Source organism: Mizuhopecten yessoensis, unplaced genomic scaffold (genome assembly GCF_002113885.1).
Source record: "Mizuhopecten yessoensis strain PY_sf001 unplaced genomic scaffold, ASM211388v2 scaffold6045, whole genome shotgun sequence".
Taxonomy (NCBI): Eukaryota; Metazoa; Mollusca; class Bivalvia; order Pectinida; family Pectinidae; genus Mizuhopecten; species Mizuhopecten yessoensis.
Window position 1 is genome coordinate 294,567 of NW_018406352.1, and position 140,295 is coordinate 434,861.

General features: G+C 35.1%; 2 protein-coding genes across 2 annotated transcripts; both read left to right on the plus strand.

The window, feature by feature from the left end:
- The first annotated feature begins 28,233 nt into the window (after window positions 1–28,233).
- LOC110451464 (CD82 antigen-like) lies at window positions 28,234–86,692 on the plus strand. The gene is made up of 8 exons (XM_021499499.1): window positions 28,234–28,436; window positions 40,034–40,350; window positions 58,356–58,592; window positions 66,407–66,481; window positions 76,878–76,985; window positions 80,112–80,324; window positions 80,958–81,041; window positions 82,425–86,692. Exons 2-8 carry the CDS (start codon window positions 40,285–40,287, stop codon window positions 82,515–82,517), a joined length of 876 nt encoding a protein of 291 aa, XP_021355174.1. The 5' UTR covers window positions 28,234–28,436; window positions 40,034–40,284; the 3' UTR covers window positions 82,518–86,692.
- Window positions 86,693–92,693: 6,001 nt separating this feature from the next.
- LOC110451468 lies at window positions 92,694–120,391 on the plus strand. Its single transcript, XM_021499504.1, has 20 exons — window positions 92,694–92,775; window positions 101,217–101,603; window positions 102,028–102,506; window positions 103,753–103,878; window positions 104,624–104,760; window positions 106,097–106,238; window positions 106,789–106,917; window positions 107,946–108,060; window positions 108,790–108,990; window positions 109,731–109,970; window positions 111,393–111,616; window positions 112,646–112,742; window positions 113,477–113,614; window positions 114,112–114,219; window positions 115,731–115,847; window positions 116,301–116,389; window positions 116,836–116,961; window positions 118,067–118,162; window positions 118,889–118,977; window positions 119,755–120,391. Exons 2-20 carry the CDS (start codon window positions 101,231–101,233, stop codon window positions 119,897–119,899), a joined length of 3,171 nt encoding a protein of 1,056 aa, XP_021355179.1. The 5' UTR covers window positions 92,694–92,775; window positions 101,217–101,230; the 3' UTR covers window positions 119,900–120,391.
- The last annotated feature ends 19,904 nt before the right edge of the window (window positions 120,392–140,295 follow it).

A 140,295-nucleotide genomic window follows, 5' to 3' on the forward strand; every position in this document is an offset into this window, starting at 1 on the left:
TTTAACATATCGGGGTGATTGTTTTGGCAGAGCCTCGGGTTAGACAACCAAAAAACATCCCCCTCGGATTGGAGATTTCTCTGTCACACCCTCAGGGCAGGGAAATATTACATTATTCCTTGTATTGCAGTAATGTCGGAGTAACATCTGTAAAAAGTGTGACTTTTCAGGGTGAACATTTAAAATACCGACTCTATAGTTAAAAGAATACATTGCACAGCTGCCAGTATATGCGTCTCTGCATGCTGTAACAATACCATAGTGTAATGTTTACATTTCCGGTGCTTTTCCCTTACCACTACAAACAGAAATCATGTTCATAGAGCGAGGAAAAGTCAACGTCACTTTGACTCTTATCTCCCGCCTTACGTTACATCATCGTAAGACGCAAACACTAAGATGACGCTAAACTGTTTCCTATGCATTATTGATACAGACACTTTAATGCCTCAAATTTTAGGAAACACTTACCTTAAGACTGATTATAATTGTAAATATATGCATTGAACGCCACTTTTTAGTTTTAACGCCGATATGAATGCGCTAGCTAGATGGGATGTAAATATAAACTTTATCAATTTTACAACAATTATGAAACAAGTTATATAGCTTATATTAATCACTGCTGTTGGCCCGGATGTTAGCGCACAGGGGATCCAAATGTGGAAGGAAACCAGAGTACCCGGATAAAACCCACGTGGTCGGGTAGGTGACCTCATACCTTTTCCTATCCGATCGGGCAATCGAACCCCGGCAGCCTTAGTGCGTTATCCACTGCGCCGCCCGACCACCACCAATGCAATATAACTGACATGCGTTCATACCAACACGGATATTGCAAATGGCGTTTAATCCCTTTGAGAAACAAATTGCAGCATTCGTTATTATTCTAATAATACATTAAGATTAAATTTTAATCATTTATCTTTTCACACACGAATGTTGCGAGACCTGCGACCATGGCACGCTAATGAGCATGTTTCATCATGTTTACCCCTAGGGGCTATCTGGACAATATGGTGGGCGATTAATATCCTGTTTACAAATTGTAAGTCACTGGACCATCCCTTAAAGACTATGTCAAATAGTATATTAGACGACCAATTTCCTGTTGACGGTAAAAGTGTATTCTAATTCATTTAAGATGTAACAGATTTGGATCATATGAATTAAAATGGGAATAAGCCTATTGTATTTTGATATTTGCGTCGATACTGTTGCAAATATCATTTTACGGGCCCCGCCCCGCGTCGCCAGTAAAACTCAATTTGCGACAGTATACTCATGATATACCACCGTAAATCTATAGACAACCAGTAGGGTCATCCCCCTATTTGGTTTGTCTGTTTTGTCTGTTGGGGTGTGGTTTAGCAGCCTCGTGATAGCTAAAGTCATATCTAGACTGGTTTCTATGAAGACACCACAGAAAATGTGTTTGCTATGTCCCCCTAAGCTGAGGACACGAAAGAAAACATCCGAATCTGCAGCGGCACCACATTGGTCGCCTCTTACTACTAGGGACCCTTTCTTTCCCTTAACCTACGTATACAGGAAAGGCTAAGGTGTGTGTAGGAAATCGATCATCCATTTTGTGAAACTCGCCGATGGATCCTAACAGTTTAAGTCGGCCTTTAACTCAAAACAGTGCAAGATAAATCAACGGCTGTGTTGCCTGTGATTATAATCGAATTGACTTTCCTAACTGTCTGCTCCGCTAACAAATATAATGGTTATGTCATAAAACCGACTAAATCGACCTGTGTCAAATTGAATTTTCATCTCTACGGGACTTTCTTATTTATAGAATAATTTGAATTTTCGTCACATTCCAAAACGTGTATTTGGATTTACGTACAACCTTCAAACCGATATACCTCACAAGTCTGTTGGAATCGATCAGTCTATCCAGCGTCTTTACAAAAGGTTGATTGGAATTATTAGAGAGAGAGTTAGGGCGATATAAGCTCTATTGATTTACATTGATATTTCACAATACAAGATTTTAAATACGTATGGAACTTTTGCTATTATTCAAAGAAAGAAAAAACCGCTCTAAAAAGCGTGTTTTTGACGAGATAATATAGCCGGTATAGACGATAGTAGCTCCGTCTACTTGCCGAAAGGCCATAACTGAAACATGCTTACAGACGATAGCTTATGTTGTTATGTCTTTGACAAAGCAATTTATCCTGATTGTTCCAGTCTAGCCAGATGCACAATTACGTACCAGCATGTAGGGGCGCAATTTTGTAAAAGAGTAAACGGGTAAACTCTCATTACAAGGGCCACTTGACTCATAATGTACATTATTGCACCTTGGACAAGAAAGCCATTCACTCTTTGGCCAAAAATGGTCACGTGGTGACATCAGATGATCAGTAAAAAATATCGATATCTCATTGTGACGTCATAGTTATAAGACGCATTTAGAGCAAATAGTGTCATCCAGTTTGGCACCAAATTCGATACCGAGTTGATTGATTTGTCTTGATAAGAAAAACATAATAATTGATGTTTTCCAATCGCCTTCGAAACATTGATTTTGTTATGTGGTTTGAACTGTAGGGTTAGAGGCAGAATCGGATGAGTTGTACAGTGGGTTTGAGGAAAAATGGTTTTAATTTCGCCTCCATTATCACCAAATACCGAACAAAGGTATCTTCAGCAATAAAAAATACCCACCTACATGTAACATGCATTGCTGTTTTTTAGCAATATATTAAATACGTCTTATAGTTTTAATGCAATATTTATATATACAGTAGTTATATGTACTTTCATAAACACATCGAAATGTTACTTAATATCGTAATTTATCTGTTGATAAGCGATTAAGTTAATCTCCTGGGAATCTTCAGGACGTAAAAATCTTCCTGGCCTGTCTTACCCCAATAACCATAAACAATAACTATAAACCATCGACTCTTTATGTTACGTATGACCTCCATCAACAGTTTTAACCTCAATTATCACAAGCTACAGATTGCCCACGTAATGCCAACAATTCATCATATATATATGTGTATCTACACTGTAATGTCATTTTTACCAGCATTCTTAGTAGCGGTTTTAGGCTGCTACTTTGATGAAATTCAGCGAACGTTGATTAATATTAATACCTAGTTTTAAATTGAGATTTTAAAAAAATAAGAAATGTTCTGTGTTTGCTATATTTCAAAACTGAGTTTAATTTCTTGGTGTTGGTGGAGGCGATTTCAAATACCTCTGCTACATGTAGGAGTCGAATCTGAGACCTCTGGTTTATTTCTGAAGTTCTATCGAATGAACTAAAGAGAGATTCTCCCTAGCCGAGTCGGCAGGTAACAGCTTGTGTTTTGTAGCAGGATGACATACACAACACGTGTTACCCAATGTTGTAGCTACATGTACCATTTATCATTACCAATATAAAAAGTCTATCAATAACGAAAGATAATTGCAAACTCATTCTACAAGATGGCATTAATAGAATTCAAGAATGGAGCAATACCTGACTCCTCAAACATCCAAATGAATGTAAGCATATGCATATAGGAAAACATGTTTCCTGGATTACAAAACATAACCTATCAAGAAAGACTAAAAAATCTGAAATTACCTACACTAGTGTATGGACGACACCGCGCAGATATAATCGAAACATTCAAGATGATACAGGGAATTATCGAAATGTGGAACAATGTAACGGAAAGAACCAGCACCAGAAATCACTCATTTAAGATATACACACATCAAGCTCTAACATCTAAAAGAAAGGACTATTTCACAGTCAGAGTGGTGAACATTTGGAATAATTTACATCGGGGATGGTAAATGCGCGATATTTAAATTCAGACTAGATAAATGCTTAAAAAAAATCAGGAAATCCTATAGAGGTTCTGTACTGGAAACTCACTCTAAGTATAGGGGCGGGTATGGGGTTGGTCCGTGATATGGACCACACAGTACGCGCTTGCAAAACAATAATCAGTATTGTGGAAAAGTATATGATCAATACGTATAACAAAAAAACATATGTATCGATATATTTGGCCTGAACATCGGTTGTTCAGCTAGACACGAGCTGGGACTAACCTGTTCAAGAGACGCGCACTCACGCGCATCGAAAAAATAAGTAAAAAGAAACCCGTCTTATACGGGTAGTCTAAAGGCTCCAGGTTTCAAGGGAAAATAGTTGCCTTACAATATCGTGAAATACAGCGATCACATATATCAAATTAACTGCTAACCGTCAGTATCAATGATGGCTTGTAGCCTCTATGTCAATAACATTGTCCAGATGCAGTTTGTCTTCCCCGCCCCACATCAACCACAGGTCGGGAGGGGGCACTGTGTCAGGCCACCAGTAGGACGCGTCCCCCCGGGAACTATCATGTATCATCCTACACAAACCAACCTAGACAATGATAGAGTTTGTACTCTGTAAATTAACAATGTCATATAAACAATAGGGGCAAACACTGGCATTATATGTACATGTATCGCTCCATTATAGTTCATCGGAGATCGCTGTGAGCATAGGGGTTTTCAAATATTTGATTTGCGTCTGCTCCATGATGAAAAGGTGAGATACGGCTAAACAAACACCAACGTTAGTGTAACACGACCTTGTTATATAAGGACGGCCTCGTTAATTGATCAAACTTTAAATTCTCATTAATTTTTTTCTCATTTTTTTTCCATATTTTTTTGTTTCGTAACGACTCTTTTTATCATCATGACGTCGATGTAATGTGTTATTAAAAAACTTTCTTTCAAATTGTGATTTTTATCAATATATATGGCCTTCGGGACAATTTTGTTGTACCGAAATTTCCCATTAAGTTACATGTTCTGATACTCCTTAAAAGATGTATTTGTATATAGTATTTCAACGTCATTTTTTATGGAGGCAGAAATATCAAACAAATGCTTATCTCTTTACTTTTGTTTTAGTTAAGGTCGATTCTTCATTTGAGATGAGTGGTTAACACTTCGGCCTTCCACACAGGTGGCCGCGGTTCGATTCCCGAAGTCGTCGCACGCAATGAATATCAGAGAAAGTGTTTTTCTCCTGCCCACACAACACCAACAACCCAGGTGGAGTATACAATGGTCTGGGGTGGATGTTGCGGTATCTGTGATGTAGCATTCAAGTGAGGTGGCACTATAAAAGATGCCGTTGGAAACACGGTCCCACTACAAACAGAACACAATATATCTCCAGCAAACACACAGGCATACACACATAGGGAGATATTAGCCAGGTGGCATAGGACTAGAAGTTAGCGCCTGATAAGGTAGCTCCTGCGAATTCCTCAAAAATTGTATATTCTAATTGTATTAATTGTATATCTAAGTACTGTAAAGCGCTTAAGAGTGGCTTATGTTAGCTAGATAGGGCGCTATATCAAATGTTGTATATTATTATAATAATTATTTGTTCTTATCTAATTTGTAGTTTAAATACATTATTTATCAATTCTTGACATGATTCAAAACTTGACATGACATATAATATTGAAACAGATGAGTTTTTCTTGAAATTGGTATCTGGTCAAATATAAATCTAGTACTATGCATTAAACGATCATTTATCAATCAAACTTAATTATCTCGAAATGCCTGCATGGTCTTAATTTCGACAAAACGAGTTTTAATCGTAATTTTCTCTGAAAACTTCTAAAGACGAGAAAAGTCGGTGCTAGTACTCAGAACACTGTCAGTATCATATCCTGTGCATTCTTAATCAGATAAACCAAAGCATACATTTCCTTACATATCATCCGCTGCTATAACAATATAAAGGAAACAAACGAGATTCTTCATTAAGATGTATAGGGAAGATTATGAGCTCTGTATAGCCAATCTCTTTCTTCCCTCCCTATATTATGCAAGTCTTGCTTTTTCGATGTGTTTACACTACGAGGCCTTGGAACGGAAAAATATACTTCGGGATTTTTCAATTCCTGCAAAACCTTTAGTGCGAGACATACATTTAAATTGGCCTTGAATACGAGACGAGTTCCGTGTGATTACAAATCCGGCACGAACATCTATTCAGATAAAAAAAAACCAACAAGACAATTGACAAATGCTCCTTTCGTGAATTTCAACTATCGCGTACAAGTTATTTAAAGGACTGACGCGGAAATATATACCCGAAAAGGTATCTTATATTTACATAATCGCCATCCCGTGAAAATGAATAAATATTCAACGAGATATAGGCCTTTTTAGAACGTTAGCATTGTGACCTCCGTGAATTTCAATCTGCTTTTGGGTTTTTTTCACTTTGAAATTTACAAATATGTAGCAATTAATTTGATTTTGACAATTCATAGTGTAATCACGATCTGCTCTAAAATAAACAAAAAACTTCGCAGTCATTTTAAGATCACGTCCAGGGGCTCATCAGCAGCCAAGCATGACCTAAACGTTTCAGTACTTACGACCGACCGCAGCTGTCAAAAGCTCTTGGACTCCTGACCGACCAGGACAACCCGTGCATGTTCGGGGAAGTGATCGTAAGAGGCGACTAATGCGGGACCCCTTGTAGAATCGTGGTTGGTTTCTGCCTTGTCCTCTCAAGAACAGACCTGCTGTGTCCCACTGTATGTGTATCGTAAAAGGCGATTAATGAGAGACCTTCTTCAGAATTTGAGGTTTTCTCCCGTGTCTTCCGCGAAGAGGACATGGAAGGTACCAAACCAAAACTGATCTGTTGCCCCATTGCAACACTTGAGATCTTTTCCGTTTCCTGTCTTTCCTGTCTTCTTTCTCGTCTATCTACTTTCTGTTTCAGGCGATGACCCTGGCTGTTGTGTCTTCCAAGGCTCCCGTCCTCTTATGACCCTGGCTGTTGCGAGGACCTTTAACCCCAAACAAACACACAAACAGACTAACAACAAACAAACAAACAAACAAGCAACCAGACCGGGATATATACAGAATGACGAAGGCCTTGTATAGCTCGTACACAACATGTAAAGCCATCTTGGCAACTTTCCGTTTTGATGGTTAGTCATCAGCAAACACCGTTGGCATTTGATCTTAGTTGTGTTGTACAGTCCCGAACAATCTGGCAGATATTCCCGCTGTTGACGCTCTTGACAGGGCCAAAAAACATGGATGATAGGGGAAAACTTTCGATAGGGAACCTTGGTTTGCAATGAAATCTTTCCAATGTTTTAATATACAAAACATACCTTCAGAAGTATAATGACACGTATTTTGAGAATACAAAGAAACGCGAAATTAAGAAAAATGATATTAATAATAAATACATACATTTGTATAACGCTCTATGTAACTTGCAAAATTACTCTAAAACGCTTTACAACACATGAAAAATAGTATTCCTGCAGTGACCGTAATATATTTTACATTAGGTTAACAGAAGTAAGATAAAATAATTATTCTCGAAAATTAAATTATCTGCAGTACTCAATGTTTATACGCCCACACGCACTCGGCAGACAAGCCCCCATACTACTCCAACTATCTTAGACATGCAGCTATTTCCGAGCTTGAATCTTTTATTCTGTTAATGTTCAGTTAATTCCGCCGGGAGGAAATTACTAGAATCATCTAGTGTGCAACCCGACTTTTCCTGTAACGCTGACGATATTCCTTTGTGCGAATGCGCCAGTTCATACGAGACACTGTATAAATATTATTTTTATCATCTATACTGAAAATGATTTGAACATGTGGACAGTGCTTGCTACAGAATACAATTCCTTGCCATGTGGCTTATTCATGTTGACCATAATTTATGTTGACCTATGAATTCATGTTTTATGTTATTGAGTAAATGAACGATTTATGATAAAAAATTCTATGTTGACACCAAACATATTTTAAGCCTCTTAGTATAAATGATAAAATTCAAAATCACGTGATCTACAAAGGCATTAACAGATTTTTGATTTCCATTCAAACACTCGCGCCGAATGTTTATCTAGGCAGCTGTGAACAGATTTGCAATATTTGTATTTCAATTCATCAAATATGAATGCCAATTGACACATCTCCTTTACAAATCGTTCGCACCAAGAATCAGTTATCGAGGCAGTAAGTGTCACTAATGAAATGCTCAAAGCAAGGTTGTATTACTCACATCAACCGCCATCCTGTCAACTTATAAATCTATTTTAGAAAACGATAACAACAAAAAAACGCGAACTAGCTAATTATTATATTCTTATTTTTTACACAAATTAACGTATTTCCTCCATTGTTTTGGACAATTTAAATACAACCACATCTACCAGTGGTTTATGAAACAACTTTTAAAATTTGTGGTTATTTCTTTGTTAACTAAACATGTATTTATAGACCATTTGCATTAGGAGATTATTTATTAAGAAGCCAGTTGTATAAGGAGATTAGGTATAAAGATACCCCTTACGTTAGGAGATGACGAATTAAGATACCCCTTACGTTAGGAGATGATGAATTAAGATACCCCTTACGTTAGGAGATGATGAATTAAGATACCCCTTACATTAGGAGATGATGAGTTAAGATACCCTTACGTTAAAAGATGATGAATAAAGATACCCCTTACGTTAGGTGATGATGAAGTAAGATACCCCTTACGTTAGGAGATGATGAATTAAGATACCCCTTACGTTAGGAGATGATGAATTAAGATCCCCCTTACGTTAGGAGATGATGAGTTAAGATACCCTTACGTTAGGAGATGATGAACTAAGATACCCTTACGTTAGGAGATGATGAATTAAGATACCCTTACGTTAGGAGATGATGAATTAAGATACCCCTTACATTAGGAGATGATGAATTAAGATACCCTTACGTTTGGAGATGATGAATTAAGATACCCCTTACGTTGGGTGATGATGAAGTAAGATGCCCTTACGTTAGGAGATGATGAATTAAGATACCCCTTACGTTAGGGGATGATGAAGTAAGATACCCTTACGTTAGGAGATGACGAATTAAGATCCCCTTACGTTAGGAGATGATGAACTAAGATCCCCTTACGTTAGGAGATGATGAATTAAGATCCCCCTTACGTTAGGATATGATGAATTAAGATACCCTTACGTTTGGAGATGATGAATTAAGATACCCCTTACGTTGGGTGATGATGAAGTAAGATGCCCTGACGTTAGGAGATGATGAATTAAGATACCCCTTATGTTAGGAGATGATAAAGTAAGATACCCCTTACGTTAGGAGATAATGAATTAAGATACCCCTTACATTAGGAGATGATGAATTAAGATACCCCTTACGTTAGGTGATGATGAAGTAAGATACCCTTACGTTAGGAGATGACGAATTAAGATACCCTTACGTTAGGAGATGATGAATTAAGATACCCCTTACGTTAGGATATGATGAATTAAGATACCCTTACGTTAGGAGATGATAAAGTAAGATACCCCTTACGTTAGGAGATAATGAATTAAGATACCCCTTACATTAGGAGATGATGAATTAAGATACCCCTTACGTTAGGAGATGAAGAATTAAGATACCCCTTACGTTAGGAGATGATGAATTAAGATACCCCTTACGTTAGGTGATGATCAAGTAAGATACCCCTTACGTTAGGAGATGATGAGTTAAGATACCCCTTACGTTAGGAGATGATAAATTAAGATACCCCTTACGTTAGGTGATGACGAATTAAGATACCCTTACGTTAGGAGATGATGAATTAAGATACCCCTTACGTTAGGTGATGATGATGTAAGATACCCCTTACGTTAGGAGATGATAAATTAAGATACCCCTTACGTTAGAAGATGATGAATTAAGATACCCTTACGTTAGGAGATGATGAATTAAGATACCCCTTACGTTAGGTGATGATGAATTAAGATACCCTTACGTTAGGAGATGATAAAGTAAGATACCTCTTACGTTAGGAGATGATAAAGTAAGATACCCCTTACGTTAGGAGATAATGAATTAAGATACCCTTACGTTAGGAGATGATGAATTAAGATACCCTTTACGTTAGGAGATGATAAATTAAGATACCCCTTACGTTAGGAGATGATGAATTAAGATACCCCTTACGTTAGTAGATGACGAATTAAGATACCCCTTACGTTAGAAGATGATGAATTAATATACCTTGTACGTTAGGAGATGACGAATTAAGATACCCCTTACGTTAGGAGATGCATTAGGAGACTATGTATTTAGAGTCTATTACATTAGGAGACTATGTATTTAGAGTCTATTACATTAGGAGACTATGTATTTAGAGTCTATTACATTAGGGGACTATGTATTTAGAGTCTATTACCTGAGGAGACTATGTATTTATAGTCTATTACATGAGGAGACTATGTATTTATAGTCTATTACATGAGGAGATTATGCATTTATAGTCTATTACATGAGGAGACTATGCATTTAGAGTCTTTTACATTAGGAGACTATGTATTTATAGCCTATTACATGAGGAGACTATGTATTTATAGTCTATTGCATTAGGAGACTATGTATTTATAGTCTATTACATAAGGAGACTATGTATTTAGAGTCTATAACATTAGGAGACTATGTATTTAGAGTCTATTACATTAGGGGACTATGTATTTAGAGTCTATTATATTAGGAGACTATGTATTTAGAGTCTATTACATTAGGAGACTATGTATTTATAGTCTATTACATGAGGAGACTATGTATTTAGAGTCTATTGCATTAGGAGACTATGTATTTAGAGTCTATTACATGATGAGACTATGTATTTAGATTCTATTGCATTAGGAGACTATGTATTTAGAGTCTATTACATGAGGAGACTATGTATTTAGAGTCTATTACATGATGAGACTATGTATGTATAGTCTATTACATTAGGAGACTATGTATTTAGGGGACTATGTATTTAGAGTCTATTACATTAGGAGATTATGTATTTAGAGTCTATTACATTAGGGGACTATGTATTTAGAGTCTATTACATTAGGAGATTATGTATTTAGAGTCTATTACATTAGGGGACTATGTATTTAGAGTCTATTACATTAGGAGACTATGTATTTAGAGACTATGTATTTATAGTCTATTACATGAGGAGACTATTTATTTATAGTCTATTACATGAGGAGACTATGTATTAATAGTCTATTACATGAGGAGACTATGTATTTAGAGTCTATTACATTAGGAGATTATGTATTTAGAGTCTATTACATTAGGGGACTATGTATTTAGAGTCTATTACATTAGGAGACTATGTATTTAGGGGACTATGTATTTAGAGTCTATTACATTAGGGGACTATGTATTTAGAGTCTATTACATTAGGGGACTATGTATTTAGAGTCTATTACATTAGGAGATTATGTATTTAGAGTCTATTACATTAGGTGACTATGTATTTAGAGTCTATTACATTAGGAGATTATGTATTTAGAGTCTATTACATTAGGGGACTATGTATTTATAGTCTATTGCATTAGGAGGCTATGTATGTATAGTCTATTACATAAGGAGACTATGTATTTAGAGTCTATAACATTAGGAGACTATGTATTTAGAGTCTATTACATGAGGAGACTATGTATTTAGAGTCTATTACATTAGGAGATTATGTATTTAGAGTCTATTACATTAGGGGACTATGTATTTAGAGTCTATTATATTAGGAGACTATGTATTTAGAGTCTATTACATTAGGAGATTATGTATTTAGAGTCTATTACATTAGGGGACTATGTATTTAGAGTCTATTACATTAGGAGACTATGTATTTAGAGTCTATTGCTAGAGTCTTTTACATTAGGAGACTATGTATTTATAGTCTATTGCATTAGGAGACTTTGTATTTATAGTCTATTACATGATGAGACTATGTATGTATAGTCTATTACATTAGGAGACTAAGTATTAGAGTCTATTACATGAGGAGACTATGGATTTATAGTCTATTACATGAGGAGACTATGTATGTATAGTCTATAAAATGAGGAGACTATGTATTTATAGTCTATTACATGAGGAGGCTATGTATTTATAGTCTATTACATGAGGAGACTATGTATGTATAGTCTATAAAATGAGGAGACTATGTATTTATAGTCTATTTTATAGCCTATTACATGAGGAGACTATGTATTTATAGTCTTTTACATGAGGAGACTATGTATGTATAGTCTATAAAATGAGGAGACTATGTATTTATAGTCTATTACATGAGGAGACTATGTATGTATAGTCTATAACATGAGGAGACTATGTATTTATAGTCTATTACATGAGGAGGCTATGTATTTATAGTCTATTACATGAGGAGACTATGCATTTAGAGTCTTTTACATTAGGAGACTATGTATTTATAGCCTATTACATGAGGAGACTATGTATTTATAGTCTATTGCATTAGGAGGCTATGTATGTATAGTCTATTACATAAGGAGACTATGTATTTAGAGTCTATTACATTAGGGGACTATGTATTTAGAGTCTATTATATTAGGAGACTATGTATTTATAGTCTATTACATGAGGAGACTATGCATTTAGAGTCTTTTACATTAGGAGACTATCTATTTATAGTCTATTACATGAGGAGACTATGCATTTAGAGTCTTTTACATTAGGAGACTATCTATTTATAGTCTATTACATGAGGAGACTATGTATTTAGAGGCTATTGCATTAGGAGACTATGTATTTAGAGTCTATTACATTAGGAGACTATGTATTTATAGTCTATTGCATTAGGAGGCTATGTATTTATAGTCTATTACATGAGGAGACTATGTATTTAGAGGCTATTGCATTAGGAGACTATGTATTTAGAGTCTATTGCATTAGGTGACTATATATTTAGAGTCTATTACATGAGGAGACTATGTATTTAGAGTCTATTACATTAGGTGACTATGTATTTAGAGTCTATTACATTAGGAGACTATGTATTTATAGTCTATTGCATTAGGTGACTATGTATTTATAGTCTATTACATTAGGTGACTATGTATTTAGAGTCTATTACATTAGGAGACTATGTATTTATAGTCTATTGCATTAGGAGACTATGTATTTATAGTCTATTACATTAGGAGACTATGTATTTAGAGTCTATTGCATTAGAAGACTATGTATTTAAAGTCTATTACATTAGGAGACTATGTATTTAGAGTCTATTGCATTAGGAGACTATGTATTTAGAGTCTATTGCATTAGAAGACTATGTATTTAGAGTCTATTGCATTAGGAGACTAAGTATTTAGAGTCTATTGCAGTAGGAGACTATGTATTTATAGTCTATTACATTAGGAGACTATGTATGTATAGTCTATTACATTAGGAGACTATGTATGCATAGTCTATTACATTAGGAGACTATGTATTTAGAGTCTATTACATTAGGAGACTATGTATTTAGAGTCTATTGCATTAGGAGACTAAGTATTTAGAGTCTATTGCAGTAGGAGACTATGTATTTATAGTCTATTACATTAGGAGACTATTTATGTATAGTCTATTACATTAGGAGACTATGTATTTAGAGTCTATTGCAGTAGGAGACTAAGTATTTAGAGTCTATTATATTAGGAGACTATGTATTTATAGTCTATTGCATTAGGAGACTATGTATATATAGTCTATTACATTAGGAGACTATGTATTTATAGACTATTTCATTAGGAGACTATGTATTTAGAGTCTATTGCATTAGGAGACTATGTATTTAGAGTCTATTGCATTAGACTATAAATACATAGTCTCCTAATATAATAGACTCTAAATACTTAGTCTCCTACTGAAATAGACTCTAAATACATAGTCTCCTAATGTGATAGACTATATATACATAGTCTCCTAATACAATAGACTCTAAATACTTAGTCTCCTAATGCAATAGACTATACATACATAGTCTCCTAATGTAATAGACTCTAGTCTATTACATTAGGAGACTATGTATGTATAGTCTATTACATTAGGAGACTATGTATTTATAGACTATTACATTAGGAGACTATGTATTTAGAGTCTATTGCATTAGGAGACTATGTATTTAGAGTCTATTGCATTAGGACACTTTGTATTTAGAGTCTATTGCATTAGGAAACTATGTATTTAGAGTCTATTTCATTAGGAGACTATGTATTTAGGGTCTATTGCATTAGGAGACTATGTATTTAGAGTCTATTGCATTAGGACACTTTGTATTTAGAGTCTATTTCATTAGGAGACTATGTATCTATGTATTTAGAGTCTATTACATTAGGAGACTATGTATTCAGAGTCTATTACATTAGGAGACTATGTATGTATAGTCTATTACATTAGGAGACTATGTATTTAAAGTCTATTACATTAGGAGACTATGTATTTAGAGCCTATTACATTAGGAGACTATGTATTTAGAGTCTATTGCATTAGGGCACTTTGTATTTAGAGTCTATTACATTAGGAGACTATTTATTTAGAGTCTATTGCATTAGGAGACTATGTATGTATGGTCTATTGCATTAGGAGACTATGTATTTAGAGTCTATTGTATTAGGACACTTTGTATTTAGAGTCTATTTCATTAGGAGACTATGTATTTAGAGTCTATTGCATTTGGAGACTATTTAGTTAGAGTCTATTGCATTAGGAGACTATGTAATTATAGTCTATTGCATTAGGAGACTATGTATGTATGGTCTATTGCATTAGGAGACTATGTATTTAGAGTCTCTTGCATTAGGAGACTAAGTATTTAGAGTCTATTATATTAGGAGACTATGTATTTATAGTCTATTACATTAGGTGACTATGTATTTAAAGTCTATTACATTAGGTGACTATGTATTTAAAGTCTATTACATTAGAGAGTCTATTGCATTAGGAGACTATGTATGTATAGTCTATTGCATTAGGAGACTATGTATTTATAGCCTATTACATGAGGAGACTATGTATTTATAGTCTATTACATGAGGAGACTATGCATTTAGAGTCTTTTACATTAGGAGACTATGTATTTATAGCCTATTACATGAGGAGACTATGTATTTATAGTCTATTACATGAGGAGACTATGCATTTAGAGTCTTTTACATTAGGAGACTATGTATTTATAGCCTATTACATGAGGAGACTATGTATTTATAGTCTATTGCATTAGGAGGCTATGTATTTAGAGTCTATTGCATTAGGACACTTTGTATTTAGAGTTTATTGCATTAGGAGACTATGTATTTAGAGTCTCTTGCATTAGGAGACTAAGTATTTAGAGTCTATTACATTAGGAGACTAGGAGACTATGTATGTATAGTCTATTACATTAGGAGACTATGTATTTAAAGTCTATTACATTAGAGAGTCTATTGCATTAGGAGACTATGTATTTATAGCCTATTACATGAGGAGACTATGTATTTATAGTCTATTGCATTAGGTGACTATGTATTTATAGTCTATTACATTAGGTGACTATGTATTTAAAGTCTATTACATTAGAGAGTCTATTGCATTAGGAGACTATGTATGTATGGTCTATTGCATTAGGAGACTATGTATTTATAGACTATTACATTAGGAGACCATGTATTTAGAGTCTATTACATGAGGAGACTATGTATGTAGAGTCTATTGCATTAGGAGACTATGTATGTAGAGTCTATTGCATTAGGAGACTATGTATTTATAGACTATTACATTAGGAGACTATGTATTTAGAGTCTATTGCATTAGGAGACTATTTAGTTAGAGTCTATTGCATTAGGAGACTATGTATGTATAGTCTATTACATTAGGAGACTATGTATTTAGAGTCTATTATATTAGGGGACTATGTATTTAGAGTCTATTACATTAGGAGACTATGTATTTAAAGTCTATTACATTAGGTGACTATGTATTTAGGGTCTATTGCATTAGGAGACGATGTATTTAGGGGACCATTTGATTCGTACAGCTGTAAACGATGATAATATTAATTTGTTGAAATAAATATATCTCCTTATTCATTTATAATTCAAGCTGTTCAGCAGAATCTTTCAAAGCTAAGTAATAAAACATATCCCATGACCAAACATAGAAATTTCCGACATGTGTCTACATGAAAGGTGACCTTTAAAGCATATTTAATTGGCAAAATTCAATCCCAAATCAAATAAATGTTATGTATAACTCCCTTATAAGTGCTTTTCCGATTTGTAAATGTACACTATAGTAATATATATGCATTAATTTGTTACCTAGGAGCTTTTACAAATTGTAGCAGCTGTCACCACAAACTATATGCCATATCGATTGTGTTAGATGTTTACTATGCAATAGTGTGTTTTATTGAATATAAATTTATTTTGGATACGTGCAACCCCTTACGTGATAAATATATGATGTGAAAGGATTTTGCATTCTTGCCTCAGTTAACACGCCGTTATCTCAGTTGGAAATACTTTACTCCAGGTTAATATTTCCCTCTAAGATATGAAGCTCGATGTTTTTGATAATGCTCGTAGGTGTATGTTCTGTCGTCACTACTTCGCTTCTCAGGTTGAGAACGCGACTTCTCCTGGACTTTCATAATTGGTGTCGTCGATGGAGCAGAGGACGCTTGCCCTTCCGGAACATCTGGGCGTATATTTGTTGTCCTTTTTCAATGTTTTCTGTGTAAATCTTTCCTTTGCTCATCTTTTGACCTACTTTATCAATTTTGAGTTTGAATTATGGTTTCGTTGACACTTCGGTATTCTCTTGGATTTTTTAATGTGACGTCTTGGCAATTCCAATTTAATGGTGTTATATACATTGTAGCTTAGCTTAAAAACAGATTTCTGATGAGTTTGAAATGTAAAATTAATTTAGTACTGAAAGGGATTATATTTCACTGGGTACTTTAATATCTCTAAAATCAGCACGTGTGTATTAGATTTGTAATTTTAAAATAAATTTAATCTCCTACATCCTTGCATTTGAAAAAAAAAATATTCAAAAGGGACTTTGATGTCTGCAATCATCTCATTGTTCATCGACGTTTCAGCATTAAAATAGACTTAATTCTGCAACATCGAGTTTTCAGTCAACATCGCTCCATCATACATTGGTTGTGTAATTTCTGTAGAAAATCCAATAAGTTCTACTGTTAGGCATGCGGACAAAGGTTTTGTTTATGGAACATATGTCCATATATGGAGACACACGACGCCATTCATTACTCTGTGTATGCACACAATAACTCGCTGTAAAAGCACAGTCATGCATTATTGTATAAGGTCGATTATTTGACCAATGCCATTAATTTGCTTTCCGTAAGTATTGCTATTTCCATATTAAATCCCTCCATGTAAGCCGGGTGTAGCCTACCTGGCTGTTGATACTAGTGTCCTCCGATCCTGCATGACATAAAAGGTAAAAACGCCTCTAAGGCCGAACGTTGAAAAACCTGTCAGCTTTGTAGTTTAAAACAAACTGCCTCATGATCCCTTTTTATCAATGAACATTGAAGCCAAGTAATAAAGCTGAACGTGCTTTTAGTGCAAATGCCGATCATATGACCCGACATACACAAATACAAAAATGTACTAAAAAAATTGAAACACTTAAAGCAATTTATTTTGTCATTAATATTTCACTAAGCTGACAATACTTCGGAAAATCCACAACGCATCATCACATGAGTGGTATATTACATTCGAGTTTTAATCTACAAATTTTTGTGAAATGTTCAAAATTTAATAATTTATATCCGTTTTAGACCGGAAGTGCTGCCAGGGCAACACAGACCGACACAAAACTTATCATTATCCGCACAGCTTACAAGAAAAATCAATTTCAAATTGGATATAATGTTATGCTAAGCACGCGCAGCATTTTTTATCCGGGTTCACCCTTATCTGGGGACACTTATAGAAGTCGGAACGTCAGTGATAATCAGTCTGGATGTCAAGATATCTGCTAGCTTTAAAATAAATAAAACATAAATGTCAGATAAAAACTTTTTATCAGTACATGAATTGAGTTCATATATTAAAAGAAAACATGTTAAAATAATAAATCCCGAAAATAAAACAATAATTTTCTCGTTTTAGATCATGGAACCAAAAATATGAAGGCTATCTTTTGATTTTGTTTTATTACATCGAAAAGTTGGTTTTAACCTAATGTTATCAGTCATGTGACAAATGGGTTGTGGAAACCGATCAATATTGGAGAAAGCGTAATTCGTCATTTCTCTATATCTTATGGTAAGTATTCAGTGAGATATTCATAGCGAAGGTAGAAATCGTTATAACTCGGTCAACCTAATACAGCGGGCACAATATCGTCACAGAACCACGGCAATAGTATAAGGGAAAATTTAGAGGATCCTCCGAACGGATGTAAAATCATTATGACAACCTTAATTAAAACAGTATTTTTCTGGTATGGTATTGACAACATATTTAAATTTGGTGTTAGAAAAAAAGTTCTCTGAACAGTAAACAGGTATAAACTTGTGAAGCGTATAGGTAGAAATATGGCGCTTTCAGCAATACCAGAGAATGGTCTTAAATGAGTGCTGCACATGATATGCATGTATTGTATGGAGTACATATTTCAAATATTAAAAACAATTAATCTTCCGAACAGACATCAGTGTTAAACGTTGTAAAGAACATAGATATAAATGTAGTTGTATCGGCAAAACCAGAGAATTGTCCGAATGTACATTATATTAGTGTTGCACATATTTTCCATATATGGTATGGACTACAAGTTTAAATATTTGAATATGAAATCATCTTCCGGAACAGAAATCATTGTTAAACATTTGAAGAATACAGATAGAAATGTAGTTGTATCAGTAAAACCACAGATTATCCGAATGATATAGCATCAGTTATAAATGTACTTGTATCAGTAAAACCAGAGGATTGTCTTAACGAATATGAAACCAGTTATAAATGTAGTTGTATCATTAAAACCAGAGGATTGTCCGAACGATATGACATCAGTTATAAATGTAGTTGTATCATTAAAACCAGAGACTGTCAGAACGAATATGACATCAGTTATAAATGCAGCTGTGTCAGTAAAACCAGAGGATTGTCTTAACGAATATGAAACCAGTTATAAATGTAGTTGTATCATTAAAACCAGAGGTTTGTCCGAACGATATGACATCAGTTATAAATGCAGTTGTATCAATAAAACCAGAGGATTGTCCGCACGATATGACATCAGTTATAAATGCAGTTGTATCAGTAAAACCAGAGGATTGTCCGAACGAATATGAACATCAGTTATAAATGTAATTGTATCAGTAAAACCAGAGGATTGTCCGAACGATATGACATCAGACATAAATGCAGTTGTATCATTAAAACCAGAGGATTGTCCGAACGATATGACATCAGTTATAAATGCAGTTGTATCAGTAAAACCAGAGGATTGTTCTAACGAATATGACACCAGTTATAAATCTAGTTGTATCATTAAAACCAGAGGATTGTCCGAACGATATGACATCAGTTATAAATGCAGTTGTATCAGTAAAACCAGAGGATTGTCTTAGCGAATATGAAACCAGTTATAAATGTAGTTGTATCATTAAAACCAGAGACTGTCCGAACGAATATGACATCAGTTATAAATGTAGTTGTATCATTAAAACCAGAGACTGTCCGAACGAATATGACATCAGTTATAAATGTAGTTGTATCATTAAAACCAGAGACTCTCCGAAAGAATATGACATCAGTACACACTATATACAGTGAATAGTAAGAGTTGTGTTAAAGCACGGATTTCTGTCGTACGCATGACTAGTGACAAGGTAAATGGTATTCATAGCAGTCATTGGTCTGCAATGTATCGGAAAACATGATAATCCCTCGAAAGGATCGTAAGCTCAGTTACAAGTTAATGACATTCACAGTATAATTAACAGCCTGTTCATTGATTTTAAACCAGATAATGGTCCCTTCGAATGATAACGCTAGCGCTGTTGTTGTAGTTGTTTCTGCTGATGTTGCTTCTGTTGTTGTTGCTGTTGTAGTAATTCTTAACTTGTTTGTTATTAGCAATAATGGTTTGCTTCCGCTTCCGTCTTCCACTGCTACTTATTTTACTAGCCGTTCTTTTTTTCTTTTCTTTTCTTCAACGTGCAGTCAGATTCCCATGACAATTCACATGAGTATTTGTAGGTATGTGTAACTGTAGATATGCAAATGACTTTTGAAGTTTGTGTTTCATGACACAGGGATTTAGGAAAGTATGTGAGTGGACGAAATTTCAGACAGTATCAAATCTTTGCATGAATCTTCATTGGAATAAAAACATGTTGTTCGATTTCATTCCATTATTGTATGTAGGTGTATCACGGCACACCATACGCTACTACGACTTCCGTTTCTTCAAATACAAGACGACAGCTAAGGCTTTGGTATCGTTTGTTTGGCCACTAGCATCACGGACGAGTTCAAGAAGTACGAAACAACTGTATGATGCGGTGTAAGTTATATCTGGCTTACTGTATACATATCTGACTTACTGTATACATATCTGGCTTACTGTATACATATCTGGCTTACTGTATACATATTCGGTTTACTGTATACATATCTGGCTTACTGTATACATATCTGGCTTACTGTATACATATTATCAGATTTTGAACATGCAATCACCTGTATGTGTGTTAAATGCACATTGCAGGGGTTTGCGTCCACTTCACTACCCAGTAGTTCGGCTATCCAACAGACGAAAGCATTGACTATTGATTGGTTTATACACTGTTCGATTTCAATCACATATTGTATATAGGTGTATTGTGATACTGCAAACGATATTGTGACTTCCGTTTGAACTATTAACTAGAACGAAGAACCATTAACTAGAGCTGATAACCATTAACTAGAGCTGAGAACCATAAACTAGAGCCAAGAACCATTAACTAGAGCTGAGAACCATTAACTAGAGCTGAGAACAATTAACAAGAGATGATAATCTTTAACTAGAGCTGAGAACCACTTTAACTAGAGCTGAGAACCCTTTACTAGAGCTGAGAACCATTAACTAGAGTTGGGAACCATTAACTAAAGCTGAGAACCATTAACTAGAGCTGAGAACCATTAACTAGAGCTGAGAACTATTTACTAGAGCTGAGAACCATAAACTAGAGCTGAGAACCATTAATTAGAGCTGAGAACCATTAACTAGAGCTGAGAACCATTGACTAGAGCTGAGAACTATTAACTAGAGCTGAGAACCATTGACTAGAGCTGAGAACCATAAACTAGAGCTGAGAACCATTAACTAGAGCTGATAGCCATAAACTAGAGCTGAGAACCATTGACTAGAGCTGAGAACTATTAACTAGAGCTGAGAACCATTAACTAGAGATGAGTTCTATTAACTAGAGCGGAGAACCATTAACTAGAGCTGAGAACCATTAACTAGAGCTGAGAACTATTTACTAGAGCTGAGAACCATAAACTAGAGCTGAGAACAATAAACTAGAACTGAGAACCATTGACTAGATCTGAGAACCATAAACTAGAGCTGAGAACCATAAACTAGAGCTGAGAACCATTGACTAGAGCTGAGAACCATAAACTAGAGCTGAGAACAATAAACTAGAGCTGAGAACAATAAACTAGATCTGAGAACCATTGACTAGATCTGAGAACCATAAACTAGAGCAGAGAACCATTAATTAGAGCTGAGAACCATTAACTAGAGCTGATAGCCATAAACTAGAGCTGAGAACCATTACCTAGAGATGAGTTCTAATAACTAAAGCTTAGAACCATTAACTAGAGCGGAGAACCACTAACTAGAGCTGAGAACCATTAACTAGATCGGAGAACTATTTACTAGAACAGAGATTTATTCACTAGAGTGGAGAACCATTAACTAGAGCGGAGAACCATTAACTAGAACAGAGAACTATTAACTAGAGTGGAGAACCATTAACTAGAGCTGAGAACCATAAACTAGAGCGGAGAACTATTTACTAGAACAGAGAACTATTAACTAGAGCGGAGAACCATTAACTAGAGCTGAGAACCTTTAACTAGAGCTGAGAACTATTTACTAGAGCGGAGCATCATTAACTAGAGCTGATTATCTTTAACTAGAGCTGAGAACCATTAACTAGAGCTGAGAACTATTTACTAGAACCGATAACCATTAATTAGAGCGGAGAACTACTTACTAGAGCTGAGAACCATTAACTAGAGCGGAGAACCATTAACTAGAGCTGAGTTCTATTAAATAGAGCTGAGAACCATCAACTAGAGCTGAGAACCATTAACTAGAGCGGATAACCATTGACTAGAGCTGATAACTATTTACGAAAGCTGATAACCATTTATTTGAATGTAGAATCATTAACTAGAGGGGACTATAACAATAATAACTTATTTCACTTACAACACATTTCTAATGCATGACCATGCTTAATGCAAATATAGGTTGTATTTTTAGATATATGAAAATAGTTAGGTAATCGTTACGTCACTTTCAGCGTAATGCCTAGGCTGTAAGTATGTAAGCTATTGGCTGCCAGATCTGATTGGTTTGGTTTAGTTTAGTATTGTTTAACGTCTTATCAACAGCTATGGTCATTTAAGGACCGCCTCCCCTGTGTGCAAGATGCATGCGTGTAGTGTATGCGTGTGTGTGTTTGGGAGGCTGCGATATATTCGTGTTTTGTCTCCTTGTGATAGCGCGGAACTGATGCCGACTTTGTAGTGCTACCTCCCTGAAACATACTGCCGAAGACAACCAGCAGGACACCCCACTCGGTCACATTATACTGACAACGGGCGAACAAGTCGTCCCACTCCTTAATTGCTGAGCGTTAACAGACGCCAGACTGATCGGTAGTTGTTTCTTTTTGCATAAAGTTTATGCACAATCTGACATTTTCAATAATTAGGTAAGACAAATAAAGATATACCGACAGTATCAAATGTCGAGAAAGCTGACGCACAGACGTCCCTGGCATGCACAAGTACAGTTCATGTATATATAAATTAAGCAAGAAGTGCTGGCGCGCTGCAAGATTTTGACTGTCACAACCACTTGTTCACGGGGTATACCAATTTTGGTCATACCACAATATCTTTATATACAGTGTGGCGATTGGATTATATATTCTTCAATGCAGTCAACATGTCTACAAAAAATGCTCAAGGGAAGAAAAAGAAATAGGGCTTCATAGGTAGGTCATAAATTTATAAAATAATATATAATGGAATACATAAAAGAATATGTTTTTTTCGATTCATTACTTAATGTGGACGATGTACTATTAAGCCAATTGCTTAAATTAATTTTTCAAATAAATGCAGAATTTTATGAATATTTTTCGTATTACATGTAGTTTCCTGTAGGTGAATGATATGAATAATTTTGTTTTCAAAATGAATAAGTATGAAAATATTAGAGATTAAGTGAATACTTTAAAATGACTTTTTTAAATTCTACCACAATGGTCCAACTGATATCAAGAATGATCATGTAAAACGAAATACGAAAAAAATGAATATGACTCAACAACACTTATACTTTACCGATTTTACACATTATTAAAATTGTTTGTGGTAATACATTTTATCATGTTGTCTTACGTTTTATTTTGGCGTTGTTTGAATCATGCTGTGAAAGATGCGAATCCGGGTTTGGATTTACATTTTTATATTTAAAGTGCATGTAAGAACATGTTATGGGGTTGTACCAGCGTTTTAATCGTTTAAACATACATGTCGCACGAGGATGTTATCACGAGAGACATCGTGGTGGGCATAGCAGTGCCGAAGAGACAATACACTAACAGGACCCAATGCACCCGTTCTAATGCATCAATTCTAATGTCGGCAACATACCCTCAGCAATTGACGGAAAAGTACGGTTGTGCAGGTACTCTTTATTAACTGTCCCTTGTGGTCATAGAATCGGTAGGGCAAGTCGATTACTTCCTCCGCCAAACAACCGTAGATATGGGGGCATATTGGACTTATCCAGTAACCCCGCCGAACACGCAGGCGAGTGCAGCGTTTGGACAGGTTACGGGGAATGACGTCTGTTCAGTAGTGAAACATACTGTCCTTTGATAAAAAAAAAATCGTTGGAACGTCGTGATCAGGAGCCATTGTTAACTCATTCATCACTGAAGACACACTTGAACTCTTCCAATTCAAGGGTTGGAAAAGTTCATTATGAAAATTCAGGGGTGAATGCGTTAATTGACGTAGTAACGTTAACGAAAGGTTAAATTGGGGATTCCCGTATCCACTGCCAAAACCTGTATTAGATTTCTTTTTGAATGGTCATGACAATAGCTTAAATGTATCAATTCTGAAACAGAACCTTGCAGAACTTTTATGGTTAATGAAATATAAAAGGAAATAAATCAAAAACAAAACATTAACAGAGCTTTACTAAGGGTCGAAAAGCAACATAGCCATGCCGGAATTCGGAACTTAATCTTCCATTCACAATACGGTCGGTCTCACTATAATTGAGCTAACTGATCAGCGATAATTCCCTGTTTTAGCCAAACTACAGCTATATGTTAAACGAAATCATGGGGAGATAAATATAGGTATGAAAAAGTATAGTGGAATTAAATGTCGTTTTGCCTGTAGTGGCACAAGGATGGTTAAGCTACTTGCTGTAATACTTTAGTGTCTAGGGAAATAAAAACTACTTTTGCTGATGTTATCTGTAGGTGATAAAGATGAATCAGGAATCAACAAGAGAATACAAAAATGTCAAAATCGATAAAAATAGGGCAGAATATTAACAAAGGAAATAATTTCATGGATACCCTTGATAAATGTATTAAGATAATAAGACCAAGAGTTCCGGAAGGGTAAGTCTCTTTTCGTATTGCAGAGTTATCTTCTCTTGTCAGCAGGTATTGATTGTTACGTCATTAGTTTGTGTGAGAAAATTACGTCGTTTTCGCAAAATATTATGACGTTACTCTCACAAACACATAACTAACATTCAATACCTGCTCACAAGGGCAGATAACTCTGCAATACGAAAAGACGGAATGCGTCTACGTCAAATCCAAATGACGTCATGTCCTCACATCGAGACCATGGGTAATTAAAACAAAACCACAAGGCAAACTAATGATATTATCATAAACATCGTCCTTCAAATCACACATAAAAATAGCATAATTCCCGACCAGATCATGACAACGACCATACAACTTCATCAATCTGATTTTTGGAAAGTTTAAAGTGTGTCCATCAGCAGTCGACATTTATAAGGAGGTCATAATATTCGGAGCATGCACTTGAGTACCGAACCAAGTTCAGAATATTTAAACGCCGTAGTAGGGAAAACTGAGTTGTTACTATCAAGAAAGGGAAACTTTATTATAGGGAAATCGAAATCGTGCAACAAATATATGCATACTTTGTTTTAGAATTCAATAATTATGAAAATATCGGCATTTTATTTAGATTTCTTTTGTGATTAATAAAATAAAACTTCATACATGTACAATCGCAATCTAGAAAAGAGTAAGTGTCTGTACAGTAATGTTAACTGTTCAGCAGTGTGTATGGTAAATATATATTGTGTATAGGCTGATGTGTTTTAATAAACCTGACGCCTGTTTTGTTTTCATATTGAATGATTGTCAAAATACCATCGAATGGACTATAACCTTGATGTGTAATTAAACTCGTGAAACTGAATACAGTCGATTTCCGGATGCCGTGTTTTTGTTTGTATAAAAGATTTGTGTCTACCTTACCCGCTGTAGCGTGTCAACAAAATGTATGCACATCTGCATTCTGATCGATTAACGATGCATTCGTTTTAAATCCGACTGTGTATACAATGAGTTATGTTCTGAAAGCCTAGTCGAATTATGTGTCAGAATAAAACACAACGATAACACAAACAGCATCTGACAAAAAATCTACATTGTCTGCATGTTCATTTTAGATATAAGCTCTTTCGAATTTAAGTAAGAAAAAAAATAAAGAAAAAAAAAACACAAATTCAAAATTATTGTATACACGTTGTATTGGTTACATGTCCTTTGTGCTAAAATGGTAATCGACTTCCCTTTAAATATATGATAGAAACGTGATCAAAACTTATTTAATATATATATATATATATATAACCAACCGGCGGTGTTTCCCTGGGTACTTGTTGATACATCTTCACGCTTTCACAAATTAAGCAAGCCGTGAATCAAAACGAAATTTTGTTGATAGATGAACAAGTAAAATATCATTCTTTCCACATTCACTTTTGATTTACGAACTACTTTTTGTGGCCCCCCTTTATTTAAGCATAAATTTGGCACGGTATTCACACATTTTCATTTTTTCCTGTGTTTGACGTATCATTAACCGACTGAAATAAAGCTATGTGTTGCGCGCATATCTCTATCTAGACTAATAAATAACTTGTAAAATGTTTCAAAAACAAACAATTGACTTATAATGTATATTGCAACCCATAGGCATTTTGGAGTATTGGCACTCATGTGAAAAAATACCCGCCTTATGGCCCATCTCCAAACTCTGTTTCTATGGTGAGTGTACCAGTTAAACCACCGTTATTAACCCTACTCGCGATTTCATGCATGTCACAAATTGCAGGGTTGATACCAGGGGCGGGTCCAGGTGAGGGCGTTATGGTTTATTAAAAAAAAACAACAAAAAACAAAAAAAAACAAAAACTATCGTAATCTGCTAATATTGTATTGAATATGGCAAGTTATACATATTCATTAATTAAACACATACTCTGATTTCTTTTTATACTGATTCCCCGATCCGATGGGTGATCCGTAGTTTTTTAGCAAAAAAAAAGGTCAAAATTTTTGTTCGCCTCGCTCCGATCGGCGAAAGATTTGATTTTAAATACCATCTTTCAAATATCCTAGAAACGCCCCTGGATACTATGTATACACTACAAAGTAATACGTCTACCTGGCGCGTGTCCCATTGAACACCGTAGCAGAGAGTGGTGTGTCCTTTTACAGGACAACATAGCCACGGCTGCAAGCGTATTCTTGGTTCCAAGGTTAAAGTTTGTGTAAATGCAGTTGGTTTTATCGAACTCTTATCAATATCAACAAAAGCAACACTACCTGCCTCGGAGACCGAATGTCGATAGAGCCTCGTTTGAACTGTCGTTACATAGAAAGATCTCTGTATATGCATGTACACTTCACCTTTCTTCTTCTTTGGGGTACTATAGCAACATCTTAATCCTTCGTCTCAGTGACTTTTTTTCGCGTTTATGTGTCTTGCTTTTATCGAACTCAATATGTATATCAACAAAGACAGCATTATCTGCCATTAAGACCAAATTTGGACTAAGACTCCCTTAGCTTGTCGTTACAGGCAAATTGGTATGTATATACATCTACCCTTTCTTCTTACTACGTGAACTAACAGCAACAACCTCATGTTAATCCAAAGTTTCATTGTAATATCGCGTATAAATGCGTTATGTGTCTTTAGAGAAAATACGATATCAATATTAACAAAGACGGTGTTACATGCGCGTACAGATTCGTTTGGAGATTTATTACCAACATTTTGTTGCCTTTAGTTATATCCTCCTTTCAACCGTTATATTCACCATAATATTATCTAAGTATGTAGCATCTCCTACCCCCTTTTCCTCCTCCTCCCCCTTCCTCTCCCCCTCCCTCCTCTGCCCCTCCCTCCAACCGTGCCGTCTCCTCCTCCTCCCGCCCTCTTCCTCCTCCTCCCCTCCCTCCCACCGTGCCGCCTCCTCCTCCTCCCGCCCTCTTCCTCCTCCTCCCCTCCCTCCCTCCGTGCCGTCGCCTCCTCCTCCCCTCCCTCCTTCCGTGCCGCTACTTCCTCCGTCGCCTCCTCCTCCTCCTCCTCCCTCCCTCTTCCTCCACCTCCACTTATTGTACCATTTGACATGGTTACAACGTCAACAAAGGCAGCATGTCCTGCCTAAGAGACTTATTTTGATAAAAAATTGTTATTAAAATATTTCATCTGTATACAATACCGTCCTTAAGTGACCTTAGCTGTTGATAGGACATTTAACCATATACAACAACACCAACTAAATATGTACATTTCACGTTTTACCATTATTTTCAATGTAATAGCCTCTGCCTTTCTATCCTCTCGGTACGTAGCTCGTCCTTCTATTGGACAGTGTAACAACGTCAACAAAGGGATTTCAGATCAATTGATAACAGCTCATTTGCATACACGCGTTGTAGTATCGTAACCGGTGTCTCTCTCTCTATATATATACACACGCAGAGACTCCATACCAGTACCGCTAGTGATAGTCTCAATCACACGGCGGGCCCTTCAGTGGATATCAACACATTCATCCCGGTAGCTGCTTTCTTACCAGGGGATCCGTTATACAGCACACATCACGTGGTCCGAGCCTCTATAGAGACCGTACCATGCTACAGTGACTTTACAACGGGTTATAAACATGTGCGTGTGAGTTTTCCTGGAATTATTCAACTCGACACAGTAAGTGATTTTCTCGTGGATCAATCTCGGTTGAAGTGATTCGGGGAGATGGATTACATTCGCTAATGGTTTTCTCGTTTCGCGACAGTATTTTGCTGAAAAGTAAGGCAATTCTCTGTAGGGGTTATTTATGTAGATTTTTTTATCGTGTTTTCCATCCAGTCGCGAGAGGTGGATACTGTAGAACACGACACATACACCTGTACTTTATTTCGTTATATTATCTGTAAGTAGAGGCACAATTCAAAATATACACTTTCCTTTTCGATTTGAAATTAACCAATACTCCTCCAGTTTTTGTAATTCATGCAATTCAGGATTTTAACATACATCCACCTCTGTTCCAATGTTGTTTAGACTTTGTAGATCCAAACCATTTGACCTCCGTTATATATCTCTGCGTAGAGGCACAATTCATAATACACACATTCCTTTCCAATTTGGAATTTTTAAAAAGTACTCCGGTGTTTGAAATGATCATAACTAGGGTGTAACACACTTTCAACTCTGTTCAAAAATTAGTTTAGACTATTAAGATTACAACAAGTTTAACCTCTAGTGTCACCGATCTTACGTTTACTTTTCAAAGTTTTATTCAAATTCGGTAGTTTCTAATTCGGTGGTCATACAGCTCGATGTAATGCCCTTTAGTCAGATAAGATTGTCCTTACCTAATGAATCAGTACTTATCCAGTGTTTAAAATTAGTTCAACTATTGGGTTCGACGGACCTCCCCTTCTGTTTCGACAACTTGGATCACAACACCAGTTTGCTCCTAGCATCACCAATGAGTTGTAACAGTTCAAAAAACTGTATTGTAATTTATTTCTGGCAAATTGTTTTTATCACATTCATCAGTACAATATTCCACGGTCATTTAGTTTGAGTGAATGTCCTTTAGTCAGATTAGCATGTCCTCACTAAATTAACCAGAACTTCTTCAGATTTTGAAATCATATAATACAGTTATGGGGTTAAACGCGCCTCCACCTTCGGTTTCAAAAGTAGTTTTGTCTATAAGGATGCTAACACCATTTTAGCCAAAAGCAACCCCATTGAGTAATAAGAAAGTCAAAACAGCCGTATGATGCAGTGAGATTTATGTTTTGGCATATTGCCGCTATTACAAACGTTTATAGAGCAATCATTTATGTTAAACTTCTCTCACTTTTCAAGTTTTCCTTCCAATTCGTTAGTGCAATGTTCCGTGATCAGTCGATTCGAGTGAATGTCCTTTATTTCGTTTAGCATTTCATCTCTAAACTCAAACTCGGCGTTTTGTGTCAAATATTAGCACATTGCCAAACAACTCTATACATTATTCAGGAAAGAATATTATTTTCGCGGTTTTTTTGTTTTTTGAAAAGAGAGGTAATGCTAGCTGCAAACACCGCAAATATTAGCACACCGACAAAACCCTCCTGTTATACGGTGTTAAATATCATTTTCTTTGTTTGTGGTAGTGTGCTATTCAAAGTTTTAGGCGATTTGTGCGATGGTGTTGATTGAAAGTATCCCCTTTGTGGTAATATTGAAAAGTAGATGTGTGTGTAAAGGTTTTAGTACGGACTATTTGTTTTCTGTCTGGTCGTCACTGAAACAAGCGTTCAGTATAGGATATCCTTAACTTCCTAGTGTTAATTGAAACTAACAGTAAACAACATATAGTAACCTTTATGTAGAATTTCCATGGTCGTGTTATATTTTTTTTATTTCGTGACATTGTAGGGTTTAGACGTAAGGTTACTTAGTGTATGACATTTCGCGAGTAATTGACACCGTTTTAGCTTTCTTTCGCGTGACAACGTATACCTTAGACGTAAAGTTGTTTTGTATTTCACCTCCAATGTATAATTTCTACAGTTTGTTCTTTCGTTTCATGACATTCCATGGTTTAGACTTCTAGATACATAGCGTATGACATTTCATGAAGAATTGTCATGGTTTGTTCTTTCGTTTCAAGACATCTCATGGTTTAGACTTTTAGATACGAAGTGTATAACCTTTAATGTAAATGTACAATCTCTAACGTTTATTCTTTAGTTTTATGACATTTCACGTTTAAGTCTTCTAGAAAAATAGCGTATGCTCTTTCTTTCGTCTCTTAGCAATTCACGATTAAGACTTCCAGACACATAGCGTATGATCTTTCATGTGTAATTGTCATTGTTTGTTCTTCCGTTTCTTGGCATTTGATGGTTTAGACCTCCAGATACATAGCGTATGACATTTCATGGAGAATTGTCATGGGTTTTTTTTGTTGCGTTTATTGAAATTGTATGGTTTAAACTTAAAGTAGCATACCATTTACTCTTTTTGTTAAAATTGTCATAGCGTTATCAATTCTAATATTCACTTCGAAATAGATATTTCTCTGAAGCAAATATGCTTTCGAAAGCAAATATTTCCACTGAAACAAATATTCTCTCTGAAACAAAGTAAACTCTTTCTGAAAGAAATATTCTCTCTGAAACAAAATAAACTCTTTCTGAAAGAAATATTCTTTTTGAAACAGATATGCTCTAACAGGCGGATATTATCTCTGAAAGAAATGATTACACTGAAATAAATATTCTCTTTAAAGCAGAAACCCTTTCTGAAATAGGTACTCTGAAACGAACATTCCCTCTGAGGAACATATTTTCTCTTAAACAGAATATTTTTACTGAAAGTTAGACACGTGATATGATGAAATTTAGATACGATATCTGTATTTCAAAGCTTGTAATCACAAAGGCTGGTTTTTTTCCGCTGTCAGTAGGATATGACCGGTAGATGGGTTTACAGGACATTAAAAGTAGACAGCCGCGTCCTGTTTGATGATGACAAAATAGATCTGTAAGAGATAGCTACAAATATGAATTAATTTAGTAGTATACAAGTATGAACGGTTTAAGATGTATATCAGTATGGACTTAGCGTATGTATGATAAGGGCAAAATAAAAACCGCACATGTGCTGTAGCTATATTTGATATAATTCGATATGAATATTCCATAAAACGTATTATCGATAATAATAAGTTTACGCGTGAAGGTCGACTTCCATAATTCTGACACTTTATGAATCACAGCAGCTTTTTCAAATGGACTGTCAATATTTCAAGGAAATCTGATTTACACGTCGTAATAGGTATGCTAGTTTACAACGTCTATATAGCACTACTGAATAGTTCATGTAATTATTCCAACGTATGTTTAAGCATACATAGAACACAAATAGTGGTTACTAAACAGCCATACAGCTCCAACGTGCTAATATATTATTCAACATACATATACGTCACAACTTTGTCACCACTTTCTGTGCACATGAATATCTATCACTCGCATACATTTATTCCATGACCAGTATCACACATTTGAGATTGCCAACCTGTTGGTTCCTAGCCTCACCAATGAGTCCTAAAGGGACGAAACAGCTGTATTGTACAGTGTAATTCATTTGTGGTTTACCGTATTTATTACGACAATTTACAGGTGATTCACCTTTGTGTGTTGCGTTCATAAATCAGATATTGCCCCTGTGGAGTTTTACGTAGCCTAACAGATATGCAGTTTGGTTTTCTATTCCTGACCTGCAAGGATGGTAACATAGGGGCTCAAGGACATGTTCCCTACCTTATTACTACATGACAGCAACATGGTACTTAATGCTGTATGTTACCCCACTGTGTTATAGACACTTAACAATTTATAGTACCTTACTGCGATGTGGAAGCTTAGGAATATATGTAACTTTACTGCGACATGGAGGTTTAAGGATATATGATACGTTACTGTTAGAAGGACACTTAAGTATTTGTGTTAGCTAACTGTGACATGGGGACCTATGGCTATATGATTCCTTAGTGTAAAACATAAATTAAGGATGCACGCTTCCTTGTTGTAGCATAGAAAATAACGATGTATGCTTCCTTAATGTGACATGGGGATTTAAGGATGTATGCTACGTGACTGTTAGAGGGACACTTAAGTATTTGTGTTAGCTACCTGTGACATGGGGACCTATGGATATATGACTCGTTAGTGTAACATAGAAATTAACGATGTATGCTGCCTTAATGTGACATGGGGGTTTAAGGATGTATGCTACGTGACTTTTAGAGGGACACTTAATTATTTGTGTTAGCTACCTGTGACATGGGGACCTATGGATATATGATTCCTTAGTGCAAAACATAAATTAAGGATGCACGCTTCCTTGTTGTAACATAGAAATTAACGATGTATGATTCCTTAATGTGACATTGGGATTTAAGAATGTATGCTACGTGACTATTAGAGAGACACTTAAGTATTTGTGTTAGCTAACTGTGACATGGGGACCTATGGATATATGACTCCTTAGTGTAACATAGAAATTAAGGATGCACGCTTCCTTGTTGTAACATAGAAATTAACGATGTATGCTTCCTTAATGTGACATGGGGATTTAAGGATGTATGCTACGTGACTATTAGAGGGACACTTAAGTATGTGTGTTAGCTAACTGTGACATGGGGACCTATGGCTATATGATTCCTTAGTGTAACATATAAATTAAGCATGTATGCTTCCTTAATGTGACATGGGGACTTAAGGATGTACGCTACGTTACTGTGAAATGTGGACTAAAGGAAACATGCTTCCTTGTTGTAACATAGAATTGAGGATGTATGCTACCTTACTATGACATGTGGACTTAAAGGTATATGCGTCCTTGTTGTAACATAGAATTGAGGATGTATGCTAAGTCACTGTGACATATGGACTTAAGACTATATGCGTCCTTGTTGCAATATATAATTGAGGATATCTGCTACCTTACTGTGACTTTGTGACCTGCAGTTGTATCCTAAGTTCCTTTTATATGGAAGATAAGGTATACTAGCCTAATGTGACATTTAGACTTACGTATGTAAGTTGCCATGTGAATATATTTCGGAAACTTGTCCCACACAAAAATATTCGATGGCTCATTTAAAACATGCACAGGAATGTAAACGTTTCACTACTGAGTATACCTGTTGTAATCTACTGCATGTTGTAAGGGGCAGATAATATAGGAACTTACGCTGAATGTTCACCTGAATTGGTGAGGTTAATGGGCTTTGCTCCGACGCCAGGTCGTACCAAAGTGATTAGAATTGGTAGGTGTTATTCCTTGCTTAACCTTCATTTTCGGCATGGTATTTTAGCGAGGTAGCACTCTAAAGCCAACATCAGATCCGTGCTATCTCAAGGAGATAATTACACAAGTATAAGACACATACGCACATATAGACACGTTCATAAATAACACTTTTCTGTCTATATCACACTTAACCATATACAAACAAAACTAATCTCTATTAAACAGTAAGGTATCATACATCCTTAAGTCTCTAAGTCACAGTAGGGTGGCATACGTACTCGAGTATCTTTGTCATAGACAGGTATAACACATCCTTAAATCATCCATATCACAAGTAAGGTAGCATATACCCTTAAGTTAAAATTCTCACCATTTCGTTGGAAAAGTTTCGTAGTTTGCCGGTTCGAATCAGTTTAGTCATTTTAACATGTATTCGATGTGCTAATATTCGCTATTCAACTGCAAAAAAAAGAAACAAAATGAAAACGAATATTCATAAACAGTTATATTTCATTTTATACAGTATAGACTATTACTTTCATTAAATGATTCACGTGATGATGTTAACGTTAAGGATTCGTGTAACGATTTATTGGCAGTACGTTAATTGAAGAATTGTATTATGGAATATTCTTACCGCGTCTGAGTGTAACTGAACAAGGCGACAAAGATTAAAGCTATATTTTCGATTCTAGCCAATTAGTGTGAATGAATCGGTCTGTACACATGCTACTCACAGTTATATTAGCGGATCGGCTGCTGCAAAGAAAAGCGTAAATAAACATACATAGAGCGCACTATTAGAGTCAAATTAAAGAATACTTTGAAATAGTGATGAATTTTTATTCTGCTATGATTTGTGGCAGGCAATTTATAAGATTAATTATTTTTTGACACATTCGGCGATTTTCTGACATTGATACTCAGCCTGTTCGTATGTTCGTTTTTTATTTCACGTAAAGACATATATAACATTCAATTAGGATCGACCTTAACACATACGAATGCTATTATTCTATGGACCCTCATGGAGGCCAACCTTTACCGACCCTTATACCATCAACACAATCGTGTATCTATCAGTACACATGCTATACTAAGCTTCATTGCGTGCTACAATGTGACTTATTCTTGTAAGTAAACACGTATTGACAATTTTCTATTCTACGCAGTTCCACACGTGTCACTGTAGGGTATACGGCGCCATTTGTAAAACAATAACTGCTACTTTAGCTTCCGGTAACAACGAACTCGCATTAAATAATAATAGCATTGTTCTCGCCTCTGAGTACCTCTACATCTGCATTACTTACGGTACACTAACAATTTTAAAAACACACAGTTCTGTGCTAGAGAAACGACGGCTGATTCACAATTATTGATAATGTTTAACAATTAAAACCATGCATATCAAATTTCCCGGCAGTCAGAATCTAATGACTTTTAAATCGTCTGATAACCTTTTTAAGAACGCGCCATCGCCCTGTAAAATTCAATAAACGCCTTTGTGAGCATTGAAAAAACTACAAATTTATGCGTGTAACACATAAAACAATTCAATAACATTTCTGGTGCTTGAGTCAGTTGTAATGTTTGTGAACGGAAAAAAAACGGTAGAAGGAAAAATTCCGACGATTCCTCGATATTTATTGTTCCATAGACGTCAATGTAATTATGTAATTCTTCTGCAATGATAACTGTTTTGAATGGTACTCCATGTCTGTGAACATCCCCTTCCTTAACTTCGTAAAAATGACTTCGCAACATCGATTTACAATACTCGTCAACATTTTGAAATTCATCAATTAAGAAGTTTTACGCACCTGGTCCTCTGTTTCTACAGTGGTGTAGGCGGATTAGGATTGTCATCTCTTTGACCCCTATCATCACGGATGAGTCATAGAAGGACGAAACACCTGTATAATTCAGTTCAATTCACATTTGGTGTACTGTATATATTTCTTATCTTAAAGGTGCGATAATATGTGTATGCTTGTCCCTGCTAAATTCGTCTTTCTTAATTTTATTGCAAGAAATGTAAAATTTTCAGAGAAATGAAAGTCATTTATAGGTCGTCAAATATTGTGCATTGATCTATATATAGGTGTTCTCATCAAATTACCGGACCACCATTTTTTTTAAAGAAGTAGCTTGGGGCCATTAGGCACAAAATAACTATTTTAGGAATGTAGAAGCTTGGTAACTTTTTAAATCAACCCACGAACAAACCCCAAAAATCTTGGTTATTCCGTGTATTTTAATTCATAAGACAAACATGTATTTCATACGTGCTCATTTAATTAACAGTTGTTCCTTTTGGACAAAGAAATCAAGGTTGCCATTTAATAGCAAAGACTCCACAAATGAAAAAGCAGCATTCAAAATAATGTACAACTCGGTGATTTTTTAATTTTCAAATACTACATCAACATCCTGGATTGATTTACATTGTTTACACATGTGCATTGCCAGCTTTCAAACACTGATATTTTCAGTTTAAGAAGTGACAATGATCACTTCTCAAGGATATATGTCTCACTGCATTGCGGATTCTCATCTATGCAGTAACTGTAATTTATTTTCGTTTTACACACAACTAAGGCCAGTACACTTCTGTTATGATTTTCCTAAATAAAGTATATTGTACTTTTCATTCAGAAATAATTCATCATTATATCTATAGTCATGCCGGTAAAATAAGTTTCGAATGCAATATTTTCATGTTTTGGCAGTGCTACAGGGATTGAAAGGTAAAACTACGTTTAGTGGAAATTTGTGCATTATCTACACAGAGCGTGTCTTGGCGAAGGAAAGAAACTCTTTTTTTGGGGGATTTTTATTAAAAGCTTAGTAATAAACTACACTTCCACAAGCTTTTGTATTAAAATATCCGTTTGAATATCTTTCAATCCAGTATAAGGAAATGACGATGATAATATATTTGTTAATCTCCCTGATCAAACGAACCTTTCTACTTGAAGGTATTGTATTACAGACACAAAAACAATATACACATCATTGCAGTTCAAATCAATTTCAGCAAGTTTTGTTTTTTGTAAATCGACACACGTTTCCGGATTAGACTGTGTGTGACTGGTTCCACGATTACCGGACCACCATATACAAAATCCCTGTCCCTTTGCATATGAAACACTATCATATAAAACACTATCATATACAACACTAACATATATAAAACACTATCATTTGAAACACTATCATATAGAACACTAACATACAAAACACTATAATATAAAAAAACTAACATATAAAACTCTAACATATAAAACACTATCATATTAAACACTATCATATAAAACACTAACATATAAAACACTATCATAAAAACCACTGATATAAAACACAATCATATAAAAACACTATAATATAAAACACTATCATATAAAAACACTATGATATAAAACACTATCATATAAAACACTATAATATAAAACACAATCATATAAAACACTATCATATAAAACACTAACATATAAAACACTATCATAAAAACCACTATGATATAAAACACAATCATATAAAAACACTATAATATAAAACACTATCATATAAAAACACTATGATATAAAACACTAACATATAAAACACTATAATATAAAACACAATCATATAAAACACTATCATATAAAACACTAACATATAAAACACTATCATAAAAACCACTATGATATAAAACACAATCATATAAAAACACTATAATATAAAACACTATCATATAAAAACACTATGATATAAAACACTATCATATAAAACACTATAATATAAAACACAATCATATAAAACACTATCATATAAAACACTATCATATAAAACACTATCATATAAAACACTATCATATAAAACACTATCATATAAAACACTATAATATAAAACACAATCATATAAAACACTATCATATAAAACACTATCATATAAAACACTATCATATAAAACACTATCATATAAAACACTATCATATAAAACACTATCATATAAAACACTATCATATAAAACACTATCATATAAAACACTATCATATAAAACACTATCATATAAAACACTATCATATAAAACACTATCATATAAAACACTATCATATAAAACACTATCATATAAAACACAATCATATAAAACACTATCATATAAAACACTATAATATAAAACACAATCATATAAAACACTATCATATAAAACACTATTATATAAAACACTATCATATAAAACACTATCATATAAAACACTATAATATAAAACACAATCATATAAAACACTATCATATAAAACACTATTATATAAAACACTATCATATAAAACACTATTATATAAAACACTATCATATAAAACACAATCATATAAAACACTATCATATAAAACACTATAATATAAAACACAATCATATAAAACACTATAATATAAAACACTATTATATAAAACACTATTATATAAAACACTATTATATAAAACACTATCATATAAAACACTATCATATAAAACACTATAATATAAAACACAATCATATAAAACACTATCATATAAAACACTATAATATAAAACACAATCATATAAAACACTATCATATAAAACACTATTATATAAAACACAATCATATAAAACACTATAATATAAAACACTATTATATAAAACACTATTATATAAAACACTATTATATAAAACACTATCATATAAAACACTATCATATAAAACACTATAATATAAAACACAATCATATAAAACACTATCATATAAAACACTATAATATAAAACACAATCATATAAAACACTATCATATAAAACACTATTATATAAAACACAATCATATAAAACACTATCATATAAAACACTATAATATAAAACACAATCATATAAAACACTAACATATAAAACACTATCATAAAAACCACTATGATATAAAACACTATCATATAAAACACTATAATATAAAACACAATCATATAAAACACTAACATATAAAACACTATCATAAAAACCACTATGATATAAAACACAATCATATAAAAACACTATAATATAAAACACTATCATATAAAACCACTATGATATAAAACACAATCATATAAAAACACTATAATATAAAACACTATCATATAAAACACTTTCATATAAAACACAATCATATAAAAACACTATCATATAAAACACTATCATATAAAACACAATCATATAAAACACTATGATATAAAACACTATCATATAAAACACTAACATATAAAACACTATCATATAAAACACTATAATATAAAACACAATCATATAAAACACTATCATATAAAAACACTATGATATAAAACACAATCATATAAAACACTATTATATAAAACACTATAATATAAAACACTATCATATTAAACACTATCATATAAAACACTATCATATATAATACACTATCAAATGAAACACTGTCATATGACATACTATCATATAAAACAATATAATGTAAAACTCTATCATATAAAACACTAGATCAGACATTCTTCAAAGGTCTTTTATATATACCTACAGTTTGTTTTGTTTGTTCCTCGCGTCAGTTAATATAAGGTGATATATAGACATTATCCACTGATAATCAAATTTCCCTCTTAGCAAAGGACACAGAACAAGCTACTTTCTATACGGGGATACCACAACAGCTATATATTTTTAATGGAACAATTTCTGTTATAATAACAGGTTATTTATTGGCAAAATAAAACCGTTTTTTTTCAGTCATACATTTTTTAACCCAACAGACACAGATCTCTTATCATCAGCAAAATACAAAACAATTATGAGTTGAGGGATTTTTGTTCACTAGCACAATTAAACGTTAGTTGCATCTTGTAGACCATAATTCGAATACAGTAAATGTATGATGAAATACTCTCTTCACATCACCTTAGATGTTGTTTGGACGTTAAACCACAAAGAAATAATACAAAGCTATCTCATGTTTCTATCAACACAGTGCGCTTTAAAAAACAAATCTTAATGACGTTTTCCTTTGTCACATATCTCTGACTACATGTAAAAATGCAATATGTTAACAAGGATTCCACGAATGGTTTTTTTTTCTTTTTCTAAATAGCATGTTTTTTTATATACAGTAGTTTCCTTTTGATAGGTTTCTGACTTTGATAAACAACCGTTTTCTAACACAAACTCGTGGGTATAAAAATATCTAATACAAGTTTTATGCAAGTTTCGTCTATTGCCTGTAACCTATTATATAAGAATATAAGTCTAAATTCTGAGTTATATCACAAACTCTGTATGTAGGACATGCTAATAAACATACTTCGATATTACACAGTTTGAACATAACTTTTTAATAATGGTTATATATATATATATATATATATATATATATATATACCAAATCATACAATAAAGTACCATGTTTTATGACGAGCTCTGCATATAGCACACGTCAACAGATCTACTACCCAATTTAATACCATGTTTTACGACAGTTTCTTTTATTACAGGTTCCTGACCATATTGGAGCATAAAACAAAATACCAACGTTCAAGGAGGATCTGAGGACGTAAAACAATTTAATAACATTTTTTTACGCGAATGACTGTTTGCCGTACATGGTAAACGTGACAATACCTCGGCCATATCAGGGCGCCTGTGGACGCGATGCTCCGCTCTGTAAACCATTAATGACTTGCGTGTGTCTAAAATATTTATGCCCTAACTCCCCCTGTGATGGACCGTTGAGGAGGATTCAGGCATGAAGGTTGACATTAAGCCTTCCCCTCTCCGATGGTTTCTCTTCGCTATCAACATCATCTTTTTCGTGAGTCCATGAATCTTTCACTTATCGCATGTATGTCTCAGCAATAGACCATCGACCGTAGATAGATAGATATATTTGTAGTGGGGTTTCGTATTTGCATGCAACCATCATTGTCTAGAACGATAGTTGTGAATGGATAGATTGTAAGCTTAGGGCGCATTATCGAACAATTTGAATTTGAATTAACGATTCTTGTCATTTAAATTATTAAGGGCTATGATGTATAAAATAATCAATATTGGAAAAGAGAATAATAGTTACCATTTTTTTTATGTACAAAATCTAATTTGAAAAAGTGTCTATTATGATTTTTATCACGGGTTTTGCGGCCGATAAAACTGGTGTTTGGCGCAGATAATATTAACACAGAATTTAAACTGTTTATGATTTAAATTTGGACCACCATTACACATGTCTCAGATAAGATTATTGAAATTAACTTTAAATATGTGTAGTACGCTTGTTTTAGCTTACGTAGTTTGCATGTATGTTGTGTATGAATAGTATTCGCATGTTGATTAATACTTTCTGTTTACATGGTATTCGTCAAACCTTGTCCTTCGAGTTATTGGCAATATTGTACAGGACAAACAGTGAAAGTATAACGAGGTTTCAAGGTAGCGTATCGAGTTTTGATGTGCAAAACTTATCATTCTTGGGAATACAATTTTGTAATGGGTTATAAGGTTTAACGTGTTGTATCGTAAAACAATAGGGAGGCGTTATAGTAGAACCTAATTAACCGATAAATAAGAACCTAAACATTAGCAACGATTAAACATTGCTGACGCCAAAGAGTAAAATCTGAACATCGTTATTTTAGTCAGTTTTTGACCGGTTTATGATAAACCTTAACGTTATATAGTGTTACCATGGTAACATGTTATAGTTAAACTCTGTAAACACCTAGTAGTATTAGTAACATGGTAAGCATTGGTAACGGTATATATATACATAATGTACTATAACCTTGGTAAAGGTACATACATTATGTACTAAAAACCTTGGTAACGGTCTCAAGTGTTACCTTGGACATGGTTTGTAGCAAAGCCTTGTAAACGTTATTTAGACAAAATTTGGTAATATAACACTATACAGTTTATCAAACTAAATCGCTATTCTATAAAGTCAAACAGTCGTATTGCTATATAGTCAAACCTTTGTAATGCTATATAGTTAAACCTTTGTAATACTATATAGTAAAACATTTGTAATGCTATATAGTAAAACCTACGTTATGCTATAAAGTAAAACATTTGTAATGCTGCTATAAAGTAAAACATTTGTAATGCTATATATAGTAAAACTTTTGTAATACTATATAGTAAAACCTACGTTATGCTATAAAGTAAAACCTTTGTAATGTTATATATAGTAAAACCTTTGTACTGCTATATAGTTAAACCTTTGTAATACTATATAGTAAAACATTTGTATTGCTATATAGTAAAACCTACGTTATGCTATAAAGTAAAACATTTGTAATGCTGCTATAAAGTAAAACATTTGTAATGCTATATATAGTAAAACCTTTGTAATACTATATAGTAAAACCTACGTTATGCTATAAAGTAAAACATTTGTAATGCTATATAGTAAAACATCTGTAATGCTATATATCGTAAAACCTTTGATATGCTATACATAGTAAAACCTTTGTACTGCTATATAGTCAAACATTTGTAATGCTATATAATAAAACCTTTGTAATGCTATATAGTAAAACCTTTGTAATGCTATATAGTGAAACCTTTGTAATGGTAAATAGTAAAACCTTTGTACTGCTATATAGTGAAACGTTTGTAATGCTATATAGTGAAACCTTTGTACTGCTATATAGTAAAACCTTTGTAATGCTATATAGTAAAACCTACGTTATACTATATAGTGAAACCTTTGTAATGCTATATAGTAAAACCTGTGTAATGCTATATAGTGAAACCTTTGTAATGCTATATAGTAAAAACTTTGTAATGCTATATAATAAAACCTACGTTATGCTATAAAGTAAAACCTTTGTAATGCTAAATAGTTGAACCTTTGTAATGCTTTATAGTAAAACCTTTGTAATGCTATATAGTAAAACCTTCGTAATTATATATAGTAACACATTTGTAATGTTATATAGTAAACCCTTTGTAATGCTATATAGTAAAAGATTTGTAATGTTATATTGTAAAACGTTTGTAATGCTTTATAGCACAACCCGTGTAATGCTATATAGTTAAACCTGTGTAACGCTTTATAATAAAACATTCCTAATGCCCTATAATACAAGTTTAATTGAGATCCAATTTCGTTTAAGCATATTTAAGATGTGAACATGAGTTTGTTTGTAAGTTTCCGCGGTTTTAAGACGTGATGTAACTTGAATTTCACCTAAATAAACATGGCGGCTGACGACTATTAATAAGAAGGCGCTTTTCCTCTAGAACACCCTGGTCTTATCCATTTAGTATGTTTGGAAGGGTCTTTTTGTAAATGTTCATATCTGGTCCTGGTGTTACCGATTTTGAGTAATAATTGCTCTTCTGTTTTCAACTTCGGTATTATATTCGTGTTTTAATTTTACAAAATTGTAATGATAAGAAAGACAGGTAGTTTTATATGATTCGTTAAATGAGGTTGAACGTGAATTTAAACGGACTCAACAACCTTAATATATCTGTTTGTATTCAACCGTGAAAGGCTGATAATTCACATTTCACCATAATATTATTTTCTCATTTTTCCTCTCGTGACTATGGGAAATATATCGTCAAAGGGTAATATATATAGGGAGTTCTATCTAACTTGTTCGACAGCCCATTTGTTCTATTTTGAACCGTGTGTCATTTATTTATTATACGTCAAATATGTATATGTGTAGCACTACCGCAATGTTTTCCACTGGCGTGCTCCCTTTTCGTGATATTACGTCATAAACCATCAAAAGCTGTTAGAACAGGTCAAAAGTTCAAGTGCTGAGCTCTCTTTTCTAGCTAAGACTATGATTGTTTTGCACGTACAACACAGACAGTGTTTATCACTTGCTTCTTCCTAGAAAATCAAACTTTGGGGAATATAAAATTGTTATAGCATCTTGATATGTTAAATGACCTCTCTGATAACACACGATAGGAGGTTCTACAAGATCTGCTATTGAATTACCCTATCGCACGCCAAACGCTAATTATTTCTCGTTGATTTACATCTTCCTTTATAGAAATACTATAACCATAGGGTTTCGGTTTTTGCTGCTTGTTATTCTAACACATGATATGTTTTTAAACAATACTATACAAATACGGAGCGCGGAACACACAAATGCAATTCACAGATTCGTATTCACACAGCTAACTCCCGAACGACCTCTTTTTGATAATATTTGTTAACTCATTCACCCCTGAAACTTCAAAATGAACTATTCCAACCATTGATTCGGAAGAGTTCAAATGTGTCTTCAGGGGTGAATGAGGTAACGCTCATTTAATAGTTATCCAGACACATCTCACTTTTTTCTTTTATTAAATTATATACAATTATTGAACGTGGAACAGACAGAAACGATCAACAGATCCGAGGTCACCTAGCTAGAGATCCCAATGACATCACACGTAGAAAAAGATAACGTTGACTATTGTTTTCACATATTTGTAATTATCATTATTATTCTCATACCTTCCCATTGATCATTGAGCATTTACCGAAAAGCGACGTGTTTTTATCTTAATTTTCAATCCTCCATCTTCACTTAATATGTTCCCCTGGTAAAGATGCGCTACCCTTATTGTCGGTTTACAGTAGTATCAATTCAACATTTCTCGACTGCTGTCCGAAAAGTTTGCGGATCTCAAGTTCACAAAACGTTTGCCCTGAGAAAAAAGAAAGATATTTTACCCCAACGACACAATTCAAAATAATTTGGGTGATATATAACAAAATAATTTCTATTCTTTAAACCCTTAGGCATGTATACAGAATCGTGATTTATCTTGATCATCTTATTATATTTTTTAAGGAGTCAAGGTCAATTTATTTTTATGAAGGTTATTTCAAATAAATTATTTTTAGAATTGTAATATCATATTTCCCTTGAAGCTGTACATACTAATTAAGTGAGTTTTGACTTCGCCATATTTCAATTTTATGACTCATATCAAAATATGCTGCGTACGCTCTCAATGTATTACTATAACCCATGCCATTTCATTTTGTTTGGTATTTTTTCTAACATGTTAATGACATTTTAAATGTTTTTTAAAAAATATTTTATTTTACTCGTCGAGTCAAAGAAGCAAATTAAAACAACTCTAATTAAATTAAACACTTAAAATTAATTTTCAATATCTGGGTAGAAAACCTGATAGCAAGCCTTAAACAACAAGAATACAGAAAGAAAGAAGCTTCTTGGGAACACTTAAATAGTCTAAAATAGCGAAATCTTCCAACAGTCAATTTTAATAACAAATTCGGAGGAAATTAATTTCTTGTGATTTTTTCAATCTTCATTGTTGTTATAAAATGATTCATATTTCGTTCATAATATCAGAAATCTTTCCAGTCTTCTCTGCTATTAAAAAGTGATTCATATTTCGTTCAGAATATCAAAAAGCAAGAAACCAATGTATGCGGGAAAGACTATGAAAACTAATAACTAAGATTCGAAGTACGGTAGCACTTTACCAAGATTTAAAGAAGCCAGACAAACTAGTATTTACTTCATAATTTGGATAGTTTGTCGACTCATCAGTGACAATATTGGTCAAAAGAATGACAGTCTATTTTTCTTGTACCCGAAATATAAATATGAGAGGAATGCTATCACTAAAAGCAAATGGAGAAATATTACATTGATGCATCTCCTACAAAACACTAAAGTTGACCAATTTAAACTAGGGAATAATTAAAAACAACAGAAGCAACGACGAAACCATAATGAACATGTGAACAGTATAAAAACATCATGAAATATGTGAACAGTATAAAAACATCATGAAACATGTGAACAGTATAAAAAAACATCATAAAATATGTGAACAGTATAAAAACATCATGAAACATGTGAACAGTATAAAAACATCATGAAACATGTGAACAGTATAAAAAAAACATCATGAAATATTTTAACAGTATAAAAACATCATGAAACATGTGAACAGTATAAAAACATCATGAAACATGTGAACAGTATAAAAACATCATGAAACATGTAAACAGTATAAAAACATGATGAAATATGTGAACAGTATAAAAACATCATGAAACATGTGAACAGTATAAAAACATCATGAAACATGTGAACAGTATAAAAACATCATGAAACATGTGAACAGTATAAAAACACATCATGAAATATGTGAATAGTATAAAAACATAATGAAACATGTGAACAGTATAAAAACATAATGAAACATGTGAACAGTATAAAAACATCATGAAACATGTGAACAGTATAAAAAAACATCATGAAATATTTTAACAGTATAAAAACATCATGAAATATGTTAACAGTATAAAAACATCATGAAACATGTGAACAGTATAAAAACATCATGAAACATGTGAACAGTATAAAAACATCATGAAACATGTGAACAGTATAAAAACATCATGAAATATGTTAACAGTATAAAACATCATGAAACATGTGAACAGTATAAAAACATCATGAAACATGTGAACAGTATAAAAACATCATGAAATATGTGAACAAATAACAGGCACCGCCGAGAGGAAAGAGTAGGTAAGAGTCGCCTCTTACAATCATGCAGTGAAGTTACAGCAGGTCTATTATTTCCCCGAACTGCAATCTGATTATTCTTAGCGAGAAGGTTTAAGAAACTATAATAATTAGTAATTGATATATATTTTATGATATATGATGTAGACGAAAACGCTTGTTCGACCATTTTTTTTTTATTGTTTACCCGTGCATTTGATTATATTGAAAAAAATAATACCAAATGAGTCATACTAATTATATTGATGCGCCTTTTGATAAGGTCACGAAAGACGTTCTCGGGGAGTTGCTAAACAGAAAATGCTTGTAAAATTGGTCTGGACATGAACATTTAATTGTTTTCGAACCCGATATGAAATGAGAATCGCTAAATCATGTCGAATCGTAATGTTATCTGTAGAAATTTCACTAGGGAAAAGGTCGTTGTGCAGAAGTTGTAGATATTCCCCACACAATACGGACTGACGTAAGCTTAGATGCACTTACAAAAACGTTAATGGTACATTGGGTCTATTGTGGTCTCCTAATGATATAACCAGCAATGCGTGGATTTTACCGTAAATCCTCCACAGTGCATTCGTAAAAGAACATGCTATCGTATTCTGTCTTTGCGTATTGCAGAGTTATCTCCTCTTGGGAGCAGGTATTGATTGTTACGTCACTTGTTTGTGAGAGAAACGTCATCAATTTTTGAGAAAACGACGTAATTTTATCACACAGACCAATGACGTAACAACCAATGCCTGCTCCCAAGAGAAGATATCTCTGCAATACGCAAAGACGGAATATGGTACTATACAATTGTGCATCATCTTGTAATGTGGTTCAGATGTCTTGTCCAAAATCCGCTTATCAAGCATTTTCTATTTATACACTTCATACATGTATTCCAAATAGTTTAGGCGTTACTGTTTTGTATGTCTGATTCTGCTGGTAGGAAACTTTAATCAAAATATTGAATTTGTTTAAATGCAAATTACGTTTAAGGTTTATTTGATAATTTGTTCGAAGTAATTGAATTTTACTTTCCTATAAAATGTTCCATTTAAATTTAGCTGTTTGATTTCTTCACTTGCGAGCCCGTTTTGTAGGCGATGGCTATATATGTGGTTTTAGAAGTTAAAGTTGCTTGCTGAGCGCGTGTTTTTGCGAATTATAAGCGTTTCTCACAATAGCTGGGTCTAATTTCATTATTGGTAATGAAGTATAAATTGAGCGTGGTATCATCGCACTAGACTTGAATGAGTTTTTTTGGTTTTTTTAACTTAAATCATATTTTATTAAATCCAGTCGTGCGTGACGTTTGCCGCTATTTCAGGGAGTCAGAGAATCGCCAAAATCGCATATGAATGACGGGAAACATGTAGAGGTATTCGAAACAGGCACGCGAGTCAAAAACACACGTCAAGTTGCGCAACTTGTTTTTGTACTATGCGCATTTTGCGATATCGTCATATCCCATGTAAGGTTGATCACGTGGTACTCTCCCCCGGGTTAACCGCCATGTACGGCTTTATCGGGTTTATTTTTGCAACATTCGGCGCACGATCGTTTCCTGGACGCCATCCGAGAAATGCCTGGGGTGTTTTTGCGCTCAAAAGGTCTTTACTTGTCCCGTTTTGACGCGACGTCATTATTCAATCCACCTTGATTTGACCTTGTAATACCCTTTCTTAAATAATCTTAAAGGCGTGCTTTTTATCAATATAAATCTTTACCAAAATGATGCTCGAAGGAGTGTCCGATAATCAGAGTTACACAATTTATATATGTCCATATTAGTTACTTTACAAATCCGGGATTTTGCTTCTAGATTTTAAAAGCTATATGACATGTGCTTTTCACATAGATAGCATTCTATTTGGGTATTGTGATAAAAAAAAATCAGCAATGTCCACTTATTTTCAGATTCATTCCTAGATGAAATTATCATTGAGTCATGCCGTATTCTCGCCATTACCTGAATGAATTCAAAATCCCTATTGTACACACATCCTGGCATGTGTCTGCGTTACTTGGCTTATAATCTATAATTACGTCATGTATGGCCGATATATCTGAACATGCCTTTTGTTATATTATTCATAGTTGTATCCCCAGGAGAATTATATACACATTTGGTTATATATTCACGCATTGCTAAAAATAAAGATGGTGATAACAAAACAACACATAAATAATTTCCGGTTTAGATGGACACCTAATATTATCTCATATATTTGTGTTCAGCATTTGAAGGTAAATCGATCTAGTTCATGATGAAGAATCGATTTATCACATTTTTTTTTATTTTTTAATATACTGATCAACAGATAAACTAAAACTTATCTTTGTTCCGTCTTAATTAACCAGGGATTATTGTTTCAGGTTTAGATGGAAACCTAATATTATCCTATCTATTTGTGTTCAGCATTTGAAGGTAAATCGATCTAGTTCATGATGAAGAATCGATTTATCACATTTTATTTTTATTTTTTAATAAACTGATCAACAGATAAACTAAAACATATCTTTGTTCCGTCTTAATTAACCAGGGATTATTGTTTCAGGTTTAGATGGAAACCTAATATTATCCTATCTATCTGTGTTCAGCATTTGAAGGTAAATCGATCTAGTTCATGATGAAGAATCGATTTATCACATTTTTTTTTCATTTTTTAATATACTGATCAACAGATAAAATAAAACATATCTTTGTTCCGTCTTAATTAACCAGGGATTATTGTTTCAGGTTTAGATGGAAACCTAATATTATCCTATCTATCTGTGTTCAGCATTTGAAGGTAAATCGATCTAGTTCATGATGAAGAATCGATTTATCACATTTTTTTAATTTTTTTAATAAACTGATCAACAGATAAACTAAAACATATCTTTGTTCCGTCTTAATTTACCAGGGATTATTGTTTCAGGTTTAGATGGAAACCTAATATTATCCTATCTATCTGTGTTCAGCATTTGAAGGTAAATCGATCTAGTTCATGATGAACAATAGATTTATAACAATTTATTTTTATTTTTTAATAAACTGATCAACAGATAAACTAAAACATATCTTTGTTCCGTCTTAATTAACCAGGGATTATTGTTTTAAATTTCTGTGTGGTTGTTTGTTATGTATTTCGATAAAATCAATAGAAATATTGTCAATGCTTACATGGGATTTTCGAACTATTGTTGAAAGATAATGACGGAAGGTATGTGGTCATCTCTACACTATTATTAACGGTTTCAACTGTAGAATAAACAGTTGTCGGAAACAAAAACAATGACGTCATACGTCTCTAGCCTTACTAAACTATCACGTGATAGACCGTCTCTGTGAACGTTGCAGTCTCAATGTAAAGCATGATACAAAACATATAAAGTGCAATGCTTTTCCTTTATTTAACTGCAATGACCTTGACAAACATGTTTTCACCACAGTATAACAAGTCTTAAGACTAATTTTGGAACAGAACGCCTGAAAGCTATCGGTCTGTACCAAATTATATAACTCACAATAGCTGGTTTTGCAATTCAAGATTTTATGTATGAATATTATAGTGTTTACACTTTTGTCGTCAGTATGTTCAGTTGGTATATTAATATTCCTTTTTATTGTCTCTAAAAACGTTTTTTCTGTGTTGACAGCCTGTTCAGTAAGTTATGAAATAGAGGATATATAACAGCGTCTTCAGTAATACGAAATATCTTTTACAAGTGTGACTGATATTTTGATATCTTTCACGAGTGCTTGGAGACGCTGACACCGTGTTTTATTTGACATGAGTTTCCTCCGATCGAACAGCTAGAATTGAAGAACTGTGTACTCTGCTGGTTTCCTTAACATAAACGTTTACGATTCAATTAAACGTTGTGTTTCCCCAAGAGAACAGTTCCCCCATGATAAGTAACAGATCTGAGTATTCTTGGCAGCACAATTGGTTGATGTCTCACACGGATTTTCTCGGAGTCTGCGTATCGTTAAGCGAACCAGGCTTTAACCATATAGGTCACTTGTAACTGTTCTCATGGAAGTGTGTAATCAGTGTTTTGATTGGTCAAATCAGCAAAAGATATATTTTTCATTAATGTATATTATTTCTATAGAATAAATAATTTTCAATATTTCACTTATAAAAATGAATTAAATAAACAATTTTGTGTGTGTGTGTGGGGGGGGGATTACCCGATGGTTTATTTCAACAGTTTTGCACGAAAGATATTGACAAAAGAAATTTCAATATTTGGTATAAACTGGTCTTAATAAACATATCGTTTTTCTCTATTCTACATATGATTCAAGGACATTGATTGCACATGTCTGTGACCGTAAATACCATAAAAGAATCCTTAATTGACAAAATCACCAAATGGTGCAGTAAAATGTTACTTTGTTGGCTTTCTGCAACTTCATTTTCCAAACGGATGCTGCCTTTTTTCTTGTTTCTAGTGATTAATGTAACCAGGTGATATCCATTTATACTACCGTTACAGTTCCCGAACACGTGACTTTGTTTACGACTTCTTGTTCTGATTCGTGATGTCTTTCCGTTAGTTTTGGCGTCTCATGGATACCTACTGTCACTTAACCATCCAATTTGCAATGAGTTCTGGGTTTGTCAGTATGTGATGATGCTAAGGTATCTTCTCTTTAACATCACATGCGCCATGTGGACTTGACGCTTCGCATCTAAAACACACGTTTGAACAGGAAAAAAGGAAAAATAATAACCATGAACGATCTGAATTAAAACCAGATAGTCACAAACTAAATCTACAAATACAAGCTGGTCTCACAGATTAAATCTACAGATACCTGCTGGTCTCACAGACTAAATCTACAGATACCTGATGGTCTCACAGACTAAATCTACAGATACCCGCTGGTCTCACAGACTAAATCTACAGATACCTGATGGTCTTACAGACTAAATCTACAGATACCTGCTGGTCTCACAGACTAAATCTACAGATACCTGCTGGTCTCACAGACTAAATCTACAGATACCTGCTGGTCTCACAGACTAAATCTACAGATACCTGCTGGTCTCTAAGTCAGATTGAACTAACGACATGTTGTTTTCGTCCTGGTGAAACCTTACCAGATAACAGAATCGTCAACACAGTCCCTGCCCAGCCTTGTGTATTAGACATTAAAGTGATTAAAAAGGTTTTTTCTCTACATAGGACGTTTGTACTTTAACTAGACAGCATGGTATCTAGTTCAAGGGGTTTGTTGCTTTCAGTGGCACTGTAACTTAGAAACGGCCATCAATTTCATTTGTCCTAAAATCGATCAGAAAACAACTATTCTTCGCCCGATTATACGTTACCCGTAACAATACAGGAAGCGTATTACTTCTAAACAATTGAAAAGCAATCTTATGGAAATCAGCTTCCAGATTTGCTGTCACTGAGACGTCAAGCTGACAAATATTTCTCCCCGGGTTCCTGGTTCATTAGGAAACTTGATGTCATTATACATCAAAACATTGTTCTTCAATGCATGGTTATCTGTAAGAGGATCTAATGTAACTGTTCCATCAAGTTAACTTCGGAAATGTTTAAATTGAGAACTAAAAATCAAAGCTTAGTGATTTTTAGAGGACCATCTGAAGACCGGATATACAATAAAGATTCCAGAAATGAAAATTTCATTTTTAAATGACATTTTGAAAACCTGTTAAATCCTTGGTAATTAAAATAAAGTTGATCAGGCTTGTTTGACAATAGCTTTTGGATTTGCCCAATTAAATTATCCAATTTAATGCTCGCACCACAGCGAAAGTTAGCTTGATATCAAGCTTAAATTAGTTCAGTACAGTTTCGTTTAATGACATTTCACTATCAGGACAATGCCATGACGTCATGAATTTAGGTAAAACCAACATGGCGGTTGACTTCTTTTGATCTGATTAAAGTTTTGTAAATAGTGAGTTATGTTATATCATTTGTAGAGCCGGTGATAAACAGAATATCATATTCGTTCCTCTGTCCAGATCATATTCTAAGTCATTGTCACTATCAAGAAAATGCCGTGACATCCTGAATTTTAGGTAAAACCAACATGGCGGAGATTTCTTTTGATCTGGTTTAAGTTTTGTAAATAGTGAGTTATGTTAGATGGATCATTTGCAACGCCGGTAATAAACAGAATATCATATTCGTTCCCCTGTCCAAGTCATATTATTTGATAATTACGAGATTCCCTCTGAAGGTCGTTCAATGATATCATGATCATCGTGGTTCGTCTGTGATCATCTACTTCATATTTATTACTGTTTTTATTATTGTTCAAAGTTAACGAGGCGTCACGTTGTTTGTTTTCGGGACAATGTGGGACACAGATTCGTCCATCAAATCATCTGTGTTGTCTCTAGAAACAGAGGATTGGTCTAACACGGAGGCGCTACTATTGTCTGTATGTATCAGCATACTCGCTTTGGGACACAGTGTACGAACACAAAGCATTGTTAGTTTGACAAATGTAAAAAAAAAAAACGCTACACAAAATTTGTCTATGTTTCCAAATTACCTGTAAAAATTTACCATATTTTTATCTTTAATAGATGTAAAAATGAATTCTCAATTAAATATTTATAATTAAATTGCAAATTTTAAAAGAGATTATTGTGTTTCATTTTCAAGGATTACAAGTTAAGCTGTTGATTCTTTTGACACAACAGCAAATATATCTCTAATACTAATAATACTCTGTCGTACCGTCAACCTGTGGACTGAGTGACTCATCAATAAAATATCAGTGGCGAAGCAACTCCCTGTCGTATCCTGTGTTGTGGTATCATGATCCGGCCGTATCGTTATTGGGTTTTAATGTCTCCATGTGTTGCCATCATCAACTCCCAGTCCTCGTCGATATGTGACAGATGGGTGGAACATTGACGGCAAAATACACGCAGATACACAACACTCGGAACATATTAGCAGATTAAGATGTCTGTTATATATACGAATTATATATACGAATTTCAATGGTACTGTATATTTGCGGATATAAAAGATATGGGAAATAGTAATATATTACAACTTTAAGTATTTCATTGGTTATCTTTTTTAGTCTGTATGGAGCAATTGGGAAGGCATTTCCACTGTTATAAATCCGTTATGACATCAGTGACATTTACATAGGTTAACGTTTTGTACATTGGCAAATGCTATTCTTTCTTCTCTTCCTATTTCTTATCCTCTTTCTTCTATTTCAAATCTCTGTTATCCATTATTATTTCTGCTAAGGAAACAGATTGATATAATTTAAAAACTTATTTCTGGATCCTATTTCATGTATGTAATAATTAAATGTTCTGTATATTGTAATTGCTAATTTACGATATAAAATATGGTTTATACTAAATGGGAAGGCTATATTGTTGATGTCTTTGCTTCAGAGGTTGTCTTATTTAAGCGGGTATCGAACAAATGGGAAATATATATTGGAAATGTTTTTTGCTTCCGTGCGTTTCCTATTTTAGCGGAAATAAAAAATATTTTGTGCTACATGTATCAGATATTGTAGCACTTGTTAACTAGTTACCATATTGCGGCGGATATTTTCCGTCTTTGCGTATTGCAGAGTTATCTTCTCCTGTGAGCAGGTATTGAATGTTACGTCATTTGTTTGTGAGAGTAACTTCATCAATTTTTGAGAAAACGACGTAATTTTCTCACACAAACCAATGACGTAACAATCAATCCCTGTTCACAAGAGAAGATAACTCTGCAATACGCAAAGACGGAATAACAGATTTGAAGTAGACTAATATAATTATTTTTTTAAATTGTCATCCTATTTAAGCTTATAATGTTTATTATTATAAAGTTAAATATTTATTATAAGTATTTTAACGTTAGTGGTTGTTTAGTTTTAGCGGTCATAAAATATTTGGTAAATAATTAGAAACCTTCAAAACATATGGGTATTTGTTGTCATTTTTTTCGCCGATATATAACGAATAGGGATGATACTTATTGATTTAAGTTGTTGACATATTTTAGCAGATATAAAACACATATTTGTATATGATTGTTTTTCTTGATCGACACAGCTAATCTCATTTGAATGATAGCGTGGTTCATAAAACACACACTTTTCAGGTTATTGATATGAAACTATCCTACACTTCTTTTGAAATTCATAAATTGAGAGGTTTGACGCACCTTCCGACCTGTTTCGAAAGAAGTTAAAACCATTTTTGATTTCCTTTTTTTGGCCACTTGCAACACTGTTAAGTTCTTAAAGGACAAAACAGCTCCATAGTGCCATGTTATTTATTTTCAGCATGCTGTATCGATTACCAATTGTTTAAGGGAATATGTGACCTAACCTTCTGATATATGTAATCTAACCTTCTGATATATGTAATCTAACCTTCTGAAATATGTGACCTAACCTTCTGATATATGTGACCTAACCTTCTGAAATATGTGACCTTACCTTCTGAAATATGTGATCTAACCTTCTGAAATATGTGACCTTACCTGCTGATATATGTGACTTTACCTTCTGATATATGTGATCTAACCTTCTGAAATATGTGACCTTACCTTCTGAAATATGTGATCTAACCTTCTGAAATATGTGACATAACCTTCTGATATATGTGACCTTACCTTCTGATATATGTGATCTAACCTTCTGATATATGTGATCTAACCTTCTGATATATGTAATCTAACCTTCTGATATATGTGATCTAACCTTCTGAAATATGTGACCTAACCTTCTGATATATGTGACCTAACCTTCTGATATATGTGACCTAACCTTCTGATATATGTGATCTAACCCTCTGATATATGTGATCTAACCTTCTGATATATGTGATCTAACATTCTGATATATGTGACCTAACCTTCTGAAATATGTGATCTAACCTTCTGAACTAACCTTCTGAAATATGTACCCTAACCTTCTGAAATATGTGACCTAACATTCTGAAATATGTGACCTTACCTTCTGAAATATGTGATCTAATCTTCTGAACTAACCTTCTGAAATATGTACCCTAACCTTCTGAAATATGTGACCTAACATTCTGAAATATGTGACCTAACCCTATGAAATATGTGATCTAGGAGGCGCAGTAGTCTAGTGGTAGGACGCCGGGCTCGTGACTGAAGGGTTGTGGGTTTGAGTCACGGCACAGCACTATGTTGTGTCTTTGAGCAAGATACTTTATCCCGCTTGTTCCATTCTATTCAGCAGTAAAATGAATGCGTGGTTGGGTAGTGACAGAATAGTTGAAAACTAGATGTGAGCGCCGGAATGGTAGCATCGGCTGTTTGCTCCCCAGTGAGTTGAGAGAGATATTGGCTGGTTGCAAAGGCCCTATAACCACGGATAATAATTTATAAACCGCTTTGAGACGACCTACGAACTAGATTGTGATAAAGCGGTATATAAAAACCTCAAATTATTATTATTATTTTTATTATTACCTTACCTTCTGAAATATGTGACCTAGTCTAATGAATCAGGAGCGACCATACTACTATTTAATGTGTGACCTACCTTGTAAAAATGTGTGTTTTAGCCGCGTAATATCCATTGTGACTTCAGATTGATATGACGTCATGGAATTTAAGATGGCGACGTCGACAAAATACAATACATCATAGGCTGTACAGCATGTTAATTTTGCCTCAATTAACATGTTGATAGAACACTTGGTGAAGGGATCGTTTCTTAACATAAAATCGATGATACAATAGTCAATACGTTTTTTAGCTCACCTGGTCCGAAGGACCAAGGTGAGCTTATGCCATACCGCAGCGTCCGTCGTCCGTCAACTTTACACTACTAGTCGTGAACCACTGAGCGGATTTTAACAAATTTTGGTGTGGAGCATCCTTGGGTTAAGAAGAACCAATTTTGTATAAATGGTGGGTCTGGCCCCCCAGGGGCCTGAGGGGCGGGGCCAAATAGGGCAATAGAGCATTTTTTTCTTTAAAATCCTTCTTCTTCTGTAGAAATGAAAGGATTTGTTCCATTTTTGGTTAGAAGCATCCTTGGGGGAAGGGGAAGAAAGTTTGTATAAATGGTGGGTCCGCCCCCCCCCCCCCCCCCCCCCCCCCCAGTTGCCTGAGGGGCGGGGCCCAATAGGGTAAATATAGCAAATTCTTTAAAATCCTTCTTCTTCTGTAGGAATGGAAGGATTTGTTCCATATTTGGTCTGCAGCATCCTTGGGTGAAAGGGAACCAATTTTGTATAAACCGTGGATCTGGCCCCCAGGTGCCTGAGGGGTGCGCCCAATAGGGGAAATATAGCAAATTCTTTAAAATCCTTCTACTTCTGTAGGAATGAATGGATTTGTTCCAGATTTGGTCTAAAGCATTTTTGGGTGAAGGTGAACCAATTTTGTATAAACGGTGTGTCTGACCCCCCTGTAGGCAGAGAGGCGGGGCCCAATAGGGAAAATAGAGGTAAAACCTGTAAGATCCTTCTTCTATCATAGGGATTAAGGGGTTTTATCCTAATTTAGTCTGGAGCATCCTTGGGCCAAGGGGACTCAATTTTGTATTAGCAGTAGGTGTGGTCTCCGAGGGGGGCAGAAGGGCGGGGCCAAATAGGAGAAATAGAGGTAAAACCTTTAAAATCCTTCTCCGACCATCGGGATAAAGGGAGTTTATCCTTATTTAGTGTGGAGCATCCTTGGGTGACGGTGACTCAATTTTCTATAATTGGTGGGTATGACCCCCGTAGGTGCATAGGGGTGGGGCTCTGTTTGAAGTTTGTTCTCTATATCTCAAGTACTGGATGGATCTTTCTGAATGTACTTACAGCACCTACCATGGAGTGCTATATCTTTACTTCATACCAATTACTTTAATTATATTCAGGTGAGCGATACAGGCCCTATGTGCCTCTTGTTATTCACTTGAGTTCAGCTTGTTAGAATGATGAGTTCCTCTTTGACTTCATCAATCTATTACGAGCCATTTAAGATATCATATATATTTATAGAGTATGTAATAAGTCTCGGGTAGATAGTCAATATCGTGTATATCTTGTTGAGGCCGCTGTAAGGGAAGCATATCCTGTGTGTTGTAAATAGCTTTTTACAACTCCCATGTGTACAAGTGGTTGTATTAATACTATCAAGACGAACCTGTGAGGCAATAGAGAATACGCTGCAAAATAGAAAGGAGTATCACAATCTGATTGATTTACAGCTACTAGGTGATATAAATCAGGTCTTATTGTGTTTACAATTGTCACGATTTGGATATTTTCTCAATTCCATAAAACACTCCTCTTATGTGTGATGCTAGATATTATTATAGCATAGTGCATGCTCTATAATGTATATACATTGGCTATTAGTACAAATCAACGACTGCTAGTGCTATGTCCAAACAGTACATTTCATACCAAATATATATGAACCAGCTTAACTCGAACACTCGGATAACTCGAAGTTTTCCTACGACCCCGTCGACTTCGAGATAACGAGGTTCGACCGTATACCATTTATCATAGATACAAAATGGTGGTGTTATGTATTTAACTTGTCTGTGTTGTATGATGTTGCATGTAATAGATAACGTTTGTGTTATATGACTGAACAATAATAATGCTTTGATAATATGAAATAAACACATGCATAACAGGGATTTCAATGGCGATGTTGAAGAACTGTCGTCATTCTCAAAATACCAGCGATAACGCTCACATACGTTATCTGCACCCCTGTAATATGCAATAACGAAACTGAAGGTTATATTCGCACTACCTTATATATGACACTATAAGACAAGTTCGATCATTTTGTTTGTATCAAAAGAATCACAGGGCAGCGGAACGGTAGAATGTCCTGACATTGATGTCGGATAGGGCGTCTCTATAATCTTCAATCGACAGGTATAAGCCTCGAGATTGGTCTGTCAGTTCCTTTTACCTGAAACCTGTCAAGTAGCTAACCTCGTGCCTTCGATTTTGTTATGACATATTCCAGGGGTGCGGAGAACGTAAGTGAGCGTTACCGCGGGAATTTCTAGGAAGACATGTCGTATTTTTTGTGTGATATTTGTTTTTTTCTTTGTCGTATGGGGAAAGAAATATTGGAATCATTTGATTCCTTAACATTCATTAAGTATAACCTGTACTTCCAATGTTGACTATTACAACTCGTTAAGTATGGGAAAATTATCTATGATCATATAATCACCACAACTCGTTTAAAACCGAATTATAATAACTCTCTCATGTACAAAGTTTGTATTGATTACACAAACTATTAAAAATGTCTAATGTTAACCTAGATCTTTCTGTACTTACAGCTCCTTGGGTTTGCCCTGGTGGCTGCAGGGTTTGCCGTGAAGGTAAAAGGAGATCTCATTAATGGACCGGTAGCGGAATTACTCAGAGAACTGAACACACAGCAAGATGGCGCCACACTCGCCGACATGCTGGTCACTTTGTCGAATCTCTTCATTGCGATAGGTCTCGCCGGATTAGTGGTCTCGCTGATTGGCTGTTCTGGCGCCGGCTGTAGTTGGAGAAGTTGCCTAATAGCAGTAATGTTTATTTTGTTTAAATTTCTCTGCAGTAAATAATATATTTTATGGTCATAATTCAACATTAGAATTAGAATGTGGTATGTCTGAGGGATTTTAACATTATTGAGGTGCATTACAATTAAGGGGCAGCGAGAAGATTTGCGGAGACACGTGTTCTAAATATTCAACACCAGTGATTGGATTTTTCTCTTCGATATCTTGAGAGATGCCATCCGGTTGCAAAATTCTCATACAACCCTACCTAACAGTTACTTCTTTCATTGGATTGATTCAAACTCTTCCCTTGCAAATGACATTAAGGCATAGCCAACGTCATGTTGACGTCATATTTCTCTACCCTTTTCAATCATATGTGAACGTCCCTCGATGTGTCATGGCTGATTAACACGTACCGTGCAGTATCCCTGATAGACCATCCCTATTTTAAATATCTGTCTCTTGTCATCCCCATAAAACAGTTCACTTTATACGCATAATCTATTAATAGACCAACTTTCGTAGGAGACACATTTTAAGTTCTTGACGGTCTCGCAGGATAGAGTCGACTGTATTTATAGGTCGAATTAGCTGTATTCTATGAATGCTTAAAAGATTCCAAGACAAGACGTAAGACAGATAAGCATGGTTTACCATTGTATCGAGAAGGAAATCTATATCTCAAAGAACGTTAGATCATTTTCGCTTGTAACTATACAATGTAACCTCTGATTGAGATGGAAAGCCTTAAAATTCGATGCCACAATGGAATTACACGGTCCTAAAGCACTACTATGTGTAAATACCGAAAGTAGTTGGTAACGTTGGTAATATCGTGAGCTTCATCAGGTACTTTGAAGCATTTAGAAAACCCATACATTTGTTTTTGTTTTTGTAATGGTTTTATTTTTCCAACTTTTTCATTACATATACATAAACAGGACATTCACGCATTCTCACACATACACACAGGGACATGGATCTAGCATTATCACAATCATTATCATTGTTATCATGATATCGTCATCATCATCATCATTATCATTGTCATCATCATCATTCATCTTTATCATCGTAATCATCATCTTTCATATATAATTATTCAATCATCATCATTGTCATCATCCATCATCAACATTTTTATTAACATCATTGTCATACAATCATCATCATCATCATACAATCATCATCATCATACAATCATCATCATCATCATATCATCATCATCATCATACAATCATCATCATACAATCATCATTCCATATGTATCTTCATCAACAAATTATTATCACCATCATATTATCATCATCCTCGACATCTTTAATTCATAATGATATCATCATCATTCCAAATTTACAAACATTATACTCACATTTAAATCACCCACTTAGTTGTTGTATACATCAATTCCCAACTACTTGATATATTGTTAAAAAGACACTTGCCGGTAGAAGGCACTTCAGTAATGAGGTAATGAGGGTTTGAAGTGAAATATTCAAAAAGGGGTAACATATCACAATGTTTAACTCACTCTCCCCTGAAGACACATTTGAGCTCATCCAAACCAAAGCTTGGAACAGTTAATTATAAAGATTCAAGAGTGAATGGGTTAAAGCGTTCGCCTGCTGACCAAAAGGGATAAACACTTTATCCTGTTGGTTATAAGATAGAAAACCACAATATCAATTATGTGTATACTATATATAGCATAAGGATAACATATTGTTCTCAAAATTCTCAAGCGACGAATTGCATTTCATGAACTCTCACGAAAATAAACATTCACAAATATCAGATGAGTATGGGGAACATATTATAAAATATATGAGTGTAAGGCTATATCAAAGTGTTTCCTCAAGAATGCCAACTGCTCCCATTGGGAGTTTCTACTTGAGGTTGATAACGGTGAAGGTAGCCCAGCGCTGATTAAATTCCCTATTCCTCCTGATCATTACGTCACGAATGACTGAACCAGTACACTTCAATCATTTGACGTTCAATTATAGCGTACAACTTCCACCGTAGGGAATAATATAGTAATTAATCGTCGCCTTCTGACCTTACCATTGTTATCAAATCAAGTTACACGAAAGTAGATTAAGCTTATCTCTTGATACTCATCTTAATCTGTTCTGCAGTATACGAGGAAGATAAGACATCTGGGAGTGCTATTGTCCATCAATGTCCTTTCCGGTTTCAGTAGAGTTAAGGTCTTAAATCAAATCATCATCATTTCAGATATACCCTGATTAGTTCTACCTACGACCAAATCACGTAAAAAAATATCAACCCAACTGGAACAAAAGTTGTTCCTTGGCAGATATTCTCAGGATTATGTATTGTAATTACCAATTTTTGTATTGTATTGGTAATTACAATCCTGAATTATGTATAATTTTAATGTAACATTGATGAAATTTGAATTGGTCTTCTTATTTCCAATTGTAAATTGAATTGCGATACTTTTTTAGTAGTTTCATTATGTGGCAATTCAGCTTATTAGGTATTCCTCTTTTCTTCTATTTACTGATAGACATTTCCTGTTACCTGATGGGAAGAACATCATGGCTTCATGTATGAAATAAGATCCCTTGCATTGTCCCGGTACATACCATACGAAGTGATTTATCAGAAAATGTATAATGTAAAAAGTCAATATTTCTTAAGCTGTTATGAAAACACTTGACAATTCAGGAATTTAAACCATCAGTCCATTATGTTATCTCAATCGGAAAACTATTAATTCTTAGACAGGAGATTGAAAACCATTATCTGCTCGTAATGGACACTTATCTATTCAAACATCTGTTAGACTAGCTTAATAAACACTCCGGTTTGTTACCACAAATAGTAGGCTTTGTTATCACAAACACTTTGAAAGTCTGCGTAACGTGTATTCTCGTTAATGTTAGCCAGACGATATCAATTAGTTTTCTATTTATCAACTTATAATTAGTACTTTTCACAAACATTTGATTTATCATCAAAAATATTTTTAAGGCTTTGTGTGACATAAATTTCCATTGACTTAAGACAGACAGTGCAAGAGACTTATCACTCCACCCATGCAACCGCAGGTCATACTGTCTATATTGAGTGCGAACTTCCTGTTTACCGTGTTGTTTATATAATTTCATCAAAACGTTGTCCTTTGAAACGATCGGGTTCACACTGAAAGTATTTTTGCATACCTTGCCAATGCCAGGTGTATATATATTACAACGGTTCGTATTCTCCGACAGGGAATTTTTCATTACTGATATATAATGACAGTTTCAGGTACAATTTCCGTAATTTTGTTCCAAAATATTTGTACTGGTATTGTCCAATTTAGCTTGACAACCTCATTAGTTTTTCTATTTCCTATCTCCGTGTTTCTTTCAGGAAGTTAGATGATATTGTATCTACCTAATATACAAGTGGATATATTAGATTAATTGTTTTTCCTCCTATGACGTCAGAATATATTCTTATGGTAACTGTAGATACAACAAGAGTGATTAATATAAGTTGTTAGAACTTGTTTCGCAATTGTTGTAAAATATATAAAGCATACATTTTGATCGCAATTTTAAATAGATCTGAACAAAAACAACGAACTAACATCTGCATCCACGCACCTTGTATCAGACCCATCCACGCACCTTGTATCAGACCCATCCACGCACCTTGTTTGTAACAGACCCATCCTTCGGCACAGGTTTTCGTGTTTCGACACGTGGTAGATACCACAATAGATAAGCCACAATTTTCGATTTGTACTTTCGTGAGAAACACTTAATCACACTGTGTTAATATTATCACTGGTGGGATTTGTTCGTTTTACATGGACATAGTGTGCCTATTTTTGAACTTGGTTCTATTTCTAAACAAACATCTCTTCTTCTGTTTCCCCAAGCGTATGCTTTGCATAATTACACTATATTACCCTGGAATGAATTCCATGGTGGGAAGCCATTACATTCTTAGAATGAGTGATACTACTCATGAAGCACACCTATCATGTAGGAATTACAATTCACTAAGGCATGGACAGTAGTGGTACAGGATATTTAGGTGAATTAAACAATAACAAGCATGAAGTTTACAAATAGCTTTTCATGGGCTTTAACCTGATGCTTACCGTATGTTATTGTATTAATCAAAACTTCAACCACCCAATGAGAAATCAATATAATTAACTAGAATAACTGATTAATTACTTTATTACTAATTAATCTGAATGACGAGACATTGGGCCTTGCTCTAGCCTTGTTAGTTTAACGAAACGTTAATTGAAGTATATCATAAATTACATTAAATAAACGTTATGTATTCATAACTTAAACTGCCTAGAAATGAAATAACAAATAAACATTTGAAAATAGTTACCTAAAAACCAAAAAAATAACTGTAGAACAAATTTCCTATTTGCAAAGTTTAGTCGGTGGCTTTATAGGCTAACAATTCCTCAAAACCTTGGCAAGAATACATGTTATTATATGTATAACGAAGGCGCACCTTGTATGGATAGTTTATTCAGAATGCGGTATTGGTACAATAAACTAGGACGATTCTAAAGCAAAAAGATATGGTTCTTCCCAAATAGAAATTGGATTAATTACTTATACAATCTTCAACGGGAATTACCTTTATGCAATAGCTAAAGTACGAAACGGAATAGATGGTACATTGTAACCCCGCGTTTTGTTCACCATGGTAACGCGTCTTCCAACGTTGGGGAGCGTGATTGGTTAATTTATTTATGTTACTTTGCACGCATCTTATTTTCAGAAGAGTTCAGAATTCGCGATCGTGGAATTTAGCCCATGGTTAATTTAACTAATAGTACACTTGAACGCCTGTGTCAATAATTATACTGTGATGATTAATTATTAGATTAAGTAGCGTAAATGGACAATGAACTTCAACAAGAAATGCAATACTGCAGTAACGGTCATTACAGACAGCGCAACACCAAACGAAAGTCCAAATATAAACGGGTTTTTTTGACACCCACAAGAAATATCATCACTTCAATAGTGTTATGAAAATTCCTTAAAGAGTGCAGAAACATTACTTTTTTACCAGGATTAAAAAATAAGAGCATCAAGGAATATCAAAATGAATTTATTGTTATCAAAATTTCTCTTGAGAGCGCAGAAACAAATGACTATATAACAAGGAATAAAAAAGAGCATCAATGAATATCAAAATTAAATCATTGTTATCAAAATTCCCTTAAGAGTTCAGAAACATATTACTATATAACCAGGATTAAAATTAAAGCAGCATAAAACGACATAAACGTCCTCCCAGCCTGTAAGCTCGTTATAAAGACCGATGTCACGGGAAACACCACCTAAAAAAAGGAAGGAGAGAAACGATGAGAAACCAGGTCTGTTAATGGGGTCAGTAGATCAAATTCTGTTTTTGCAGTATTCACAAGAAGGTAAACATAGAAAATTCACCCGTTTTGCATCAATCACCTCCTAAGGCATTTTTTCATTTCAAAATATTTTATTAAATCAATCAGATTTAATGGGAATTGGGCAACAGGCAAAACCTATACAAGCCCTCTCCAAGGAGGTACATCTCAAACAATAGCAATATAATGAACTATAAATATTTACATAATGAACATGCTTTAGGAACAAAAGAATTAAATCAGTGCCAATGATGATAGGAGACACCATTCTTACACATACATGCATGCATACATACATGCACAAACATATATACATACATACATACATACATACATGCATGCTCCTAAGTCATGTTGCATGATGCAGCAGGTATGCTCTTTCCCCAAACCTGCAGGGAGGTACAAACGTTCTTTCTTGCTCCAGTTATATTATCTAAGCATATTTAACTGTTTCGTCTATCGCCATATCCCAATATGTATTTATCTATGAGTTAAGCCTGAAATGATAATGCATTAGATACATTATTACAAGACGATTGAACGAATTAAACAATACTTTCACGCTCGATTAAAAGGTCACGTACGTAAGTGTATTCTCGGTTAAACTAACGACAATATACATCGATTTTTCTTTAGGAATGTACGTTTGATGTCTGCAGACACAAATGCAATTTCTAAAGATCGATGTTGCCTATATACCTAAGCGACAAGATTCATAATTATAACTTTGAATTATTTATATACATCAGCTGCACTTGTAGATTCTGCATTATCCATAAATAATTCGATAATTCAACATATGTGTATTTAACACTTAACCTGACTACAATCCTTAGCACATACATGTAAAGTAATGTTGATACACGGTAAGCTAATACAATGTGAGATGTTATACATGAGTTATGTTACAGTTATCTCCCTTACATACCGTACATTTTCGTGCTGTAATAACATACACTTTATAAAGTTAAAGCATAAATTCTAATTTAATTTAGCAATGAACGTAAGTCCAACTTACCACTGCTTTATTTTAAACATATTTATAAGAGTATGAAAAACTCTTGAACATACAATAACCAATATGCCATATTGTATGGATATTATCCACAGAAAATAAATGCTAAAATATTTTGTTTATGCAAGTGAAACCGTCCACTAATGCCACGATTTGTCTATCAGGATTTAGGCAATATATCGAGCGATAAGCGACGACGATCTGTGAAAAAATAGAAAAAATGAATACATGAAATGGAGGCCTTCAACGGAGATTACAGTGTATACCTCGTTTGCAAGCCGTTATTCATATCACAATAACGTCACTAATACCCTTAACACAACAGAAAGTACACGATAGATTGATCGATATACTGAACAGTACTTACATGTAGCTACTGTTGTTGTATCTTATAACAATCCACCTGACACAGATCGATTGTCATAATCAATAAAACAGTAATAAAAAAAGTATTTCGGGAATCGAGTATAAGAATGGTTTCGTTTGATTTGCAAAGGGTTCAACGGCCTCGTAACAGCTAAGGTCATATGAAGACTGACGCTTAGAGATGTTAGCCGGAAATAATGAGTAGGAAAGTGCATAAAGAAAATACAAGGTATTATAATTAGTGCAGTATAGCCGTTTATGTTTCTTCAATGTGCGCTCAGCATGAGGAAAAACAAACAAAAACAAAAACAAAAGTCTGCAGGGGCTCCCAAATTAGTCGCCTATTACGGTACCATGCAATTGTATACAGCAGGCTTGTTCATGTCTCAAGCCTGCAGGGGTTGTAGAAAAAATGTCGTTCCTCGTCAGTCGTCCTCCTGCAGTATATATGAGGGGACCAAGTGAAGGCACATTAGGCTGATCATTGTCTATAGCACTTATAATGGGAACTCGTAAATTCCCGTTCCGAACATTCAAAAGAAATAGTTTTCCAAATAGAAGATTTCGTATTAACCAGGGTCCACTGTAAACATAGAACATAGTCTGTGTAAGTATGAGGGCATTTGCCTGAATGTATCTTTCAAGGAGGTAGACTCCCCTGGTGGATTTTGTCGGTCCTGCTGATGTTTGCCCTAACCTTGAAGGCCACAGTTATTTCCTTTTAGTAATGGCAAGGTTCATAATTCACAGACTTAACGCCGATTTTAAATTAACCAGGGCTCCAGTGCTTCTCTTATACTAGAAATTCATATAATTAAAAGGGTTTTTTGCCCATCTCCCTTTGTCTCAACAATAGTATTAGATTTCCATACTTAAGCCCCATCACTGAGAAGTCCTAGGACGACAAAACAACTGGATGGTGCAAAGTTATTCATGTTTGGCATACTTTATTAATGTTATAGGTACACTCACGTGCTTACATTTTTCGATCATCTTTAAATAATACAGAACAGCATTATGATGTGTATTATCTTGTTTCCGTTTCAGTATGGCATTGACGTTATCATTGTAATTGTGCTTGCTGTTGTTGCTGGTGTCTTAGCCTGGTTCCTGGGATCTGGAGTAAGTTTCATGTTGTTTTGTTTCTTTTCTCTACCGATTAGTCCTAAATAGACGAAACAGCTGTATGATACAGTGTAATTCATTTTTTGTTAACTATATATATTGCCAAATTGTAAAGGTACTATACCATCTATGTTTATTACGTTCTCTTTGTATATCATCCATTTTATCGTTAGTCCTTACTTTGTAATATTTGACGAAAATCGGTTTCATAGCAAACATGATATTTATGTGGACGTTAGATTTTCCAATAGGTGGACTACAGGGGGCTTCATATATCGCTAAAATGTATATTGTGCTGTAAAGAACAAATAAAGCAAACAATTGTACAATGATGTATATATCGGAATGAAGTAAACGTACACTGATGGGAAGTAATCTAATTTGTCAGTTTTTGCGCTATAAACATTGCGGTTGTATATATTGCATTAATTAAGTTCTTGTTTTATAGTTTAATATGGATTGTATTGTAAGTGAGCAAATTCATTAATGCGGTTATCTGTTAAAATAAATAAAATAATAACTTAAATTTGTGTCTGCTAGAATTTGCACTCTTACCGTAGATGGGAAGTAAAATGTGTTAATATATTCTAAAATAGCGATTCCATCTCACAGCACATCATTAAACTTATTTTATTTATTTAAATTACATGACTACGCTCAATACTGACCTTATTGTACTTATTTTAATCGCCCGCAGAGAGTAGTAAAATGTTTAATTGCTTCTCGATAAAACAATATTCACTGTTCCATACCAGCGGTTTTGTTCTCTACTGAAAACTGTCATTTGCAAAATCAATTATCTAAATCGCCTCCATTATGTTTTGGTAAACAATTATCAATAAATGTTTTATATCGTTTATATGAAACAATATCACAATCAATCTAAACTAGTTGAATTTAGTTTCACTTCAGTGCATTAATTGAATGATGGACCATAAACAAAACACGACGTATTTCAGATCAGTGCTTTTATAATATTTCTTTCGATTTTCACAGTCGGTGAATAGAACATGTGTCCTGAAATATGTCAATATGCATGTAACGTACATATAAACAATATCAACACATGAGATAAAACACATAAAAGGACACATTTACCACAACGTCAGCACACAAGGACAAACTTCCATACTGTCAACCCATGATAACCACATATACCACGGCGTAAACACATCAGAACAAAATAAAAACATTGCATCAAAACATATTTACGTAGCGACAACACTCAATGACAAATAGGAGCACAGCCTCAGCAACCAAAGTGTAAATTTACATAGGCATCAGTGCACCTGGACACATATGTCCTTTCTACAAGTTAAACACAGCAGAGGCACATGCACAATAGTCACAAATCAGGCTAACTAAAACACAGCCTCAACACAAAATGGGGAAACAAACTGCAGCGTCCAGGACAAAACATAAGGACAAAAAACACTGCCTCAACACGAGAAGAAAAAAAACACCACACCGTCAACGCAAGAAAAAAACACTGCATGGACACATGTTAAACATAGCGTCAACATATTATTACAAAAAAGGAACACGGCCTCAACACGAAAGGACAATATTTACCACATCGTCAACACACAAAAGGACAAACTACGCGAGGACAACATATATCACAGCACACAAGGACAAATATAAGCAGATACAGTACACAAGGACAACGTCTATCACAGCACACAAGGACAAATATAAGCGGATACAACACACAAGGACAAATATAAGCGGATACAGTACACAAGGACAACATATATCACAGCACACAAGGACAAATATAAGCGGATACAGCACACAAGGACAACATATATCACAGCACACAAGGACAAATAAAAGCGGATACAGCACACAAGGACAAATATAAGCGGGTACAGTACACAAGGACAACATATAACACAGCACACAAGGACAAATATAAGCGGGAACAGAACACAAGGACAACATATAACACAGCACACAAGGCCAAATATAAGCAGATACAGCACACAAGGACAACATATATCGCAGCACACAAGGACAAATATAAGCGGATACAACACACAAGGACAAATATAAGCGGATACAACACACAAGGACAAATATAAGCGGATACAGTACACAGGGACAAATATAAGCGGATACTGTACACAAAGACAACGTCTATCATAGCACACATGGAAAAATATAAGCGGATACAGTACACAAAGACAACGTCTATCACAGCACACAAGGACAAATATATAAGCGGATACAGTACACAAAGACAACGTCTATTTCAATGTCAAGACACAAAAACGAAATATACCAGCACATTAATGCACAGTGGGAGACAGTGTATACACGCAAGGACTGAACTGAAAAGTCGATCTGAATAGACGAAAATATTCCTGCACACAAACCAATTGATTCTTGGTTGTTTTTACTATTATGTATAATTTTCAAGGTAGAAAGTGAATGCCTAGTTAACAAATCCTTGGAAAAATCATTTCAGTTTCCTTCAATATGCGATGTTCAGTTAATTGTGAAAACAATATAATAGAGGGCCTAATTTTGAATTAGTAGGAATTTCAATCTTAAGTTCCGGATAAATTTATATTTACACGATATAAAAGCAATATTAAGTCTCCACTCTAAGTTTTGTCAATGCCGATAAAATTCATGTAAATCTATCATTGTATCTTGTACGTTATCATTTTGATGTATTATCAACTTTAAAATTCGTTTGTCAGCCAACTATAAAAATAAGAAATCAAAATGTGTTAAACACTGTCAGACAAATTGCAGTTAGGATCTAACGTGAGAAAAACGGCAAAACAATTTGCAGATGAGATCTAGAGTGAGAAAATAAGGCAGGCATTTTCGGTGGTACCTAAAACTTAAAACAACAGCTTCAGTATGAACAACATTAAGGACATTACCTGGTATCAGTGTAAGGTCATTGCACGGTTGGTCAGTATTTTGACCGACGCCAAGTAAACTAGGTGTGATGTTTATTATTACTACCGATCCCAGTTTTCTGTAATTAATTACTTTGCAGACTGTTAACGTCAGACCGTTTATGATAATTAGACTAACTCTTCTAGACATTCATTTTAACACTTGACGGCGTACAAACCTGATAACTCCGGTATCAGCCAACACACGTTGAAGGTCATGTTGTTTGTTTAGATTTAACGCTGTGGGACGGACGTCTAGAGACACCAAAAATGCCAGTTGCGGATAACAATAGAGAAGATAAAATCAATTATGACCAAACGACGTCGAAGTTCGCTTAATATCTAAATAATATCCGCACGCTTTAGTTTAGTTTTGTTTAGATTTGACATTGTTCTGAGACTTCTAGAGATTAGACAAGACCCACGAGAGGGTAGCAATACAGATGAAAATATTAAACGGTCGTTTGGAGGTTTATTTGTCATGTCATATTTCTGATATGAAGACTGGTGGCAGGAGACACATCGTGAGAAGGGCAGTAGAAATGTTCTTTTTTGTGTGATTTGTGTTTGGGATTTGTTTTGAAGAGTCAAATAGGTTATAAATACATCATATATGTCGACGGGTGTTTAAACCGTTATCAGGGGAATGATATAACTAATGGAAGAATGCATGCTTGTCACAGCACTTGTAACACGTGAATATTAGTTTCTATATTGTCACGAATGAAGCGGGCAATGACCGGGTTGTATCTCCCTTTGTTCCATCGGTAGAGTCATACTGAGGTTTCAATCATATAATGGCAAGACCTGCTAATGCCACCTATAAGTTTTGTACAATATCCAAGAGGTTTAACGTGTTTATTCGAGGTTCAAGGTTCAGCATTTTCAGTTTGGTGAACTTCACGAATATAGACAGATGTTATATTTAATGCAAGACACGTATTCTTTAGATGTGATCATTTGGTCCATTTTTATCAGAGGTAATACTCGAATCGGCTCAAAAGTGTGTGGTGTGGTCTTTCTATTTAGTCAAATATTTGCTAGTTTTTTTGGCCGATTTCGAGGTCAGATTTTAGGGTTTGCTTTCAGTATGACATGATTGATTTCTGTTTTACTTATCAATGTACAAAGGTCATCCACCTGCAGTTAAACGGATGAAAATATATATTTCAATCATCTATTACAATTATGGTTAAAATTGGGATTTCCGATTTTCATGAGTAAGAAGTATTGTCTAGTTTTATGAACAGTTAGATCATACTTGAACTAAACCACTTTAATACATTTTTAACAATGTCTTTGTCCAACTTTAGCGTGTTGTTTTATCAGAAACCCCCCAGGAAAAATGTCGTATACTCCGATTTTCATAATTTCTTTACTTCTTTTTTTTAGATATTCCTTTCAACTTAAATTATCTTAACATCATTAGAAATAATAAAATGAAAATGAAAATGTACGTCAAAACTCTCGGTATCGTTAGCCGGTAGCGGAAGTATACAGGTGAGCAATGATCGGCTGCAACTGTCTTTACTTCATTTGAAGACGGAGTACAATGATTCATTCATGTTTCTGACAGAACAAATAAAGCATTACTTTGTTTCTCTACGACAGGTTATCTATGATTCTTGGGCGCTATAATGAGAAGTAGGCACACCTTGTCCCTGTAATACTTGAACAGGGGATAGGATGGTTTTATTACATATACATTATTAACAAGTTCACATAAACCTATACTCTGGACATGCTCTATATGTTCAGGAACTGGGGTTTAAAACATGCGGTGTGTCAGAAGCTGAAAGTGATACCAGTATCTCCTGGGTTGAGGCGTACGTGTTAATTAAGGTAAACCCTGACGAGATATGGTCTTTGAAAGTCTTGTCAGCTTGAGGCAAATATTATTAACATGTTCCCTTCAATCTATAATATTTCAAAAACATTGAAAACCTCAATCACATATATAAGATTAAATACAATCATTCAGAGCTTTTATAACTTTTGACGAAAACAATAATCCGTAAAATATGAATCAACAAACTATGAAGCTAACAACATTTTTAACTTTAGAATAAAGATGAGGTCCACACCAAAGTATCCCAAATATTGTAACGATAATTGACACAAATACTGAACATATGAATTAAACTATATTGCAATAATATCACGTACCAATTCCGTCTTTGCGTGTTGCAGAGTTATCTTCTCTTGAGAACAGGAATTGATTGTTACGTCATTGGTTTGTGAGAGTAACGTCATCAATTTTTGAGAAAATGATGTAATTTTCTCACACAAACCAATGACGTAACAATCAATACCTGTTCTCAAGAGAAGATAACTATGCAACACGCAAAGACGGAATGGAGATAATCTGTTTTAAACAACTGATATAGTTATACTAATTTGTAAGTGTACATCATGACATATACAGTGTATTGCCAATGTTCTTAACATTACATGAATATTGTCGGCGGATGTATATAGTCACTGTAAGCTATAATGTTAAGTACGAAAATGTTTATTTATCGGGATTAAATCTTAACGAATTACAATATCAAACTATTATATCTTTTCTTTTTAAACAAACGTAAATAAATCATATCTTCCAAATTCAGAACAAACAATTCAGTAACATTTTACTGAAAGACGTGATATTATGAAATATACCAAATTCGCAACGCTACCGGGGTCACTAATTGATTGAATGGTTCCAATGTTTGTAATTCATCACACAAAATTGTGTTTATCAAACCGTTGTAATCTAACGTTCATTGACCAATATCAGGGACACTGGCATGTGCGCGCCCTATGTCTGTCTCTTTGTTTATCATTCAAATTGCTCGGCAACTCGTCCATTTTCGAGTGATATTTAAATTTAGACATTATTCACATGTTATATCTCCTATCACGTCTTTTATATCTAAAGTCCGATAAACAGTAAATGATACGAAGAGGTCACATGTTTTTGTCGTTTCGAATCTCGGTCTCTGTAACAAATTGCCTCTGCTGCATGTAATAAAAAGATAAAGGAACATGACGGAGAGGAAATTTGAAATTATTACTATTGGCAAACAAAAGTGATAAAGGAACACGTATTTTACAGGTAAACAAGAGCACGTTATCAAGGTAGCATGCATTAAAATCCTTGAGTTTTTTTTTTGTTTTCTTTTTGCAGAAATACAAGTCTTGGCCTTGTTACTCTTATCGTTGAACTAGGGATGTTAAAAAAAATGTAAGGTTGTCTATATGTGCATGGATAAACTTTCATGCCAACATTTGAATAATATATTTTACAGGTTCCGCCCCTAAATCCTTAAGCTAACAAACCTTTGCACATCTCGGACAAGATATACACATTTCTGGTATAACTCTCGTTCTGGTTGATGTCCCTGTTTGTCATCTCGGCAATCGTAAACACAACCTTAATTTGCCTAATGCATGTTAATATCGACCTGTGTGAGAGCTTCCTCCGGCAGTAACCTAGAGAATATAACGTAAAGTGTGGGTGTGATTGTATTTATATTACTCAAGAACAATAACAGAAACAAGTCGTTAGAAGAAATTATGGACTATGTTGTAGATTTACCGCCTAAGTATCTCTTCAATCTAGAGTTAAATCAGCGTAAAACCCATCATTGACCTTGATTTAATTTCTATGACACATTATTGACCCAATGCCATTGATCAGTGGTCATAGTTGTGATGTTGTGAGGCGGCACGTCCAACGATGTATTTTATTATGGGCGTTGTTATATGTACCCATTGATCGGCAAGGTGTGATGTAGGTGAGAAAAAACTCCAAGCGACGTCTTTTTTTACTAGTAGATATGAATATAGGAAACGAACAGTTAAAAAATGTGTTATATATTGGAAATTATCCTGTACAAAGGTTTTCATTGTCATTTTTCCCTAGTTTGATATGTGCGGAAACAAATTGCCATTTTTCCGTTATTTTGAATGATTGACTGTTCTATTCGTTAAATTCCAATATCTCCAAACAAATATTAGCAGGATACTGTAGCGGAAGTTTCGTTTGGAATCACAATGTGAAGTTCTAAATTCGGGTTTAAAATTCTGCATTCAATTAATGCGATTTTTCTAATTATGCAGATTATGCGAGACCCCCTGTACGCTACTTGGTCCTGTAGATAGTAAAAATATTGATTGACCATTAATCCGGCTGTCATTCAAACAAGTTTTATTTTTAAGTTATGATGTCGGCGACTTGAAGTTATTGGTTTTCGGATATAATTTTATCCCTGTGGGTGATACATGAATAATGCAGGCCAGACATTTATCTCGGAACAATTAATGTTGTTTCGCCAACATCACGTTAACGATTTTCCCAGGATATGTTGGTCCCCGGGGTGACATAACATCGAATCAGGTCAACCTTACAAATCTCTGATCCTATTGGTCTAATTTTTCATTGATTCAGCAGCAACAAGTGACTGACCTCTTGAAGGATTCATATACTAGTATATTGTTTTAAGCGATTTATTCTGATAACTGCAAATTATTTAACCAATACCAATAATTATTTTCACGATTTGCTTAAAGCAAAGATTTGACTCCTCATGTGATTTTGCTGAGATCGGGATTAAACGACTTTGTAACCTAAAAGAGCATATGAAGACATGTGTCATTGGAGTAAATAGGAGGGAAAACGAAAGACAAAATATCTGAATATTGCAACTGGTGTAGCAGATCAATGTTTGATCCTTCAGTGTCCTGTAAGCAGAAACCCCTCACTTTTGCATTGAGGAGTGGGACGACTGGTTCGCCCGTTGACAGTATAATGTGACCGGGTGGGGTGTCCTGCTGGATGTCTTCGGCAGTATGTTTCAGTGAGGTAGCACTATAAAGTCGGCATCAGTTCCACGCGATCACAAGGAGACAAAAACAAATATATCGCAGCCTCTCAAAACACAAACGCATACACCACACGCATGCATCTTGCACACAGGGGAGGCCGTCCTTAAACGACCATAGCTGTTGATATGACGTTAAACAACACTAAACAAAACCAAACCCTCACTTTTGCAATGGCCCTTGATAGTTGCCTCATAAGCACATGCAGTGGGATACAAAAGATCAATTCGTTTCATGAGGCAGTGCAGGTAGCCTCTTTAAATGATTTCCAGGACACGTAGAAACATGTCTCTCGCTCAATATGATTGATTTAAAATAAACATTTATCCAAGCGAAATGTAATTATTTAGGAACAAATCGGGAACATCGAAATGAAAACGAAACAATAGTTCAAACTCAAAATTGATAACACTATGAGCTTTGAACAAAGGAGAGATATATATCAAAGCTTTAAGCGATAGGACCATGTGTTGCGGAATGGTAAGCGTCTTTTGCTTCATCGTCGAAACCCGCTACGAAAATTTGTGTCAGATCCAAATTATTGGAGCGTCCTGGAGATACGATATGTATAGCGAAACATTTTTCTGACCGTGCAACCATGTAACGATTTTCAAAATCTACCCCAAAGATTTTGCATTGTAGTTTAAATTCGATCTCCTGCTTTTATTAAGGTTTGTTAGATCACAAAAGTAACGATAATATTCAAACAGCTTTTACGTGGTTATTTATATGGTCCAAATGGAATCGGTATTAAGCATCAATCGAACAGTTATGAACTGAAGTGATCTATGGTGGATTAAATTATAAAGTCCTACATCAGTGATCTATGGTGGATTAAATTATAAAGTCCTAGATCAGTGATCTATGGTGGATTGAATTATAAAGGCCTACATCAGTGATCTATGGTGAATTAAATTATAAAGTCCTAGATCAGTGATCTATGGTGGATTGAGTTATAAAGTCCTACCCCAGTGATCTATGGTGGATTAAAGTATAAAGTCCTACATCAATGATCTATGGTGGATTGAATTATAAAGGCCTACATCAGTGATCTATGGTGGATTGAGTTATAAAGTCCTACATCAGGGATCTATGGTGGATTGAATTATAAAGGCCTACATCAGTGATCTATGGTGAATTAAATTATAAAGTCCTAGATCAGTGATCTATGGTGGAGTAAATTATAAAGTCCTACAACAGTGATCTATGGTGGATTGAGTCATAAAGTCCTACATCAGTGATATATGGTGGAGTAAATTATAAAGTCCTACATCAATGATCTATGGTGGATTGAGTTATAAAGTCCTACACCAGTGATCTATGGTGGATTGAATTATAAAGGCCTACATCAGTGATCTTTGGTTGAATTAATTATAAAGTCCAACATCAGTGATCTATGGTGAATTGAATTATAAAGTCCTACATCAGTGATTTATGGTGGATTGAATTATTAAGTCCTACATCAGTGATCTTTGGTTGAATTAATTATAAAGTCCTACATCAGTGATTTATGGTGGATTAAATTATAAAGTCCTACATCAGTGATCTATGGTGGAGTAAATTATAAAGTCCTACATCAGTGATCTTGGTGGATTAAATTATAAAGTCCTACATCAGTGATCTATGGTGGATTAAATTATAAAGTCCTACATCAGTGATTTATGGTGGATTGAATTATTAAGTCCTACATCAGTGATCTTTGGTTGAATTAATTATAAAGTCCTACATCAGTGATTTATGGTGGATTAAATTATAAAGTCCTACATCAGTGATCTATGGTGGAGTAAATTATAAAGTCCTACATCAGTGATCTTGGTGGATTAAATTATAAAGTCCTACATCAGTGATCTATGGTGGATTAAATTATAAAGTCCTACATCAGTGATCTATGGTGGATTGAATTATAAAGTCCTACATCAGTGATCTATGGTGGATTGAATTATAAAGTCCTACATCAGTGATCTATGGTGAATTAAATTATAAAGTCCTACATCAGTGATCTTTGGTGGATTAAATTATAAAGTCCTACATCAGTGATCTATGGTGGATTAAATTATAAAGTCCTACATCAGCGTAGAACTTTGTTACTCCAAGTTGGCGTCATTACCTTCATATTCTGTTAGAAATGTTGACTGAATATTAAGTTACTTTCACGTCTTTCCATGAAAAGAATCGCTGTTTTTATTTATTTAGTTTTTACCTTTCAGTAAGACATTCGTTGCAAGCTTACCATTGACCAGATACAAGATGAAATGCTTTTTGTGTTTGCAAAAGAATATATCACTATGATAAGGTATCAATTCAAGTATGATTACATGATTATAATGTGCTCTTGGCTTATTTGCAAGGAATTTATTTTTTATTTTTTTAACGGATGCCTAGGGTAGGAATCACCTGTGAAACAGCAGATTTGGTTACACCTCTTGTGTTAATAAATGTTTGTGTTGGCTTTATGTTGGCTTTCCTTTTATATTGCTATTTTCTTCATTCTTAATTTTCATTCTGGCCACCACCAATCTTGATTCTCACTTTCCTAATCTTCGTTTACCGGAAAAGTGTCCATGTTATAAACATTTTCAAAATAATAGTAATATCTGTGTTTGATATTTCAGGAACTTGCCTATTTGGAGAACTCTATGAAAGCGAACATACAACGATCCTACAGAGGTAGTCAAGCGAGCGATACGGCCAGCCTGGCCTGGAATTATTTATTTTTCTCGGTAAGTGGTTAAAGATTGAAAATATTAGTTCGTAGTATAACCAATATCATTACTCCCGCGAAATATTATGTTCCAGCAATAGATGGGATCAGGCAACGTCTAAGCCAGCTACAGTCATTTACTGGTTTTGAAAACTGCAAATTGGTTCTCTTAACTCATCCACCCCTGAAGACACATTTGAACTCTTCCAATTCAAAGGTTGATATAGCTCGTTATGAAATATTAGGGAACGAATGAGTTAATATATATACTGTTTACGGACGACAACAAGTAAAAGTCAGAAATAGTGAATACTCGATTTACACAGGAGTCTTATTCTGTCTGTGCTCTGGAGATCAACAACCCAAACTGAACTTTGTTCCGTTAAACTGTTCAATATAAATATCAATCAAGTAACACAAATGCTACATAATTTTAATCGCATAACCTCTGTGTAAAAAGCTAGGATTTGCATATTTATACCATTTTTAAAGTTTTGTTTACTATCAAACCTGATCAAGAGACCATCACTATTAAGCGACAACCATTGCTGTGATTGTATCCTCAAAACTTCTTTTTGCAGTCAATTCTAAATAGAACCTGCTTTGAGAAAGCAATATCAATATGATCCCACTTTTTATACCTCCTAGGCGGTCTCTGAATAAAATTTAAAAGTATATGCTTGTAAAATTATGTTAGTATATTCAGATTAGAATAAACCATTATGTGATCATACAATTATGTCTTAGATCGCCGCTGGATATTTATAGAGTTCGTGATGCATTTCCTCGTTATCTCCTGATATACTACTTGTGTTTGTCCTTGTGATGTTCCATACTACTACTTGTGTGTGTCCTTATGATGTTCCATACTTCTTGTGTTTGTCCTTGTGATGTTCCATACTGCTACTTGTGTTTGTCCTTGTGATGTTCCATACTACTACTTGTGTTTGTCCTTGTGATGTTCCATACTACTACTTGTATCTGCCCTTGTGATGTTCCATACTACTACTTATGTTTGTCCTTGTGATGTTCAATACTACTACTTCTGTTTCTCCTTGTGATGTTCAATACTACTACTTGTGTTTGTCCTTGTGATGCTCTATACTACTACTTGTGTTTGTCCTTGTGATGCTCTATACTACTACTTGTGTGTGTCCTTGTGATGTTCAATACTTCTACTTGTGTTTGTCCCTGTGATGTTCTATACTACTTGTGTGTGTCCTTGTGATGTTCCATACTACTACTTGTGTGTGTCCTTATGATGTTCCATACTTCTTGTGTTTGTGCTTGTGATGTTCCATACTGCTACTTGTGTTTGTCCTTGTGATGTTCCATACTACTACTTGTATCTGCCCTTGTGATGTTCCATACTACTTCTTGTGTTTGTCCTTGTGATGTTCCATACTACTACTTGTATCTGCCCTTGTGATGTTCCGTACTACTACTTGTGTTTGTCCTTGTGATGTTCATTACTACTACTTGTGTTTGTCCTTGTGATGTTCTATACTACTACTTGTGTTTGTCCTTTTGATGTTCCATACTACTTGTGTTTGTCCTTGTGATGTTCCATAATACTACTTGTGTGTGTCCTTATGATGTTCCATACTTCTTGTGTTTGTCCTTGTGATGTTCCATACTATTTCTTGTGTTTGTCCTTGTGATGTTCCATACTATTTCTTGTGTTTGTCCTTGTGATGTTCCATACTACTTCTTGTGTTTGTCCTTGTGATGTTCCATACTACTACTTGTATCTGCCCTTGTGATGTTCCATACTACTACTGGTGTTTGTCCTTGTGATGTTCAATACTACTACTGGTGTGTGTCCTTGTGATGTTCAATACTACTACTTGTGTTTGTCCCTGTGATGTTCTATACTACTACTTGTGTGTGTCCTTGTGATGTTCAATACTACTACTTGTGTGTTTCCTTGTGATGTTCCATACTACTACTTGTGTTTGGCCTTGTGATGTTCAATACTACTACTTGTGTTTGTCCCTGTGATGTTCTATACTACTACTTGTGTGTGTCTTTGTGATGTTCCATACTACTACTTGTGTTTGTCCTAGTGATGTTCCATACTACTACTTGTGTTTGTCCTAGTGATGTTCCATACTACTACTTGTGTTTGGCCTTGTGATGTTCAATACTACTACTTGTGCTTGTCCCTGTGATGTTCTATACTACTACTTGTGTGTTTCCTTGTGATGTTCCATACTACTACTTGTATCTGTCCTTGTGATGTTCCATACTACTCCTTGTGTTTGTCCTTGTGATGTTCAATACGACTACTTGTGTGTGTCCTTGTGATGTTCCATACTACTACTTGTATCTGCCCTTGTGATGTTCCATACTACTACTTGTGTCTGTCCTTGTGATGTTCAATACTACTACTTGTGTGTTTCCTTGTGATGTTCCATACTACTACTTGTATCTGCCCTTGTGATGTTCTATACTACTACTTGTGTTTTTCCTTGTGATGTTCTATACTACTACTTGTGTGTTTCCTTGTGATGTTCCATACTACTACTTGTATCTGTCCTTGTGATGTTCCATACTACTACTTGTATCTGCCCTTGTGATGTTCTATACTACTACTTGTGTGTTTCCTTGTGATGTTCCATACTACTACTTGTGTTTGGCCTTGTGATGTTCAATACTACTACTTGTGTGTTTCCTTGTGATGTTCCATACTACTACTTGTATCTGCCCTTGTGATGTTCTATACTACTACTTGTGTTTTTCCTTGTGATGTTCTATACTACTACTTGTGTTTTTCCTTGTGATGTTCTATACTACTACTTGTGTTTTTCCTTGTGATGTTCTATACTACTACTTGTGTTTTTCCTTGTGATGTTCTATACTACTACTTGTGTTTGTCCTTGTAATGTTCCATACTACTACTTATGTTTGTCCTTGTGATGTTCCATAATACTACTTGTGTTTGTCCTAGTGATGTTCCACACTACTACTTGTGTTTGTCCTTGTGATGTTCCATACTACTTCTTGTATCTGCCCTGGTGATGTTCAATACTACTTCTTGTATCTGCCCTGGTGATGTTCAATACTACATCTTGTATCTGCCCTTGGGATTTTCAATACTTCTTCTTATGTTTGTGATGTTCAATACTACTTTCGGTAACTTTAGCTCGGGTGTTGCGGTGCCACTAGTTACATGGACCTTGATGACTGGAATAGGACGGCACTGGTCGGCCAACATCACAACATCACCCTACAAACGACCACTCCATTATTTTGTTGCAAAGGTCTCAAAATATTTTCTGATACCGAACCACCCAAGGGCGACAATAATTGGAACTGTGCGGCATATCCAAAGGAGAGAAATTCAAATTTTCTTACGGTTGGTATCTACGTAATAGCATTCCTTACTGATCTGAAAATCTTCGTAATATTATCCCTTACTTATCTGACAACCTTCGTAATAATTCCTCTTACTAATCTGACAATCGTTATAATAGTATCCCTTACTCATCTGAGTAATCCTATGCGTATTCATTATTAATATGCATTTAATCGATTGACGGTCTATTCCTTATGGTTACTGTGGTTACTGTGGCTAAAAAATCGCGATAACCTTTCAATTATATTTTTTATTTAGATAAAATGTAATTAAAAGCATTTTCGTACAAAAACATTTTTTTAAACAAAAGAATATGTCTAATTCGCGAGCGGATCTGGCCGGGTGATTGTCACGTAGACAAATTGGGTTCAATCATCTTTGTCGTAGCATTGGAGTAAAAGGCAGTGGTTTTTCCCCGGCTGACACAAATTCAGTTGGGGAATAAATAGGTATTTAAGTGGGAGCTACAGTATATATGCAAAAACAATAATCCACATAAGTAGATGTTATGGCAGCTCCGGCGAAATTATCAGATTAAATTGATTGGTAGATTATTTTGATCGTATGAATTATTTGTTTGTATTATAATGTATAACGAAAATATGTATACATTGTTGTTTATTTATGTTGCAGGGTTGCGCTAAACAGCTCAGTACCAAGTTAAAAGAATACTCAGCTACACTTTTTGTTCTTGGAGGTATCTACACACTAATCATGGTAATAGTTTATGTCAGAATTATAGCTTTACATCCGTGTTGAAGTGACATAACGAATTGAATTGAAGTCTAACTACAGCCATAAAATATTCTAAAAAAACCCATATACATGTAATAACATTGATATCATTTCAATACATCTACTTGAGTCTTGTATATGGCCAAAAGGATGTGGTGTTTTTTTAGCATTAGAAGCTTATTTATCAAAAATATAAAATAGTTCAGATGTTGGTCATTTATAAAAAAAGGTTCTGTTCGTAGGTACTTCTGATATCTTCAATAAGATTTATCAGTTTGGCAATATGTGAATTCAAAGTTTTACTTTCTACACAAACAATGTACGTAATAAAGGCGTCGCAACGTTTCAAGACCGCCTGGTCGCTTTGTCCAGCTATGACTGAGACACGTTCAACACGTGCATTGTTTGTGTAGAAAGTAAAACTTTGATCTGAAACTCTGTTCTATATATATTTGTTGAAAATTACATTTGAAAATGTTTATTAAGCTTTTACTCGTTGACATTTAGATATATTTCATCTAACAGTGATAGAAAGGGATCATCAAACATTGTTACAAAGGGCAATAACTCTTGTATAACATGTAAAAGCCGTCTATAGAAAAACGTACACCATTATCTGACAGACTACAACTCGACAGTATTTATACACGTCATGGCAGCATACTATTGCGATGTCGGTGTAAAAGTTTGGTCTTAATCTTTTTAATTTTCAACTGGTCACCGCTTGTAAAAATATGTATGGTCATTGTTTCATCACGAAAAAGAGTTATTTAAACAATGTCGCATGGCGTTGTTATTTCATATAAAAATATGCAACACTGATCAGTCATATTGAAATAACTTCTCAATAGCATTAATTTTGTTTTCGCAAAACTAATCTTTTATTTCATTTAGGAAAACCTAATAAGTGCATCGAAAACATAAATGTATCACATAATGTATTAATGTGTTATCCAGTGAATATACCGATGTCATATTTTTTCCGTATTAACCCATGCAATATGACCTATCGATAAGCCCTGTGATTAGTTGGAGGTTTCAATTGTTACAATTGTAACGTCATGCCTAGGACAATTACATGACGTCATAGACTTATGCACTCGAGTCAAAATGGCGGCTTTTTACATTTCAGGGTTGCATGAAAACTGTCGTTTTACACGAAAAAATGCCACAAATCTTAATTATGTGATAAAAATTATCTTACACTCGTTTTCATTACATATGAAATGTTTGAAACTCGTCACGAATTTCATAAATCTCATATGAAAATAATGAAACGGAAACTCATGTAAGATCCTATATATAATTTGCATTCATTATAGCATATAAATACATTTCATTATCAATGTTTGTTTTGTGTTACAGATCTGTTGCGCCAGTTCTTCTATACTCCTGTTCGTTATAATGGGTCGCCGTACCCACGAGGAAATAGATCCGGGTGGTTTTGCAGAAACGTAAATCATCCCACCGTTTCGGTAAACTCCGGCAAGCATCGGAAATTAATCCGATGATTGCCGATTATTGCCGAGAAAATATGCAAATAATTACATGTGTTGTTTCTATTTTATTACTTATATACTTAAATCTATTCGTGATATAAGTGTCATGTTAATTTGTATATGCATTATGTACAGCTTTAAAATGTTATATACATCTACAAAAGAAGAGGAAATTATATGGATCTCATAAAAGAGGAGAAAATGTAAATATAAGTGCAATGGGAGTCTTTTTATACTAGACATGTTATCATTTTTTCTTTTCCGACATAATAACTTTCTCGGTAGTATCACTTACTTGTATTCTTAGTCTCTTACAGAACTCATCATATTATTATGATTTCATAAATAATGAATGCCAAACATATTGTTATGCTGAAAATAATATGAAAAATAATTAACAATATCAATCATTCGACAAGGTCCGATGTCCAAGAAAAGAGCAATGTGACACTTAGTCAAACTGATTAAATCATACTCTTCTATTACATGCTAAAATGTTTGTAATAATTCTCATCGAGTGTTGTTGGGTGACCTTATCAATTAATATGCAGTTTGTAAATAATATGTGATACTGGAGCTTATGAAATAGCCATATTGTGATATTAATGCTTTTATTATATTTTCATTTTGATGTCATCAATATTATTGATATAATCTGAACAGTTATAGGATGTTGCGCGGGAGGTATGAACAAAATTTTGTTATTCAAAAATACGTTTAACTCAATCCTTGTGTAATAAACACTTAGGCCCTTGAAATATGCGTTTAAATGTTCAGTGATTTTGATAAATTGCGTTTAAATTTTGCGATGACTATGATTTCGTTAGAATTGCGAATTCGTTATAGATATTCGTAAGTAATATAAAGTCGGTAGCATTTTGGTCCCATACATCTAATGCTTGCAATTTGCACTACCATACAAATTCGATAAAGCGAGCTATATTTGAGTCGTTTTTATGACAATGTTGGGAGGTGACACAAGACATAACGCGAGGTGGCATGTTGACAAAATGTCCGATTCCTGATACACAAATCTTGCGAACATTTTCTATCGGAACCCCTAGAATGTGTGAGAGTATGCATGCGTGTGTGTTGGAGGATGTACAAGTGTTCTGCCTGTTATATGACCGAGTTTCGAATTAGGCCCTCCTGTACATGGAAACTCTTAACATCTCATCTTGTTCTTGCTTCTTCGCCTTTTTTATATACTGTTAAAAAATTGCACAATATCCGAAGGCAATATACGTCACTGTGCTGTGACGTCATAATCAAAAGACATTTTTTCATCGCTATAACTACGTCACAACATCGAATACATTCGTGCATTCTATTAGAAAGTAGAAACTCGTACAGTGGTAAAAATCAAAGATGCTACGTGGTTCCTATTCATCATCATCACTCAAGAGGTAATAGTTGTATTAGAGTCTATGACAGAAAGCAACATATTGTACGGGGTTTTTTTCATGACATTAATCTTTTCATATTGCGTTTTTCATGAACATTGTGCAATAAATGAATAATATACTAGTATTTATTTCCCATAAAACAGATATAAATAGGTTCACATTAGTTACGGGACTTTTCCCGTGTGTTACTGTACCATTCTATATTTTGTAGGATACTAAGATTTGTGCATCATCGATACTCCAGGGGTTACGCTCACTTACACTCTCTGTGTCCCTGAGTATTTTATAGCAAAATTGAAGGCTCAGTGTGTGCCATCTTGTTGTTCAGACAAGAAGACTAGTTCGGTCCTTTGATGAACATTAAAGGAATATTGCGGTCGTGCAACGGTAGAAATTGATTGGCTTTGAAGACGGGTGTCGCTCATCTGTAATCTTCAAAGGACAGGTATCAGCCTGGCGATTGGTCAGGATTTTTATTTTGACCAATCAAATAACTATCTCGGTGCTTCCAATGTTGCTATGACATATGCATGGGGTGCAGAGAGTGTAACTGAGCGTAACCCTGGAGTATCCAGGATGAGATGTGTGTAACATTGCAATACTATTTTCAAAGTGTTCACAGTGTTTTTATTGTGCTGTTTCATTGTAGTTACAATGTAATTTATTCCGTCTTACTCTAGATGTGAATCATGTACACTTGCTCATCAGTTTCATTACACAGTGGAACCGAATAAGTCCATGTTCCTCCGCAAACAAGGGCCCGAAAATTGATGTTTAGAATTGTCACAGTCGTGACTGGAAACGTTCTTCCGTTATGCGTGGTGTTTTGCTAGAATTGCGCTGTATTACAGATACGAAAGGTCTTAACGGTGGAAGACTTCCGTGTGTTTGGTGTGTTGTTACTCTATACATTACATGCTATTTTACATATTGTTGGAACTTCGTAAACCACGAGAAAGTGAAAGTCGAAACAAAATATGAAATACGTTATTTTCAAGATTAATATCGAAACTGCTGTTTCCTAATATTGATTTTGTAAGTAACCCGTTTCATGACCGTTGCAATAAGTAGTTCAACCCTTTCATTAAGCAAACGCTTCCCATATAATTCAGCGAGCAGCTTGTTTGCAATCTTGCCCAGCATTTTACTTCTTAAAATCTCAAACATTGTTCCGCTCAAATGTGTGTCAATACCGAATTCAAAGATTGTGTTTACATTCATTTGAATCAGAGTTTTGTTTCCGATTCTTACAATGTTTCCCGATAATTGTTATGCGGATATTGGCGACACATTTGGAAATCCGTTGTTTTATATGTATGCGATTAAATTTGTAGCTGAACACCACTGCAGGTATCTGCGAATCTTTAAGATTTTACATGTTTCGTTGGTACGCTTGAATTCTTTGAAACATATGACATGATATTGACTAGAGATGGTTCAACTCCCACTTCATGATGTATTTTGTATTGCAACATGTCGACAATGCACAATATTTTGTTTGTTTCGGAACTATTCATATTAATTACTATAAAATTTGAAATTTTCGCGGTATACAAAATTTCGCGTTTTTGCGTTCTGTAAGCAAACCCGAAAATATCCACACGCTAATATTAATGTATGAATTATTTAGATTATAGATATCGAATTCAGAAGTACTGCTAACGCAAAACATTTCACATTGTGATCAGTTTAAATGGTCACAACGCGAGCATCTCCACGCGCGAAACTTTCCGCTATTATAGAATTAAACTATCATTACTGTAAATGCTACGCTTTGACATTATCTTAACAAGCCAAATTTAATTTGCTAATACTTCATATTGTAACATATTGCAATCTAATTAAAATCAGATGTCTCATTACACTCCATAACTTTGTGTAATGAGAGATCTGGTTTTAATTAGATTGAACATATTGTAACATCAGGTTCATTTTCTTATTGTCAAATGTATACATGTATATTCTAATGCATAAAAAGAAACTCTGAACCATGATTGGTTGGTGAACTTGGAAAGGTGCTTGTTGGAATCGTGTTAACTTATTATTTAAATATTACTGATGCTTCATATTAACTGTTTAATGTTGAGTAATGTTTTCACTCACATTATTTTATCCTGCAGCCCATACATTTGACCGAACAAAAAGGAGATGATAAAAAATGTATTGATTTGTAATACGCCAATTTAATGAAAATGGAGCTAGATTGCTTTAAAATTGGCAATTGCACACAATATCGGAAAGGGTAATTACCGGTTGATAAAATTAAACATATTTATCAAGTTGAAAGTATAATATTGAGATCCGTTCATCGTGTTTCAACACATCTATACATGTAGCAGATTCATTTTACAAAATGTTCTTGATTTGCTTGTATTCATATGTTAAATTTGAACTACTAACCACTGGCTAAATCTCATTAAGTTTGGAGAAGCTGAGATCAGAGAAGAGACAATATCGATGTCATAATTGACATGAAAATCACATTCTTGATGAATTCGTGTCTTTAATCAAATTTGTGGGTTGCAGAATAAAAAGAATACATTGTAAGTGTGTAAAAATACGAGGTGAAGATGTACTGATGACGTCATCATCTTCATATCCTTTTGTTATTTCTATGGTAACCATTGTGCTATGAAACACTGATTATGTATTCTTAATATGTATTTTCTAAACTACTAACACTTTTCATACTACTTTTTCTGAAATAAATAAAAATGATAAAAAGTACAACATGAATACTCTGTCTCTCTTGTTTTTACGTCGTATGTTAAATCTACGTTTGCGCACCAACAATTGGTAACGTCATATTTTCTCTATCCTCCGTAACAACTTTTTGTTTGTTTCATAACGCGCTGCTTGACAATGCCTTACTTTTTATCTTTGTGTTAAACGTTCCCTCAAGCGAGAAACACAGTGGGTTCTGTCCCCAGACCGGGACATACAAGAAGCCTTAAAAATGGCAGCTGATATTTCCTGCGTAACGTTCAGCATTAAGGGTAATGGCAGCAACTGGTTCAGCCGTTGTCAGTATCATGTGACCGGGCGGAATGCCTTCGGAATAGTATTTCAGTGAGATAGCTCTCTAAAGTTGACATCAGATCCGCGCTATCACAAGGAGGCATTTACTCCCACATAACCTGCCTCCTGTATACACACACACAAGCACATACACATTTTACAAACAAAAGCACGTCATTATATGACCTTGGCTATTAATAGGACTTCAAACAAAATGAAAGAATCCAGATAAATTCTCAAATTGTCGCGTAACGTTGCGCACGTTATAGCGTTAGTGAGCCCATCCTCGATATCCAGGGATTACGCTCACTTTCGCTCTCTGCACCCCTTGAATATGTAATAGCAAAATTGAAGGCATGTGGCTATCTATTTGATTGTTGTCTAGGCTTATACGTGTCCTTTGAAGATTTCAAAGGAGCGACGCCCGACTTCAAAGCATGTCATTTTTTACCGTTACACGACCGCGAGATTCTTTTGATGCAAATCAAAGGACTAAACAATTCTTATCTTCTCATCCACAAGGGGCTGCACACTGAGCCTTCAATTTTGCTTTGACACATTCCAGGGGTGTAGAAAGCGAAAGTGAGCGTAACTTCTTGATATCGATGATGCAGTGAGCCATTACCAATACACGTGATATTTTAGCCGAATAAAGTCGTGAGTAAGGTCATCATAATGCTGTTTCCTTTATTTAATCAATTCAGTTAACTGAATCTTGGTTTTAGTTCCATCGAAAACATGCCAAAATGAAAACAAGAGGGTTTGATTTAGATTTTTTTGAAATGGGCAACAGAAACCTATTTTAAAATTTGGATAACAAAAAGCACATAAACAAATGAATAAGAACAGTTAAATGTACCGTAGCTACCATATCAGAAAATCACCTATACAAAATAACCCTGTCGCCCCATTTTCAAAATTATTCTATTTTTATTTTCTTTGTCAACTGATTTGACAGTGAAACCTTATTTCATGATTATGAAAAGTTCTTTTTTTCACAACCAATAACATATAAGTGATGATGATATTGCATGATGACCTAACCAGATATTTTATATTTACAAAACAAACAACAGTTTATCAGTTATACCCAACTGAAGCAGTAACTAAGTGATCGCATGCTCCTGTCATCACGAGTTGTGTTGCCGCCTGTCGGTGGAAATGTTATAATTACTTGTTCAATATATCCCCTAGAAATTCATACAATATGCGTCGACAGAAAATGTGTGCTTAAGGAACGAAATTCAGTGTTATGATTATAGACGACAACAGAATCAAATAATTGTCTCATACTACATAAGCTTAGATTCTCGGAGTTGCGGCTATAAATAGCAGTGGAAGAGAGGTAACCCGTATGTGTTTGGCCAGTCTTGGCTTAGTTCCCATGAAAAGAAGACCAAAACGAAACCATCCTCGATTCTGGGGCCTATACAAGATGTATTGAGATATATAGCAGGCCAATTCTTTCGCCGAACCTGTACCATTTTTTTGTTCAAACGAATTTGAATATATTAAATAGATGAATATTACACCATATAGAGATATAAGAACCAATTCTTTCGCCAAACCTGTACCATTTTTTTGTTCAAACGAATTTGAATATATTAAATAGATGAATATTACACCATATAGAGATATAAGAACCAATCAAACAGCAGGAAACAGCGAATTTGACCAATAACACCATTGACACATCCACAAAATCAGCAGATTTCAGTTCCACGAAAAGCAAGATATCGAAAAATTCTAAAAGACGATAGTCAGTTATTTCTAACAACGAAAGAGGCAAGTAGGGTACAAGAGATACGGGACCATGAGGGCAGGGAGATTAAGTGAAGTTAAGTTTATCCCGGGACATAATTTGAAGAATCTTCTTCGCCGGACTCAATATCATACAATGCGTGTAGTACATGATAATACTAATGGTATAAACAAAATGTACACAATGTAATATAAATTATATAAACCGTAAAGTTCAGTTAATATCATATTAACAGTACTAGTTCGGCTCTGCAATTATAAACCAGGTCTTGGTTTTCCCAAAACTTGTCAAGTCTAGATCTATTTTTAAATCATTTTGTTTTTGGAGCAGATATCACAGATTATGGTAGATTGCTGCTCTCATAGTGAAAGAATTCTTTCTGGATGTTGAGTAACAGTTTGACCTTTGTGGAAACTGTTTTTTGAAATTTCTTCTTTCAATATCTGTGAAGGAACGACACCGGATATAGCGACCCCTCGAAGCGATAACTTGTCGAACTCCATGTCAGTAATCTCGATATTTTTAATTGTTCTCGTGGTTTTTGAAGCATGAGGTTTCATACATCTATCATGTATAATCATGCGTTTGTTGAATTCACAGACACTTCGAACTACTCCATTTAAACGCTTTACAAAAGATGAAGTAGTTGGCTGGGTCGCATACAAAATGTGAGTGTCGGAAGAGTTGTCCATGGTTTAATACATTTAAATGGTATTTTTGGAACATAATCACTCGGTATATCATTTATAATTGACAACAAGCTAAAATCATCAGAATTTAGGCTGGAGTGTAAGACTAAATGTAAGAAAATCAACAAAACATTTTTCATCAATGTACGGGGGATAGTATGTGAATTGTAAACAAATGTACGGGGGATAGTATGTGAATTGTAAACAAATGTACGGGGGATAGTATGTGAATTGTAAACAAATGTACGGGGGATAGTATGTGAATTGTAAACAAATGTACGGGGGATAGTATGTGAATTGTAAACAAATGTACGGGGGATAGTATGTGAATTGTAAACAAATGTACGGGGGATAGTATGTGAATTGTAAACAAATGTACGGGGGATAGTATGTGAATTGTAAACAAATGTACGGGGGATAGTATGTGAATTGTAAACAAATGTACGGGGGATAGTATGTGAATTGTAAACAAATGTACGGGGGATAGTATGTGAATTGTAAACAAATGTACGGGGGATAGTAGGTGAATTGTAAACAAATGTACGGGGGATAGTATGTGAATTGTAAACAAATGTACGGGGGATAGTATGTGAATTGTAAACAAATGTACGGGGGATAGTATGTGAATTGTAAACAAATGTACGGGGGATAGTATGTGAATTGTAAACAAATGTACGGGGGATAGTATGTGAATTGTAAACAAATGTACGGGGGATAGTATGTGAATTGTAAACAAATGTACGGGGGATAGTATGTGAATTGTAAACAAATGTACGGGGGATAGTATGTGAATTGTAAACAAATGTACGGGGGATAGTATGTGAATTGTAAACAAATGTACGGGGGATAGTAGGTGAATTGTAAACAAATGTACGGGGGATAGTAGGTGAATTGTAAACAAATGTACGGGGGATAGTACGTGAATTGGAAACAAATGTACGGGGGATAGTATATGAATTGTAAACAAATGTACGGGGGATAGTTTTCTTACTGTACGGGGGATAGGTTTAAAGGATTAGAGAATTGGGGTTATTTATTGGTTATAATTTCGTATATATTAGGATTAACTGTATTTGTTTTTACGATTACGGCGGTATGATCGCAAAGGGATGTATACATATTCTATGGGACGCATTAACACCCGGGTTAAAACACGGGAACAATAGAATATCGTACCTGTTTCTGTTCAAGATAGAATTATCTCAGACGTAACTTTGATGTGGGATTAATCTTTTTTCCATCACCACAAAGTTTATACGTTTTTAATTGATTTGGGTCACATTCTGCCATTGTTTACTTTTATTCATTTCATGAAGTATACCCGAACTATTTCCTTTCACAAATCGTTTTTCATCTTGGAGCACTTTTCTATCAGGAACGATGAACATTACATTTGATTTTTTTGCGTATGTTAGACCATGTGACTCGATGTTTGCAACTATATTTCCTGTACACTTTGGTCCACCCATAAATCTCAGAAATCTGCCGTGAAACAACCTCAAACCTGTGCGCCGGACCAGTTTTAACCCATTGGAATATCGCATACACGTTGTTGACATTTCAAGGCTAAACCAACAAACTACATATAGAAAGAGTAAAAACGCAATGTTATTTAAAGGAAATCTTCCCTCGGAAACCAATCGGTGAAAAGAAACATCCTCATCAACCTTTCCTATCTTTTTCATTTCCTCGATTACACCAGGAAGAAGGTCAAGGTCAACCAGTTCTTTGTATTCTGGTTCCTCCGTGTCTACTGTTGGACATTCAATATTGTCATGTTCACCTTCGTGGGACTGATTGATACCGTCATCCTTGAATAATTTTGTGCACTGACCGTCTTTTGTAGCCAAATTCGGTCTAGAAATATGTACTTTTTCTTCGTTGTTCTTTATTGTAATTGTCCTGCCTTGTTGTCTGCATGCCTCTGGTATTATTTTGAAATTTATTGTCGTTGATTTAACAGTGTTTGTTCTTATCAGTTTTATTTCACAATTTGGATGATTTTCTGTGAGGTGTCTTATGCTTATCTCAAAAGTCTCGAACCTCTGTGGGCAGCGAAAACACTTAAACCACACCATTCCTGCAAAAAAAGTATAAAAAATAGAAATTATTTTAATTCAGTGAAGCTATACCCCGTACACCTTTGATTTGTCGGTTTAGCTATACCCCGTACACACGCGAACTATCCCCCCTACACAACGTCACTAATGAAAATTGATTTTTTAAAACAAATTGGCAAAATTCATTAACAATTATTATTAAAATGTGATGGCTCGTTGTATATTTTAACTTTTTATATATGTATAAAATATGAAACTATCCTAAAAATACATGTTATGTAAACTAAACAGTCATTATCTTCCGAAAATCGTGAGACCACGCAGCTAATTATTCCTAAAAGACACATTATTATTATCTTATTTTTAATTTTGAGCCATGCACTATAAAATATATAATATATAGTATATAAACAGACAGACCGTTAACTGCAAATTCAACTTAAAACGTGTGAGATACTAAAATACTTACTGTCGCTAGATTACTATGCTTAATTTGGCTCGCTTCAGGGGTCGCTATATCCGGTGTCGTTCCTACACAGTGAATATGTTTGATCGATGGCCACATGCATATGGATGTTACAAGCAACTGGGTCGGGGAGCGGAAATGAAACAAAGTGACGCTACGTATACTTGTACATGTATAAATACCGAGGAAAAGTAGGCAAAAAAGGAGCTACGCTTACAAATAAAGGAAATGGAAGCAAAAAAAACAAAACAGTTTTATTAACAGATACTGAGTAGAAGCAAAGGAACAAGAGATTTCATACTTTCACAAGACATGAAGTTAAAGGAATTAAGACTCATGCATGTCTTCCCCGTCAGGTCATCGATCCCTAGTCTTGCGGTCATCGATATCAAAATTATTTTGTCAAGACATACTTTTCAGTGCTTCACCTTAATAAGAAATGTTTAAACTTAAACTTTTAATTTTCAGATAATTCAGCTTATCAAAAACATCATAAATTTTACAAAAAAGGACGCTGAGGGAGTTTGTTTTTGTCACATTCGGAAAGCATATTTACTGCCAGTTAATATTTCATTGTATCGTAAAAATGTGTGTTTCTTACTCAAAATACCACAAAAATTGCTTTGTTTGACTGTCAATCAGGTGATTGGATATTTTACCAGGAAATTTGAACTAAAGTAATTTGATTTTCCCAGGTTGAATTTAGAGTTACTCCCCCTGGTAATCGTTCTTCAGACATGGCCGACATCGGCAAGTTTTCTTCTCTACTCGCTGTATAAAACACAACCACAGTGACTAAGTGGCGGGTATATAAAGGTAAGGCGATGTCAACTTTGTTTTAACAAACATGTCTTTCATTTTCGTTGACGTTGACACGTACAGATATTAGTTTACCATTGTTTAACTGCCGTGTATGTGTCGCTGCTAGGGACGCTGTTACTCAGATGTCGGAGTCCGCGAGTATCGTCTAGCTAATTATTGTAGATTTTACATAAAAGATTAGCCAATATTGCAACATAATATTATTTATGGGTCACGAGTTTAACAATCAACTCTTAATGTAGGTCCTACTCTATGACACGCGTTAAAAAGGTTAGAAACGAGAGGATGCGCTGAAACTCCTATCCATCCTCCAAACTGTCCAGTAGTCTCAACCTAGACAAATAATGCTAGAGAAATGAACAGGTATTTTTTTTAAAAACATGAAAATGGCATTACTTACATCCATTTACTGACATGTGTATGTTATTAGATACTTTGGAATGGAATGAGAAAAAAATGGATAAAAAACAAGTTTGTTTATAATTTGATAAACTACTGTATACCTCCTGTTTTTACAGTTACAATCTAAACTTAAGGTAAAAACAGATACAGGTTAGAACAAATGAAGAAAAGAATAAGATTCACTCCTGATTTTACTGTGAATGTCAATTGGAATACAATTGTGTGGTGTATGGTTTGTCCAATAAGCCTATAGCTATCCATCATGGAGTTCTAACTTTGTGATTCCCATGATGTTCACGTCATCATCATGTCAGGAAAACCATGAGTTTGTCTTCCTAACACATGATTCATACTTCTGCAACAGTGTCACATAGTCATATATCAACTGCTACATTTCTAATACTTATTGCTTTGAGTGATGATGCTACTGCATAATAGCGGAACCGAACTGGGCCGATTGTCTGCAATTAGGTAGCTCAATTTGTAGAGCGTCTGTTTTGAGTTCTGAAGGTCCTGGGTTCATACTTCGGTCTGGCCGTGTATTTTTTTCTGTCTCCTGTTACACTTCGATGAAATATGCCACCTCTAAATATAAATAGTTTGAATATTGACATTGTTTATATCCTAAAGTATAAATGGAGATTCCTCAATAATTTATGGCTGATAATTATGTGAGTAAGCTAGTCAATTTTGACGTCATAATATCCACAAAGTTTACAGATCAAGTGACATTTACATCTAATAATAGTAAGATACCATTAAAACTATTCTGTTAATTCAGACAACAATATCTCAGGTGACCAACCATCTGAGGGATCTTTTTACCATAACATTCATATTATGCCAGTTTTTTTCCCCCATCCAATTTAGGAAAAATCCAAATCTGTTCCATAAAATTCTTACTATTGTGGCAGAATTTTATTGTACATCGGATTGCGGTCACATTCTATATTCGTGCCAGAGGGAATTTCTCTTTAGCTCTGTAATAGAGTTTCTGACTTGGAAGTCTAGGAACGGATCGCTGGTTTGATCCTGTTGGAAGTCCACTATATTCTCTTCCTGTTCCTGTTACAAATGGTGGCCGTGGCCCTCCCTGTGGTGACGGGGAGTTAGAACCTGTTTTGTGGTGTTCAGGGGCAGTTACACATTTAAAAAAAAAGAGGGGGTGTAGTAGTGTGGTAGATTTTAGTTGTACATAGTATTATAGTCACCTTATAGCTTTGTGGTAAAGCATCCCACTAGGAAGTCTCCGATCATATAAATTTGATCACCGTTGGAAGCACACTTTTCCCTTCCTGTTACACTATGATTTAAAAAAAAATCATTGGATATATTGTTTTTGAGTTATTATCAACCTCAATACAAGTTCATATATTTGCTAGAAAATCATTTTATGACCATAAATATGAGTAATGTAATGGGTCAATAATGCAATTGTAACGGATCAGCAGAATAAATCTCTGATAGCTCTATTTCTGTATTTAAATGCTTGTGTCAATAACAAACTCATTTGTGTGCTGAATGTTTGATTGATAGGGTACTTCCAAACCATAAAAATAAAGCACTCCTTTACACAATAATTTATAATTAGTTTTCAATAAATTTTACAATTATTTAATGATTTCTTGTGTGGGTCATTACTTTTTCCTTTATGTATTTTTTGAAAATTTAATGCATTTTAATGGAAAAATAATGATTCATGCATGCAGTAGTGTTATCAATTATTGATTTTTGTTGAATGTGAGAAAGTGATATTAACCGAGATGAAGTCCATAAAACCACATATATACCAAAATATAAGTTGTTGTTTTTTTAAATTTTATTTTGTGAAACATTTTTAGCATTACAAAACATCTTACAATAGTAATTTTCACTTGTTCATTCCTGCAACATTATATCTTGTATACATGTAGACCAGAAAAAAAAAGTCTTATTTTTTTTAGTAGATGGTAAATATTGATTTAATAATTACACAAAGTGGAATACAGTGTATGAAAATTGTATCGAGGAAGTGACATTAAGATGGAAATGACATCACAAACCTGCTGTTTCTAAAAAAAATTAACACTGAGTCAATATTACAAAATACCAACCTCCACATGATTATGATCAAACCAATGAAAATGTAGGAAAAATATGTGTCATCAAACGTAACATGATATCATGCTGAAATATTTGTTACTGTTGTACTGTATAAACATATATATACCCAGGGTAAATGTAGGAGTTAGCCGTCGTCCATTAAACCTTCACCACATATAGTCCATCACCATACCCAGGGTAAATATACACTTTTTATCACATAATGTACTGTGTAAGCCAGTGTCATATTTTTTGGCGTATTAACCTATGTAATATGACCTATCAGCCCTGTGATTGGTTGTAAGTTTCAATTGTTTCAATTGTGACGTCACGTCTAGGACAAGTACATGACGCTACAGACTTATGCGCTGGAGTCAAAATGGCGGCTTTTTACATTTCAAGGTTGCCTGAAAATTGTCGTTTAACAAGAATAATTATAAATGCCGCAAATCTTGATTATGAGATAAAAAGGATCTTACACTTGTTTTCATTTCATATAAAATTTATGAAACTCGTCACAAATTTTTAATTTTAGCTCGTCAGAGGCTCGCTTCATTGAAATATTCTTGGACTCGTTCCATAAATCTCATATGAAATAGAAACTCATGTAAGATCCTATATGTATATACTGACCAAATCAACACAATATCAAGGAAATTAAAAAAAATGTTCGAGATATCTTATGCTTAGACAATACCTCTTATACTTAAACAATTCCTCGAATACATGAAGCTTGATAAAGATCTTCTAAGAAATGAAGCTGCTCAAATGATAACAAAGGTTTTGTTTTTGACTTTGACCGAGAAACAAACGTACATGTTCAAGGAATTCTTACAATTGATGAATACATGAATTCTGACTAAAACATATATATTCTATAAATAGTAATGTGACCTTGACCTTGGTACACTGAAGCATAAACTATTTTAAGGCAATCTGATACTCAACTAAAGTATGAAAATTAATAAAATAAGGCTGACAAATATAGTCTGAATGTCGCTGGAGCAATTACAAATATGTTCTAGATGCATAGTAACAGAAACTTTGACTTTGACCTTTGCACATTAAAGTGAAAACTTATTAAACTTCAAAAATATACTAAGTTTGATCAAAAGTTCTTTAGAAATAAAACGACTATAGAGTGCTGCTGACCATAGCTGTACCAAAGAACTAGGTACACATGAACTGAATTCTACATCCTCTCTGCAATTTTATCGCAAGGGAATAATTAAATCATGCAACATTCCTGTTTTTTCTTATGAGACTATCTTGAACATGCACATGTGGTAAGGGGAAAAAAAGTGCTATCATCTTAATAATGTAAAAAAGTTATATCAATAAATCATAGATATATTGAGTTTGGTATACACTTCTTGCCACATTAGAGTTATCAATAATCCCTGTTAACTATGCTAGATAGATTGAATGAATCTAAAATATATCTCTGTGTTTTTTTAAAAATAAATATAATAATAATTTTCAAAATTTTCACCAATCTGATTGTAAGGTGACAATGCTTTCCTCATGAAGTCACCTGCATGCTATTGATTTAGCTTTGTCTGGCAGATATGTACAGATACATGCTGCACATTTTTTGTCAAATCAATATTGCATGTGTTGGTTGAATACTGACAAGTTTTATGAGGAAACACAATCAGATTATTTCTTTACACCAGGAAACAATATTTCTTTGATTAAGGTAAGACTTTCATTCTTTCACTTGATTTCTGTAGGTTTAAAATCATATACATGTTTGTCTTTTCAAAAACGCAACGAATATTTTTTTAAACAAAAAGAATATGTAAGAAACCTATGATAAAGAAAGTTATTTGCATTTTTTCTCGCTTATTTTGATAGAAATAGAAGAGAATAGATTATCTAATTATTTTACCTGAGTTGTTTTTATCACACTGCTGGTTGTGTCATGTTACTGCCTCCAAGTGTGTGGCGTACATTTAGTTAATATATATTTATGCATATTTGGGATCTTTCTACTTCTATCTACCTTTTGTTTCCTGGCGCCTTGCTTGACAACGCCTCACTTTTGGCTTTTATGTTGAGCGTTCGCCCAGGTGAGGGAGGCAATGGTTCTGTCCCCAGGACGGGACATACCCAAGTCCTTAAAAAGGGTAGTTGTAATTCCCTGTTTAACGTACTGCGCTTAGGGAAATGGCAACATGTAACCAGGCAGAATGCTGTGGCTGGGTGCCTTTGGCATAGCATTCCAGTGAGATAGCACTATAAAGTCGGCATCAGATTCACACCATCACATAGAAGGCATGTACACCAACATACCCTGCCTTCAGCACACATATACACATTCACGCTTATACTACACACATGGAGGCACGTCATTAAATGACCTTAGCTGTTAATAGGACGTTGAACAAAATAAACCAAACCAAACCAAAGACAGTGTTCAGATCTAGAGTTGAAATGAATTTTTAAATGACATACAGTATTGTTTTCATGGGCCTCATTTATTTACCTCCAACATAAATCAGGTCCTCTTTAGCTCTTTTTTTCTTATGTTCAATAACTATGCATTTATGAATCTTCCTCGATGTATGGCCATACCTGTTTATAGTGCTGAGAATCTTCCTCGATGTATGGCCATACCTGTTTATAGTGCTGAGAATCTTCCTCGATGTATGGCCATACCGGTTTAGTATAGGTTTTATTACAACATTTTGACAACAATAAGTAAGATTATTTTGTTAAACAAATAATCAGCCAAACTATTAGATGTGTGATACAATATATAAAATTTTCACACATCATTTATTACTCTTGGTTAACATAAGGGGCCGCGGTGGCCAAGTGGTTAAGGCGTCTGTAATTCTGCTACCACTTTTAGCCCTCCACCACTGGGTCGCGGGTTTGAGGCCTACGTGGGGCAGTCGCCAGGTACTGGACGTAGGTCGGTGGTTTTTCTCCCTGGGAACTCTGGCTTTCCTCCACCCCAAAAACCTGGCACATTTTCTAAATGACTACAGCTGTTAAAAGGACGTAAAACCTAACCAAACATACAAATTGTCATAACCTGATACTTGCTATTTCACGTGTAAATATCCTGCTATACGATTTATCAAATATACATGACAAAACACATTCAGATATTTATCAATATGTTGAATTCCATCACAGAAATATTTTGTTTTCTGATAGAGACAACATTTAGATAGAGTTGTGTTACAGAGGAAGGGATTCTGTGACGACCACATACTGTGTGAGTGTACTACACTGTGTATAAATTATTAATTATGCGACCAGGCTAACACACTATATTATATACAGGATGGTGTAATAAATCTTCTTTGGTTAACAACAGCTGGTTGATCGACATACTTTGGATCTTTTTCTACATTTTTTTTTTAAGGTTGATATATACATGTATGAGGGTTAATTTAAATCTTGACTAACAGTATACTACCTTGAAAATTGTCAAAGAAGTTTAGATTAGGCACAAAAACCTATGGTATGTAGGGTAACTGGAAACTAACAACATTTTTGTATTTTGCCCACATTATATAAGTACCCAGGACTTTTCTTAGGTCAAATAAGATATGTACGTTAGTGGAAGTAAGAATATTACTTGCATCTACTCACTATAACAAGAAACGACACAACACGGACTGTGAATGAAAAAGGCCACCCTCAAAGATGGTGACTATAAGTATTTATTTATGAAATTTGAGGATTTTTTCCCAAATTAGAAATAAAGCGTGCATGCAACTTGTAACTCTTGAGTACATAACAAAAAAGCGCCACAAAGACATTCCCTTGTGTATGCATGTTGTGGCACAAAACAATACCTTTGTTTTTTATCGATTTTAGAAAAGGTGAAAGCCTGAAAAGAACCCTCTTGATTTATTTATCAACGATTGTGTGGGTTATGTATACTGAGCAAAAATAACGGTGTACCATTTTAATGTTGACAAGTTCCACAGTTGTCAGTGTATGTAAAAAGGGTTGTAAAATTTCATATTTGAGTATTAACACACGGAAAGGTTTTGAAAAAAAATCTAATGGACAAATCTATGTTTTCATAGTATGTATTGAAAAGCTTCAATAGCACTGTCCTTCAGTCAACATAAAGCCACTCGCCTCGGGCGCGGGGTAAATAGTAGCATTGTCCACCCTTGGAACACTGTAGCTGGGCTCTGAGGCTAAGCACAGATGAGTTGAAGTTAGCTATTTTGTCGTCATGGAATTTTGTTCAATATAAAGTAAGTACATGTGTTTTCTTTTTGTATCGTTTCAAGCTTCAGGATGATTTTTTTCATTTTTATACGCTCGTCAAATTTGACGGGAGTATTATGGTATGGGTTTGTCCGTCCGTCCGGCATAAACTTTTGTTTGTCCGGCAATTTCCTCCTACATTTATCCACCGATCTCTTTAAAACTTGGTTTCCATTATGATCATGATATGAAATTGTGTCTCCTTCAAAAGAATTTTGATTCGACAATTTTTCTAAAAGTTATTGCCCTTAGTTCATTTAAGTATTGGTTTTTTTGTCGGAGATCTCCTCCTACATTTTTTGAGGGATTTCTTTGAAACGTAGTAGGCTAAATAATCAGGATAGATTGTTGTCTTTCCTTGAAAAGAATTTTGATTTGACAATTTTTTCATAAGTTATTGCCCTTTGTCTATTTGAGTATTTAATTTTTGTCCAGCAATCTCCTCCTACATTTTTCAACAGATCTCTTTGAAACTTGGTACACATTATAAACATGATTTGAAGTTGTGTCTCTCTCAAAATAATTTTGATTTCGACAATTTTTCCAAAAGCAATTGCCCTTTGTTCATTTTAGTATTTGATTTTTTTCATTTTTATCATTGTTACATGTATTTAGTAACTTGTACTACATTGTACATGTAATTCTGATATAAAAAAAATGCTTTTTTGCACCTGGTTATCTTTCTCATTAATATTTTGACTCTGATGATTAAAACAATGATGAAAATCAATTAGTTTTTTCAGTAGAATTTTGTTTCATTGAATGGTTATTTTCTGTTAATATTTGAAGAAAAAAAAATCCTATTTCACAGGAAATAATCAATATTTGGAATACCTCCTTTAATTAAGTCCTTATGTTTTCTTGTACATGAAATTCTTGTTTTGAAAGAAACAGCTCAGTTGATTGTATGCTGCCTTAAACAGTTTAAGGATCCCTGTCCCACTGCACTGCCATTTTCCCGATATACAGTTATCTCCCCTTAACTCCCGTTTGGATATAACTAGCACATTTGGGCCTGTACACTTCCGTTGTCCAGGGAGCTTAGTCAGTTTCAGCGATTGTATAACAATCTGTAGTTCATGGTTCAAATCCCTGTCTGGCCCGGCAGAATATTTTACACTCAGAACAAGTTTGTAAATTATCTTTTGTTTATTTCAACTTGATTACGTTTTCATAAAAGTCCTGTACAAAAACGGTTTATCAAAGCTTTAGTCATGCCGGAAAAATAAGTTTTGAATGCATACTAGTTTATTTTTTTGACAGTGGTACGAAGATCCTAAATGAGCCGAATTATGATCAATAGTATTAAGGAGGCACGGTAGTCTCGTGGAAGGAGGCCAGGCTCGTGACCGAAGGATCTTTGAACAAGATACTTTACTCTGTTTGTTTCAATCTACTTAGCTTTAAATGAGTATGTGGTTGGGCAGTGCTTGAATTGCTGAATGCTGGCTGTGAGCACCGAAATGGCAGCACCAGCTGTATGCTCCCCAGGGAGTTGAGACAGATATTGGCTAGTTGCAAAGGCCCTTTATATTAACCATGGATAACAATTTGTGAACTGCTTTGAGACAACCTACAAACTAGGTTGTGGAAAAGCGGTATATAGGAAACTCAAATTATTAATATTATTATATTATGATGAAAATCCTCAATTTGTTTGCATGAAGTTTAAAATATACCTACTGGTAATTAACATTATTTTCTTTAAGTTGACCAATCAGAGATGGGATCTGGAGGCAGTAAAAAGAAGCCACCTGTTAACACTAACCAAAGTGCAGGAGGAGATAAGGGGCAGACAACACCAAAGGCAGATAACTCAAATACTACTGGAGATAGCAAAGGGCAGACAACTCCAACTTCACAACCAAAGGCAGATAACTCCAATACTACTGGAGATAGCAAAGGGCAGACAACTCCAACTTCACAACCAAAGGCAGATAACTCTGATGCAACAAAACTTCCACCTATAAAACAGGAAGTGTCTGTTCCTCCTAGTTCACCACCAGCCCATACAACAGGGGGCCGGCCATTGCCACCAATAAAACAGGACAAAGCAGAATCACAAGATCCCAAGGGAGACAACTCACAAGGGGGAGGTAATTATCAATCTATATGACGGCATATTAGTTGCCAGCTCTCGCTATTTTGGATGGAGACTCCTGATATTTTACCCTGAAATTAAGCATTTTCAACCAGTGAATTTGGGAAACTTTTCTCATTGTATAAGATCTGATGATTTCATCTAAAATACATCAGTTGCATGGTCAGGTTTTTTAACCTAAGACCAATCAAATAGCTATAACCATGTGCCTTCAATTTTGCTATAACATATTCCAAGGGGGCAGAGAGTGTAAGTGTGCTCTGTGTAAAAAATTAGCTCATTCTACCTTCAGACTGAGATTTCAAATCAAAAGTGTTTAAAACCCTCGGCTAAATCTTGGAATCTCTGATTTGTAATGCCATTGGTGTAGTGTCCAATCTTTCACTGGTACATGTATGTATAATTATCTTTGTTCAAAGGGGAAAAATCGGAGCGATCAAAAGAAGAACAAGCTGTACTAAAACCTGATCCTGATAGTAAAACAGGAGAAGATAGCTCTCCTGTAGAAAAGTCAGAAAAAGTTGAAAGTAAAACAGGAGAAGATAACTCTCCTGCAGAAAAGTCAGAAAAAGTTGAGAGAGAGACTGAGGAGAAAAAAGGTTCCGATTCAAAAGAACGAAATCAACAAGAAAACATCGAAAATAAAGGAGAAACAGAAGCTTCCACAAATAAACAAGACAGTGTGAAAATGCCAGAAATAGAGGACAGAGTTATTCCCCCTGAACCTGAAGATCAGCGTAATTTTGATGATGCTCTTAGTTCTGCGTGTCTTCTAATTAAACCAGACAGTTTGTTAAAGAATCTCAATGTTCAGAATGTCACTAAGTTACTTTTACAGAGGTCACTGCCCTCTAACTTCAAACTGCATGACCTCCTCACCAAGTTAACACATGTACAGGTAAGTCTTTCTCAATGTTCAATATGTCACTAAGTTACTTTTACAGAGGTCACTGCCCTCTAACTTTAAACTGCATGACCTCCTCACCAAGTTAACACATGTACGGGTAAGTCTTTCTCAATGTTCAGAACGTCACAAAGTTACTTTTACAGAGGTCACTGCCCTCTAACTTCAAACTGCATGACCTTCTCACCAAGTTAACACATGTTCAGGTAAGTTATTCTAAATAGCAATCTCCAAAATCCAATGGTTCTGCACTTTCAATTTGCATATTATCTCTGCACCCTTAGACTCTGTTGGGACAAAATTGAAGGTTTATAGTTACCCATTTAATTAGTTTCAAACATGAAAAAACTGACTTATCGCCTGGCTTTTATCTGTCTTTTTAAGACTGAGGCGCTACATGTTATTTTGTAAACCAAATCCAAAATTGATCAATTTTACTGTTATGCATCCAAAAGATTCTTTTCATTTTGTATCAAAATAAGCAAGAATCGGTAACAGTTTCCAGACTAGTGTTGTTTTATTGTCTGCAAGGTAGCATGTTAAGAGATTTCAATTTTGTCAAGATGTCTTCCAAGAGTGTAGACAAAAAGCACTGGTCAAACTTAACTGTAGATTCAGGGACACTCACCATGAAAAATACTGTAGGTCGATGGGAAACCTTCCATAGAACAAGTTGTCTATATAGTTACTTTGTATGATATATGTGTATGATTCAATATTACACAGTAGAAGTAAAGAAAAAAGGGTAAAAGTACTTTTCATCCTTCATTATTAAACATATTTTCTTAATATCAAGCACAAAATATATTAAAGTTCAATATTTTTGGTCAAGAGCTGGTGTAAGATAATAACAATAAGTCTATAAATAGATATTATATTGACCTATCTGTAATGTGTAAATTTGAGTTTCTTTGGCAGATAAAAACTGTATCGGTTATCAGCTTTTAGTATAAATATAAACTTATGTATTTTACAACAATTATGAAATAAGTTTCTTCAACTTATATTAATTACTCTTGCTGGCCCGAATTTTAGCACACATGGGGGTCTTAACATGGGAGAAAACTGGAGTACACGGAGAAAAACCCACGTGGTCGGGCAGGTGACCCCATACCTTTTCAGGTCCGATCAGGGAATCGAACCCCAGCCGCCTTCGTGAAAGGCAAGTGTGTTATCAACTGTGCTACCCGACCACCTCTTACTCTTAAATAACAGAATACTTATATGTTTGTTTCTTCAGGAGCTTGATCTGTCCTATAACAACATGGGTCCGCAGGCGTTCCGCAGTGTGTGTCTGGCCATGTGTAACAATACTACGATCCTCAGTCTCAATCTGTCCGACAACAAAACAGACACAGACACATCTGTAAGTAAGACAAGATAATTGTGCAGCCCCCAGCAGTTTCAGGAATATTTATGTCATTGACATAACCTTAAGATTCCAGGAGTTATGCTTATTTTACGTTTTCTGAACCCTTGATTGTGTCATGACCTAATCGAAGGCTCTCTCCACATGACAGTACAGTGTAACAGTAAAATTGACCTACTTTGAAGGTGGATATCTCTCTACTGTTACCTTCAAAGGTATCAGCCTAGCAGTTTTTTTTTTTTTACCTGAAACCATATACATGTACATGTAGATGCAGCTAACAGTTTGCCATCAATTTCACCATGACATCTTCCAGGTTGAGGGGGGGGGAATTAAATGTAAACGAGCATAACCTCTAGAATTCCAAGAGTGAATATTGGCTTCAATATCTCTGCAAGAAAAAGATTTCATTTCAAGATATATGCTTCCTTTTACTTTGTACCTGTGAATTTCCATAGAGTTATCTCCCTTGAAATCTTAGAGAAATTGTTTTTTATTCAAAACATAGAACTGACATTTAAAGGTTAAACAAAAATTGTGAAAAAGGACTCAAATTATGTTGTGAATAGTAGTAGTAGCACACTTAAAAATATGTATTTCATGAAATGAATAACATTACCTTCTTGGAATTAATACAATGGAAAATGTGGAACGTAAAATTGGTAAAGATTGGAAAATAATTATGTGTTCCCTTCTAATGAATCTGTGAGATATATTTCGATGTTAAAATTAAATGTTGAAGGAGTGTATTGGGCAGATGTTGAGAATGAACCAAACACTAGCTTACCTGGATATTTCTAACAACAACCTCGGAATCGACTACTTCTCCAAATGTGTGGGTCCAGCCCTCAAAACCAACACCTCTATACAGACTCTCAGGTAAGTAAGTGTGACCCTGCCCTCCAAACCAACCCCTCTATACAGACTCTCAGGTAAGTAAGTGTGCCCCTGCCCTCCAAACCAACACCTCTATACCGACTCTCAGGTAAGTAAGTGTGACCCAGCCCTCCAAACCAACACCTCTATACAGACTCTCAGGTAATTAAGTGTCACCCTGCCCTCCAAACCAACACCTCTATACAGACTCTCAGGTAAGTAAGAAAAATAGAAGAGCATTTAGCTAATTTCCTTCAAAATAGCCAATTTTCAACCAAATAGCGCACAACAGACGATATTCACGCATTTTATCATGAAAATGCACATTTATGTCTCTCTTTGTAATGCCATATCTCCTAAACTAGCTGTCAAATGAATTTGAAATTTCTTATTTGCGTACATCATTTATTCCAGATTACGAATATAACAACTAATTCTAAATATCCGATGAGGCCAGAAATGCCCCTTAATGCCCCTAGTCCTTTTAGTTCATGATGTTTCCAATGACCGTCCAAACTAATTTCAAAGCCTCTAATTGTTGTAGTCAGTGTATGTCTGCCTTGGGAAAATAAAACAGTTCTGTAGCTGAAAGAATGTTTTTCCTAATATCTCATTTAGAATGTTTTTTCTTAAAGTTGTGTGTGTATGCCCTCTTGTTCTGGATGTTAAATTTTGATCAAAGATGCCAGCAGTTACCTCGTTGTCATAAACAATTGATCATAATTGTATAGACATTAATTTTGTCTGTTGTTTACTGTAAATTAATGTTTTTCACCCTGCTTAATTTTAAACTCAATCATCAGATATTTGTCCTGGGGATTTCAAAGTTAATTCACTTAAAAATTGGTATGTTGAATTGTCTTGAATTTGTCCACTTGTTCAGCATAGAAATTTGATCATGAAAATGAAAAAAAAGTTGAGATGAAAATATATGACATTACCAGCAGAAACGTATTTCATTTGAGTATGAAAGCAAAAACTTTTGCGACATAACGCATGGTTTACTTACGACGTCATAGATTAACCTTTTTCAATGAGTGTCTTGTCGCTCGCTTCGGATAACATGGAGAATGCCCCTGTGTCAAACGCTCAAATGACTACAGTTAGTTATTGATGCCAATTTTAGTTAAATAGGACTTTTCCACCAATGTTGTTTAAAGGACGACACACATACAAAACGTAGTAAATAAATCAATTATTTAAGAACAAATAAATAAAATCAAATAATTGTTCTAAGTAAAAAAAAGTTGGTTATATCCGTATTAAACATGCAATATGGATGTAAAGGCATGAAAATTTAAAAAAAAGCTGTTCAATCCATATTTGATTGTTGATGCAGGGCCAAAAGTTTGGGGATGAGGGACCTACGTGTGTTGATGGAGGGACTGACAGAAAACACAAGTCTGACAGAGATAGATTTCAGTATGAACTCCTTCTCTCATCCTGCTGGTGTGACCGAAGGGTTTGCAAACATACTTAAGGTAAGTTGTCTCCATACATGTACCAACATCATCCAGATTTACCTCCCCTTGAAATAAATCATTTCCATTTCAAATGTGTTGTATATGGAGAAATCTGCTAGATTTTATTTTTATGCAAAAGTTGCAGAGGTTTGAGAAGAATACATGTACTGGGTAACCAGGACAGAGTCTTGATCAGTCATTTGATAAACAAACACCCACCTTTTACATGTTTTATTTTTTATATAATTTTAATGTTATTTCTTATTTTTTCTCAAAAAAGAAAAAGAATAAAAAACACTATTGTGCATACATTTTTATACTTGATTACATTAACAGTTTCATTGGGTTTTTTTCAAGGTTATCACATTATTATGACCTGAAAACAGAGCAACTATCAATGCTGGTAATATATGTAAAACAAAATGATCAAAATCATGTTTAGCTCATTCACCCCTGAAGATACATTTGAACTCTTCCAATTCAAAGATTGGACTAGTTCATTATGAAATTCAGGGGTGAATGAGTAAGTTTAAATTTCCTTTTAAAATTAATGAGGTGCCTGTTTTAGCGAGATGACTGTGGACTTCGGTCTATGGCCCTGGGGAACTGTGAACTAAATGAGGCCAGTATAGAAATTCTGAGAGATGGCCTGCAGAACAACACATCAATGACTGAACTCAATCTCAACGGTAATGCGGTAGGTAACTGTAGGGTTAGGCCTGACAAACCACAACCATAGCTATCAACCCTGCCTCATTAGGAGGGAGACCCCTTCATTCTAAGCAAAATTTACCAATCTCCCTCGAAACTCCCCCATTCAAGTCCAAACTCACACAGACTCAAAATCTACATCCTGTGGTCAAATGATATAATTAATTAGTGCAGGGTGTGTGTAATGATCATAACAGGTGTTTCTAGAATGCTTTTTGGAGTTATTTTGATACATAAGAATGGGAGAGGGCCTATAGGAAGTTGTAAGAACTTGTGCCCAATACTTTTGACTATTCAGTGTCAGTAAGATATGTTTGAATGAGGAAAGCAGTTTCAGTCACGTTTCACACACTTTCTCCCTCATTGGACATGTGGAATGAGGGAGATCTCCCTCAGTGGAGGTTTCAGGGGTTGACACCTATATGCACAACAGTACTGCAGTAGGTAATTTAACTTACTGTTTGCCTTAGAGTAATTAGAGATACACTAACCTGGTTACACAGGTTATCACAGGGATCCACGTAACCCTTTCACCCCTATGTAATTTTAATTAACCTTACCATGCATTGCTCTGGATAAGTCCATTATGGTCTACAGTGATAAAAGGATTAAATTGACCTTAACAATGACAAAGTTTATAACAGTGAAGGGATAAAAAAATCTCAACAGTAATAAATTTAAGATCCTTCATACACCAGGGGTTACACTCACTTACACTTTTTGCACCCATAGAATATGTCATAACATGGAGCGGTCAATTTGACTTTTGAGAGGTCAATGGCTCCATGGCCCCCTCCAAGATTAACCCTGCATAATATGATGATTTTGATTCAATAAGTCGAGATGCTTTTTAAGCTGAATGACACATAAATCTAAGCTATTTGTTTTATTTTGAAGTTTGGGAGCTTGAAGATCTTACTGAAGGTTGTAGTGACGGCCGCTAGCCACCGATGTATAACCAACCTGAGCATAGACAATATTATATAAATCTGTACTATTTGTTTTATTTTATAGTTTGGGAGCCTGAAGACCTTACTGAAGGTTGTAGTGACGGCCGCTAGCCACCCAAGTATAACTAACCTGAGTGTGGACAATGTCCAGATCCAAGACACCACCTGTACAACAGATGGTCAGTATTACATCAGATTTGATTTAGAGGATGAGGGCTGGGGGCTGGCAGCTGGTGGCTAGGGGATGCAGGCTGGGGATTTGGAGATGAGGGCTAGGGGCTGGGGATTGGGGGCTGGGGATGAGGACTAGGGGTTGGGGACTGGGGATGAGGGATGATTGCTGGAGCTTGGGGTTGGGATGGTGGTGGTCTAAAATAGTGCTTAGGAAAACGAGTAGGGGAGGAGTTAGTGTGTAAGGTGAGGTCTGGGTTTGTTCGACTGATAGGGACAGGGCAAGGGTTAGATGTGCATTGAGGGAAATGGGGGCTGTGGGATTGGGGAAAGTCTAGGTTATTGGGAATGTGGTAATTTGATAAAGAGGCTGGGGGTAGTTTTTAATGTTTGTGTTAGAAAAGCTCGGAAACTGACAATGGGAATAGTTGGGATGGAAAAGGGTGGTTTTATTAATGGGCATACAAATGTATAGTCATGAGTTGAACTCTGAACTTCAGTTGTATTACTAAAGCTCTATACGATTGAGCTATCTGGTCAACGGAACTAACCTGGTCTAACTGTGCTACAGTAATGCAAATAAAAGGAAGTTAAAGGGAGGTTACTGTATCTACCAAACACCACAGTGAAGTAAGACAGGGTTCCTTAAGATGTGAGAAAATTGTTTTTCAATTATCATAAGAATATTCAAAATTGAAATTTAATCTTCATGTATGTTACCTCTTTATGTTTTTCAGATGCTGCATCTTGTGTCCGACCAGATGTGATATCAAACCTTCAATTCCTCAGCCTCAGCAGCTCAAAAATCAACGACACCTTTATATCTTCTATAGCAACTCTTCTCAAGGGCAGACAACTGCCGCTCATAGACATTGACCTGAGTGCTAATGATGAGCTGACACCGGGGTGTCTGAAGTTTGTGGCTGACATGACCTCAAGTAAGGAATGGAGAGAGTAATTGTTTTGTGATATCTCTGTAATGAAAAATTAAAACAACTCCAAGCATACAAATTTTGTCATTCTTGTAATGTCACAAGGAAATATGTCATACAGAAGCTTCAATAAGATATATCTTTCTACCTGTGACCTATCTGATGCAGTGTACATATATATATAATGCTCCCTATCGATAGACGAAACGTCCCGGGTCGAGTGACATAAAAAATATACAATTTCTTCACATCGTTGTACAGGTAAACATACAAATCGCTTACTCAGTCATAGCTTGATAAAGGGACCGGTCGGTCTTGAGACGTTACAACACGTTTACTATGTACATTGTTCATGTAGAAAGTAATACCTACACTACAACGCTGTTTTGAATACTAGGAATCGTATCTTTTGCTGCCGGACAAATGTCGATTTCTCGGTCATAATCAGCTGCCAGTTATAGTCATAATGCTGCGACAATGACGATCTGTGTGTCTATGAATAACAACATTTGTACAATAACAATATTTGTTCACGGTTACGTTACCTGTTTATTTCTTGCAGCAGTTACACCTCGTCTAAAAAGTACATCAATAATCCGCTATTTTGTTATATGTGCGGGGGAGAGTCTAGTAAGGACAGTCAGTACAATTCTAGAATGAAGACCGGAGTAGCGGTACAGAAAGAGTTAACACAGGGTTGACTGTACATATTGATGTGGTATGGCTTATATTCATTCATTGTTTAGCTGACGGGAGCCCCAGTGTACTTCGGAAGTTAAAGTACAGTCTGATGAAAAACACGAACGGCCTGACAGATCAGCTGACCAACGGTCAGTTTCCAAGCCTCCACTACCTTAATGTGAGGAAGTCTAAACTGACCGACATCCATCTCCTGCCTGACCTCTATAAAGTTCAAGGCAGTCTGACCACTCTGATTCTGGATGGACAGAAGATTGCAAACACTGACGTCATGGAGACACTGCTGGGTAGGTGGGTTTAGGGCCGTGGAAAGAAAGGAGTAAAACAATATTAATATTATAAGACTCTTTCATGCCCAAGGGTCTAGGATAGGAAAATCCTGAGGGTTGAATTTCCCTATCATTCACCCCTGGGCATGACAAAGTATTTTCCCCTCATTCTAAGTACCAGAATAAGCTCAGAAACCATGAAAATGTGTTAGGACAGGCTACCATTTTGAAAACTATCTACTTCTCCCCTGAGCTTTTATTGACAAAAACGAATCTGTCAGTGGGATTAAGCATACTCTGTATTTGCAAACATGATTTGCACAGAAAAAATCGTATCTATTGTAAAAGTTTTTATTTTCATTATGTAGCCAAATTCTGCATTGCAGCTTCAGACTTTTCCATATTCATGATGTCACATCGTTGTTGAGCAATTGTGACGTGACGTCACGAGAAACGGGGTGTTGAGATAGAAATTTCCTACACCCCATTCTGACCCAGGAACAGCTCTGTCTTACACAAATGGGAATGAGAGAAAATATTGTACTTAATCCCCAAGTTGGGAATTCTATTTGAATGGTTAGTGTACATGTATGTAGGGGTTGGAGTTCTGACAGCTGTCTTCCAACTTATAACTCCAATGAGAAATAACTTCACATTTAACATATATTAGGTATACAATACTGAAAGCAAACAAAACCCAACGTTTGTATCCATATCTTCCAAATGTTTGGGTGGGTGGTCCGCGGATGGATTCCTAAGGGAATACACGAGTCCACCACAAATAGTAATGAAAATTCAGGCAGAAGTGGTTAGACAACATCGGACGGAAGGTTAAGCAATGTTTATAAACTGTGATATATATTGCTGATAAACCTTCCATCGGATGTTGTGAAGCCTTTCCTACCTGAATTTGTCTGGTATGAAATGCAACAAGAGTAACACTTCTTGTATGAGAAATAGAATATTATGCTTTTGTTTTATATGTACAGAAACAGTTTCCATTACTATACAACATTTTGTATGTTAAGAAGAAACAGAATCATACACTGAAATATTACATTATTTATACAGAAACAGTTTTCTTGTATATGTTCAACATTTTGTATAGTTATGAGAAAAATAATAAATTGCCTTTACACAGTTGTAACTAGACATTAACTCATTCCCTCCTGAAGACATATTTGAACTCTTCCAATTCAAAGGTTGGAATAGTTCATTATGACATATCAGGGGTGATTGAGTTAAGTATGATTATGAGAAATAGAATCTTATACTGTAACATTTCCTTGTACATACAGAAACAGCTTCATTTGATAAGTATAACATTTTTTTTACATAACTTGCATACAAGAAATAGAATCGCAAATATTAGTAACAGTTTCCTCGGTTATGTGCAATATTTGGTACGAGGAATAGAGTATTTTTACTTTATACATATAGCGAGCTCTACTGGAGGCTCCCTGACCACCCTGAGTGTAGGGGCATGCTCCCTGTCTGCAACAGACATCGCTCCCCTCTGTCAGGCCCTCAGGAAGGGCCTGAAGCTGCACATGCTAAAAGTCTCGTCCAATCGACTGGAGGATAAGGGAGTGACAGACTTGGTGGAGGCGGTCCTTAGCAACAAGACACACCCCCTGGCAGTCCTGGATGTGTCTAGTAATACTGTGAGTGACAGTTTCATAGTATGTTACAACATCTGTTATCAAAATTGTACACTTCATGAAGATGTCTGTTAATCTATTAAGGCTGTCAGCATCTTGAATATACTGTATACTGAAAAAAATTGCTGCAGTTTAATTTTGCCTTTTTTGCCCTCAGTACTAAGGGCAAATTTATCACCACAGTGGACATAATATACATACATATTAGATTAGAAAGGCAAATATAATAGTAGGCGAAAATAGGTTTCATGGTTGACAGACGAAAAATTTAACTGTATACGGTACATCTAGTCATCATGTATGTAGTCTATTTTCATGAGGATGAAAATCATAGTGATAAGTTGTGATTTTATAGAAATAATGTATACCGAGATGTGTTTGCTGCTGTTTAACTTTTACCTTTTTTGCCCTTTGTAATGAGGGCAAATTGATCATGAAAACAAATATTGGTACACAGCAAACTATACATACATGTAGTTATATCATTTGAAGGTCAAAATTCATACTTAGCAAATATGGATTTTAACTCATTCACCCCTGAAAGACACATTTGAACTCTTCCAATTCAAAGGTTGGAATACTTAATTATGAAAGTTCAGGGGTGGATGAGTTAAAGGTGAAGGGCGAGACTTTGACCGGGCAGAAATATCCCACTGTACAGTAATCAGATCAAAACGAATTTTTTTATCAGCTGATAAGCATTTTCAATTATTATAAGATTAAAGAAATACAGTTTAATTCAAATGGAGTAAGCGTTAGTAAGCATTTGATTTAAGGATGCATTGTAGCGTACAAATATGTGAAAACAATATTTTAATAACTTCTTTCATATTCTTGTGGATTTTATCTATTTGTGACATCAACTTACACCAAGATATGATTCAATTTTCTTTTTAAGCTTCTAACTAGTTGCACTATCTTCAAGAAGTTAGATGTAAGATGATTGTAGTATACTGCCTTAAGTTACCAACGTAATTGTGATTTTTACGTAGCATACAGTGTTAGGGTTATCAATGATTTCTTGCTCTTCAGATGACGGACCAAGGTGCTCTGTCCCTGGCCAAACTATTCACAACAAAGAGTCACACATCTCAACTACACAGCCTCAATGTCAGCTCTAACGACCTTGGTAAGCAATGACCTTGAGAAGCTGAATGAACTTGTTATTCAAAATACCCTGGTTTACATAGGCATTGGTTGTTGATGATTGAACTTGGTAGGTTATGACCTTGGTAAGTAATGACCTTGAGAAGCAATGACCTTGTTATTCAAAATACCTTGGTTTACATATGCATTGGTTGTTGATGATTGAACTTGGTAGGTTATGACCTTGGTAAGCAATGACCTTGAGAAGCAGTGACCTTGATTGGCTATGTCCTTTGTAAGCCGTGACCTTGGTTGACCATAACCTTGCTATAAGTAAAGTCCTTGGATGGTATTGACATTAGTTAACAATTACAAAGTTGTCGATGATGTTGGTCTACAGTGACATTGCAGGTTTGCAATGACTTAATTGTAATATATATCTTTGTAAGGAAAATCCTGACTTAGTGTATGAAATGTTGAAGTTAATTTTTGTGGACAGGATAGCTTCGCAATATATTGTTCAATATTTAGAATGAATGATTACAAATGTCATATAGAATGTTCAACCATGAAAGAAAAGCTCACTATGTTAGATAAAATATACATGTATGGGGTTCTGGTGGCTAAAATAATAGGTTGTATACTATGAATGGAAAACTGCTTAAAAGTTTCTTTTTTATATATAAAACATTGGTAATGTAACTTTATAGAAGATTTAAATCAGGTAAATGAGATTAATGAGGTAAGAATAAGAAGAGTTTAACCTTTGTTTTATAGGGAAGGTCGGGTTGGTGACCCTGGTGTCGGTGATTGGAGGGAAGTCGCCACTCCGGACGCTGTATCTACAGAATCAGACCCGCGGCGTAGATGAGGGTGATATGGATGAAGTTTTTAAAACGCTTGCAAAATCACTGGGTAAATTTTTTGATTTAAAGAAAAAATAAACGACACCATTATATACAAGCATGTTGTATTTAGTGATAGTTGTAAGCCTATGCATGTGAGTTACTGCCCTTGACTAACTCTTCAGTTCTACTGGGTAGATTTGTTTGTATCAGCCATATTTGTGAACAAAAACCACTTCATAACATTGATAACAGAGAAATTCGTCTCGGCATTTGTGCCATTACTGGCACTTACTGTCAAACTAATATGATTATAATTATTTTCACACTTTTGTCTTCAGATATAATGGCATTATTTTTGCATGTGATCAAATTTCTGTTTGGGGTCACATTATCAGTGGCCTGGCTGACCATTCAGAGGGCTGATAACCTATCAATGGGTTTCCACTTGGGTCAATATTAATTTGTATTTTCTTAAAATCACAGAAAAAGAAAGAGAAAGAGAGAAAGTACACACAGATTGACACAATTTTACAACTGATAATGAATGAGCTATATTATTTCCAGGTTTTAAAGTAGAGATGAAGGATGAAGAAATTGTCCAAAGTTGTTCCGACCGGCCAAATTTACCAGAGGGACTTGTTGTCAAGTTATCTCCCCTTGGAGGCAGCCCAGGTAAATTAGCGTACTTCAAGCCTGGTTAACAGTAGTGGCTAGAATGGTCCAGTGAGTGAGTACCTGGCTTTTTATGCAGATAGTTGATGTTCAAATCACAGTAAGAGTAGATTTTCTCCACAATTAGACAGAAATATCGCCACTTTCGATCAGTGAAAGATATTCTGTCTTACCTTAGGGTAAAAACGGGGGGATTCCTTGTCACGTCAATAATGTAATGAGGTCACATTAACAAAAGCAGATCATGGAAGATAACTCCGATTTATCTCCGTCTTACCATAGGACAAAGGCGGGGAATCCCCTGTCATTACAACTGCATGACATTGGTAAACATTTATTTACCTCACAGGTAGCCCAATATTTTATTCTGGGTTAGACATACTATTTATCTGTTTATAAATAAACAGTAAAACACTAATCAATATAGAAAAATAGGATTCACCATTCAAGCTGTTGGCGTTGTCTTTTTGCATTTGATAGTAAACTGACAAAGAGGAGTTAGATTCTGTTGCTGTAAAATATCTGAAATGAAGATTTATTCATGTATGTACATTTCTTCTGTTGTTATGGTGTTCAGAGTTTTATCTACATAAGTAAACTATAATGCTAATAAGTATATATGTAGTGAAAATGCCTTTTGAATGTGAAAAGATTCATGTATAGCACAACCAAAAATGTTTATGTACTCTGTCACCTTCATTAGACAAATGACCAGTGAAGCATGTGCACACAAAGGTGTAAAATATGTACAAGTTGTCCACAAATAAAAAAAAATAAAAACATTTGATATAGCGCCCTATCTAGCTAACATAAGTCACTCTAAAACGCTTTACAGTACATAAATATACAATCTTATACAGTCAATACAATTAGCATATATATTAATCAATACAATATTGAGGAATTCACAGGAGCTGTCTTATCAGACGTTAACTACTAGTCCTATGCCACCTGGCTAATATCTCCCTATGTGTGTATGCAAGTGTGTGTGCTGGAGATATAGACGTCGATTAGGCTAAGCTGTAAGCGTATGTACAAATAGTTGCTATATAGTTACCGAAATGACTCGTTACATATAAACACTTTTTGGTTGTGCTATATGAATCTTTTCACAGAAATGTTTAGATAAAGCCTTTTGAATGATTTTCAAAAAAAACCAACCTGTAATTGTTGTTTTTTAGTGTTTATTAAGTGACCCAATAATTTAGCTGGTTGATAGGCCTTTAACATCGTACCATATCTGATGTTAAAGGGATGTGTCAATTGAAATTCCAGACTTCATTATACCGTACTTGTTCCAGTTGTATCTCAGTTGAACAAATCCTTCTTAAAAAAATCCAGCCACAGTCTTTTTCGTCACAAAACATGCTGTTTTATAAACAGCCAAAGCTGTACGGTTTTAATTTACATTATTGTTTGAAAGAAGAAGGACACCAAATAGATAATTTTTTGTGCCTTGATATCTATTTTCTGAAGTTATTAGTTTTGTTGTAACATTTGTTTGACAACAGGAAAACTCGGCTGTAATCTGGACAGTCCGCGGATACAGACCGACTACGCCAAGGAGAAACTGCCCAACCTGTCATTCGCTGACTCTCAGGTTATCTCTGCCTTCCTCAAAGGAACTGGTACGCAACATCTAGAAATAAATAAATATACAACATTTGATATAGCGCCCTATCTAACTAGAATAAGCCACTCTAAAGCGCTTTACAGTACCTAGATATACAATTTATAATTACAAATTACATATACATGTACACAAAATAATACTTTAATCAATACAACTTTGAGGAATTTGTAGGAACTGCCTTATCAGGCGCTAACTACTAGTCCTATGCCACCTGGGTAATATATATAGTATTGTCATTCTGCACAGTGCAAAGGAGTTCCAGATTGAAAAAAAAATGACAAATATAATATAATGACAAAATAAACATTTCAAATTCATTTGATAACGAAATAATTATAATTTATCAGAAAAAAAATACAATTAATTAAAGTCACAATGTTGACCAATCGCAGCACCCAAAGTAAAATGCGCAAGTTATGTATAGGTAACAATAGTTTCTATGTTGAAGGCAGTGACGTGTGTGTGTGGTCCGGGGAGGAATGGAAGATGATCACAGGTTCTAACAAACCTACCACAGACACTCCATCATGGCTACAGGTAAATACATAATGATATTTGAAAAAGAAATCTCTGTCAGATAATAATGAAATGTTATTTTCCCTTCCAACAACTGTCGATAAAATAATTTTACATTTTATTTTTTGCATTAATGTTTTGTGGAAATTGAATGAATCTCATATCCAAAAATTTCAGAAAACTTGTTCAGGTACATTCTTACACACGTTATAAAGTGAAGTGCATCTAATTTGACATCTGAGTATTCCGACATGCTATTTTGCAGGATCTGTTATTCACAGATTTCAGATTTACTCTCTCTCCGGCACATAGTGTTACAATAAGGATGGAGTAATTTGCGATTACTTTCAATGAATGTAATTTTCAAAGAAAAAAAATGTTGCCATGAAATTTGATCACCACACAAAACAGCCGTTAACCGTTAACTCTTGTGATATATCTGTCTGTTTCTTACATTCTCCCCCTAGGTGGCGAGCAGCCGAGATTTACTGGTGTACTTATGTAACTTACCGGGGAACACAACAAGACAGAAAGTAGAGGCGTTACTGGAAATGGAAGCTGACTGTACCCTGGAGGAAGTCTGTCTCATGAAGGTCAGAAACTACTATTGCAGGAACTGTATTTACTTCTGTAACAGGAAAGAGAGTAGTGTGCTTCTACAGGGGTCAAACTCACATTCCCTCGGTTCCTAGTCGGACGCTCTACCACTGAGCTTAAGGGAAATTGCTCTTTCAGGAACTGTACTTACTTTTGTCACAGGAAAGAGAGTAGCCGTGCTTCCACCTGGGATCAAATCCGCAATCCCTCTGTTCCTAGTTGGAACTAAATTCCTTTTTCGGGAACTGTACTTGTTACTTCTATCAAAATCTGAGCTTGTGAGTTCTTTTAATCAGCAATAATCAATGATAATCTTCTTATCTTCTGGTGGTCATCTTGAGTTCCAAAAACATTCCATTTTAGTTACAATTATTTAGGAATTTAGGGAAATTTCATGTTACTATGCTGTCAGGCTGTACATGTACAGTCAACGTGATCTCCAAAAGGAGGTTGCTGATTACAGATCAGAACCAGGCTAAAGGGATAACAGCAAGAGACACAGAGGTCATGATTAATAGAATCATCCCCTACCTTAAGGGTGTGACAGAGAAATCTCCAACCCGAGGGGTGATGATTTTTTGTTGTCTAACCCGAGGCTCTCCTGAGGGTTAGACAACCAAAAAAATCACCCCGAGGGTTGGAGATTTCTCTGTTACACCATTAAGGTAGGGGATGATTATTTTTCTCCCATCCTATTATTTCAGTCAAAACTCCACCGACAGTAGTGTAAACAAAAACACATGTGGGGTATGAATATCGTCACTCACTTTTGATGACATCACAATTACTGGTGACACATTTTAATGACGTCACAATTGAACACATGCTAATCGGCACGAGGCTATCTCCCCCTAGGGGGTAACAAGCTGATCTTTCCCGGCTAAAATGGGAGACACGCCTGTGAAGCTTGGGAGAATAAGTCATTCATCCCTAATGACACATTTGAACATGTCCCATTTTTTAAAGCCCTGTAAATTTGTAAATTTCCTTATCAAAGCGGGGATAGATGAGACAAATATTTTCATGGAATTCTTGTTACTTTTATTGCTATGACCCTGTGGTCATGATGTGGATATTATTGTAATCTGTTTGTTTTGTCAGGACCCTGTGACCAGGAGCATCAATGGTGTGGGCTGGGCTCTGCTCGGAGACAAGGAATCTGTCACTAAGGCTCTTGACTTCTTCCATGCTGGCATGGTAACTACACATAAACACACCTGTAGAGGAACATGATGAAATTAGGTTCATATGGACCAAGTATCAAGCAAAATCTTAGATCAAGTTTATCATTACAAATGCACTCTAATATAGTTTCCAATAGAAAAACTATTCAAAAACTTGACAAAGTTGATTAAAATTGGAATTGCTCTATTTTATGAAAATTTTAACTCGTAAACACAGCAACCATAATAAAGTACATTTTTTTTTTACAATTTTTAGAAATAAGGGATGCATAATATGGTGGTATCTTTTTCTGTGGGTTCACCATTAATACTGACCCCAGGCCATTTGTCGGTATTTGTATGTTTTTACAATGATTAAACACAAAAAAGGATATTGAAATGAACATGGTAAATTAAATCCAGGCCTCAAATAGTCAAAAGAAAAACATATAAGTACATTATATAGCTAAACATTTCTTCAATGAACAGCATTTAGTGTTTTATACATGATTACGAAAACAAAAACTTGTAAGAAAAAAGAACGTCTTCTAGAACCAAGTAAACTCTAAGCACTGACCACGTCATCTCTCAGTACAAAATGTAGGTGGATTTTATAGAACCATTGTTATTATAAAACATATGTCGTGGAATATTTTGTCATTATATAAAATACTCTGCTGAATGGAATTTTCGTAATATTTGTGAAATACACTGTAGTGAGAATATCAGTGTAATATGAATATTTCTTTCCATTCTGTAGGCGACCATATTTGGTCAGGCATTTCTAATTTCACCTGTAAAGGTGAAAGTTGATGATGAGGCGAACACAGAATCCCAGGCGAAGGCCAGGTTTGTAGCTACTGTATGTTAATGAGGTGCCCCAGACAATCCATTGTGATTGTTCACTTGTAATACCCAACTATATATACTGGACAAGATTTTAAAGAGTTTTCTCCCTGTTGTCTAGTATACATGACAAGATTTAGAGACTCCAAGTCTCCCACGTTGTCAAATATAATTTACATGATTAAGAGATTTCCTTTCCTGTTAAGTATTCCAGACAAGATTTAGAGAACACCCTTCATTGTTGTCTAGTATACTTACATGATTTAGAGATTCCCTTTACTGTTTTGTATTCAAGACAATATTTAGAGACACCCTTCACTATTTAGTATTTAAAACAAGATTTAGAGATGTCTTTTGCTGTTTATTATTCCAGACAAGATTTAGAGACTGCCTTCTTTGATTTGAGCAGAATCCCCCCTCCTGTTGTCGTGTTTATGTACTGAACAAAGTTTTTTAAGACTCTCTTCCCTTAATAGTAAACTGTTCAAGATAAGAAACAAGATTTTACAGACTGAGTATTTTTGAATATTTTCAATAGGATCTGCCATAATTCTGAAATTGTTGAAAGTGATGACAATTGATTTTTAATAACTTTACAATCAAAATGTATTCTTGAAAACAATTGCTTTTTTTGCATTCTCTGTGAGTAACTAAAAGTTATGATTGATAGAAAATGTGTTGGCAGCAAGTAATTCATCAATGTTGAGGAAAACCCTTTGTTGGTTGTTCAATTCTCATGTCAGTTATGTAAATGAAGCAAAAATTGTTTTCTTCATACAGGGAGGACCAGGAAGAAAGGCTGAAACAGCAGCGCCAGGACGATAGAGACCATCGGCGACTTATACAGAGGACTACAGACGAAACGTGGAAACGTCATGCCTACAGACTCGCACATCCTGCTTACGCTGACGGTCGCATCTGGTAGTTCCAGTCTGGAAAGGGAAAACAAATCTTTGAGGTCACTATTGATTTTGCAACTGCCATGCAAATTCATCTTATAAAAGCAGTAGCACAATTTCTTTAAGAATAAACACAACTTTTTTTTTTCTAGAAATGTCTCAAACATTGAAGTTATCTGTCCTCATCAATTAAGAATGCTGAATTTATGACATTTTTTATTTCTGGGAAATTTGTTCAAACATATTTTATTGACATTGAATAGTCAAAAGAGATCCGGCACAAATTCTTACAGCTTACTAGGCCCTCTCCCAGGGAAATGGATTAATTAAGCTGAAAGCAGGTTGTCCTTGAAATTTTTACAAGCATTTTTGCTGAAAGTATCGTATACACTGTAGATACTTTTATACACAGGAAGATAAATCTCCAAATTTAGTATGACAGTGAAACTAACTAAGTAGCTCTAACAATCTCTATACCCTAAACACTTCATACCTAACAATCTCTATACCCTAAACACTTCATACCTAACAACCTATACCCCAAACACGTCATACCAAACACTCTCTATACCCTAAACACTTCATACCTAACAACCTATACCCCAAACACGTCATACCAAACACTCTCTATACCCTAAACACTTCATACCTAACAACCTATACCCCAAACACGTCATACCAAACACTCTCTATACCCTAAACACTTCATACCTAACAATGTCTATACCCTAAACACTTCATACCTAACAATGTCTATACCCTAAACACTTCATACCTAACAATGTCTATACCCTAAACACTTCATACCTAACAACCTATACCCCAAACACTTCATACCTAACAATCTCTATACCCTAAACTCTTCATACCTAACAATCTCTAAACCCTAAACACTTCATACCTAACAATCTCTACACCCTAAACACTTCATACCTAACAATCTCTATCCCCTAAACACTTCATACCTAACAATCTCGGTATACCCTAAACACTTCATACCTAACAATCTCTAGACCCTAAACACTTCATACCTAACAATCTCTATCCCCTAAACACTTCATACCTAACAATCTCTATCCCCTAAACACTTCATAACTAACAATCTCTAAACCCTAAATACTTCATACCTAACAATCTCTATACCCTAAACTCTTCATACCTAACAATCTCTAAACCCTAAACACTCCATACCTAAAAATCTCTATACCCTAAACACTTCATACCTAACAATCTCTATCCCCTAAAAAATTCACACCTAACAATCTCTATACCCTAAACACTTCAAACCTAACAATCTCTATACCCTAAACACTTCAAACCTAACAATCTCTATACCCTAAACACTTCAAACCTAACAATCTCTATACCCTAAACACTTCATTCCTAACAATCTCTATACCCTAAACACTTCATAACTAACAATCTCTAAACCCTAAATACTTCATACCTAACAATCTCTATACCCTAAACTCTTCATACCTAACAATCTCTAAACCCTAAACACTTCATACCTAACAATCTCTATCCCCTAAACACTTCATACCTAACAATCTCTATCCCCTAAACACTTCATACCTAACAATCTCTATCCCCTAAACACTTCATAACTAACAATCTCTAAACCCTAAATACTTCATACCTAACAATCTCTATACCCTAAACACTTCATACCTAATAATCTCTAAACCACATCTCACCTCAAAGAGGTTAATCATTCTTTCTTCTCTTACCCTGTTGACTCAGTTATACATACATATCATGGAATGTGGACACTACAAGCTCAATGTGATGTTGACGTCCTGTTTATGCATTGTTGACGTTATGTTATGCAATTGTGTTATGACTATAGGGAATCCCCTTGTCTCAACCATTGAGTGAAACTAATAGAATCTCTCAACCCGAAGGGGGTGAGATAGAGGAATCTCAACCCTCGGGGGAAGATTCTTAAGTTGCCAAACACAAGCCTTTGCCCTATCTCACCCACAAGGGAGTGAATGATTCTTTTTCTCTTACCTTGCTCTCCCATTGTGTATCATATTCACAATGTAATGATTATGTTACAGGCTAAATTCAGGGTTGACGTGACGTTGATGGATTGTTGAAGTGACAGCATTGTATTGCTGAAGTGACGTCATACCATTGTTATGAATAGGGGAATCCCTCCGTCTCAACCCTAGGGTGAGACAAGGAAATCTCACACCGATAAAAGTGTGGATACACCTGTCCAGGGTAAGAGAAAAGGCTATTTCACACCAGTAAAAAGTGTGTATTCACCTGTCCAGGGTGAGAAAATTATGTGTCCCTTGCTGAACACCTGTGTGGGATTGATATAATCTTTCTTCCCCTTAGGGTTGAGATTCCCAATCTCATTTCAAGGGGGTGAATCATCTTCTTTCTCCTACCCTGGTCACCCATGATGTTAATTTGATGTGAAAATAAACTACAATGTAAAATTATAATATTGCAAGATGAACACACAATAGTTTGGAGCAGAAATAAGTTTTCATATGAATATATTGTGCTGACAATCAATACAATGAATTTGCTGTAATTAGCGCCTAGGGTGCTTAAAATATTAGCTTAAATGTGGGCCCTTATTAGGAAAAGAAAATGTTAAGATGGAACATGTGTAACTTCCAACTGTTGCTACAGTATAACAAAAGGACATTATAGATATTTCCGTGTGGCTGGAGGTCTAGATATCAACTGTTTAATCCGGGAAGTACAGCTATGATCACAAGACGTAAATCTCTATAAAAGTGTGAGTACCTTACATAATGCTGTGCTTGGTGCCTTCGGCATGGCATTTTAGTGAGATAGCACTATAAAGTCGGCATCAGATCCGCGCTATCACAAGGAGGCAAGCACACCAACATGCCCCGACTCCTGTATACACACACGCAACCACGCATGGAGACACGTCCTTAAATGACCTTAGCTGTTAATAGGACATTAAACAAAATTCAACCAAACCAAACCATTGACTGGGCCTGGCCAGGTCTGGAATGGGATGAGGAGTTGGTTTATATAGTTTCTATTCTTCCTGTAAAAGGGGGTAGGGGCGGTAATTGCAGCAAATACGGTAGTTCATAATTAAATGTTTTATTTAACTAGTTCATTACAAGGTATATGTTCCTACATTGTCAGGTGATCCTTTTTATGCTGTAAAATAATTATGTTTGGTATTTGTAAACACCTATATATATGCATCGACATGTTTCATTAATCCGTATTCTGATTTTGTAAATTTACCTTAGTCCAATTTCTCCACGGCTAATATTCTCAGTTTTCCCCCATTTTCTCCATATGTTTTGAATTTGGTAATTGAAACAGTCGTGAAAATACGGTTTAATGGTTAATTTTGGCATAAGTTGTATTTAAGCTCTATTTGCAAAGCTATGTCTATTGGTTACCATACATAAGTTATACTTTCTGCATTGTAATATTAAGGGCACGGAATAAATGTGTGGAGGAAAACAATGGGAGTATCCCTATTAAATGTTCTTGTAAATGCATATTTACACTTCAAATCTATGGACCATCAAACTTTCATAAAAGTATAAGTAGATTATGAGAAGTTCTTTTTACACAACCAATACAATTTTCTATGGGACGTTTCGATGACTAGTACGATATGTACACTGTCCCCTCCATCAGACAAATGACCAGTGAAGCGTATGCACACAAAGGTGTAAAATGTGTACGAGTTGTCCATAACGACATTGATAAAGAACTGTAAGCAACTTTATTACATTCTTACTCATAAGATAGTAGTTTTTATTAGTAAGTATGTAATAAACAAAATAAAACACGCCCTCGACCAATATCAGCCCTCGGGCCTTCGGCCCTTGGGCTGATATTGCAGTCTCGGGTTGATACTGTACTGGGTGTGATATGGAAAAAGGCATGTATTATTCTCTATGTAAAGGGGATGATAAGAGATCTATTACTTCTGTTATTGCTGGTACAGAGTTCAAATCCAAGTTTGGAATTGTAAAATTTTACCTTCATTATTCTTGATATTTTTATGCCCCCGCCATAAAATGGGGGGTGCATATAGTGTTGCCTATGTCCGTTGCATCCCGTTCCGTCCATGAGCGGGGCATTTATGTCTTACAGACATTTTCTAGTTTTTAATCTCATTTTCAATGTTTTGTTATAAAAATTAAAACTTTTCAAATGCCAGTAAAAATGTCCGAAATTTCTAGTTACAAATTTTTGCAATGGTACGAGGATCCTTAAGTATTGTGTTATGCTTTCATTGTAGTCAGGTTTAATGATAATGCCAAATCTAACGGACCAAATAATGTTATATTCTTTTATAAATAAAATCTTCATTGTTTGAATTGATATTATTGCACATATACAAGCGACTGAGGCTATACACATCAATATTAACTAAAGGAATTGTACATGATGTTTATATTAATGTATCTGGTCTCTGTTGAGAAAGTTCTACATGTATTAATGTAGTGAAATCTGTGATAAAACTCGTTAACTCATTATGATTATTCCTAGACGTTATTCAATATTTTAAGTATTTTTGTAATCTGTTGTTATCCTCAGTGTTAATAAAGGTGTTTTTTTACATCCTTAGTTTGCTTTTTGATTTATGAAAATAAAAACATTTATACATCAACATAAGACACCCACATGTGATTGCACCAACAGAGATATCGTCTGTCTTCCTGATAAAATCTTGTCAAACATGTATTTATCATTACCTTAGCGTGTAATTCAAGGGTATATATCCAGCTCTAACAATTCAGTAAGTCAAACAAGAGGCCTAGTGGGTCTGTATCGCTCTAACAATTCAGTAAGTCAAACTAGAGGCCTAGTGGGTCTGTATCGCTCTAACAATTCAGTAAGTCAAACAACAGGCCTAGAGGGTCTGTATCGCTCTAACAATTCAGTAAGTCAAACAAGAGACCTAGTCGGTCTGTATCGCTCTAACAATTCAGTAAGTCAAACAAGAGGCCTAGTCGGTCTGTATCGCTCTAACAATTCAGTAAGTCAAACAAGAGGCCTAGAGGGTCTGTATCGCTCTAACAATTCAGTAAGTCAAACAAGAGGCCTTAGTGGGTCTGTATCGCTCCAACAATTCAGTAAGTCAAACAAGAGGCCTAGAGGGTCTGTATCGCTCCAACAATTCAGTAAGTCAAACAAGAGGCCTAGTGGGTCTGTATCGCTCTCCTGGATGTTTAAGCAATCACAGAACAAATTTGTTAATCAAAGTAATTTTGCAATTAAGCTTAAGTGTGTTCCTGACTGACTAATTGATTGAGACTACCTTATCTGTGCTGAAGGAAAAATTTTAAGATTAAAGATTTTTCTGTTGAAAGTAAGTCAAGGTCACTTGAAAATTCTCTGATGAAACTGTTTGACTCTAGCAAGACATGCCATTGGTCAACTGTCATCTCCCCGGCACTCTTCCTTATTAGGAAGAGTTTGTTTAAAAGACTTTTCCACTTTTGATCCATGTGACCTTAAAAGTAGGTAAATGTCATTTACTGGTGGAAACTCTATGCTACTCTATCCCAGTAGCATCAGGTTGTGCTTGAATTGTTTTAGAAACAATGCTGCTGAAGGTACATATTGTATATACACAGCTGTACTGAAGGAGGAATTTGAAGATTTGTCTATGGTTACCTTTATTGAGCTCAGTCCTGTTGGACTTTCGGGAGCAAGACCCTAGCTCTTTTTATACTGGTTAAATATCATTAGGGCCCCGCATCTGAAGATGTTGGTGCCCTATAGGGATCAGGTTGTCTGTACTTTTTGCTTTTGTACAATGGAAGTAATTTGCTTAAAGCTTAACATGCTCCAAAAGGATGGCCGCCTTATGCAGATGGAGCTCACATCAGCTCCTGGTAGTTAAATGATTAAGTGATGGAATAACTAAACAAATCCACTTATACTGATGGAAAAGTTGTTGCCAAGGATGTTAACACATCAACTCAAAAACTTTTGAAAAAAAATTCTCTTTATAGATTCAGGAAAATTGGACTCCAAAATTCAAAGGCCATGGCTGTGAGTATGAGCACAATGGCTGCCTGATTACCAATATAAACCATCAATAATAGGATGAGGAAGAGAAGTTCATGTTAACTAAATGTATAAGAAATGACTGATATGTTTAAACAACAATTTGTGCAACTTTAAAGGAATCTCAACTCACCTGACATTATGGACTAAATTGGATTTTCATCCGAGTCAAATAATAGCTAGCACAAGGGACACAGGATGTAATCCTCAAAATCATCCTTTGCAACTCCATCAACCTCCTGGTTAACATCACTTTTTTTTTGTATCAGAAAATTCAAAATCTTTCTCAGGATTTAATCTACAAGATGATACCTCACATGATGTAATTTTGGATCAGAATGGTGTAAACATTGGTGACAAATGGTCAAATTCCAATATGGCCGACAACAGCTTTGACTCCTCCCTCCCCATCTTTGTGAATTTGGTACGTAACAAAGAGAGTGTAACCATTACAGTAGAAGTCTCCGTGATAACAAAATTTAGAGATGTGCTACAAGAAACTATGGACATCTGCCATGATAATAAGCAGAATGGTCTTATTTTCAAAGATCCCAGTTTAAAGACCACATTAACCTTGTATATATCAACCTCCAAAACATTAGTACAAGGTGCAGGGTATCTCTCCTTCAATGAACTAAGTAGACAGATAAAGGTTGTTAACTTGGTTGCAAGCATTACTCATGTTAAAATGGTGGATACACAGCCAATAGAAGCATCAACACCTATTTCCAAAACATGTAAAACTGTGCAATACACAGCTACAGGAGGCCTAGCCCTAGGGAGCTACAGTGAACTCACCAATACAACCTGCTGTGACCACCCCATGCCCAGTAAGCAGACAAAGTAAGACTGTATCAAAATATGTGTCACCTTTACCTGATATAAGCCAGGATATTGTTTTAGAGAAGGAGGGTGTACACCAGGTAAACTGGAGGTGTTTCGTGTCAATCGTACCAGAAAAACAGTTGCAAGTTACTAATTGTCAACCTCGTCCGCCAGCAGAGTCCACCTCAATTGGCAGACTTCAGATGACTCTGCTACAGTGTTCGAGGAAAGAATCACCCGAGGAGTTCCGGGTAGCGTCCACTACCTTGTCGCCCTACAGTTCCTTGCCTTGTCACCTAGCAAAATTCACCACTTGCAGAGTTCAACAACAGAGTCCACCCCCTTGTCGTCAGGAGCATGCCTTGTCTTGTCAACTAGGAGAGTTATCAACCATGGCCCCCAGCAGAGTTCAACAACATAGTCCCCCACCTTGTCGTCAGGAGCATACCTTGTCCTGTCAACTAGGAGAGATACCAACCATGTCCCCCAGCAGAGTTGAACAACATAGTCCACCACCTTGTCGCCAGGAGCATGCCTTGTCCTGGCAACTAGGAGAGATATCAACCATGTCTCCCAGCAGAGATCAACAACATAGTCCACCACCTTGTCGTCAGGAGCATGCCTTGTCCTGTCAACTAGGAGAGATATCAACCATGTCCCCCAGCAGAGTTCAACAACATAGTCCACCACCTTGTCGTCAGGAGCATTCCTTGTCTTGTCAACTAGGAGAGTTATCAACCATGTCTACCACCTGGGCATAAGCGCAGACCTGATGTCAATAATCAGAGACCTTAAGTGTGAAGTACAGAAGCTTCATTTAAAGTTGAATAGCATAGCGAAAACAACAAAATATACATGCAAATGTAACAAGAGGCCCAATGGGCCTGCATCGCTCACCTGGTATAAATCTCACACGTGTAACCTTAAAAGTGATCTAAAAATAAAGCTACAGGCAAAATATCAGTATTTATGATTAAAATTCATTCAAAAGACACATTTCATTTTTTTTTTAAACATTCCACCCCTGTGATTGGAAGTCGAACAAAGTCATTATATTGAACAAATTTTATAGCCTTTCATCTCAGGATGCAATTTGCAAAACCCATGGTTATTCAGAAGAGGTTGTTAAAAGAATTTAAACAAACTTGAATCCTGTGACCTTGAATATAAGGCAAAGTCATTCACTTTAACAAACATAGTAGTCCTTGATCCCAGCATGCTACTGACTAAATATCAACATCCTCAGCTTTTTGGTTATTCAGAACAAGTTGTTTAAAGTTTTTAACATATTTGAACCCTGTGACCTTGAATATGGGTGAAGGTCATGCATTTGAACAAACTTTGTAGTCTTTCATCTCAGCATGCTACTGGCCAAATATCATCACCCTGTGCATTTTGGTTATTCATAAGTTGATTAATCATTTTAACATATTTGACCCCAGTGACCTTGAATATAGGTGAAGGTTATTCATTTGAACAAACTTGATAGCCCTTTACCCCAGCATGCTACTGGCCAAATATCATCACCCTGGGCATTTTGGTTATTGAGAAGAAGTTGTTTAAAGTTTTTAACATATTTGACCCCTGTGACCTTGACTATGGGGGAAGGTCATTCATTTGAACAAACGTTGTAGCCCTTCAACTCAGCATGCTTCTGGCTAAATATCATCACCCTGGTGAATTTGGTTATTCAGAAGAAGTTGTTTAAAGTTTTTAACATATTTGACCCCTGTGACCTTGACTATGGGAGAAGGTCATTCATTTGAACAAACTTTGTAGCCCTTCATCTCAGCATGCTTCTGGCCAAATATCATTACCCTGGTCAATTTGGTTATTCAGAAGAAGTTGTTTAAAGTTTTTATCATATTTGACCCCTGTGACCTTGAATATGGGAGAAGGTCATTCATTTGAACAAACTTTGTAGCCCTTCATCTCAGCATGCTTCTGGCCAAATATCATCACTCTGGGCATTTTTGTTATTGAGAAGAAGTTGTTACAAGGTTTTTTAAGACAATTGACCCCTGTCACCTTGAAACCCATATCAGATGTGTATGAAGCATTAAAATCTCTTTAACACCCACAAAGCAGCTTGACTTGATGGCATTGGACCTCGTCTCTTAAAAATATCAGCACCAATTATCACCAGATCAATTATGCATATTATCAACTTAAGTGTTACAAGTAATGTTTATCCTAATCACTTTTTTGTGTGTTTGTTTGATTTTGTTTAACATCCTATTAACACCTAAGGTCATTTAAGGACGGCCTCCCCTGTGTGCAAGATGCATGCTTGTAGTGTATGTGTGTGTATTTTGGGAGGCTGCGATATGTTCGTGTTTGTCTCCTTATGATAGCGCGAAACTGATGCCGACTTTAGTGCTACCTCACTGAAACATACTGCCGAAGACACCAGCAGGACGCCCCACCCGGTCACATTATACTGACAACGGGCGAACCAGTCGTCCCACTCCTAATTTGCTAAGCGTTAAGCAGGAGTATAAACTACCATTTTTGAAGACTTTGGTTTGTCTCGGCCAGGGGACAGAACCCAAAGCTTTCCTCACAGGGGCGAACGCTCAACAAATGGCCAAAAGTGAGGCATTGTCAAGGAGACATTAGGAAGAAGAAAGTTATTTAGAAAGGAGAGAAGAGATAAGGTCCCAAATTTAGTCGCCTCTTACGATCATGCAATCGGGGGCAGCAGGTACAATTCTTAAGCCCTACCTGCAGGGCCAATCCTGACCACTTTAAATGTGCAAAAGTAACACCAATTTATAAACATGGTTCAAAGAATGACCCTGGAAATTATAGACCCATATCAATTTTAACCAACATTGTCAAAATTACTTGAACGACATGTTGCAAAACTGTACACATATCTAAAAAATAATGATCTCCTAAACACACACAATCAGGTTTCCATCCACTTTACTCCTGTCAAACTGCCCTCACAAAAATAACTGATGCATGGTCAACTGATATGAATATTGGTAATATGACGGGTGTTGTGTTCCTTGATTTAAAAAAGGCTTTTAACTTAGTTTGTTCATGAAATTATATTAAAGAAACTAAAAATGTATATCTTTGATGAAAGCTCCATCAGTTGATTCACCTCGTATCTAAGGCAAAGAAGTCAACAAATGTGCATTGGAAGTGCCAAATCAAGCATAGCATATGTTAACAAGAGATCCCAGAGGGATCTTGGCGCCCACCTTTGTACCATCTTCATTAGTTCTTTGTCAGTTCGATCTTTTCTCTTCTTTCCTCTAATCTGTTTAATCGAGTCATGTTAACAGTAAATGCACCTTGAGGTAACTTTTGATTTAAACTTAATACTGATGTGTATGAAAGCCAACTTTCAAAGTGAGTTTGTCATTTCACATATTTACTAGTACAGTACTTAATGTGAAAGAAATAAAATCGATCATTGCAATATGAGAAAGATCTGTTTAGTTCTTCTTTTAATCCATTTGGTTTCAATAATCAGTCTCAAAATATAACATGCACAACGAGAGATCAAGGGGAACCTACATATAAAATTTGAGAAAGATCCCTCTGGTACTTCCCGAGAAATAGCGATTACAAACTTTCACTATCAAAATCCAAGATGGCTGCCTGTCGGCCATGTTGTTTATCCGATCAGTCTCAAAAGTTGCCCTGCACAGCTTAGGACCAAGGGGAACCTTCATATAAAATTTGAGAAAGATCCCTATGGGACTTCTTGAGAAATAGCGATAACAAACTTTCAATATCAAAATCCAAAATGGCTGTCTGTCGACCATGTTGTTTATCCGATCAGTCTCAAAAGTTGCCTTGCACAACTAAGGACCAAGGGGAACCTACATATACAATTTGAGAAAGATCCCTCTGGTACTTCTTGAGAAATAGCGAAAACAAACTTTCGCTATCAAAATCCAAGATGGCTGCCTGTCGGCCATGTTGTTTATCCGATAAGTCTAAAAGAAATTGCCCTGCACAGCTAAGGACCAAGGGGAACCTACATATAAAATTTGAGAAAGATCCCTCTGGTACTTCCCGAGAAACAGCGATTACAAACTTTCACTATCAAAACCCAAGATGGCTGCCTGGCGGCCATGTTGTTTATCAGATCAGTCTAAAAAGTTAACCTGCACAGCTAAGGAACAAGGGGAACCTACATATACAATTTGAGAAAGATCCATCAGGTTCTTCTTGAGAAATAGCGATAACAAACTTTCACTATCAAAATCCAAGATGGCTGCCTGTATTGAGAAAATACCGATAACAAGAATTGTTTAAGGACGGACGACGGACGGACTACGGACGCAGGGTGATTTGAATAGCCCACCATCAGATGATGGTGGGCTAAAACAGGTGTCCCACAAGGTTCTGTCCTAGGGCCATTACTTTTTATAATTTTCATAAATGATCTCCCTTTTAAAACTCAATCATCGCAAGTTGACCTTTTTGCTGATGACATCACATTTTATGTTTCTGGACCTAATTTACAAATTATACAGTCAAAACTTGCCGGAGACCTATATCATGTAGAAAACAAAACTAAAGCCATGTTAGTTTCTACAATACAGAAATCAGCAAAAATGAAATATGAAAACACTTGCTTAAATTTAAAAATAAATAATATTCCTATTGAAAATGTCTCAAGCCACAAACTTTTAGGTATTTATGTTGACAAATCTCTACAATGGAATGTTCAGATTGACAAAGTTTGTAAAATGTTAGGAGCCATGTGCCGTTACAGTCAGTACCGTCATTGCTGTGAATGAAAAAGTCTTAAGGGTGACAGAGTTATTTCCCTTTGTCCATTGTGAACAGCATCTGTATGAGGTATATAAGTGGACGTTTGTTGGGACGTAACGGAGAGCATATAACAGTGACGAAGTCACTTTATGGATTCTCCTTCAATGCAAGCATCATAATAACACAGACCAAACGTAGCATTTTCCTCGATATAATCCTAGCGTACAATCTCCAAAACGTTCAATATTCTGAACATTATCACATATTAACAATCATGCCAGCAAGAAAGGTAGGTTACGTAGCCCAACATGACAGTTGATTCCGTTGGTGTTATGACCATATATTATATAATACAGACAAAAAAGCCGTCACTGGTTATATTGACCTTCATGTTGATGGTGTTATATATATATATATATATATATACAGTGGTTGCAGTTGGCAACGAATATATTCTATTGTGCGCGTAAATTCGCAAATAATAAATTATAATTTTTCACTTCATATATTTATGAGCCTACACTTATTTATATCCTCAATATATTTGCCATACCATCAACTTGATCAACTGTTATATGGGGACATTGATTGCCCATAACAACAGATATAATGTACCAGCTACACAAACTGTTATATGGGGACATTTATTGTCCATAACAACAGATATAACATACCAGCTACATAAACTGTTCTATGATGACATTTATTGTCCCTTTCAACATATATAACATACCAGCTACATAAACTGTTATATGGGGACATTTATTGTCACTTACAACAGTTATAACATACCAGCCACATTAACTGTTATATGGGGACATTTATTGTCCATAACAACAGATATAACATACAAGCTACATTAACAGTTATATGGGGACATTTATTGTCCATAAAACAGATCTAACATACCAGCTACATAAACTGTTATATGGCGACATTTATTTCCCTTACAATAGATATAACATACCAGCTACATAAACTGTTATATGGGGACATTTATTGTCCATAACAACAGATATAACATACCAGCTACATTAACAGTTATATGGGGACATTTATTGTCCATAAAACAGATCCAACATACCAGCTACATAAACTGTTATATGGGGACATTTATTGTCCCTAACAACAGATCTTAAATACCAGCTACATAAACTGTTATATGGGGACGTTTATTGTCCATTACAACAGATATAACATACCAGTTACATTAACTGTTATATGGGGACATTTATTTTCCATAACAACAGATATAACGTACCAGCTACATAAACTGTTATATGGAGACATTTATTGTCCATAACAACAGATATTACATACCAGCTACATAAATGTTTTTTTCCCTATGAAGACCGTGTTATGTAGTGTCATAAAGCCATCACATAAATAATGTTTATGTAATGGTTTAATATCACTTTGGAAAAGAAAAATCCAAAACTTGTATCATAAATCTGATATGAACAGAAAGTTATGACAGATCCTCTATGTAAGGGGACATTTTTTGTTTAAATTGGGTTTAATGCTGACAGCCTTGCTGATTGTATTTAAAATTCATTTCTAGCCCTTCCATATATTCTACATTGTTCATCTAGGTAGTCATTCATATAATAATGCATACATACATTTAACACAAGACAAGCATAAGTAGCAAATACTATGTTGTTACACTGTTTTCAATATTACTTCCAGGAGATCAGAAGTCAGAAGAAAAGGTTGGCAAGGCAATGGACCCTGCTGAAGAAAAGGGTAAGAGACTATATATATATATATCTATGTAAATAGAAATATTATCATTATGTAATGTATTTAAGCACGTTAAATATTTTAGTAACATTTTCAGAGATAAATTTTAGAAGAGGAATTAAAGAATTATTTGATGCTTCTAATTTTCAACTTTAGTCATTATAAATAGTTTTAATAGATCGTTATCTTTTTAACTTTGTAGGCTGAACAGTGGTTTGAGGGAGATGCTCCCAATTTCGCGATGATTTTCATTGGGAAAGATGGGAAAAAGGATTTCTGTGGTAAGAAATAAATATGATTTAACAGCAACCTTTTATTGTTCATGTAAGAATGTAATCCTCCTTATGGAAGGAAATATCTCAAAGTGCTAAAAATGCAAATTTCACAACCTCTGGGTCAATCAATCCGTTCCCCGATTGGGAGGAAGTAAATTTTACTATACATTATTTTGTTTAATTCAATTTTTTTCTGACAATTTCACAACAAAAATCAATTGTATTAACAACTCAAGTGATTGTTAAGACCCAATCATGTTTTATTCAAAAATAATATTGCTAACACTGTATTTAGAAATATATATGTCTTTGACTGTTATAATATTTTTTTATACTTAGCTGCACCACATATGCGAGCCTTCTGCGAGGATGCTATCGTCCAGCAGAAGTTCAGGGATGTGGCCGCCTCACGACGGTGGCACCAACCTGACCCCCTGGCAGCTGTAACAAGTGTGACAACAGGTGTGTAGCACACTAGTAATACATGTTTTTTTAATTTTGATTTGTTTAGTATTTTTTTTTAAATCAGGAAGGATTCTCAGTAGGAGATTGATTAATAACAGATACATATCTTGAAGTTAATGTAGTACATTTCATCAATATCTCAAAAGGTTAAGGTCCTAGACCTACTAAACCTGCATAATAGATAGGTCCTTGGTAGTTCATCTCATTTCAAGCATCAGCTGATGTGTGGGTCCTAGTTTGTAGGGTCACCAATTTTGTCGGTTTCTTGATCAGTGTGTGAAGTTTTCGTATTAGCTCTGTTTTTCCAGTTATAAGTGCTCTAGCAAGTGAAACATAAATTACACTTGAATTATAGATGCTTCATCGGTAGTACATCTTAATACCTTCATTGTACAACAAAACTTTAAAAAAAACATTCATTTTAAAAATCTATTAGCTTTGATATATGTAATAATAATTATAACAAGAGGCCCAAGGGCCTTAGCGGTCACCTGAGTTATATCATAGGTACTGGTAGCTTTATTTTATTGTTTAGATGTGATGTGGAAATCAGCATGTAAACTAAGTGAAATACAATACTTCCCTTTGGGGCCCCGCCCTAGCCCCTGGGGATGGGGCAGGAATCCTAATTTTACAAAGTAATACTCTCATTCACCCAAGATGATTCTGACTAAGTTTGAGTAATTTTCTGCTGAAAATGGATAAAATATATACCGAAAAGTGTTATTTTCCTATATAAACTATATTAAACTTTACCCCCTCCCTAAGGGAGAACGGATAGCTCGGGGTCCTGAAATTTACAATTTAAATAAAGCCCCTGATGATTTTTTTTCCATGCAGAGAAAATTAATGTAGTACCTCTGAGTCTGGAAGTGAAAAATTTGGAAATATTGGTTAATTTTCCATTTGGGACCCGGCCTGGCCCCTAGGGTTGGGGTAGGAATTTCAATTTTACAATTTGAAACCATCTCCCTCCAAGGATAATTCTCAGCAATTAAATTAATTTCCTACAAAAAGTTGTCAAAATATACCCAAGTGTTATTTCCCTAAATAAACTATAGTAAACTTTACTCCCTCCCCAAGGGAGAACGGATAGCTCGGGGGTCCTGAAATTTACAATTTAAGTAAAGCCCCTGATGATCTTTCTTTCCACGTAGAGAAAATCACTGTAGTACCTCTGAGTCTGGAGAAGAAGATTTTTGAAATATTGGTTAATTTTCCCTTTGGGGCCCCGCCCTGGCCCCAGGGGTCGGGGTAGGAATCTCAATTTTACAATTTGAAACCATCTACCTCCAAGGATAATTCTCACCAAGTAAAAATAATTTCCTACAGAAAGTTGTCAAAATATACCCAAAAGTGTTATTTCCCTATATAAACTATAGTAAACTTTACCCCCTCCCCAAGGGAGAACGGATAGCTCGGGGGTCCTGAAATTTACAATTTAAGTAAAGCCCCTGATGATCTTTCTTTCCACGTAGAGAAAATCACTGTAGTACCTCTGAGTCTGGAGAAGAAGATTTTTGAAATATTGATTAATTTTCCCTTTGGGGCCCCGCCCTGGCCCCAGGGGTTGGGGTAGGAATCCCAATTTTACAATTTTGAAGCCTCATCTACCAAGGATGATTCTGACCAAGTTTGAAAAAAATCCATCCACTGGTTCTTGAGAAGAAGTTGAAAATGTAAAAGTTTACGCACGACGCACGACGGACGACGACGGACGAAAAGCGATTAGAATAGGTCACTTGAGCAAAGCTCAGGTGACCTAAAAAGATGGAAATTTTCTTGAATTTAATTCAATTTGGATTTAAAAGTTAAATGAATTTTAAGTATTTTTCATCAGAATGCAGGAAGGTGAAGCTTCCCTTCAGTGAACGTGGTAAGTCTTTTTAGCTCACCTAGTCCAAAAGACCCAATGAGGGACGGGTGTTGCTGAGTGACAGAGCAAATGTTTGGAAAAAGTTGCAATAGTATATTTAATGAGAATATTTCCCCATGGTTTTTTTTATACAGTTGACCAATACAGAGCCTCTGTGCCTCTTGTTTGTATTGTGTTGTTATTCTCTGATGTTAGATGTGGAATTGTAACAAAAATTACTTTCATCACTGTGCAATATATGAATCAGGTTTTATTTACAAATAGACTTTGCTACATTATGGCATGCCTGTTGTGGGTAGGTAAATTTCTCTCATGTTGTAAATAATCTATATTTAATCTGTTTTACATGAAGCTTTATGAATACCTGTTGAACATTTTAGTAATAAAGGACATGTTGATTTGTGATATTTTGGATATTTGGAGCAGCCGGCGGGTCAACCGCAACATCTTGGTTGCTGTGACTGCAGAGATAAAGTTGTTTTCAAATACCTTAAAATTCCTTCAGCACAAGATCAGTGATGAGGTAATTTAATAGCACATAACAAGAAAAATCTGCTGTTTTGTGATTGCTTTGTTGTTTAAAAAGGGCAAAAATGAGTGTTGAACTGATGGAAATAAGGAAACTATTTATTTATATTATTTTCAAGTGATCAGGCTCCATGACATCAATTCCTCAATGATTTACATGAAAATGCTTCAGTGTATAGTAACTGATATTGATATATGTATCTAGTACAGGTACTTTATTATGATCATGGTTTTGTGCTGCACAATCCCCCATATTCTGTGTTGTATTCTGTGTTGTGATCAATCGTGTTTAGCCACTTAACTATGATAAATAAATGAACTTTATAACAATGGTTGATTATATTTTCCAGATTATTGATGCCTTCATGGCTGTTAAAGTAGAGTAGCTGCAGGTAAATCACAGTATAGCAAAGTCGTTACATACATATAAAAAATTATGGTAGGTAGATGAGGAAATCTTTTTTATACCCTAAATCGGCTGAAGTCTGGGGTTTTTCATTTTGTGCATCAGTCTGTGCTGACTGCAGCCTCTAGAGCACTACTGCAGGCAATGTCTCCAAAATAGACATCATATCTAGTTTATAGACATTTCTAACCCAAATACCTAAATAAATAGTTATTACACTATATATAGGAAACAAACCATATTTTTGCTTAAATTTTATCAAATTTTCTGTGTAATGAAGTCTTAAATGATGTAAAGATACTTTAATCCAATAACATTGAGGAACTTGAACTAGAACTAGAACTTGAACTAGAACTTTAAGATGCAGCAAACTAGTTTTCTCACTTTAAATGTCTTATTTGTGTGATTTGTTTATTATTGCAGCCATCAGTCCAATACATCAGATGCAGTGTGATGTCACTGCTATTTAACAGCAACCAACAGCACGCTGTTATAGAGGTACTTGTTAAGCAAAGAAATACCTATAGCATAACTTTATTTGCTTTGATAACAATGAAAGTAAAGAAAACTATGACAGCATATAATTTACAGGTATATCTATTAATAGTGTCCAAACTCCTCATTTTTCAATATTGACTTCTATTATTATGTCACTGCAAAAAATAATGTTATTTAAATATACATAATAATGCTATTATCACAGGATACTGTTAAAAACATGCATGAAGTATTTACATTATTTTGTAAGTGCTATACTTATAGTCGATAATAGAACAAAAATTGAATCTCAGTACTAATTCTTTATAACTTTGTCTGATTTTTATCATCCTTAGTCAGTGTTCAGTGGGGACCAATTAATTGGAATTTGTAATGTTTGACGCCAACATTGGGTGCTATGTGTAAGTGAAATTGATTATGAACCCTTTTTTAACTCATCTGGCCAAGATTGCATTGTTTTCTAAGCAAATGTAAAAGATACCCTTCATGTCTTCGGGTTAGTCATGCATTTAGATATTGTCTGATTTCAAATTATGTTACTTTTATTCTGGTTACCACATGTGATTGGCAAGGACACTCTAAGTTTTGAAGACTTTTAGCCTTATTCTATTGAGCCAATATAACTGACTTTCGCAGTGAACATTTAGAGATATTTTATGATTGCTTCTTATCATTTTTGAAATGTTTCAAAATGTTCCTCTATGTAAAACTAGATGCACTGGATGCAAATGTTCCTAAGAGCTTTTTCCAAAATATGAATTTAATTAATTCAGGCCCTGCTGACCCAATCCTCCCTGGAGAGAGACTTTACATTTTGGTATATTTTGCTTTGAGTGAACCCCAAAGTACAATATTTGAATTACTCCGGTGATACTTTAGGCCCTTGGGCTTCTTGATAATGATCTCATTGCAATTTGAAATAATAATTTTGTTGGATTTTAATAATAAGATTGAATTGCTTTAGAAAGGTTACACGACATGGACAAGGAGTTTTCTCATGTTGCTCATTCAACCTTTTTCAACTTTGCAAAATGTATTCCAGGTTATAGATTTGAAAACCAAGGTTCTCAATGTGATGGATCCGATTCAGAAGTGTTCTGAAGTGAGGAACTCACCTATGTTGGACACTTGGAAGTAAGTATCTGCATAATTATGAAGTAGTATAGCATGAGAAATTGGCAGGCCTTTCAAATAAGTATTTTCATGAATTCAATTCTAACAACATGACGCTTTTCTGTCAATTTTACTGTTTTAAAATCTACTTCATTAGCTGTTGATTACTTAAAACAAATTTCTGAATTGATGTGCCGAGCGGCTCTGTCAATTTGTAATTATTTTTTTCAAAACTATCGCAGAAGAAATTTAAACAGAACTTGCATTGACTCTTAAGTATTTGATCTATAAGCCAAAATTGCAAAGTGACCCTTTCAGGATACAGTTACACCTTTTGAACACACTGTATGACCCTGATAATATTTTGTGTTCTACTTGTATTCCCTTGATTTCTTGGTTCAATATCTTTTTTTTAAGTTGATCTTTCACAGGTTTAGCTTTGTTTTTAAAATATGAAAGTTCTCAACTTGGATGATAGATTCTTCATCTATAGAGCATCTCAATACCTGCTTCAGTCGTATTGGTCGGGTGGGGCAGTGGATAGCACACTTTCCTTTCACCAAGGTGACCATTCGGACATGAAAAGGTTTTGGGTCACCTGTCCGACAACGTGGGGTTTCTTCGGTTTCCTTTCACACTAAGACCGTCTGCGGGCTAACATCCGGCCAACAAGACTGATTAATATAAGTTAAAATAACTTCTTTCATAATTGTTGTGAAATAAATAACGTTAATTATAACTTGCTTCAGATACTGTATAATCTAAGAATTATTCTCTCAATACATGTACCTTATTTAGAACAGTTAACCACAGGTGAAATACAGGTAAATTTATCAGTACTATCAAGAAACAAACTATAATCCTTCCAACAACATTCTTATCCACATATTTTTTGTATAAAATAAGAGAAATTTGGAAACAAGCCGTTGATACATTGTATGTTACTGGGGTTTATTTATAGTAGAAATTCAGGACAACAACCAATTACAACATTCATACATGTGCACTATATGACTACTTTCTTACTTATTTTAATGAAGGGCCTTCCTGAGCCTAAGAGGTGAACGGTCAGCAGACTGGACCATCAGCTTCCCACAAAATGGCAATCAGCCAGATTTTGTGTCATGTGGAGTTGTGTGTTTGATGGTAAATACTTAAGAAATGTTTATTTAAAAGAAATATCTTCTCAAAACTTGGAAGGATGTATGATAATGACATGTAGCTGTGTTTTGACCCATTCATAATTTTGATTCAACAATTATTGAGAGAATGAAAGTAGAAATGATGAGCAACAACACCATTGAATCCAGTACAAAATGTACTGTTTGATTTACATCCTACTTGCATGACATAATGTTTCTTTTTCCATTGTTTAATTGGCAAGTCAGTATCTTCACGACAAAACAGTATCTAGTCTTGCCACTGTTTCCACAACAGCTAAAGATGTGGACAATTACCGGTATCATGTCATGAAGACATTAATCGAACATCAGGGTAAAATACCATTCATTTATATCTCATATCTATTAGTGTATCATTTTCCCTTGAATATTATAATTTGTTGATATGTGATCTTACACGACAATATAGTCATGAAAGTTAACAAAACAAGAATTACTGAATATGTTTGTAAACATTCATTGTACATGTGAAGTTGCATACATGCTGTTTTCAATACTCAATAATAGTTTAATTTAATACTAAGACTAGAATGACTATCTCCGCTACATACTTAAACCTACAAAACATATGTTTCTTACTCCATGGTCAGCTTTGTTTGTTTTGTTTGATTTTGTTTAACGTCCTATTAACAGCTAAGGTCATTTAAGGACGGCCTCCCCTGTGTGCAAGATGCATGCGTGTAGTGTATGTGTGTGTATTTTGGGAGGCTGCGATATGTTCGTGTTT

What these genes read in the sequence shown, in the direction of transcription:
- LOC110451464 (XM_021499499.1), top strand. Translation starts at nt 40,285, where the DNA reads ATGAAGGTTGACATTAAGCCTTCCCCTCTCCGATGGTTTCTCTTCGCT. An exon ending in GGAGAAGTTGCCTAATAGCA is followed by an intron (nt 58,593 to 66,406) that starts GTAATGTTTATT and finishes TTTCCGTTTCAG; the next exon opens with TATGGCATTGACGTTATCAT. An exon ending in CCTGGTTCCTGGGATCTGGA is followed by an intron (nt 66,482 to 76,877) that starts GTAAGTTTCATG and finishes TTGATATTTCAG; the next exon opens with GAACTTGCCTATTTGGAGAA.
- LOC110451468 (XM_021499504.1), top strand. Translation starts at nt 101,231, where the DNA reads ATGGGATCTGGAGGCAGTAAAAAGAAGCCACCTGTTAACACTAACCAA. An exon ending in ACACTCCATCATGGCTACAG is followed by an intron (nt 116,390 to 116,835) that starts GTAAATACATAA and finishes TTCTCCCCCTAG; the next exon opens with GTGGCGAGCAGCCGAGATTT. An exon ending in ACTTCTTCCATGCTGGCATG is followed by an intron (nt 118,163 to 118,888) that starts GTAACTACACAT and finishes TCCATTCTGTAG; the next exon opens with GCGACCATATTTGGTCAGGC.